At 43.2% G+C, this 144,179-nt stretch overlaps 2 protein-coding genes across 2 annotated transcripts in view; one reads left to right on the top strand and one right to left on the bottom strand.

Moving 5' to 3' along the window:
- The window catches only part of Mfsd9 (major facilitator superfamily domain containing 9), a 17,662-nt gene extending 5,781 nt beyond the window's left edge, over positions 1–11,881 (top strand). Inside the window, exons 4-6 of the mRNA XM_041655994.1 lie at positions 3,107–3,236; positions 6,244–6,453; positions 10,392–11,881. Of these exons, the coding sequence (XP_041511928.1) occupies positions 3,107–3,236; positions 6,244–6,453; positions 10,392–11,185 (1,134 nt within the window). The 3' untranslated portion in view covers positions 11,186–11,881. The remainder of the gene's footprint in view (positions 1–3,106; positions 3,237–6,243; positions 6,454–10,391) is intronic.
- A 5,230-nt stretch (positions 11,882–17,111) lies between these two features.
- On the bottom strand, positions 17,112–99,948 carry Slc9a2 (solute carrier family 9 member A2). The gene is made up of 12 exons (XM_041655815.1): positions 99,294–99,948; positions 66,493–66,956; positions 57,175–57,425; positions 42,938–43,155; positions 42,291–42,493; positions 31,129–31,218; positions 30,448–30,518; positions 25,730–25,891; positions 24,565–24,661; positions 22,530–22,661; positions 20,742–20,835; positions 17,112–19,868 (listed from the first exon to the last, which is right to left on the bottom strand). The coding sequence occupies exons 1-12, from the start codon at positions 99,589–99,591 to the stop codon at positions 19,495–19,497; spliced, it is 2,454 nt and encodes an 817-aa protein (XP_041511749.1). The 5' UTR covers positions 99,592–99,948; the 3' UTR covers positions 17,112–19,494.
- Positions 99,949–144,179: the final 44,231 nt, after the last annotated feature.

Genomic DNA, 144,179 nt, shown 5'->3' on the forward strand with positions numbered 1-144,179 from the left:
TCCTCCATTCAGTACCTCTGTGGTACATCATCATCCATCCAGTACCTCTTGTGGTACGTTATCCTCCATCCAGTACCTCCGTGGTACGTTATCCTCCATCCAGTACCTCCGTGGTACATCATCATCCATCCAGTACCTCCGTGATACATCATCATCCATCCAGTACCTCTGTGGTACATTATCCTCCATCCAGTACCTCTATAGTATATTATCCTCCATCTAGTACCTCTGTAGTACATTATCCTCCATCAAGTTCTGCTCTATCTGGCAGCCCATAGTCACATACCACTGGGGATCATCCACATGGTGCTTATAAACTGGGAGGTTTGAGGGTTACTGAGTACTGGATGTACAGATGGTTAGAAGATAGGAGGAAGACTAGAATCCTGTCCTCTGCCCTTCTTTGTCCTATGGGAAATTGTGTGCTTCAAAGACTCAAATGGCGTCTTCTGTAAGGCACACTGAGCCAGTAGTACACCTTGGGGAGAAGGAGTATTACATTTATAATATGCCATCCCTGTCATCCAGGGATGATTTTTGTACTGGAGAAAAGAATGTAAACAGAATTTACCACCTACATTATTCATTTTACGTAATCGACATCAGTCAAACCCGCCTGCATTTCTAGCATTCTGTATGGAAGTGTGTACACTGAGCTAAGTTCCTCCTCATACATGAGAGCACTCAGCAGAAACCACTCTAATGTATTGGTTAGATCCAAAAAATGGAGTAGGGGGATTAGTTTTCTCCCTCTTCCTGGCCATTCGGTAGCGTGCAATCCAGAGACTGCCATTGAGCATCCCTGACCGTCTCCCTAAACCAGCCCACTGGGCATGCTGGAGACCCAGGGTCCATCAGTTGCGAGTTCATAGTCATCTACTTATTCTCACAGATTGACAGCTATGGCTGATTGAAGCAGCAGGCTAGCATCTTACATTTAGTAGACTTGTGTTTTCCTTGTTGCTTCCTTGTTAAGGGATAAGTAAATTTAAAAGAAATTGAATAGGATTCTATAATAAATTGTCAAATAGGTAAATAATTACTCCCTGGTTTATCTTTCATTTAAGTTTTAAGACCCTAAACTTGTAGGTACTGAAGAGAGGGTTCAGCAGTTGGGAGCACTTTCAGAGGACCCAGGCCTCAGCTCTTAGCATTACATGACAGACAGCTCAAAATTGTCTGGCCAGGGAATACAGTCTCTCTCTCTGTCTTTTTTTTTTTTCTTTTGAGACAGGTAGTCTCTGTGTAACTGTTTGTGTCCTGGAAGTCCCTAGGTAGACCAGGTTGGTCTTGAACCTGCAGAGATTTGTCTGCCTCTCAAGTGCTGGGAGTAACAGCATGTGCCTCTGTGCCTAGCCCAATCCAATGCCTTTTGTCTTCCTCAGACACTGCGCCCACATGTGATACAGGCATCTATACAGGGAAAACACTCAGGCACATAAAACAAAAATAAGTGCATCTTTTAAAATGTTAATTTACATAACACTCAAGTTTATTCTCACTTGACTTTGTAACATTCCAGTTCCTAGCTCCCTTTTATAATTGAAGGAAGTTAAGACTCACAGGCTTTAAGTAATTTAACTCTATCATCTAATCTCAGATTCCAGAATGAAATTGTTATTTTTTTCCCTAAAAGTCACCGGCCATTACTTTGCTGGTGGGAGAAGGTGAATAGCAGGGCTGTGACATAGTGATGTAGTGCCTCTTAGTGTGCCAGGTGCCTTCTCGGCTCTTCTCTGCACAGTCCTCTGCACAGTCAGAGAGATGCCTGGAGCCGCCGGTCAGGCACCATGTGTGTCTCACACTCATGTGAGGAAAAGATGTAGGGAATTTTAACCAATCCTCCGCTGCTTCATTTGGAAATTCAATCCCAAAGTCTTCCTGTGTCTGGATCTCAGATCTCAGAACAGAGATGGTGGTGCAGGCTAGTCCTCCAATGCTCCTCTCCTCCCTCCTGCTGGCCTCTGGCTTCCTAGGATGAAGATCAGGGATAGGGAGTGATAAGTGATCAGGTCCGAACCCAGACAGCTTGGCCCAGAACCCAGGGTGTAGAACTATCTGATTATACCACTAACCCATGACACAAGGTGGTCCATGCTCGGAAGAATGTGGAGCCATCTCTGAAACCCTTTGAAGTAAAGACTGGGGAAAAGGGATTGATAGCATTTGTAGGATGTTTGTATTGGGGCAGGATTTACCATTGGAACGTTTTACAGAGCACTGTGAAGATTTAGTAACTGTTTCTATCTTTAAATTCACATTTGGAGTTCCTAAGGTGAACAGGTGTGTTTGGCTTTTGGCAAGAAGAGAGGTGGGCTGTGGTTCCGTTGTTAACTGGAGATGGTGGGGAGTGTGGCTCTTCACTAAATCTCGAGGGAAGCAGGACACAGTGCCAGTCCCCTACCAGCAAGGGTGAAGGAAGTACTCTCTAACTCTCCTGTAGCTTACAGAGCTACTCAGGTCCCACACCTTGGTGATGTACTAACCCGGAGGAGGAGAAGGAAGAGCTAACAGGCTGACTACACCCCAGGCAGGGATTTGGTACACTCTGACTGGCACTTCATCCTGCTACAAGGCTGGCTATATTTTTAGCTGGGGTGTGGCTGTGAGGGAAGGGAGGAAGTATACGAACAATTAGAGAGCTGGCCTGGACCCCTGCCCACCTTGCCCTCCACCCTGGGAAGGACCACCCTCTCTGGGCCCTCTTTCTCCCACTCTGGCCTGTGCTTGCATAGATTTGGGACCATGAAGATTGGTTTTTTTTTCTTATTTACTTTCTTTTTCAGTATTTTTTTAAACAACCTAGTTTCTGGGGAGTGTAGCTGCATAAAACAATAAAAATGAAGACAAAAATGAGGCTTTGGAATTTAGCCTGGCATCTCGCCCTCCAGTGAATCTCTCAGCTACTAGATCATCAGGCATCTTGTTGGATGTGGCATTTTGGTGTCACTCACCTTGTGGGATGGGCTAGAGAAAGTAGCATGTGTGGTACATGCCATGGCAGGACTGTATCCCTATCCCACTCCCTGGCATGTCCATGGCCCATATTGTACTGGTGTCTGTATGGTGGTGGTTGCTATTGGAGACCTTTGCTTGTTCCTGTCAGGGCTGCTGGAGTGATGTGGTTGGAAGACGGTCCTCCTTGCTGGCGTGCATTCTGCTCAGTGCCCTGGGTTATCTCCTACTTGGAGTGTCCACCAACGTGTTCCTGTTTACTCTGGCTAGAGTCCCTGCGGGTGAGTTCTTTCCCACCCCCTGGAAGTAAATTTCTCGATAGAAACCTGAACCTGCTTAATAATGGCTCTTCGGTCAGAGCTTAGCTTCAGAGGCCAATGGCTGTAGTTGTGACAACAGTAACCGTTTGAGCAGTGGCTGCTGTGTATTGAGCATTTACTATTGGCACACTGTCTGGTAGCTTACCAAAGCTCCCACCATAGCTCAGGTCAGAGCCTATCAGAGATTCGTTAGCGTGCATGACTCTGCCGCACCTGACCTGTCTCTTCCCCGTCGCCCTCCCTCTCCATGTCTGTTCAGACAATTAAGAGCATGTGAGATGTCTTTTGGCCCGCACTGTGATTCGCTCTGAGACAGCTCAGTGGTGCAGCCCTCTGGAAAAGCAGACTGCTGCCTGAAGGAGAGTCTGCATTTCTACATGTGGAGGACCTGCAGCTGACCCCCTCCCTCCAGACTGCTCTTGACTGTTGCTGACACCGTGGAATTGCTGTCATCTTTCCCCGAGATGTTTTACCCACTCTTGGAAACCGCACTGTTAGGTGTGCGGTGTGTGGGAACCGCTATGGAAACTGTATCCCTCCTTGCCTTTCTTAGCGTCCAGAGCCCCGCATCTCACCAGTTTTCTTTCCCTAGCTAGTGTAGCATGGACAGACGTCGTGACCCTAATCACAAGGCCCTTGTTAAGTCAGCTACTTGTTCCACACTAACACCGCGGAGAGCAGAGCACTCCACCACTAGCAAAATCATCTGACCTGCCCTCCGAACACGAAAGCTGTGGAGGCGCCTCCCACATTTAAATCAGCGGTTTTGCTGTCGGCTTTACATTTACAAGTTCTTTAAGTGTGGTCCCCGATCCTCACACACCCCTGCACTCCATTCAAGATTATAGGTAGCGTCTGTTCACACGCATCTTTGTGTGCATTTATTATGTCATTGTTTGTGCGCAGTGGATCTCAGGACTGCACCTCACTGTACTCCACCGTTCTCTCTCACCTCCTCTTCCTAGTTCTCTACAAACTTTGTAGGGAGGTGAGTGAGAACCTAAATCTGTTTGCAAAGCAGGTAGAGATTTAAGAGGAGGGTGGGATTATTTTCCCTTGGTATGAGTGGCCCAGTCCAAACAGCCATGTTTCTAATGCATGGACATCATGGTCTTTGCAAACAATAGTAGAACTAGATTCGTTCATGCCCCCACCTGACCCTTCCCAGTGTCTGGGGATCATGAATGAGATGGAGTGCTGGGAACGTTGCCAGGCTTCTGGTTTTGCGGTGGGTTGTAGACTCGGATCCTGTTATCCTGATGTTGTGCCTGCACTAGGCATCTGTTCTTCCGTTCCCAGCCTCTAAAGAGCTCTGCCCTCACCCAGTAGTCCTTCCATCACAAGGTGAACCCAGCATGGCTATGATTTCAAAGAAATGCATGAAGTCCCTTAAAGAGGTCCTAAAAATTTTTCCCCCAGCCCAGCCCTTCTTCATACTTCAGAGAACAAGGCTAGAAAGATGCTAAGCAATTCTAAAAGGGATCTGTAAGTTTGTTTCCAGAAGAGCTGTCCAGTGTGTCCAGTGCACATATTCTCATTCTGAGCCAGAAACTAGGAGTACACTTGGCAGCACCATGCTGGGCCAAGCCAGATCCCATAAAGAGGCCGGCGGAGGCCACTGTGTTGAGTCACAGCTTGGAATGATGGGCAGCGATCTGCAGGGAGCTCATATTAGCTTGTATTACATGCCGACCAAAGTGGCAGGTGACCCATTCCCAGGGTCTGTCGGTCTGGTCATAAGTATTCCTCACATGTACATCAGATAATCCTCTGCAGCATACAGGCATGCTGAAGCCATTGGGTAGCCAGCAGACAAATTCACAAGTCTTAGACTAGTAGGAAGCAGTTGGCCTTGGTTAGATGAAGCCACCATCACATGCACTGGTGTCTTACGAGCGTGTGGCAGTTGGTTTTGATTAGATGGAAATGCCTCATGTTTTTCCTCACATGTATCCTCTCCGCTATCCCTGCCCATATTCCTCATTACCTCCTAATACATTCTCTATAGTCTACCCCAAGAAAAACCCATGTTCCACAAGGGTGGATTTAGCGATTTGTGTTTGTTTTGTTGTTGCTGTTTTGCTCCATTTGGTTAGCTCGTTGCTTTATCCACAGGTTGAGATTAGTAGTGGCATAGGGTAGGTGTGCAGTAATAGTTTGCAGCGAGGGAGGGGAGAAGGCATGCTCACCAGGTAACTATGAGGAAACCACCCCATTGTGTGGTTAAGGGTTTCATTATAGGTAAAAGAAAATATCCAGAGAAGACAGGGAGAGACATAGGCTGGAGGTTCTAGGAGAATGGGGGAGAAGAGTGGAGATAGTAAGATAGCAAGAGATAGTGAGTAGAGGAGAATAAAGGACAGCAAGAGATAGAGAAAAAGAGACAATACAGTGAGAAGAGTGGGGCACTGGGGAAAACCTTGCCATTCGCAGGAAAACGAGGGAAGTAGGTGCTGGCATGAACTTTGGTGTGTCTAGCAGGTGCTTACGGTACTGAGGAAACCTGGAGGCCAGCATGGGCTTTGAATATGAACCACAGGAAGCCATTTGTCCCTTCTGCCAGAAGTAAGGAAATGACTCCTTTGGCAGATGGGAACTTCTTCACAAGTCACTTTTATTTAACTGCCAGAATTCTTCCCATAGCTCACGTTGAGCTCATGTATGGATATTTGGAATGCCGAGACCTAACAGCCACCAGGAATTTCAAATGGATAACAAGGAATGGTTGGGGTGTCATTACAAGATATAGCCAAACTGAAGTCGAAGGCACTCAGTGCTAGAGATAAGGTGACCAATTATTGACTCTGGCTTTGGATTCCATTTATAATAGCATGAGTTCTGTCCGCCGTAGTGGTCCAGAGAAAAAGCTAGCAAGGATTCCATTTGGGGCAGGGAGGAAGGGTAGCACAGAGGGGTCAGCCCCTCCAGAGTGCAGACAGTTACAGAGCACATTTCTTCTCCCTTGCAGGTATTTTTAAACACACCCTCTCCATCTCCAGGGCACTGCTTTCTGACCTGGTCACAGAGAAGGAACGACCCTTGGTCCTGGGACAGTTCAACACAGCCTCAGGCGTGGGCTTCATCCTGGGCCCTGTTGTTGGCGGGTATCTGACGGAGCTGGACGGTGGGTTCTATGTGACGGCTCTCATCTGCTGCTCAGTCTTCCTTCTCAATGCTGGTGAGTTAAGCGCATGCACCCCGTCTACCTACTTCTAACTTCTTGTGATTTTTATTAATACAGAATGGGCCCATGTATGGCTAGGGGAAAGGCTCGGGGATGAAGAACTCTTCCTGCCCTCACAGAGGATCAGAGTAGGATTCCCAGCAGCTGCATTGGTGGCTCACAGCTCTCTGTAACTTGAGCTCCAAGGAATGTGGTATCCCTCTTCTGACCCCGTGGGCCTCACTGTGCAAGTGCAACTCATACAGACACATACACTCACACACCCATTAATAAAATAATATTACTAATAATAGACTAGGCAGAGTCATTGTTTAAGAACGAATGTTAACTTGAAGGTGCTCTCTGCTGCTCCCAGTGACCCGAGGAGTTGTGTCCCCACCAGCACTGTGCGGGCTTCCCAACCTTCTGTATCCCACTCTCACTGTTTTTGTAGCTGTGATCATCCAATTAGAGGAGGAGGGAGCATCCTACTGTGGCTTTGACTTGAACATCCGTTTGTTGATGAAGTTGGGTGCCATTTTGCTGACCATTTGATGGAGAAGCATATAGTCTTTTGCTAAATCTTGTTTTATTTTGTTTTGTCTTTGTGCTGTTGAGTTGTATGGCTAGTATATTAACTTTAAAAAATACTTTATGAAAGTTTAATCACTATACATGTGAAATACTTGGGATACTAATATAAAACATAAGTAGGCCATAAGCAGCAGTGCAAAATGGCAAATTTTGATGATTTTCCCAATCTGCTATCTGGGAAACACTTATTCTTCAGATGAATTAGTTTTATAATTTAATTGTTTAAGAATCCCGTACATTATATTTCGAGGAAATTCATCACTCCCAAGATACACTCCCCTATTCCATACTCAAACAGCTTGTGTCTTCATTGAAAAGACAAAACATTAGTGCTGCCCGTATGCTCTTAAGTGTGTCAGTGCACTGGAGGGTGTTAGACTACCAGGGCCGCACCCCTAGGTTAAACTCTCTCTCTCCTGGCTGGCAGCAGTCACCAGTAGCTGCTCACCTGAAGTGGGACTTTGTGCCCACCTTCCTCCTCCACGCTGGGGTTTTGTCCGACTTAATATTAACTTTTTTATCACCAGATACTGGGGTTGGAAATAACAGCTATTCTTTACATTGCCCTTTGCCTTCAGAGACTGTTTCTCCTGCAGTGCGGAAGGGCTTTGGTTTGCTCTAGGTCTGCTGTCCCGTTGTGCATTGGTTGCCTATCCTCATGGTAGCATACCCAGAAACGCCAATGCCAAGTCCAGTTCTCAGAAGCCACCTGCGCCCCCCCCCCCGTTTCCTTCCTCTTTAATCCATTTCAAACTCACTTTTGTGTGTGACATATGACAGGGACCAATTCCATTATCTTGCATGATGTGTATTATCTTAGTTATAAGTTATATGAAAACATCTCTATTTTTAATAGAGCTGTTAAATTTTTCAATAAAATATGGAAGTTTAAAACAGCAGCTATGCATTTTCCTGCCACAACCTCCTTAATGCCCCCATCTTGGCGTCATGGTTTTATTTATCCTTCACAGTGATGGCAATGCCATGGTGCCTCTGCCACCTGCACCGCCACGCAGCCTTCCTGGCCTACCTCCCAAGTGCAGGCGGGTCCCACAGCAAGGCTTTGCACCAAGTTTGTCCTCTGCTAGGCACATATTATTTTCATGTGTCTCTCCCAGCTCTCTTCTTCTGGTCCTTCTCTTCTCAGTCATTCACCTCACTTGTCTTTGCCTGTTCATTCTGAACAAAACCAGACAAGGGTCCTTCATAACACTTCCAAAATTCCGATACTGTTTCCGTTTCATGCTTTTTTAAAATATTGTTTAAAAGTACATTTTAATTAAAATATAATTAGATCTCTTCCCCCTTCCCTTTCCTCCTCCCAGCCCTTCCATGTCCCCTCTGCTCACTGTCAAAATGATGGCAGCTTCTTTTTGATTGCTATTGACTGGCGTGCATGACTGCGTGTTTACATGTGGTGAATTCTTGCACGAGGACACAACTGACCTGGTGAAGGTGGTGGCTGTTTTGTTTGGAGAACAACGTACTATATCTTTGGAGCCCAGTAAAAGTGCTGCTTAGAATTCAGCCTCATGAACATGTAGACCGATGTGGGTCTATTAGGAATGTGGAGTTGCACACATTCCCAGCCACAGTGACTGACGTACTAGAGATCTCTTGCTTGCCACTTTAAACATCTGGGACTAGGCATGCTGAGGCAATGCAGGGCATACCAAAGACATGGGGAAACGACCAGGCTAGGCAGAGAGTCCTGGTGTCTTCACCTGGGAAGCCTCTGGTTTTCCCATTCTGGGACTGCCCTCAGACCTTCTGCTCTAACTGGAGCTTTTCCAGCTAGGAAAGCAGGCTGTGGTACCTTCCAGACTCACACTCATTTCCTGCCTTGCTGTTTATTCATGCAGATGTTAGAATGTCTCTTCTGTTTTCTCACCTACTGTGCGCTAGCAGAACTCATGGCCTTGCTACAGGAACCAGGGAGACTTTGCACAGAAGCAGTTTTACCCAAGTATCATCATCATCATGATTTTGAGACAAGGTCTCTTGTAGCCCAGGTTAACCTCCAACTTGTTATGTAGCTGAAGATGACTCTGATCCTCCTGCCCCTGTCCTCTGGATGCTGGGATTCCAGGTGTGTGTCACCATCTCCACTTCATGTTGGGATAGAACCGGGGCCTTGTGCACACTAGACAAGCATTCTATTAACTAAGCTGCACCCTCAGCCCCTTATTTTATTCTTTTAATTCTACTCTTATTCTGAGACTCTCAACAATACTTTTTTTGTGTTTTTATGAGGATTCCTTGATAAAATGGTCCTCTTAAAGGTAAGAGTGGACTAAAAAAAAAAAAAACAAACCACCAGGTCTATGATTAATTGCGGTTCCTTTTTTGTCGTGAAAGTGTTCCCGACTGAAATCGTTACACAGTATTGGACAAAGCCATGTACTCATGCGGCTGTTGAAAACAACGTGAAGCACCCATTGGGTCAGACTGAACTCGGAGTACAGAAAGACCATTAAAAGATATACTTGGAAAAATGTCTTAGAATAGGGAACATGAGCTCAACTCTAAGGAATTTTCTAAGCACGGATGGCTAAGAGTTCCTTAAAAGACTCAAGGCAGAAGCATGCCAGTCAAGGGGTCAGTGGTTGGCTTGTCTGAATGGCGATCTTATCTGCTGCCTAAGGCTGGGTGGGTGTCATGGTCCCTGTGCATGGCACTCTGTAGTTTCGCAGGTGTGATCTGTGAAAACACCTGGTGGCCCCAGGTGGAGAAGAAGCCAGCTGGTGTTTTCTGATAGTCACTGCTTTCCAGCTCTCTCCTGGCCGTTGGCCACAGCCCATCATGACTGTTCTAGCATCCTGTCCCTCTCTCAGCTTGGCCCTTACATTGTAAGCCAAGTTGCCTGTTGACTTGTCTGAATCTCCATTTATGGGTTTTATGAAGGCGGGGTTTTCACAGAGCTTTGGCTGGTCTATTTGTGCATTCCTGATGTCAGTAGCACACTGTAAAAGCACTCTGTAAACTGTGTGTGCTCATACGATGGGACAGATGAGTGGACAGGGAGTTGGATAATTAGGAAGTTTGTTGAGAGAAGCATTTATATCTATACTAATGAATGTAAGAACATCGCTACGAAGTGATGGGACAGGGGAAGCCAGCACCCGAGCTGGGAAGACGAACTGTTCTGTGTGTAGTTTCAGTAGATTTTATAAAGCTCAAGAGTCCATTGCAGGGGTTCTGGTGCCATTGCCGAACTGTGGGATGGTGGGGAAGCTGGAATCAACAAGTAAATGTAGTATAAAGTACAGGTGAGTGATCTCATACAATACTCCTTTATGGAGTCACCATCAGAATTCAGCACACTGGCCACGTTAACAGGTCTCTTGCCATTTTATTAGGTCTCGTTTGGGTGTTGCCTTGGAGAGAAACAACCCTCAAGAGCGCAGAGGATGCTTGGAGCTCGGATGAGAAGCACGCTACAGTGCCCAAAGAGTCAGCAGGTACAAGGCAAGGAGCAGCCACCTCCACTAAGGCCAGGAGGAGTGAGAAGAAAGTGCAGAAGCCCTGGCTTGAAGTCATGTCGGCCTTGAAGGACATGAAGAGCCTCCTATTTTCTGCACTGTGGGACATATTTCTCGTGCGCTTGCTGATGGGGGTGGCTGTCATGCTGTACTACAGTAATTTTGTCTTGGCCCTGGACGAGCGTTTCGGGGTGCGACCGAAGACCACCGGGTACCTCATCAGCTACACCAGTGCCCTGGGCACCCTGGCTGGCTTCGCCGTGGGGCCCATTCTCCGACTGTACAAACACAACTCGCACATGGTCCTGCTGCACTCCAGTGCCCTCACCTGCTCGCTGCTGCTGCTCTACTCCGTGGCCGGCACCATGCATGTGGTGGTCCTTTCCTCCACGCTTCTGTCCTTCTCCACCTCCATCGGGAGGACCTGCATCACTGACCTCCAGCTGAGTGCCGGCGGGGCCCAGGCCAGCGGCACCGTCATAGGTGTGGGCCAGTCCGTGACCGCAGTGGCTCGTGTCATTGCTCCTCTCCTCTCAGGGGTTGCCCAGGAGCTCAGCCCCTGCGGCCCCCCAAGCCTGGGTGCTGCTTTAGCCCTGGTGGCAGTTTTAATCATGTCACGAAACAAACCTCATTCCAGTGGGCACGGGAATGAGAAACTAAAACCGGAGTAGGGCAGATGGGGAGCCCATAGAGAAGCTGAGTTAGAAGCGGGCAAATCAGGGACAAAGACTGGTTGGTCAGAAGGGCACTTCAGGGAGGGCGCCTTGTCTAAATGCAGTCATGGCTGCGGCCAGCCCTCACCTGCACAGGGATACCAGCAGGACCGCCACAAGTCAACCACAGACAGGAAAGTTTAGGTTGAGCACAGCTCGGCCCAGCATCCCATCAGTATTCAAAGCTTACCTGAATGGCTTCTCTTCCCACCTGGGCCAGTAGAGTTAACATTTGCTTCCTGGAAAGGCAGCAGCTGCAGAGAGGTGAAAATAGTGGTGGCAGGGGCAACTGGCTTGCGGGAGGATGGAAGAAGCAATGTCCCAGTGAAACAGAGCTGCCAAGTTCATCTCATGTTGGTCAGTTTGGTGCAATGCAGATTTTCTGTTAAACCCAGAAGCCAAAAGTTGCTTCCCTATCAAAATCCCAGAGACTGGAGGAGCCGCTTTATTTAAATCAAGCTGTTGCTTTCTCCACTGGTAAAATCTCAGATGCTGAACTCACCCCCAGACACATAGATGCACAGGCCTTTCAAGGCCAGATGTGGGGTTTTAAACACTGGTGGTCATTTCCCATGGGTGTGAGGGACAGCTGAGGGCTGATAGACTTAACTCATTTTGATTAAAGTAAAAGCTAGGGACTGTGCTGTTTTTATAGCTAACTGAACCCCCCCCCCCCACTTATGTTTGCACTGTGGTAAACCACCTTTCCCACCAGTCATGAACCAGTCTGCGTTAGAGAGCAGCAGCTCTCCGGGTGGCATTCTCTGCTCTTTGGGACGAAATCTCTTTGGACTTTGAGAAGATCTCTGATCTGGAAGCTTGGGCTCTGAGGAATTGGGTCCTTGTGGTGTTAACATGCTAGCTGGTAGTGAAGGAAAAACAAGAGTGGTGTTGGCATAAACGTTCTACACAGAGAAAGAGTCAAGGCCATCCCAAACCAGGGAAAGACAGGCTCTGCTGGGGCTTTTGAAAGGCATTGATTTGCTTTATTTCATTTGACTCTGGTGCCTGGGAAGAGCTAGGTTGATTAATGGGAGTGTGGATGTGTCTTTCCCTGTGACTTTAAGCCACCACTGTCCCAGCACCCAAGAGACGCTCAGAAGCGTCTCTGCTTCACAGACTCACATGGGCCAGCCGGTTGACCACTGGGGTTCCTTTGATTGTTTAGGAGCATTACTTAGGGGCCCACCTTCTCACGAACACCCCAAATTCACATTCCTTTTAATCCTCCTGATTATCCCACTAGTATATTTTGCCCATTTTTACCCTCACATAGCATGTAATAGTGAGTGGCATTTTAATGCACTAATGTTTTATAACTCTAATGTTTACTATTTATAAATCAAAAGAAGGTGTTTCCGTAGTTTTAGAAGTTGTAGGTAGGATAAACTCAAATATTTATGACAGTTGAAAGTACTTTTCAACTTTTCCTCTTTGGCTGCAGAAAAAAAAAAGTTCTGTTTAAAGTTGTTTCCACTGTGAGTTTAACACAGGAGCTAAAAACTCTTAAGAGACCAAAGCATGGTATGAATGGCCATGCCCTCGTGCAGCAACTGAGTGTCTTGCAGACTGGGCTCAGAAGGACAGTAGTGAATGGTTATTATGAGGTAATGAAGTAAGGTTTCAGAAGTGTTCTCCAAAGACTGTTTGCACTCTCAGAGACAGTGGGTTTTTTGTTTTGTTTTGTTTTTGTTTGTTTTACAAATGCTTATGGTAGCCATGTTTGTTTTTTAAAACCATAGCACTTTATTATTTAAGTTGAATCTGTAAAATCAATGAGGCTTTAAAATTAATAAGAGACATGGAGAGCCTGAAATCCAGAATCAGCCCAGTATCTGGAGAAACGCTGGTAGCCTCTAACAGTGACTTTAGTGATTTGTTGATCTGGTGGTTGTTTGTCTGATTGTTTGTTTGCTCTTTTTCAGTCAGTGTGTTCTCATATTTCATCTTGTCTGCTGTCCCGTCCAGAATGTGGTCCATGGACCACCATGCCCTGCGATATGTCCATGATCCAGCCCCAGTACATTCCTGCCAGGGACCACTCTGAGGAGCTGGCTAGCTGATTTGTTTACACAGAAAGCCTTGGTGGCCACTGATCTGGTGAATGACATTTATGTTTCATGGAATAAAATCTCAGGGAAATTAAATCTTATTGGTTAACCTTTGTGTTGTGTTCTTTAAAGTCTCTTGCATGGCGTTCACAATCCTTTCTAAGATTGAGCCACACAAATCTGTTTCTGTATAAGTGAAAAATACCTTCATATAGTTTAACTTGGAGCTGTGTGGAAATTTGCTTTAGAGATATGGAGTGTTTATGAAGGGAGCTACTCCCGCCCCGCATGCCAGCCACAGGTGAATGCCGTGCAACAGGGCTCCCATGAAGCCCCATGTTTCAGAAGGTATGACTTTCCCACAAAGCAGAAGGTGCCCAGCTCAGTCAGAGGGATGAAAAAAAGATGGGGACCAGGGAGACATTTTTTGAAGGCTCAGCCCTAAACTGATTGGCCTGAACACTGACCTGTGCATCGTACTTTCTGGAGCCCACCAAAGGGGGCAAGATAATGCAGGTTCTCTCCCTGACTGCATGCCTTGACCCCCAAGGTCCAGACATTTAACACTCTTAGGATGGAGAATCACTGGGGAGAATCTGAAGAGGGCCGGGGAGCTCCCTTGCCATGCTCGGTAGAATAGTTTTATGGCTGATATGGATCACTGCTCCCAAACACATGATTTTAGTAAGATCATCTGGCTGGAGTAGGAGGTACGTAGATGCTGAGACGAAGCAGTGTGGACATGATACAGTGATCCGTGTGATGCCAGGAGGGACAAATGGCTGTGTGGATATCAGGAGGCCAAGAGGAGAAGAAATCTGTGCTAGCCAGGTTGATGTCAACTTGCGATAAGCCAAAGTCAACTGAGAAAAAGGAATTGCCTCCATAAGATCAATCAGTAGGCAAACCTGCGGAGCGTTCTTTAATTAGTGGCTAGTGTGGGAGAGTTCAGCGCATGTGAGTGGTGCCATCTGTGGACTGGTGGTCCTAGGTGCTGTAAGAAAGTAGGCCCAGCAAGCCTTAAGGTCCAAGCGAGGGGGCACAAGCCAGTAACAAGTGTTCCTTCATGGCCCCTGTGTTAGCTGCATCAGCTGCTTCCTCCAGGTTCCTGCACTGTTTGAGTTCCTGTCCGGACTTCCTTCAAGGATGAACAGTGATGTGGAAGTGTGAAGCAGCTCCTTTCCTCCCCGACTAGCTTTCCCGCTAGGGTGTGTCCTCACAGCAATGGAGACAGAGCAAAAGCACACAGAAAAATGGTAGGAGATAAAAATTCTAGATTGCGACGATGGAAACCTGGTGTTTTTATCAGTCGATTTAAACTATTATATCTTAAATAAAAATCCTGCGCGTACACTGAAGGAAAATGAATGCAATTAAAAGGGAAGGTGACAGTTGTGGACGCGGGCAGAGCTAACCTTTTCTTCAGGCTTGTCTCGGACTCATTACTGAATGCCCTGTACACCCTTCAGTAACATTCATTCTAAGACCCCCCAAAGGACATCCCTGGGATGAATGGCAGTGTCAAACCTCACATAGCCTGGTTTCTCCTAAACAGACACTCATTTACCTCCTCCCTCCCCCACCCCCAACTGTTGTACTGTTTCCAATTTAGGTGGTAGAGCAGATGTAGCATGATCATCTTGATCCTGTTTCCCAGTTTCACCAAAGGGTTTATTCTTTTGTCCCAAGCTGAGAGCATTCCCCTTTGGGCTTGCAGCAAGCACTTTAGAGCTTCCCTTTGGCAGCTCAGCGCTGCATCCTGAGTGCAGTGGGGCCTAGAAGAACACAAGCAGTGCAAGCCGTGCATTATCAGCACTGTTAATGTCATAGCCAAGATGGCTGCTAAGTCCCTAACATCCAGGTAGGTGCACAGGGACAAAGGGCAGAGCAGCCTAGGACAAGCTATCCGTCACTCTACTCACATTGGCGCGCATTGCAAACTCATATTGATAATTTCTAGGGTTTTCATGTAATGTTTTCTGGATCTTGGCCACAAATAACTGGAACTACTTAAAGAGAGGCTTCAGTTACATAAGGAAGGGACTACTATATTCCATTCTGGATTGTTGTTTGGTGAAGTAGCTTATTTAACTAAATCTGTCCCAAACTTGCTTGTTGAAGGAAAAATGGTGTGAAATGCCCAGGATAAACCCGGTGTTGCCTAGGTCCTGTTGTGATTCTGCCGCCATCATCACCATTTATTCCTGAAGCCAGTTTGTTCCGTGAGGCTGATGTCCTGGTCTCTGCTTCAGAGCCAACATAGACAGGGCCAGTCAGTGACATCACTGGCAAGCGTGACTTCTTGAGTCACCGTGAAAGTACCTTCACTGGACCCTCTATTTGGAATGAAGTCTTGGATGTGGCACAAGTCCCTAGAGCACATATGTAAAGTGTTAAAATGAGGGACAGGACTGGTTCTGTGTATGCAGAGTTCACATATAAACAAAGTTTCAGTTGAAAATAGGAAAGGACCCATCGAAGCTGCACTAATGTGTGTTTATCTGCTCGGCAGCTAACACAACTGTCCACATGAATGTCTCTTTTTCCGACCTCTGCAGTGGCTGGCCCCTCTCCAGGCAAGTCAGTTTAGTGTGGAGTAGATGACACGTATACTATCATATTTTATTATATACGTGTATAAAATCCTCAGCAAATGAAACGATGATAAAACAACAAGCAGAGAAAATAAACAAAAGCCCAGGGCACGAGTTCGGTCATAAGCGTTCCTTTTCAGCAAGGTGGGAACCGTGTGCCACCCACCTCTCCTATCGCTATGCCTGTAGTTTCTGCATCCCCGGCTCCAACCCACTTGCTGTGGAAGATGCAAAGAAAAAACAATTGACTTGTTTATTCTGTCATCTCCCCTTCAGCACTGCAGGGCACTTTTCTGAAGGAGTGTGTGCATGTTAAGTATTCTGGGTCCTCTCAAGATGAGTAAGTCTACGGAGGATGTGCTTGGGTTCTGTGCAAACATTGCAATATCTTATCTAAGTGACCGAAGCCTCTGCAGATTTTCATGTCCTCCAGGGGTCCCAGAATCCATGCTTTCATGGTGTTCAGGGCTCAGCAGATAGTGTCAGCAGTCACTTCATCTGGACAAAGCCATATTTTTAATCATCCTTCAGAAATAAAGCCCAATGTGCCCTTTGAAGTGGCACGAATATTCCTGTTCTTATCATTGCTGATAAAATGGCAGTTTTAACCCAACAAATGCAAAATGTGTGAAGACAACCTCTTGACCACACTTTTTATATAAATAAACACCCCCACTGCACATAAAAGAATGAATGAAATTCCATCTTAGACATTTGGAGGATATCCACAGAACACATACTTTCTGAAGTAAAGTGTTGGATTCGGGTGCCAAGTTTTCTTCACTTGCTGGCTATCTGAAAGCTTCAAGCACTGGATTTCATGCCTAGGCAGTGCAAACATAATGTGTTACAATGATCAGGAGAACTCTCAAAATTCTCCAGCTCCTAGGAACTTAGATTGAGTTGGGTGATGTTTAGACAAAGGAAGTCATTTACTAAGGATGGAGGTGCTTTCTACACTTCAGAAATTTAAATTGTTATTCCACTTGAAGAGCTACATTTCTTGGTTTTTTGTTTTGTTTTGTTTTTTGTTTATTTGTTTTGAAAGAGGGTTTCTCTGTATTACTGCCCTAACTGTCCTGGAATTTTCTCCGTAGACCAGGCTAGCCTCAAACTTACAGAGATCCGCTAGTCTTTGCCTCCCAAGTGCTAAGATTAAGGTGTGCACCACCGCCACCCAACAAATTTCATTTCTTCACTACCCTTTTTTTATGGTGCCTGGAATCAAGTAATTATCAAAATAAGAAAGTACAGAGAAAGGCTAACATCAAATTTATTTTATTGACTTTGTCATCAAACAAATTTTAAAAATTTAAACTGATAATAATTAAAATAAATTACTTAGGTATTCCTTTTCTGAAATGTATACAATGTCGCTCAGATATTTAATGTGATGTTTTCTTTAGTGAAAGCTGATTTTGGTCTGATTATTTAGCCTGAAATGTCATAACATCCTATTTCATGTTTCTTCTTTCAGAATCAGAAAGGTATTATTCTTTGTATTATTCATTCATCTAGAAAACCAGTAAAAGTATTTGAAGGTGATTTTCAACGTCTGCCTTCCTCGCCAGAAGTCATTATTATCACTATGAAGGAATACATGGTTTATAAAATATAGTCATTTAAAATAGAGATTTTTTTTTTTTTTGGCACAGAGTCCTAAGCATGTGGCTTTCCAGTTGTGTTTTACACAGCTTTCTCTGGATCTCTCTGGGGTAGCTGGGGACGGGCATGCTCTAACTGTGCTTTCTTCCCCTGTCACGTGATGGCCTAACCGTATCTCAAGACAGGAACTCCAGAAAAGCCACATTGATGAGGGCAGAGAGCCTGTCTGTGACACTTAGCATGTTCTTCCCCTCTGTCCTTGTTAATTTTTGTTGTCAACTTGAAATGGCGTAGAGTCACCTGGGAAGAAGGAATATCAATGGAAGAATTGCCCTGCCTGCAACCCACCATGTCTGAGAAGATAGTCATTACTGACGATTGCTGTGGGAGGACCTAGTCCACTGTGACCCTCACCATCTCTAAGGTGGGCCTCGCCCTGTATAAGGAGCTAAGCTAAGCAGACGCCTGAAAGCCAGCCTGGAACCTTCCTCCATAGTCTCTGCTTCAGCTCTTGCCCAGACTTCCCTGAGTGATGAACTGAGACCCAGAAGTATAAGATGAAAATAACCCCTTTTCCTCCTCTGCCTTGCTTTTTGGTCAGAGCGTTTTGCCACAGCCACAATAAAGCAGAGAAGGACCCCTTCCATGCTGCTTTGTGACCCTGGCTGTGGCCAAAGGGACTCCAGTAAAAACTATAGTAGTGGCTTCATTCAAAATGGAAACCTGGGGAAGTGTGAAAGGATAATTATCCAGAAAACAAATGACAAGTCAATAAATCTACAGCTTAAAAAAACATTGATTTAAATATGAATCTTTAATGATTGCGTCCCACTGTTTCTCTCTCCTAGAAAGTACTCCAGAGAATAGAATCTCGTGTAGAAAGACAAATCTGCGTCACTACGTCATCGGAAGGTGAAGAGGTAACCAATCACAGACTAGTGCAAAGAGTGGGATTTCTCTCCAAAGTGCTTTCTCCTCCAAAGTCAAAGCCTGAAGACTCCCCATTTCCTTCGACGTTGGAAGACGGTTTGTGTAAGTGTTCGCCCTTCCCAGCTTGGAGCTCTGCATTCCCTACAGGACAGTTTTACTACAGCAGGTGGTCAGGGATGCTTACGAATGGCGCCACCTCCCCTTTTCTCCCAGTATCACACAATCTAACACCCACGGTCAGTAGTTGCTTCCCTGGCCCCCCACTGGCCACAGGATGTCCCGACGGGCAGGACATCCTGAAGCTGCCACCAAGTGTATAAACACTCTGAAATTGATTTTGCTCGTGCAAATCTTTCTTTCTGTACCTAGAAAAAGAAGGGGAGGTGGAGACTATATGTTACTCCAAAGCCGTGGTAAACACAGGAGCAGTGTAAGAGCTGTCTGAACCTCATCGTTTCTGAGTCGTGCAGGGACTCTGAAACCTACACTCTGGAAGCTATGCCATTTCATCTGCCTACCGTTCCAACCAGTGTGCCGCCGCCACTGCACACCGAGGTCTCTGCTACGGACACTGCTGTCCTTCACTGAGCTTAGGATGGGAAAGGTGGGTGCTGGAGCGTAGGCCCCACCTCTAGCAGCTGACCTTCACCCCCCCTTGGAAAGATGGTCTCACCACTTTTAGCGCCATCCCCTTAAAAAAAAACGGTCACTACAGATAAACACATTTTTTTCATAAATAAAAACTGAGGCATATTTGTAATATATTAAAATTTTCACCCACAAAGGTGTGTTAAAATCTTCAAGTTCTGTCATTCAAGTTCAATAAAGGCACACATATTTTTTTTTCCTTCAGGTCTGCAAAGAATACATTTCCTAGTCATAAGTCACAAAGTCATTTAGTGGGACTTCCTTCCTTTGACTTTCCTCTTCTTGGGATAGATAAGTGCTCTTCAGTGGCTTGACTCTGCCACCCAAAGGATGTTTCTAGAGAGAGGGCTTTACGTGGATTCCATAGTCGATCAGATTTGAGTAACAAGCCACAGCCCTGCTAGCTCAATTCATCCCAAGTCTGCTTTGGCTTTTCCCATCATGGCTTCTCACTGCCGAAGCGGCCTTTCCTGTTCCCGGGTTCTGAAGCCCGTCGCACCAGCCTCGGTGGGGGCTTGGGTGGAACATCTTCAGTCAGACTGTCTTCCCTGCCCCGGCCGTACTGTTGGTCTTTGGAGAGCAGTGGCTCTCTCAGTACCCCCGGTGTCTGGGTGCCCCCCTCTTTACTGCGGGGTGCTGGAGGGGTGCTGGCCTGCACTCGTGCAGAGCCCACGTCCACCTCGTTCTTCCACTCCATTTTGTAGGCCTGGGAGGCTTTCTTTGAGAACTGATCTGGCAAAAAGCGCCTGGAGCGAGGTTGCAAATTGAGCACGGTGGTCCCGGGATCTGTGTCCGAGTCGCTGCTGTTGCCGTCTGCCACAGAACAGAAGAGCAGTATGGGTAAGCAGAGCATAACAGCGATAGCACGTGTCAGAGCGAAACCCCAGTGAGTCCTTTTCCCTCCTGGGGGCCCTGGGGAAAGGGAAGCCAGAAGTCTCACTCTGACTGCAGCTGAATGGCCTTGCAAAGGAAAGAAGTGTGAATAGACCCTCGAGCGAGGTCTGGGTGCTAGAGATCATGGGAGGACCAAGGATGAGACCCATCCCTGTCTACTAGCTGGCATCATCAGAGCTGCATGTTTCTCTGCACACTCAGTGGCGACAAGACCAACAGTCACTAAAAGTCACTACCTTGGCTTCCATTTCCAGTGCTTCCTGTTTCTCACTCCTCCCTCTATTGCCAGAAGCAGCCTTTAGCCTGTCTCTGGCTTGATGAGTTCAATAAACAGAAAGGGAAGTTGCAAAGGGGTTTAAACTGTTGTTAGATTCCATATTTTAATAAAACGAACCCTAATGTCATCCTGGGTTTACAGAAAAGAGCCTGAAGATTACCATCAAACAAAGAAATAACATCTATAGTCTATGCTATGAAAATTCATTAGCATTACTGTACAAGTGTAAATGTTTATACATCTTCGGATTTACAACCTTTTATTTGCAGCTTCATACATGCACAGTAAAAGGATTTGCTTTTCCTATCCTTCAGGGGTCATTGTGAAAAACAAGTGATTGGAATATGCATAGAGATCCATTAAACAAGGTCATGATGCTAAGAAAAGGGAGCCCGATGCTACTTGAGGTTCACAAGTGACTGAGCTCATCCTCAATGAAGAAAACCTGAACGTTTTATCTTATAAGCATTAGCAAACAGACAGAACAGCATTTCTGCTTCAGACAGAGTCATCACCTTCATTTGGGATCTTCTTCTTCTTCTTCTGGAGTGTCTCTGGAAGCTTTGTATTTTTAGGTAAGGATAAATACCGAGAGGTTGAAGCGGAAGCCTGTGAAAGAAATAGAAAACAGCATTCAGATGACAGAAATGTCACCTACTGTGTATTAGAAGCTAAACTTGGTGACAAAACTCGATTTTTAAAATAGGATTTTAGTCCTTCGTTCCAAAATTACTTGTTTAGATACCATAACCATCATGCTTCAACAACGAAATGCCTTCCAAACCCAATGACCCATCAATAGAAAGGAAAGAAAATAGATGGGGCCATTAGGAAGGTGAAGGCCACTGGCTCTTAAAGAACACTGACATCCTCGTCTATAGAAGTTATTCATAAGAAAGATGTGGAATATCTGGGAAAGGGGAAATATTAACATGTGGTAATTGAAGTTTCATTTATTTTAATCAATCTTAAAATGAAGGAATAGCAAAATGTTGCAAAATCAAGTTACTAAGATTCTGAACATCTGTCTTTGGTTTCTAGAATTATTTTTTAATGATAACTGCGGCATATCACACATAGAAAAACTTTCTCCTGTTCATATACTTCTGATGCTTCAACACAGAATTTTACTGAAAATAGGCACCTGTCATGATATATCATCAATGACTGTGTCATTTTCCATGGTTTCTCTTATCTGCTGAGAAGTCCCTGCCCAGCTGGACTTTGGGGCAAACTGCACCCTGAATGCTCACCTCCCCTGGCACTCCTGGCTTCTTGTATCACTGAGGAAGGTGATACTTGCCTGACATCAGAAGTTTGGACCCTGGTACCTATTCTTGGAAGACTCAAATGTAATCATGGGCTGCATGATGGTCAAAGGCCAAGGGAGTGTGCAGTACTGTGCTCGGGAGCTTGTTGCCTGGAGACAGCACAGCTCGCCTAGGCTACACACACACGATGTTCACACCTCAAAGCCACTCAGCAACATGTCCTCAGAATGGATCTCAGTGGTCTACACAAGTCACTGTATAATTATCCATACAAAATGGGTCCGTCCAGCCATTCTGATTAAAATTATGTTTTGATTATGCCTGCCAGCTTCCTTCTTTGGCTTTTAAAACATCTATTTTCTTTTCTCCAAAGCACTTACTGTATTTATGTATAAAAATATATATGAATATGTATATAACTACATATCTAACTATATATATGTATATATGTACATATATATATTCGATTGCTGGTGATTTGCCTCTTTTCTAGAATAAGAATCTAAGAATCTTAGGCATAGGAATCTGTTCATTTTATTCTTCAATGAATTCCATGTGTCTAAGACTGGCAAGGATATAAAATAAATAGAGTGATATAAGCCTATAGACCCTGCACATCAGAGGTAGAGTCAGGAGGATCAGGAGTTCATAAAAATCCTTGGCTATCTAGTGAGCTCAAGGTCAGCCTGGGTTACATAAGATTTTGAGTAAATGAAACAAAAACAAAAGAATATAAAAGGAACGGACTATCATTTGTATTTTTTCTTTTTTTGAATGTACGTTTCACTCTATTGCCTCAGCTGGCCTCCAACAGCTCTTCTGCTTCAGCCTTTTAAGTAGTTGCAGCTAGAGGAGATCAGCTCTATGCATGGTAAAAACGACTTTATTATTCATCCCAGCCTAGGCTATCTGGGAATTGGCCCTCAGCAGCCATTCGACCGGCAGAGCCAACGTTCCTTCCTGTCAGCTGGTCAGTGGAACAGCTGAGGACTCTGCCCTTGGAATCTTTGTGCTTCTGAAGGCAACACTTGCCCTGCGCTCGTGGTTTAAGCTGTTGTCCTTCCTGAGGCTCTCCCGGAGGCTGTGCCGTCTGCGGATCAGGATCTCCTTGGCCTGCCTCTCACTGGTATCTGCTGTCAGGTTGTGTCTGTTGTATGATAAGGTCTGAAATGACAACGCACACAGGACATTGTTACCAAGCAATCCACGATTTCTCCCCAACTTCAAGCTTCACTTTCCTTTGGGCTTACACCACTGCAGTCAGCTTCTGTGTGGGACAAAACCAAAATGAAAATCCAGAGTCCCAGTGCACTCAGAGTTTGAAAGAATTTATCCTCCCGGAAATCAGTATGTTTTTCTTCTTCATTGAAAAGTGTGAACTTTGTGAATTAGAAAAGTAATTTACTTCATGAATACCTTGTCTGCTTTCTATGCATCCAGCCATGATTAATAGGAGAACAAGAATCATTTTCAAATACAATCTGTACTGAGTAGAGACAGATTGATGATATGAGTCACACTGACACTTGGTGGCACTACATCCTCAGACTAATATCAGGGCTGTCATTATGAGACGTTCTGTCACCGCCAGCAACTATCACCTCTAAATGAAGGCTACCCAGCTCACACCACATGCAACAGAATTAGTACTTAAGTTCACTTCCTCATAGAATTGGCATGGATGTCTTGGAAACATTCCATGTCCCGAAATATCCTAGGTCCTGCAGGCCAATGGAAAGGTGACATGGTGTCAATCCCACTTCTGTCTCAAGAAGTTTCCTATCTAGTTGGCCATCTGCATCTCATAAAACCATAAAAAACAAATGCTCAATTAGCTGCACTGCATAAACCCCACGTGTTATCTGATCTAGAATAGGATGGGGATAGTACGATGGTTCTTGATGAGAACTTAATTATGGGAAGCTCTGGGCCAGCTAACAAGAAGCAGGGGCTGGCTCTAAGTATAGAGAAACAGTCCACACTACACAGGTCATGGCCTGAGGACAGAACCCATGGTTCCGTGGAAGTCTAGAGTGAGTGGATGGATTGAATGTGGGATAGTGTTGGATGAAGTGGGGCTTGGTAGTAGGGGGTCCCAAACTATGTGGAAACAACTGTTGTTTCATTTCGTTTTAAAGAGGAGGCTGCTGCCCTTGAAAGAGCTTTGGAGAAATGGGCAGAATAGCATGGATAAAAATAGTGGCAGCCTGAAGGAATGCCCGCTAAGTCTACAGGTCTACAGGTGTAAACTCTGAAGAAATGAGGATGATCTCTGCCAAGCTGAGCGTGCCTCCGTTTCTTCATCTGTGAAATGGAGACAACAATAGCACCTAGCACATGAGGGATTAAAGGAGTCAAGAAAAACTGTGCTAAATCACACTTGGAAAATGGTAAGACTCTGGGATCATTAGCATGTCATTAACATGTGATTTGAATATCATTAGAATAGGTTATTAACAATGGGAAAACAGTAAAAGAAAGGACTCTGAATATATGAAGAAGGAAATTGTAGCACTTTATGAAAACAGAGTTGTTATATTTACAGTCTAAGCTATAAAACTTTTTGAAAAATTCTGTATTTTGTTATCTATATGTGTGTGTCTGTGTGGGCATATGTGCACGTGTGCAGATGCCCCAGAGACACTGGATTCCTCTTGAGCTGGAGTTACAGGTGTTTGGGGGCTGGAAATCGAGGTCAGGTCCTTCTGGAAGAGCAGAAGAGCTGCCGAGCTATGGCCTCAGCCCTAGAAAGTACGTTCAGATCTAAAAACAATCAGATCATAACTGGCCCGCACATCAGTCCTTATCTCTTAAACTTAAGCACCCGAGCCCCCTTTGATTCCTCAGCTGAGGTGTCTGGGAGAACTTAGCAAGTCTCCAGGATGAGACGCCGAGAGAGGGTCTGAGAGAACAAGAGAGGACACCCCATGTGGTGCTCACAGGGAGTGGGGGGGCAGTGCTGTGGAGGAGCAGGTATGCTACAAAGATATCCGTTTACAGTACCCAGCTGGAAAGCATATTGTCAGCCAAAATCAAGTATGTACTCTGGTGCATAACTTTTTCCTACCCGCTGGCGGATTTGATAGAGGTTCCTTGATAGAATCTCCCTAATTTCGTCCATCTCGCCTGGTGTGAGCTTCCTTATTTTCTCCTCACGGCAATCGCTGTAGAAGTTTAAGAGGGAAAGGTATTTTACCTTTAGCAGTGTTTCAGAATCATTGAATTTCTTCTTTGGTGTTAGAACATTGTGACTTTGGAGTAAGATTATAGTTTAAAAAAGGAGTGATTAGGAATTGCTCAATATTGTCAACTATTCTAAATATTTTTTTAAAATACTCAGTTTTAGAATAATTAAGTTTCTGAAACTTATTTCCACAGTAAAATTCATTACTGGTAAGTTTAGCTGTGCATGAGTTTCCACAGAGTTGACTATTACATCAAGTTCCCACAACCCCAGTGCTTGTGGTATAGCCTGGACTGACTTAAATCTCACCATCCTGAGACCTTGGCTCCAGTACCCTGTGACTGCAGGTGTGTGTTACCACAGCCAGCATCTCGTGTGATTAGTTTTAAGAAGGACTCATGGTGTTATCAATTCGTTAGTGCTAGCCCAAAGGAATGCAGAAGCAGTCATTCCAATAGAAATTTAGTTAGCTATATTTTATTGAGCCTTGTCACCATGGATTATGAATTGAGTTCTTGTGGAGTGACACCCGGACCTCTGTAGTCTTTCATACTCCTGACGTGTTTCCAGGGTGCAGCCGGAGTCCGTGTCTGTTCCCCCCAAGCCTAAGTCCACTACTGCGATTGGTCAATAAGGAAACAGCTGTATGCTGTGTATACACACAGTAGCCAACCTAACATGTGTGGAAAACATTCCATGTGACCCGGCTGAGAGAACTGTAACTCAATTTCAACCAGTACTGAACTTCCAAGGCTGATATGACAAAGGCAGGAGGATCCTCAACATGACTGTAATTTTAGACTTGGCATTCTCAGTATGGCACAGCATACGGCATAATGTGACGTAAAACATGACACATGAACACCCAGAGCTGTCTTCCAACCAGAGTCTCAATCTGCTCTAGGATCTTAAGCCACCACCCGAGGACTTACATCAGCAATACTATTATTCCCGTCCTAATAATACTGCTACTATCACAGGTTTCAAAACCGCACCAACGCCTACTTATTGACAAGGTATTAGCGTCACTCTGCAAAGCGATACTCACTTAAGAGATGCAAACGAGGGGACAGTGCTTATCATGCCCGTCTCCGCCATCTCGATGGCGTGTTTTATCTCAAGCTTTTTGTATAAAGACACGATGCTAGACTTGGGTTGGTTTTCCCGAATCAGGAGCTTCCGAAGGTATTTGTCATCAAATTTCTTAAACCTATAAATAAGTAAAGTCAGAATTTGAATCAATGAATATCTCATTGAATAAGAAAACTAGTCCTGAGTAAAAACATGGAGAATTGAACTGGTCTTATTATATGTATATTTTTATATATGCTTTTATATTTTCATACATATATGTGTGTGTATATATGTATATATATATATATATACAGTGTAACTAACAAGCATCCAAATGCCGTAAGCCATGTATTCAAACTGAACTAATCTTCCTAGCCCTCCGCCGACCTCCACCAGGTCAAACTCTTCAGCACCCTGTGTAATAGTTCTCTTCTGTATTTCATGTCAAGGGCTGACGTGTCCCAGCAAACGTCCTTCTGTTGAGGTCCTGATTGCTAGCGCATCTAGGACTGAGACCATATGTGGAGACACGCTCTTCACGGATATGATCGAGTTGAGATGAAGTCATGAGAGTGGGCTCTGTTTAGTGTGACTGGCACGCTGGTCAGAAGGGTGCATTTAGTCACAGACACATGAAGAGACACGCACATCACAGAAAGCCCCTCCCTCTGCAAGCACACAACAGTAGCACCACCTTCCCTTAGAGCCCTCAAGGTGAATAAATGGAAGTTGGGAAGCCTGGATCCAGTGTGTCCATCCCATCGTAACCACACACCATCCTATCTATGAAGTGGTAGGAACCAAGATGAACAGCTGTAAATAAGGTAGTTATTTTACCCCCACAAGCTCTGACAGGATTGACTGACTATCATCGAGCCCACAGCAGCAAGAACAAGTCCAAGCCCCACCCAGATTAGCCGGGCCCAGTACAGCCCAGCCCACTTGGAGCTTCTTGACTCACACAATTTAATAATAAATGACTGCTATTTTGATCCACTGGCTTTGAGGATGGCTTGTTATGTAACACCACATGCCAGTATACAGGTAACAACAACATTCAATAAATAATCCTTGAGAAAGATGTATGCACCATTGATTCGCCATCGACCCAAAGAGGTTCATTGGCACACCTGTGTCATGAATGAAACCAATGTGAACCAGCTTCTTGGCACTGGCCCTTTGTTCTAAATACCGGAGGGATCTGAATAATTAAAAGGCTACCCTGAATACACTGTGTTAGTGACCCGCTACTATCTGAAGGCTGGGTCTACTCCTGATGTTTATTTTGAATTTTCTGTTTTAGGCTCACGAAGTCAGGATTCTCAACAATAATACAAAGTCTCCAGCACTTCTCATGTGACTATTATTGTTTTAGATTTCTTCCCGGAGATAAAACAAACGGGAGAGTGAACACGGATGGGAGAGGCAGCTGTTCTCTCCTGCATGGGGCGTGCGTGTTTTCTTACTGCTTTCTTCCCCTCTCCCACTCCTCTGCCAAGCTCCACACAGGTGTTCTCTTTCGCATCATTAGACTCCCGGTTGCGGGGCCTGAGCAAGGTCTCCACTGTGTCACCTTTCATTCTCTTCTCAAGTGATCAAGAGCCTCAAGAATTCTCCGCCAGGGCCAACGAGATTCGGTAACACTGGGGCTCTGGAGGACAGGGAAAGACACCCAACATGCTCAAACCATGCCTTCTTCATTTTGTACGTTTGTTTTAGAAGTGGCCATGGTTCTGTACCCACCGAAGAAATTTCACACAGAACTGTGTGGAATTGATTTTAAAATGGTTCATGTCAAAGCCCAGTCACTCATCCCCGCTTTTCCGGTGACGGTACAGTAGACGTGGCAATCAAGAAAATGCTTTGCAGTTGGTGTGGTGATCGAACATGGAAACCTAAAATGCTTATGGATTAGTTAAGACTATTCGTTCCCAATTCAAAAAGACAAAAAAATGGCAGCAGTTGCTTCCAAATATAAGCCAAATGTTGGCACTGTTCTTGTTCGTGTCCACAGTCCAGCTATGGCTTCCTTGGGAAGTCTGCCTGCAAGACATCCATGGACCTCAGAGACATGAGTTGCCTGAGACACAGAGTACAAGCACTCCCTCTGACCTTCACCTGAATTCCACTTCCAACTCACGTGATATCACAGCCTCACCCCTCCCCCTTCTTGGGCTGGTGAGGATTTCTCATCAGCTGGACACAAACTAGAGCTATCTAAAAAGAAGAAACCTCCACAGAGAATATGCCTTCATAAGATTGGCATTTTCTTGATTAATGATTGGCCTGGTAGAGACCGGTCATGGATGGGTTGTGCCACCCACGTGCAGGGCTTCCTGGCGGTGTAAAAAAAAAAAAAAAAGCAGGCAGAACTATCCGTGAAGAAGGAGGCAGGAAGCAATGTATCTCCATGGTCTCTGTTCCTGCCTGGAGTTCCTGCCTTGACATCCCCCTCATAGTCCACTGCAAGCTAAACGATGAAATAAACTCTTGCCTCCACACATTGCTTTGGGTCCCGGTCTTTATCACAGCAATAGAAAGTCAAATAGGACAGCATCTCTTTTTCCTAATAGTGCCTAGGGGTTGCTGACCTAATGTGCGCTTACACATGTGTGCATGCTCCCTACTTGGATGCAGCAGGGTCGGGGGAGGGGGATGACATGAAACCTCAACTTGGCTTTTGAAAAGAAACACGCTAGTCTGCATCATGCCTCTCTCTAAACGCATTGAGAGGGTACCAATTGGGTCAGAAGGGAGAAGATAAAACGATGGGGAAAGAGGAGAAGAAAGTCTGTTTGGTGCATAGGAGGGCCCATCTACATGAGGAAAGTCTTCGCGTGTACAGTAGGGTTGGAGAGAGAACAAGGCAGGCACAGTGGGCTGGCTTTAATCCCACAGCCAGAAAAAAAAAAAAAAAAAAGAATGTTTCTCGAGAGAAATAGCCATTTGTTCCGAGTTTTACAATGCAGGTTTAGTCGGCTTTATTACCTTGTGCTCCCAGGTGGTTAACTGGGTGTCCTGCCTGTATAAAAATATCTTTCCTTGATTTATGAAAAAAGGCTAAGCTCAAGGGAGCTTCTAACATCTACAAACATGAACAGTGCTGGAAGCTTTGTAATTACTTAGGCACTAATGTCTTTGTAACTGATTGAATTAAGGATAAGGATCTCACCTCCTCCCTTTCTCCTCTCTCTCTCTCTCTCTCTCTCTCTCTCTCTCTCCACACACACACACACACACACACACACACACACCTGCTTACTACATGACTGCTTTGCTGTCTCTATTATATGAGTATACAACTTTGTGACATACACATCTTATGTTTCCCAGCACCATGCTACGTGCATGAGCAAACAGAACCATTCAAAATCTTTCCGCTTTACATGCAGTGATCATCAGGTAGCCAAGTTGATATCAAGGAGTGGGTAGTGGAGTAAAATGTCTGTGAGTACGTTAGGGGAGCAAGAGGACACATCTTCATATGGTCTAGAATGTGCCCCTCTGACCTCCCCTTTCCGCCTACACTCTGCTTCCATCAGCCGTCTGACCTAGCCAGTGATAGACGCACAAATGTTCACAGGTGCGCCCCCATGAGAGAAGAGAGATTCTATAATGTTCTGTAAGAAAAGAGCCCAACACGTGGCTGTTTCTGACAACCATCATGGATGGCACCAAAGTGGCCAGGGAAGGGGGTACCCACCATGGGCTCCCATTAGCTGGTGAGGGGTGGATCCTAGGACCCATGGGTCAAACATAGCTGTCAGAACCCTTCACTTCTTGATCTCGTCACCCTGTCTGCTTTGTTGTTCCCAGCTCAGGGAACATGAAGATAGGCAATAAATTAAATCTCATCACTATACCTGGCCTTTATTTAAAAAAAGTAAACTTGTGTGTGTGTGTGTGTGTGTGTGTGTGTGTACACAAGTACTTTCCATAAACATAATCTTTCAAGTACATGAACCCCTCAGTGTAAGCTCATTGGTTTTCTGCAGGTTTACTGTTATTCCCTGGAGCTGTGAATCTCTACCTCTCTTATGCCCCTTACCCTTATATGGCAGAATAGACAGTAATGGAATCCTTAACTTTTAACTCATTGAATGGGATTCTTGGTTCTTTTGCAGTGAGGAACAACCACAAAGGTTGGCTGCAGCCTGGGGATCTGCATGGAAGAGCTGTTTGACTGCATTTAAGTACCCTGGTTAGAGGTGACAGAAGATGTCTTGTCCTTTAGTGGACTTTCTTCCATCTTGCAGCCTAAAACGGGTGACGCTGAAGGGGCAATTTTGCCCCAAGGGCCAACATGGAGGCGACTCTTGGTGAGTTACTTTACCCTTGGAAACGTGGAGTTGAGCTCTCGTCGGCTTAGCCTGAGTCTCCTACTTCTGGCTATTCATATAGGGAGATAAACTTTTGCCTCATTTATAACAACTTTATATCTCTGCCATGGCTGAGACATTGTTGTTGTAGTTGACACAGTCTCTAAGTAGCTTAGGTTGTTGCCCTGAAACTCATGTAGCCTCCATTGTTCTGAGATCATAAGACTGAATCACTACACCTCTCTATAGCTAAGTGTTGCCTTAAAGGACACACAGTAGCACAGCATAGGATTCACAGTCTGGAAGATCTGGGATACTTTGTTTCTAAGAGTGACCCAGAACTGCTCTGATGGGGAGTCCCAAGGCCTCTTACTTGTCTCTCCAGAAGTTGTGACCCCAGTGTCCACAAACATCTTCAATTCCAGTCTTCACATGATCAAAAAACTGCAACAGAAGAAAAGACAGGTTAATTCACTCTCCTTTTCTGGAAAGTTGGTCATTTTCACCCTTCTGCCATCATACCTAACTCCAATGACACTCTGTTTTGTTGAAAGCCATAAGCTGACTTTTTTTGGTTTGGGTTTTGTAGTTTGAGACAGGGTTTCTCCGTGTAGCCCTGGCTGTCCTAGAACTCACTCTGTAGACTAGGCTGGCCCTGAACTCACAGAGATCCGCCTCCCTCTGCCTCTGGAATGCTGGGATTAAAGGCATGCACCACCATTACCCAGCTATAAACAAATGATTTATCTTCAATTGTTTGTGTGTTAGGCAATGTTTTCATTACTTTGATCATCCTAAGTATGATCACAACTTTCAAAATTATAAGAAATAGGTAGCAGAAACATCTTTAGGTTGAAGGTTTTATTTTCCCTTAGCTGGTTCAGGTCTTTAGCAGACTTGGACTGGATATCGTGGGGTTATGACAAGTGCACCTCCCATCACAGACCATCCAGATGCCTCCCCTGTCCCCTACCAGAAATGCACAGCAGGGCAGTACTGTTTCTGTGATCACTACACACATTCATTGTTAACTTCTTCATCACTCAGCACCTACCCGGCAATGGATCTCTTCGCTGACAGCTTGCTGCTTCTTATTGGCTCTCTTAACATCAAGAAACTCCACCAGGGGTCTGATAGTTATCCCCTGCACAAAAAGATGGACCCCAATACATAAGTCTTCTTGTAAGAAAAAAAAGTTCAACTGCAGTTGATCGTCTTCTAAGAATCGCCAACCACCAACAAAAGCTAGCTCATTGTCAAAAGTTAGACAGTAAACACAAAACTTGGTTATTCCTTTTCCTTTTCCCAGATGTCTTACTTTAGGAAGATCATTTTCAACATAAAACAGATTTGGAAAATAAATAGAATAAACTGAAAAGTAAAAAACAGTGAAGTTCCGTGGAGTCAGTGGGAATACTTACTGTATTACCCAGAGAAAAGCTCTCCAGTGAGTCCTTCATTTGCTCTTTCTACTGAGACGGTTCTCACTGAACTGTTTTTGCATGCCTGTCAGGGAACTTGAACATCAGAACACAGAGATGCCAAAGGACCTTGGCTCTAGGACTTTGGGTCTAAAAGAAGGTCATCTCTATCACAACACAGTTACATAGTAGGCGGAAGAGGAGTGACAGACAGACACAGGGAGAGAGGGCAGGGAGAAGGCCTAGGAAGCACCCAGCAGGGATCTGGAAAGGTGTGGGCATCATCTGGCAGAGACTTCAGAACAGTCAAGGAGCAGCAGCCAGAAATAGTGCAAGGGCAATCTAGGCATACCTAGGAGTTAATTTCGAAAATGGAGGAAATCACAAGCTGTTAATTAAACTGGGGGTGGGGGATAAAGGAAACCCCATATTCTGAACATGGATCTCTGCAAATTTTCATAGTCAATATCTCTCAGTCAATAATGAAACATTAAGAGCATCCTCCTTAGAGGCACAGAGGGCAGAAGGCACTAGGTTCTGCTGTTGGGCAAAGCTTTGCTTATTGTTCTCCAACCAGAGTTAACAGACAAAAGGCAAGACGTGCTGACAACAAAGTAGCAAGAATTTGTTGTTAATGGATAGTTTGTATTTTTGTTCTAAACCCTGAGACAATCTCTTCCATATAAAAGAGCAAGAAAGGGACTAGTATAAAATTAAGACACACAATCCATTTTAATAATCCATATTAAAATCATATAGTATTTTAAAGAGCATAAACAATAATCACATAATAAAAATACTTATTAAATTATGTAATACCTCATATTATGACTACATGATGTGTTTGAGTAACTAGTATACACTACTATATAATATGACATATATACTAGGGGAAACTATGTACATATAAATTCATATATTAGATGTATTCCATGTGTATATATTCATGTATATATAAAGCCTTATGATACTTGCATAAAACCCATATGTAGAGAATTGTAAAACTTAACTGAAGTATATCAGAAAGATTAGAAATTTTAAAATGCCATACTGATTTCCAGAGTGGTTGTACAAGCTTGTATTCCCACCAGCAATGGAGAAGGGTTCCGCTTACTCCATATCCTCTCCAGCATAAGTTGTTGTCAGTGATTTTGATCTTGGCCATTCTTACAGGTGTAAGATGGGATCTCAGAGTTGTTTTGATTTGCATTTCCCTGATGGCTAAGGATGTTGAACATTTCCATAAGTGTCTTTTGGCCATTTGAGATTCTTCTGTTGAGAATTCTCTGTCTAATTCTGTACCCCATTTTTTAATTGGATTATTTGGAATTCTGATGTCTAACTACTTGAGTCTTTATATATTAAAAAGGTCAGTCCTCTGTCTGATGTGGGCTTGGTGAATGGCTGGGGCAGACTTTGGGGCCACTGGCAGTGGCACCAGGATTTATCCCTACTGCTTGTACTGGCTTTGGGGAACCTATTCTCTTTGGATGATACCCTGCTCAGTCTAGATATAGTAGGGAGGGCCTCAAACCTTCCTGAAAGCAATGTGCCTTACCCTCTCTGGAGAGTGGGTGTGGGGGTAGGTGGAGGGAATGGGAGGAGGGGAAGGAATGGAAACTGGGATTGGAATATACAAAAAAAAGTTTCTTTTTAAAAAAAATAAAATAAATTTAAAAGTGCATTTAAAATTTAAATAAGATACATAGATTACAATGACGTTTTCTTAACTAATGTCTATACACAATATTTTAATATATTGCTTAGGATGTGAAACAGAACTTGAGCAATCTTTAATTAACCTATAACAGCAAAAGCACCCAGATTTTTTTCAAAAAGGAAAATAAAAGGGAATTTGCAGACACAACACAATCTACCAGCTCTGGTCACATTAATTATGATATTGGCCCCAAAGAGGCAGGAAAGATGTGTGCAGGAGGAGTGCCGGGGCTTTGACTTGGGGTCTATAGCACACATGGGAAAGCTTGTTGTTTTCTCAACAAGAGGAGGGGTCGTGTTGAGGTGTATTGTCTGCCATTTGATTTCCGTTTCATCTTTCCATCTCTATTTAGATGTTAACACAAGTTCATAGGGATGAGTTGATACAAGCTCAGGCTAGCTCAGAACTCACTGTGTAGCCCAGGCTGGCCTTGAAATTGTATCAGTCCTTCTGCCTCAGCCTCTTAATTGCTGAAATTACACTTGTGAGTCATCACTTTTGGCTTGTCCTTTAGTCTTTAAGGATGGTTTAGATAGCATAATACCTTAACACCCACATCCATACATATGTGCACACACATGCACACACACACACAAACACACACACACCCTCTTCAAGGAAGCCATTGGTTTTGTTCCATCAATCCAGCACAAACATTTCTCTAGCACCACTTTCTTTCCTTCTTTCTCTCTCTCTCTCTCTCTCTCTCTCTCTCTTTTTTTTTTTTGCTTTCTTAAGTGAAACTTGATTTTAACCAAATCTGATATGAACCATCTCCTTGTGTTCTATTTGTATTTCTGTCTGCCACTTGGAAATAACACAGGCGCTAATAACAGTTTCCCAGTCAACACGTTCTGGAATTTTTAATGTATGCAAACAAAAATGAGTGCAGTTGTGATGTTCAGAGACGATCACTCCACTGAGTTCCCTGCCCCATAGAACTGCAGCTCAAAATAAAAACAAGAAAATCAGAGTAATTCTTAACATCAAAACATTAACATATTCTGGAGACAATAATTGCTATTACATGTGTCTCTTCGCCTTTCATTTCATCAGTAAATAAAAGGGAGTATTCAGAATTTGAAACCACAATGTATGAAAGCAAACATGGACGTGGGCCTGCCCAGTCCTGACATTGGTTCCTACCAGACTGACAGACTGGAAGTCAATGAACGAATTGACTAAACTGCACTGACCAGCTCTAAGAAGCAAGTGTGGATATACCTAGAATAACTCTAGTTTATGAATGTATAACATATCTAAGTTCATAATTAATAAAAAAAATGATGCATCTAATTTAAATCCCATTCCCTTTAGTACATCCTCATCCCTGGAACTGTTTGGTTGTCTTAGCACACTAAGTGGGAGTCATTTGTTAGGCACTGCTTGGTTTCTGTCCCTCTCTCCCTCCTCCCTCAATCATATATTCTGAGGTAGAGCATGTAACGTGTACATACCATCAGGATAATTTATTACCCATCCAAAGCCCTTGGTTTGCAAGGACAGAGGAAGGATACCTCTGATGGGACATCAACTTTATCCCTTTGGAAACATTCTAATTTGGGTTACCTAGGAAGCAAACTGATAGAACTTCCAAGAAACTTGTTACTATGCAGAGGGGGAGGGGAGGAATTAAAAATAAAAATCCCGAGTTTACCAACAGCATGCCAAAATAAATAGCTGCAAAGGGCAAGCAAATGCTCGCCTGCCATTCAAGTTTGACGCAACAAACAGGCACAGTGATGTCCTGACTCAGATTCATCTAAGAGCAAGGACATGGAGAGTCACTGGGCAGTGAGATTCCCATTTTATTTTATCTCTGCCTCCCTCCACCGCTCCACCTCTGCTTCTGCCAATGAGAGAAGAAAGAGAAAAGGCTAATCTGTTGATTGGTTAAAATAAACATCCATTCACAGGGAATAATGAATACATTCTTCCAAGTTGGATTAATACTGACATAATGGGGAGGTGGGTGCCTTATATTTCCTTGCTGATTTGGCAAGGATTTCCCTAGAACACTCGGAAGAAAGTTTCCATTTATTAAAAGCTATCATTGCCTGACTGAGGAGACGGCTCAGTGGGTAGGAGTGTTCTAGCTACACCAACATAAAGACCAGAATTCAGATACCGTAGAAACTGTCAGGCGTGACCACGTATGTCCATAAGCACAGTGCTCAGTGGGGAGCTGAGACAGGAGGATTGCTGGGCTTGCTGGCCACCAGCTTATGCAAAAACAAGAAAAAGTTTTGGTTCAGTAAGGGACCCTGTCACAAAGTCAAGGGAATAAGAAGGTGTGGGATGATAGAGGGTGGTACCAGAAGTCCTCCTCTGGCCTCTGTAAGCTTACCTAAAGATATACATACATGCGCACACGATACACAATATTTCACACACATACTTCACTCCCATGTATGGACAAATACACACAAACATACACCACACATGACACTCCTAAAATACACACATACACTCAAGCCTATCACCGTCATGGCCATGTTATCTTATGTTTGGGCATGTTTGGCCATTCTCACGTTAATACATAGATTGCCAAGATCATAAAACCAGGTTGTGGAAAAAAATCACTTGAGATGGACATAAACAGAATGGAAGTTCTACAGTGTTCTTGGCCCTTGGCTGCCCCTGGTTTCCAGCACTCACCACCTACACAGTGGTCACATGACTCTGTTAGAGCTCTGTCTTCTAATAAACAATAGCTTTCTCCGTTGTGGGCCACAAAAACCCGTCCATATTATACTATCTACAAGCAAAAGTGTGGCTGAAGCTCTCATCTTAGAAAACCTGAAATATAAATCACCCATGTCAAGTGGCCTTGGCGTATTACGCCTTCTCGAGAAGATCTCCTATCTCCAGTGCTCTCTTTTGGGTCAGTTAGTCAAAGGGTCACCCTCACCTCATCAGAGAGCCCCTGTGAGGATGGCCACTCCTCACTCATGATGCTGTTGCTTTTTCCTGAGGTTAAGGAATCCTCTCCTTGCACACCCTCATCACATGGCTGCTGCCTCTCACCTCTTTGCGTCACCATCACCAACCATCCCATTCACTCTCCCAGGTGTACCCTGTTTCCTCAACAATTTATCAGTTCTCCAATAAGCCTGGGTTTCTAGGCTCGGCATTCTGCCTATTTTTACATTTCTTTCCTCATGTATGAATAACCCTTCCCATCTCATTCTTTAAAAGTTATCTATCTAGGTTTACTCCACAGTTGGGACTCTCCCATCCATCTGGCCTTCATCAACTTCTGGATAGCTATAGAGAAATTATTTTCCACCCTATAGACTTAATAATCCCCTAGTTGCTCACCACTAAATTAACCCTGATTGCTCAGGCAAAAACACTGGGTAACACACATCCTAAACAGTTCACCGTGTAATTTTCACTGTTTTAAAAAAAATGGATTATTTTACTCATTTTATTTAGGACTAGATTAAATATTCCTGTTACAGCAATTAAACATAGGGATTTATTTAACAAAAGAAAGCACATTCTAGGGTCGCCACAATGCTTATGCAATAGGGAGCATCATCAATTCAGTTTGGCAGGCAACATGAGCAAATATTTATTACTCAGGGCACCATGGGTCCCTGAGCATCCCCATGTTCTTGCTTGTATAAAGAGTCTTTTACCGGGGACATTCCTGAGGGTGCCAGCAGTGAGAAATCTTGAAAAACAGAATAACAACACCCTCCAGAGACAGTGATAAATTCCTAATCTCTGCTGTCCTCCTGTAAAGCAGGCCATTACACATACATATGTCCTTCATGGGCCCTTTGTGTCACGTCCATGGATCCAAGGGCTAAGGAAAAATGACACACAGCCACACAATGTTCTAATTATTGCTTCTACCATGAATAATAAAGTCTCCTGCCTCCGTGCTGGCAGTCTGGTGTCTCTCTACCCACCTGCTTGCTTCACAGTCAGCAGAAGGATATAAATTACATCATCAACCTGCAATAGCGGCAGAGAGCTGATGGGCTGCTGTTTTTACATTTACTTCCTTCTCTTCCAGCTGTTGAGCAGATTTATAGAAATTCTTGGGATCTTCTGCATGATGGTAGGAATAACTAAATAATGATTACAGTACCCTATCTTTTTGTTCAAATGGAAGTATACTGAAGGACACCAACTTTTCACTTCTATTATTGTTTAGCCTAATATTTTATATGAAATCATGAGGTCAAAACTCAATGCCAGATATTGTACTGTGTGTGTACGTGTGTGTGTGTGTGTGTGTGTGTGTGTGTATGTATGTTGGGGGCTGCAGACCCCTGGCCCCTTGACTTTCTTTGCCTGCCTCAGACCTTTGCCTGCTGGAGTGAACTGAGCAAAACAACTTGTTTACCTGTGCCTGCAGCTGCTCTGAGCACGAGACCTTGATGGCAGGAGAGTAGTTTCTGGTGAACCTGTGATTGAAAGCTCCTGAGAGCTGGGGCATGGCTAGAGCCCTATATAAGCTGCCCCTGAGCATAATAAAGTTGTCATTCTTGTATCAAGGGTGACCTGTGCCCCTGTGTCTCTGTCTGTGTGTGTATGATTTCAAATCTCCAGCCTAGTTTCCAGCTCATGTACCATCCCATAGTGCAGTAGTGCAGGCCCTACTATATGTATGTGTGTGTGTGTGTGTGTGTGTGTGTGTGTGTATATATATATATATATATATATATATATATATATATATACATCCCTACAACACTTGAGAGAGAAGTCACTTACATGAAACAAGGTCAAGATTGACTCTATTCAAGCCTGGGTTTTTCGTTCTATACCCCACAGTTGTTAATTTGTAATATAATTTTAAACCATGAGCAACAGGTCATGTTGTGCATAAGTAACATTACTAGTTTTATTGAAAGGAAATGAACTCAGATGTCTAGAAATCAAGATTGTTCATTCATTTGCTCTTCCATAAGTAATGCTGCACCCAGTGGCATGATAATGTGCTGCTCAAATTAGCAACATGATTTAGGCAATGTTTAAATTATCGTGACAACTTTATGATAAATAACAAATCATGTCACATGTAACCTGTTTTTGAAGGCAGTCATAACTTGATAGATCGGACTGAAGAATTTATCCTTCAAGAAATTATGTAGTAAGGAGAGGGAATTCAATCTTTAAATTCAATAACAGGGGTTCCTGGTGAGATGGCTCAATGGGTAAGGGCACGGGCAGCTCTTACAGAAGACCCAGGTTTCATTCCCAGCATTCACATGGCACCTCATCACTGCATGTAACTCAAGTTCCAGGGGATTTGCTGCCCTCTTCTGGCCTGTGAGAGTACCATGAATGCATATGTGTGGTACACACACACACACACACACACACACACACACATGCTTATACACAACTAAATTATTTTTAAGATTGAGTAACAGTTCCAGCAACAGCAAAGCTGTCATTTGGAGAATAGGTGCCTTATTTGAAAGGTACAATTCCATGCATGGACTTGTAACTAGGTACTCTATGGTGGCACGTGTCTTTCGTTCCAGCACTCAGGAAACAGAGGCAGGCAGATCTCTGTGAGTTTGAGGCCAATTTGGTCTACAAAGTGAGTTCTAGGACAGCCAGAGCTGTTACATTTCTCAAAAAAAAAAACAACAAACAAAAGATTTCTCTCTAGGTTTATTTCACTGATCTATTCTGATTAAAACCAATCTTTCTTTTTGAAGAATGTGGGTGTAAACTTGCATGCACATGCATGGGCATGTGTGTGTTTATAGTGTCTGGAGAAACAGTGATGAGAGCTGTATGGGAAGAAGAGAAGTGTGTAGTAATAGGGGCGGCGGGGCTGTGTTCCCAGCACCCCGGCCGCCTGCACGGCTAGCTTATGCCCGAAATAACAACATACAAACTATATTCATTTAATTACTGCTTGGCCCATTTCTATCTAGCCTCTTCTAAGCTAATTCTCACATATTAATTTAGCCCATTTCTAATCATCTGTGTTGCGCCCCTAGGTGCACTTACCGGGAAGAATCTAGCCTATGTCCATCCTGGGTCAGAGCTTCATAGCGTGCGGCTGCCCAGGAGCCAGGAGCATGGCGTCTCTCTCAGGCGTCTGCTCCAGAAAGCAGAGCTTTCGAGTCTGACCTCACTTCCTCTTCCTCCCGGCATTCTGTTGTGTTTACTCCACCTACCTATGTCCTAACCAATAAAATGGGCCAAGGCAGTTCCTTTATTAGCCAATGACCTTCCTCCATCAGAAGTGGGTCATAGTCAAGTGGCGTGCACACACTGGAACAGAAAGGGAACACGAATAGAAAGTGGAGAACTATGGTCACTCCTTTCCTATGGCCATCAGAATGAACTTGACCAAGTGATCCTTTAGTTTATAATGGGAAAGCCTAGCCTTGGTGCGCTAGCATGGCCTAAATACTGAGCCCTAAAATGCATCTTCAATAGAGGGTTAGTTAACTCAATGTGTTCACCATACTCAAAGCAGCCAATGCAAGGCTCCTACTGTCTGTCTGTTGCCTGAGTCCCTTCTTCACCATTAGGACCTGAACACACACCTTTCCCCTCACACACAAGCACCCACATCACTCTCCTTGCTTCTACTTTTGTTCCCCACATTTCACTCTCACCAAAGATCCAGTGATGTCGGTTCAAAGCCATTCTCCTGCTCCAGAGTTTCTCAATCCCTTTCAGTTAAAAGCAGAATCTACCTGAGCTTTCTGAACTCAGCAGTGTGTGCCTTCATCTCCCTGCTCCAGGGTGGTCATCTGAACATCACTCCTGTTCTGAATATTTTCTGTTTTAGGATTGAGTGTCAGCTCTCCCTTCTACCTTGAATGTTATTTGACCAGATGCCAGCTGGTTTCACATCCTTCATACCTTAGATTCACCGTTAGTTCCACAAAGGACTTCGCCAATCTTACATTTCTGTGGCCAAAATTATCTATCCAAGGTGCCTTAACTTATGCTTAAGTTATGCTTGTTTACTGTAGCGTCATTGATAATAGCCTAAGGCATAGAATATGAAAGCCCACAGCATGTTGCCCAAGGCTTATGATGACTTATAGATGATCAGCTGCGAGTCAGCAAAGAGATAAATTTAGATTCCCACTTCCAAACTGTTGCAAGCCAAAAGAGCAAGTTTGTCTGTGATATTAAATATCAAATATTCATACACATTGTATGTGTCCTTAATCCTATCACTCAGAAGGCAGAGGCAGACAGAGCTTTTGAATATGAGGTCTGCCTTGTGTACAAACTGAGTTCTCAGCCAGCCAGTGTTACGCAGTGAGACTTTGTCTCGACAAATAGAACAAAACAAAGAGAGTGGAAAGGCATGTAATGTAGGTAATTGATAATTTACTTTTATTTCTTGATTGAGTCTGAACCCAAAATAAGTCAAAATTATTACTCATAACTCTGTATTCATGTGTTAATATGAATCATCTATATATGCATTCTATGACTAATGGTATTTATTTTAATACTTTTTTCATATATAGCGTTCTAGCTATAGATATGCATTTTTATGTTTGATAAGACTAGCGACTAAAAACTATTAAAATTGGATGGAGTGTCATGTCCTATCTTCAATTAATGTCTTTCTATGAAATAGCACCAGTTGAATTCAATAATTGCATCAAACACATGATGCCTGGGGCAGAGAACTGACTTTGTACTATAGGCACTTGAAAACTTGTACTGGGGACTGTGGTCCTCTCCCAGTGACCTAGTTCCTCATCCCACTAGGATGATACAATTCTATTTTTGTGTCTGGTACTCTGAGATGACAGTATCTGTTCTGGGAGGAGCGGCCTCTTGGTTCTGTGCACTGTACAGCTATGAGGGCCTCAGGGGACAGCCAGGTAATCAGCTGGTCTTGGAAGAAGATGAAAATCCCTACCCCTTCCTGGTCTCTATTCACATGCATTCTGCCCTAGGCCACGGTGGGAGGTGAAAATCCAAGATAGAATTGCTTTGTGTCGCATTTTATCCCAAATGTGTGAGGAGCAACTTGAATGGCTTGTTGCAAATGTTCCATAGATTCTGAAGAGAAAAGATGAAATTAAGGGAACATTCATCCCCTCAATACACAGAGGATGTGTGGTGTCCCCCAAGTTTAAGGAGGGGATTCAAGTAGCCAACCCTCCACTCTGGCCAAGAACATTCTGCATCCAGGAAAAATGATCTCCCTCTGCACATGTGCTGGAATGTCCTCCATCTTGGTTAAAGCCTCCACCCCTGCAGGCCTTTGCTCAAATGTCATAGTCCCCAATTTTCCCTTCTATGAGCATCAATTGAGAGTTGTCACCTACCCACGGCCTATGTCACCCTCTTCACTCCTCATCCCTGTCTTATTTAATATATAGCATCTTCCCCCTTTAAGTATATTCCATACTTTACTATCAAGTTTCTCTCCTAGCATATACCACACTCCCCTCATCACTGGCAGAAATGGGAGCACTGCAGAGGCAGGAATCTATTCTTATATTTTGCTCAGGTAAGAATTCTTAATTCGGACAGCGGTGCAGTTCACAGAGCACAAGACAAACAAATATTTGTTGAAGGACTATGCACAAACTATAATCTCCCAGGAGCTGGCGTATTGAGTAACTGGCAAAGTGGGACCAACCCTTCTTACTGCTTCCCCATAGCGTGCTGGACTCACCATTCCCCTGCTCCAGACAAAGTGCTGTCAAAAGCCAACTCCTGTCAAAGAGCTGTTGGAAGGTCATGGCTCAGAACCAGCACTTAGCCAGTACATTTACCAGGTCCAGGAGCAAGGCAAATGACAAGGATTAGGGCTGGGACATGCACCTTGACAGTTTCCAGCAGTAAACACCAATCCCTGAGCTGAGTTTCCTTAAATAACTGTTTCCTCTCTGGGGGCCAAGTGACCAAATTGGACTCTTGTAATGTCTAACGCAATCCAACACGTGAATGCAGACAGGAAGTATCATGTTCCTTGTTTGAATGACTCCCAGAGCTTCAACACACCTATGCCACTTTGCCTCCACCACTACAGCTGAGTGACCAGAAAGTGCTTGTCTCCTGAGAAAGGAGGGAGAGACTCTTCTAGAAGAAATAGCTAGCCACACTCACCAGGATGAAGACTGTGAAGAATATAACAACAATGGCGGCCGTGATGAAGAGCTTCTTCCGGGGAAACACAGTAGCAGGGAGGAGGAACACCAGCGCGAAGCAGATGGCACCTCGCAGCCCTCCATAGGCAATGATGAACTGGTCCTTGAAGGTCAGAGGAATGGTCCGGAACCAGTTAATCACTTGAGTCAGCACAAAGACACCTATGGACAAAGAGAGACCCAGAGAAAGCAGACTGTGTGAGTATGGTCAGGGACAGACAGGGACAGACCAAGGAATCTGAGTCTCTGAGTCTCTATGACTCTTCAAAGTGTGTGTCCCATCCTGCAAGTCCTGGGGACTCCTGGGTTCTTGGACTCTCATCATTTCAGGATAACGTACTTCTACCCATCAGAATTAGAGACATAAAGAGAGACTCATTTTATCTACAGTAAGAGCCTTGAGAGAATATATAAGCACAAGGTAAAGGGGGAAAGAGAAAATGAATTGGGGATGGGAAAAGAACGAGGAGAAGAAGTCAGTGAGAAAAGAACAGGAGTGGGGAATAGATGAGGAAGAAGAAGAAAACCAAGAGGCAGCCAGAGCAGAAAGAAGTCCTCCTGGGTCATTGCCACCAACTGTTCATTGAGCCAAGGACTGCTCCTTACCCAGTGCCCGCCAGATCAGACAGAAGGCCAGCGTGAAGCAGACGAAAGCCCAGTTCCACTCGTGGTTCTTCCCGACGGTGGACACGCCCATGAAGATGAAGATCAAGGTCTCGCTCACGCTGCTCAGCATCTTCATGAAGTACTTGATGGTCGTGTAGGACTTCTGAGACACGTTCTCCTCCACGTACTTATTCATTGTCATGGCACACGCCGTGATTCTAGAAGGGAGATGTAGCTTAGATGTAAACACAGCTTCAACCACAGTCAGAATACCAGGGTCAGCCCCTAAGCGTAAAACAATCCCTCTGCTGGCTGCTTGCCCAGAGCCCTAAATAATCCCTTGACATCCAAATTCTCTGAACAACCCATGGTCACCATCACCATCAGCCCTCCTTTGAGGACCCAAACTTTAAAATTTCAAAATAATTTGAAACCCACTCATCCTATAAAAGCAACTCTCCCACTTGTATAGACTCTATTCCTACATTACATTAGAAACCTTGAACTACAACACAAACCCCTCCGCTCTCTCAGGCTGCACTGGGCGTCTTCCCTGCTATTCTTCCTCACTGCCACACCCCCTTCTCCATATAATAAATGTCATTTCAACTAGTCTGTGGTGTCTATTTCTATGAAACTCAAAATAGGCTCCAAGAATTCCTAAGTAAAGGAAGTTTTTATTTCTTTTCTCTAGCATCTCGCTCACAATTTGGGGGCCACTGTGCTCGTTGCTCCCTCTCTTGCGGTAGCTATTCTGACACGGCATCTTTGCATGCCTCGGGCAAAGGTCAGATCAGACACATGCTGGCAAGGTGGGCACTTGCTTTCCCCCTCCACGTACATCCTCCTCTCTCTCCACTGGGCACACAGCTCATGTCCCCGACTGCCTGTCACATGCAAAGCATTTCATGCTCTTGACTACTGCCTGCTTCATGGACACACAAGTTCCTATCAGTCCAGGATATCACCCCCAATCAACTCGAATGCCACCCATAGAAGGAAATATAATGAGGTGCAGGTGACAAGCATATACCAAGTCCTCTATGAAGACTACGGTGCCCACACAATGCCAAAGGACTTCATTGCGAGAATGAGCTGAAGGCTTAAACAGAACGGGGGGGGGGGGGGGGACTCTGGTGAGCTACCTCAGCTCCCACTGAGTGATAGCCAAGGGATAAAGCAACTTCCAGTCATGGTGGATCTGATCCGAGTCCAGAGCCACACCAACATGCATGATCCACCCCCTGTGCAGTGGGCTTCCTTAACCCAAGAATAAGTTGAATAAGGCAAAGCTCAGATGCTCTGAGATCAGAGCTAGCAGGTAGTCACAAGCCTGTGCCCTTGCAACAAAGAGATACATTCCTCACATAAACGGTTTTATGTTGTTTTTTTTTATTAAAACAAAACAGACGCTCCACCTATGCAAGGAGTTTGCATTTAGACACAATGTCACCACTACCGCTAGAACAAGGAAGTGTTTCTTTTAGATTTATATGGGTGAAGAACATATAATTCATGCGGTTTCCAAAAGAAAGGGTAAGCCTTTTAAATGAGCCAATAAAAATGAGCAGCCAGAAACATGGCAAAGCCTGTGCATAGCTGAGAGCTTATACAATACGGGCTCGTGTTTGGAGAGCCTTTCCTAGGAGCCAGGGACTGAGCAAACACTATGTAGGGGCTGGGTCGGCTAATCCTCATAACCCGTTTATGAGGCAGGTTCTATTATCGCCTCCACGTTCATCCATGGGAGAACAAAGGAGGACTCAGCATCTCACAGCCAGTAAACGATGCTGCCCAAGTGCTTAACCAGGGACGCTGATGCAAGCCAGTGATGTTTAGACCTGACCCGCACTCCTGAGAGTTTCTTAGTGAGCCCAGTGGTCTTGTGCGAGAGAAAGCTTCCACTACTTGTCAAGCACTGACTCCTCGCCTCTCCAGAATCAGGCTATCTGTATTTGTGCACTGGTTTCCTGGGTCTACTGTAAGAAATTAGGGCTTCACAGTTCATTTGATCATCTCACTTTCCATATGTCAAAATCAAAAATAATTTGAATTCAGCTAAAAAAAAATAAATCATGATGTTGATTGAGCTGTGCTCCTTCTGGAAACTTCCAAGGAGAATCTGTCCCTTTTTTTTTTTTTTCTGCTCTACCTTCTAGAGGCTGCTTAAAATCTTTGGCTAGTGGCCACATCACTCTGCGTCTAACATTCCTGACTGTGATAATGATAACTCCCTTTCATAAGGGTTCTGTGATTCCCCTACACCCTTTTGATTGTTATTATTGCAATCTCCCCATCTCAAGAACCTACTTAAATATCATTTGCAATCTCCTGTTTATCACACAATGTAAATTATTAGCAAGTTCTATGAATCAGGATGTAGAGGTCTTTGGGTTCCTACATCGCAGAGATCCAGATATTTTCATACTTTGGCTTCATGTGGCCGGAGTAGCTGGGGATGGAATGCAGGCTTTTGCGGTCTCACCCATGAGCTTCCTAGGTAGCACGCCCTTCCGTTGTCATTCCCACACTGACAGCCTCATAAGTTGTTTAGGTCAGCTTTGAATTTTCTCTTGGGCATGGGCCAGCCTGGGATTTGCAATCCTCCTGCCTCAGCCTCTGGGTTGCTGGATTTACAGGTCTTCACTACCAGGCTCAGCTTACTTCAATTTTTAAAGTCAAAGTTTCAGAAATTGAGATTCCCTCACACAAAATAATGAGGCAAAGGTGACAGCCTTTTACAGGGGAAAGAGATTCAGCAACGAGAACAGCCGAGCTTCTCTTCAAGGTCAAAAGTAGAAAATTTGGATATAATTGACAATGGCCATATTAGTTCTTAAAACATTCTAATCCTATGGGCAGGATGTTTTAAGATCAAGATGTTTAAATATATAGAGAAATGTGGAGAATAATGAATAGCAAGTGCTCATTATCCAACCTCCCTCAGTGACATTTGTTTTTAAAGGGAAGCACCATCCATTATCAGATTGAAGCGCTGTGCTTCTTCAGCCCATACTCCATTCTTCTCTTCTTGGCTTCTAAAGTTTACAGTGATCATTTGAAAAACATATTTGCAAGACTAGAATAGTGCTGTGTAAATATGTTACCCACCCCTCCCCAACCATGATCTCCTTATTACTTAAGCACATGTAGAAGGCAAACATTAATATTTAGTTCATGATAGGAAGTAATTTAACAAACACCAGTCATTCAGATATGATTGAAAATTGTAGTCTTGGTATATGAATAGCAAGTAGGTTATTTTCTGTTATGCTACATCACTCACATGACCAGGAGGCATGTCCATGCTGGCCAGACCCTGATGGTAATGGAGTGGTTTACCTCCCAGCATCACTTCAAGAGGAGAAACACACTGAGGGACTACTATAATCTTGGTACCCAGAAGCACCTTGCTTGGGTAGCACCTGTTCATCCACAGCGTTGATGCACAGAAGGCATTGGACCAAAGTTTCCAAATATTGCCATTGTGGTCTACCATGAAAACTCAATATCCCTGGTCACTCAGTCAGTGGCTGGAGGGTGCTTCCCTACCACATCGATTTTGCTGTTCTGGTGTGACTGCAGATCAAACCCTGTCACAAGCAGAAACCTCACAAGGCCTCAAAGCCACAGATGAGACACTCTCTTAGGGAGGCAAAAAGAAGCAGTGTCATGTGAGCAGAAAAGAATAGAATCTCCTGGGACCCTCCTGGCTGGTTACATGACAGAGAGGACAGAGATGCGAAATTATGAGCCATGGTCTATGAAGATGAAAGCAAGGAAGGCAGAGCGCCAGCCTCCAAAAGCTCCTGATCTAAGGGGAGAAATGCTCATGAAGAGATTGTTGCTATACAACACTGTGGGAGCTAGACACAGGACCAGAAACGGTATACTGGCAGTGTCTTCTAGACCTGAGGCCATGACACTCATGAACTCATAGGAGCTGTAATCTCCTGCACAAGAACTGCTCAAGAGCAAGCCAATCAATAATCCAGCATGGAGTGGGAGGAGCTCATGACAAATTGATGGCTTCTGGGGAAGAGGGAGTCCATTTTCTTTGGAGATTTAGACCCTGGTAGGTTGCTGTTGCCCCAATGGGTAGCCCTACATTCATGTATTTGGTCTAGGTTGGTCTCTCAGTTATTATTTTTATTTTTAAAGAAAAAGAAGAGGACATGAAGTTGGGAGAAGAAGATGATGTTGGGGGCTTCAAAAGGAGTTGGAAGAGACTTGTGAGGGTAGGTATGATTAGACCATACTGCATACTATATGAAAGTCTTCAAGGATAAATAATACTAAATCAAAAGAAAGGCTGTATTAAAAGTATGTGGAAGTAAATTGTTAGTTATTCTACAGAAAAAGGTGCAATTGTCCAAATGTTTCATCAGTAAGAGGCCATTGAGAATGAAAAATAGAAAAAAAGCAGAGCTTCCCTTCAGCACCTGCAATGGTGCAGTGTGAAGAGCCCCCAACAACGATAAAATGTGATGCTTGAGTCCCTTACATGATGACAGTATCTAAGCGCTCCACCTTGTACATTCTGAAATGTATATGGATTATTTATAGTGTCTAATACCATATAACCATTGTGGAATGACCATCATCCTCTGTATCACACGGAGTTGTGCCAAGAAAAAGCCCACACCCCCTCAGCATGGATGCACCTGCCTTTTACAAACATTGCCAACACACAATTGGTAGAATTTACAGAAGAAGAGCTCACAGACAGATGAGTGCAACTTAAGAAAAGCAGGTGAAACTACAAGAATATTCTGGTAGCCAGAGGAGAGTGAAACGATAGCATTAAAAGATCACTAAAGGCGGCAAGGGTCAGAAAATGATTGGTATACACAACAATCAAGAGCTTCTGCTGGATTCTGTAGGCAGGGTGGGAGGTTGAGGTTGATCTATTTGGCTGTAACGTTATCCAGCCCCCATCATCTCGGTCCCTATCTCTATTTCCCCTAAGTCCACTAGGAACAAGAAAAGTATCCATTGATGTGTATGTCGATTATATCTTTAATGCATCTTGACTCCGATCCTATTTGAATATACTCTTGATAGGAATAGTACTTTGATATGAAAAAAATCATACTCTAGGAAAAAAAAACCTTTGGAGGGGCGTCACACATGCAGAGGACAGATTTGGAAGGGCACGAGCCAAACCAATATAGATAATTTGTTTCCTTCGATAGCTTGTCATTTCACTTTCAAAGCCCGCTCCCACACCTGGCCTATGTAACAAACCAAAACATGCACATGTTTTGACAGGTGTTAGGTTTCGCTGCGTGAGACCACATAGAGGTCAGACATACTGCTTTGTGATCATCTTGCCTCACTTTAACATAAATGTATGGTGATTATCGCCAATTTAGAGATGGAAAAGTAAAATCACTGTAATTAGTGGGTTTTGCATTCAGCAGCAATTGAGGTTTTCTTCATCCTCATATTGCTTAAAATATAGCATAGGCAAAGATCAGGCTAGCTAATACTCCCTCAACAAAGTCTTCAAGGATAAGACAGAGTTTTTCCTTAAATGATCTGTCATTTGACTATCTGTGAACAGAAAATTCTTCCAATGATTCCTGTCTTCTGTAGGAGGCCTTGACTCCAGCATAGTATCCCCATGAAGCTGACTTTCTGTAGACTGCATTTCCTTTTATTAGAATGTATACCTTAAGAGAGTATAGGCTCATATTATTCTCAGCACAGCGTGGTTCTGTACCTGAGTTGCTGCCACGTTCAGATTCTTTGACTAGATGACTGCAATCTTTAAAACCAAAGGGACCCAGCATTAGAATTGAAAGCAGGAGATGGAGTCAGATTTCTGGGTGTAAAGACATGTAAGTGTACACATATATACATATTATAAAAAATATATTTTTTATTGTTTTGTACAGACATGCTTTCTGTGTATATTTATAGAGGACATACTTACGTACACGTTTATAAATATAAATACCTTTAAAATACAGTGATCAATTTTTTAAATTCAATTCTGATATTAGCATTAGGAGGCTGTCTTAGTTAGGGATTTTATTGCTAAGAGACACCATGATCACAGGAACTTTTATAAGGAAAACATTTATTTGGGGTGGGCCCCTTACAGTTTCAGAGGTTCAGTCCATCATCGTCATGATGTGGAACATGGGAGTGTGAAGGCAGACATGGTGCTAGAATTGTAGCTGAGACTCCTCCATACTACAGGCAACAGGAAGTCAACTGAGACACTGGGTGATATCCTGAGCATAAGAAACCTCAAAGCCCACCCTTACAGTGACACACTTCCTCCCACAAAGCCACACTCCTAATAGTGCCACTCCATAATGGGGGCAAAATACATTCAAACCACCACAGAGGGTCTCCCTAGAATTGGAGCTGCGTTATAGTATACTGGCTGATAGGTCATTGCACAATCTATTTGCTCTCACGACAAATCTGTATGTGCTACTAAAATGTGCAAATACAATTACAGGGACAACACAAACAAATCCTATACTTTCAACGAAAACTTTGCTAAAATGAAGGCGTACTCAGTCAGAGTCCAGTCTTGCAATGATGAAGCCCCATTCAGTAGCTCTCTCTGTATTGATTAAATCCAGGTCTTATGGTGACGCTGGGCACAGGGCATGTTCTCAGAAAAAAGAGCTCACTCGTGTGAAGTAAATTAATTATTCCAGAGCATGGATTTACTATAGAGTCATTTGTCTCTTCCAGGAAACCCAATGACCAAAAGAAACTGGGTTTGACATATTATCAAATGCAAATGAAAACTACTTTCAGAGGAAGTCACCAGCATACAAACGGAATGACCTCTGTCAAATACGAAGAATGAAATAAATGGTCTTAACTACTGTATATGGTGGGTTAACTCCTACCAGAACCTTGTCTGCCTTCATATCCTTTCTGCTTCAATTTTTACTTTACCTTTTATAATTTTTTAAGTTCCACCAGTGTTTGCATATCCCCCATCGGCACCTGGTGCAGATGTGGATTCACGCAGTGGGATCACACAAAGGGTCATAAGTCATTACCTCCAGTGTGATGAGCGACAAGGAATCGCAGGCCCATGGAGTCTGAAGAGCACTGAGTAAGATTACAAAGAGCCTGAAGGATGTGGTCTACTCTTAACAAAGAAATTAAAGTAGGTTCTGCCACATGGGCATGGTGGAGAGAGACCACATGCATCGCTGGGCATGGAACCTGACCCCATAACACCCTTGTACAGATGTACAAACCATGCTCAAGGTTGCTTGTGTGTCCTGGGAACGTGAGTTCGAATGGTGGCTTTATGAAGTTCCTTACGGTGTACAGCATGTGTATTAGAACATTCTGTCTGTGAACCATGGAATTTGTGGAAATCCTTGGAAAGATGCAAATCCCTTGCTTCATCTGAGAAAATTTGGGTGTCTACACAAAAGGGTCGTTCTGAGTAATTTCTAAACACACCAAAGTTGTAAGGGAGTAAGTGGGACATAGCCTGAGGGATCACAAAGGAGAAATGCATCGGACTCGAGATGAATCATCTTACTTAAAGCTTTATTAGAGGGGAACCAGGGGCTAACACAGGATCTGAGGGCTACTGTGTTCTGATTGTGTTTTTCAGCTCTTCTCCCTCCCCCCTTCTCCAACCAGGCACCTTCCTGCTGCTGCCAGCCACACATCCTCTCCTGAGAAGGATTCCTTAGCCCCGGAGGCAGCTGGCCAAGTCAGGGCTGTGACCTCTGGCTTTTCTCCCACAGAATGTTAGACTGTCCGTTGCATGCAAAACAGTGGCGTAAAAGAGATCTGGACATCTGCTGCTGTACTCATTATAACCCACTGACACAGGTGGATCAAGCCCCAGGTGAGTCCCAGACACCTGCCTGGCAAATGGGAGAGTTGGCTTTCCTCTTCTCCCCAGAATTCAGGTCCATGGAGACCCACAACATCTCTGGAGGCTTTCATTAATCTTCCCCAATCCTCTCAAAATGCTCTTTTTTTACCAAGAAGATCTAACTGAAAAGCATCATCATTTCTATCCTTTTGTTTTTCTGAAAAAAAAAAAGAGGTGATTTCCCCTACTGATAAACACCATGATAAACACGGACTCATAGATTGGGTTGTTGTCTCAGTCTTAGCAGACTGGCAAATCAGTGCTTTCCACCCGTACCAGGCTTTGCTTTTCATGAAACAGGGATGGTCCATAGAGCTTGATCCAATAACTCTTCCAAACTGGTGGGCCAGCCACCCTCCTTCCTCTGAAACGTTTCCTGATATGAACTGGTTGGATAGATCTCCCTCGTTCTCCAGCAGCTGGGCTGCAGATATATAAAACCCAATAGCTATGTAAACCTTTCTTTGTGCCTGACCACGGCACAAAGGAAGGCAGCACTGACAAAGAGGTTTCGATGGACATGGGGAGTCCTTGCTGTCATGTCCCCAGTGATCTGTACCTGTCCTTGTCGGGAGTCTATTTATTCAGAGAACCCAGCGATCCTCCTTCTTGGGTTTGTTTCTGCTCCTCTTATTTGCACAGCTTTGTTCTCCTCTTTGAACTGAACACCTGGCTACAAGGGCACCAGATGACTCAACTTATCTCAAATAGCTAGGGATTAAGAGTGAGGTCACGTGGGAAGGCAGGCTCGGCCACTTGGCCAGACCTTTCGGGAGCACTGAAAACTCATAGCTTTCATGGAGGCAAAGGGAAAGTGGAGGAATAGAGAAAGAGGGGTTAGAGGAGCACTTCAGCATACAGAGAAGCTTCACATGGCTGTTCCTCACTGTGGAACACAGCCCATGCTCAGAGTCCCCCAGGCCATGACCTCCCTGTGCAGAGAATAAATGAAACGCAAACTGAGGCCTTGAAAATCAAGGTGAGGTAATCACCTTCAGGTGCCCAATAGGTCACTAGAAGAGCAGTGTTAGATGTTAGCCTCTCTGTTAGATGGGTGTCTATCAGCAGAAACGTGGGATACAGAATTTAGAAGGAAGAGATGTTGATTTGGGCCCAGGGATTTGTCCGTGTTCACCAGGCTTTCTTGCTTGGGCCTTTGGGAAAGTATGTCAGTGTGTGTCTAAGCAGCTGCCTTGTGGTGGCTGGGAAATGCCAGGAGGCATGTGTCCCAGTGTCCCCTTTAGAAGCTCCCCAACCGCCTCTCAGAATTTCCATCCATTCAGCCACGCCTACATAGGATGGTAATAAAGCCTTTAGTCTATAGGTTTTAGGGAGTCATTTGAGATTTTAACCCTAACACTCTTGCAACTCTAAGTCAGCAGTTCTCAACCTGTTGGTTGCGACCCCTTGGGGGTTAAATGACTCCTTCACAGGGGTTGCCTAAGACCATTGGAAATATCAGATATTTACATGATAATTCATAACAGTAGTAAACTACAGTTATAAAGTAGCAGCTTTATTCATTATTCATGACTATATGGTTGAGGGTTCACCACAACATGAGGACTATATTAAAGAGTAATGGCATTGGGAAAGTTGAGAACCACTACTCTGTGTTGTTTAGGGTCTGACAACTAAATCATAAAATCCTTTGCATTTTTCTATGGTTTGAATTGTTTACTTGAAGTCAAGCAATCAATACAAGATAAAGATAAATATCATTCTAGGACGTTCTAGTGAAAAAGTAGATGTAAGCTCCTAGATGCTACAAAGCACAAAGAAGACTGAGGAGAGAGCAGCCGCAGCCCACAGATGTTATCCTTTGCTAGAAAAGCCCAGAAAAGCTAGAAAAGACCTAATTCATCATTTAAACTAGCATCACTAGCTTACATGACCCCAAACTTCCCCAGTATCAATCTTCCCACTTTAGATCTGATGTAAACCAACAAATTACCAACACAGTTCTGTCAATCATTTCCTCCTAAAATTAAAGGAGCTAAAACCCACATGACCAGGGCTTTTAGGGACCTTGATCTACTCAGTCTCATCACTTTACTGAATAAATTGTATGTATTTTTTGTCACAACAACATGTCTCTCATTCCTCAGAACCCTTCTGAGCAACTAATGAAGGGATCCAGACCCAGTACAGTATAGGAAACAAAGATAAGCTTTCCCATTCCTCTCAAAGCGTAGAACAGATGACGTCAACCCTACAGAGGAAAATAAGAAGAAAGAACAAGTCCTCACTGCAAAAGTGACCAGCTCAGTCACAGGCTGGATCCACACCTAGACCAGACCTGAACTCATCATTCTAGAAACACCTACATTCTAGAAATTCCATCTCCTTTCTTTTTCATGTTTCTTCTCTCCTCCCCATTTTTCTTAACATGGACTGGACTGGATCAGCTTCTAGAGAGCCAGAATACAGCTGTAACTACCTGTCTGGGCCTCAATGTACACATTCATTAAGTAAAGTTAAAAACTACCACTTCCTACGTTTTTGCAATAAGGCAGGTACAATAATTGAAACAATAAATATAAAATATTTAGGAAGTAGTCTTCAGAGAAGAAATTCTATGGAATTATTAACCTATTTAAAATGAAATTTAAAACACTGATTATCAACTCCTCCAAGAAATGAAACATTTCTGAAATCCCTGAAAGCTGGGGTGGGGGGGGAGGCATCCTTTCCCAGAGGGCTATAAGCTACAAAAGAGGTCAAACACTCCTCTGCAGGGCAATGCTCTCAGACCCAAGAGGTTTGTGTGAGGTACAAGCTGAAGCCCAGAACTTGGTATCCAAAGGGAGATCACAAACTTCCATGAAAGGAAATTATTTTTAATGGATTTAATTTTAGGAGAGCATCAAAGAATCAATCCAAGTCCTTGAGAAGAAAGGGTGAATCCCCCATTATCAGTGGGAAATCCTCAGGAGTATGTACTGAGCACAAAGTTCCAAATACTTACATGAAGTCAAGAGTTTTCTAGTTCCTAAAAGACCCATTAGTCACCTCTGTATCCCGTTCAATGCTGCTTTGATACAAAGAAAAGTGTCCAGAGCTATTGATATACAACATTTTGTGTGTAGATGGTGGTATGAAAACGTTCCTGAACTTTAGGCTTACTGCCACACAAAAAAAATGAACTCTGAACCACCTAGACATAGAAAGATGTGTCTTAGACACACACACACACACACACACACACACACACACACACACACACCTAAGTCCCACCTGGAAATACAGGAGAAAGCAGGCAGAAATTATGCTTCCACATTCAATGAGGTGTTAAAGCATTTGGCAACATCAGAAAGGGAAATTCAAATCTAAATCTAAAAATGTCCAGTGAAGGGCAGAAGCCTACCATCACAGAGTAACTAATGTGGTTGTCAGTGAGGGTCCTGTCCAACTACAGCCTCATGACAGCAAACAGCAGAAGCAACAAGCTTTCTGAAGACCCAAGAACACTTGCCTGGATGACCTCACTCAAACCAAGACATAAATTCGACTTTCCACCCTGAAAATCTGGTTTTCTTTTTAGCCTAAAGCCACGTCTTTTTCTCTGTAGAAGGAAATTTCTTCCCAGTCAGACTCTCCTGTTAACTTCCATGAGCACATTCCAGGACAGGCTGTCAGAATTCAGCTAAAGGCAAAGCTCCTGAACCACGTCAGAGGACTACAAGGGCAATAGGAGGAGGGAGAAGGATGGAAGAAGATTAGAGAGCGCACCAGGAAGGACAGAAGGCAGAAGTGGGCTGTTTCATAACTATTACACAGATCACTGGGATGGAGTCTAGACTCTGAGGTCACCTGACTGCCCTTCTGCCTATTTGCATCCCTGGGATGACATCCTCTCCTCCTCAGCAAACAATGAAGAGAATTTAGCATGTTCAGTATTCCCAGAATCTTTACTTCTGTTAAATTTAAGATTGCTTTGTTTTGTTTTTAATAATAAAAAAGAGCCTAAGTAATGGGAAGGGTGAGAATCATTTAGAATCTCAGTGCAATTCAAGTCCAGAAGAATTTCTTAGTTCCATGAGAAGAGTGTTGATGCAAACCTCCCATGACATGGATTTGCTGTATGCCTTGGCCAGGGTGGTGTAGGAGGTTCTGTCTATGTGTTGCTTTCATTGGTCAAATGAAGATATTGCCTTGGCTTTTTGATAGGGCAGCCCTCAGGTAGGTGGGGGAGACAGAACAGAATTCTGGGAGGAAGAAAACAGAGACAGGCAGATGCCATGCTTCTCCTGTCCAAGACAGACGCTGGTTAGACTCATGCGGGTAAGCCAGAGTCAAGTGGCGATACACATTAATGGAAATGGGTTAACCAAGATGTAAGAGTTAGCCAATAAGAGGCTAGAGCTAATGAGCCAGGCAGTAATTTAATTAATGCAATTTCCGTGTGGTTATTTCGGCTATAAGCTAGCCGGGTGGCGGGATGTAGCCTGCTCCTCTCCGTACAACACCAGGGTCCCGAGGTCAGTATAGTAGCTACAGCCTGGGAGTTCATACATTGAGTGCCCACAAATGTACCTGTGAGTGTACCCTAGAGAAGCATCACACCCACTAGGGGTTTGAGCAGTGCACTGACCACCCCACATTAAAACACAGAGCTCCACTTGTGAGAGAATTGGTGCACTGATGCAAATATGCCCATTTATCTACTGTCAAAGGACAGTGGCTGTGCAAGAATTCTGATCTCTTAGAAGCTCTTACTTAGTTTTGTCCTTATTGGTCCTTATATTATTTTGGTACAATGTAGACGGGATAGTTTGAATGAGATGTCCTCTGTAAGTTCAGGGCATTTGAAGATTTGGTCTCCAGTTGGTGGAGAATTGTGGAGAATTAGGCGCAACATACTTTAAGCATCCTCGTCTTTGCTCCCACACCCATTTCTTCCCTCGTGTGACTTTTCAACCACCCAGTGCCTTCAGGGATCCCCACTCTGGAACATTGTACAAAATGATTAATTTCCTATGGCTCCTTTCAGTGTTCTAGACAAGTGACAGGCACATAGCCCACGGTCAGATTATGAAATCCAGGGTTCCTACGGACCTGAGTCTAGAACAACCCTGCTGAGAAATTAGACACCCGGCCCCGTCCGTATGCTGTTGGCGGCCCTTGTAATTAGCTGATCACACATTTTCAATGGTGCTGCTCAAAGAACAGTGGGGACATTGGAAGTCACACAGTGATATGAATAGCAACCAGGAAGGTTTCATTACTGGGTCAACTGGATTAATGCGTTGCTTTATTTAGGTTCTCTTTGAAACGGAAAAACCACCTAACCTTTAACTCGTGGCTTTTATGACGAGTTCGACTTCTCTTTACCTCCCCTTGCACCACAGACTCCATCTGCGTCTGAAATGAAAGTGTTGCTAAGAGGCATGCAGCCAGACACTCTTCAATCAAAGCACCACCTACATCAGGACAGGGGAGAAAGCTGTAGAAAGAATGTGGCCTACATTACAGAGCAAACCCTAAAAACATTCTCCACACCCTAACACGGGCTGACTACAGCTTACAGGGTGTCACTGAATGTCAAGACAAAAGCAAAGTAGGCATCTGCTATTTATTCCTAAGGTGTTTTTCATTGACTATAGAGAGAATTCAATCATCATATATTGCCCTTGTTTGGGGTAAAACCCTCCGTTGACTAGTTTTCTTCAAGATAACATCTTGAAGGCCAGTGTGATCCAAATATTAGCAATCTGCAGCTAACATATACAAGCTTTTCAAAACCTCCTCCCAGGTGAGTGAATAAAACAGTAACTGTATCTTTAATAAATTACTTAGTATTATTTATTTCGAGATCATTTGAACCCCGTATCAAAATACTTAACTTCCATTTTAAAATAATCCACATTAAATTGCAGGATCTTATCCATAGCATGCTGTATTAAATGAGTTTAAACTGTTGCCAGCAAGTCTACTGTGAGTTAGGGCATTTAAATGGGCCCACAGCAACGGCTCTAGAACCCCATGGACAGTTTCGGCGATGCAACCTGGCAGGAATATTTTGCAGTCTCCCACACAGAGCACAGTGAAGGGGATCAGCCTCCTAAAATGCTGATATCTGATCCAGAGCAACAATCAAGTTCATTGTTGCATTTCATAGGACACGCAAGGGTTAATTTTAGCACCTGTTCCGTGTCAGCTCCAGATTGTATTAGCATTAAATCTGGATAGTATGAACTTTCATTACGATGTAACAAAAGGTTTATGGAGAATCCAATTCTAGTTGTTCTCAGGATAAGAAAACCTAGCCTTTTACATAACACTATCAACTGTAATAGCCCCGAATGCACAGGTACAAGGAATTGCAGGACCCAAGGATTGTGAGCGGTGAGACACTTACGCCATGATGCCTGAGAGGTGAAACATTTCAGCGGTGATGTAGGACAAGTAGCTGTACAGGAAGACAAACAGTGGCTCAATGACCCGGATGTTGTGTGTGAAACGGGTGGTGAAGGCAGCTATAAATCCCAGGAGGATGCCGATGAGCACTCCGCCAATTCCCACGACGAAGAAGTTCGCGATGCCCGCAAACACGTCGATGGGGTGGATGGTTTTCATTTGGCAGAATGACTTGAACAGGTTGTATAGGACCTAGAGGAACAAGAAAACACACCACCGTTGGCCTCTCAGGAGCAAGAGACATGTCAGTGGAGAAGTGCTGGTCACACACAAGTGTGAGCATCATTGTTTAAATTCCCAGTACCCTCGCAAATTCAGAGTTGGCATGGAGGCCTGTTTGTAACCCCAGGCAGGGGACAGAGACAGGGGGACTCTCAGAAACCAGCTGGCCATCAAACTGGGGTGAGCTTTGAGATCTTGCCTGAGTAAACAAAGCAGAGAACAAGGGAGGAAGACTCCCAGTGTTAATCTTGGGCCTCCACACCCACATACGTTCACATGCACAGATATGCGCCACATACATGCGCACATGCATACACATGAGAAAGAATAGAAATATGCCTCCCAGTTTGCCCTGTGATCACCCTGGGCACAGTCAAAATTTTCAAAGAAGGAGCTGTTCAGTGTCACAGGAAACTACTGCGTAATTAATTTGCCATATAGAAGACAACTGTGGCTTTAAATAAACAAAATCTTTGGCAAAAATTGTCTTGGTGTCTTGTCAGATAAACTATTTTGAGAAGTAAAGAAGGGCATATTGCAAAGCTACCGCCCAAATTATCCCTAAAGCATTAATTTTTCCAGCTACCACCTGGAAGGATATTTTAAACTACTTGCTTGCCTATTTTGTTCCCATTGCCATCGCTCAGAAGTCTTGCGTCATACAGAAACTTATCAGCCTGCCTGATAAGTTCTACCATAGAGCCATTACATGGCATGGGAACACCCTCTGGGACAGTTACCCCACTGAAGGAGTCCTCCTCCCAGGAGAGCCATCTTCACTTATATCCCACATTGTTCTCCCTACGTATGTAGTGTTCCTGGTGACATGTAAAAGCACATAATACCAAGGATGTTTCTTAACATAAAGAGGCCACATATACTTGGTGTGTCTGTATGGTGTATGTGTGCTGTAGCTTCACACACACACACACACACACACACACACACACACACACATTCTTTATGCCTGAAAATGAATGAATTCACTCCTGTTTAGTTTTCAGCAGTCTTGATTTAATTAAAACTTCGACTCACTTCATGTCCACTGGACAACGCTTTTAACCATGTGTGGAAGCCCCAGTGTCACATGGGAGAGGAAGTGAAGCCTCATCGATTTTCCCCACAGATGGAGAGTCAAGCTCAACTCAAACAAGTCTCCTGAATTGTTTTCACTGTGAACTTTACCACCGTGGGGGCATTCAGAATTTATGAAAGCCGACTTGTGAAGGCATTGGACCCAAGGACTGGAGTGTACCTTCATCTGGCTTCTAAGAAAGCCACAGTCAAGCAAAATTTTCTAAATTTTCTAAAGTCAAGTGACACAAAATGTTAGAATACAGGTTTTCTGACCTGGATAAGATCTTCAAGGTTTAACATGGGCACATGAGTCAACCACCTCCTGATAAGCAGCCCATGCCCCAGCAAATGCCATACCACTCCCTCCACCTTGTTTACATGTGCTCTGCAGACACATTTTCCTCCTTTCTTCAGGACTACAAGCCCCTTGGGGTCAATAGGTACTTTATTATGATTTCTGTCCTCTGTGCTGCCTAGTGAATGCTCCAGTTCCTACTTTCAGCCATGAGTTTGCTACAGGATCCGGTACAGTAGCAGTTCAGTGTTACACTGCTGCCTGGCCGTGCTTAAGAGGTGACATACGAATCTCTTGCCTCCAAACTGCCAAAGACAAAGGTGGCAGACGCCATTGTCTCAGAAGCGGCTTTTCCCAGAGTGTTCAATGATAGGCCAGTTCAGGTTTTGCCTTCCCTCCAACTCCACTTAGATCCTATAGTTAAGTCCTCAACCCTGCCAGCCCTACTCCGCTTGTTGCCAGCCTGCACCAGTGAGCCCGTGTCTCTCCGTCTATCTACCCAACTTTTTCATATTTTCCATTTTCTATTCCCAGGAGTAAAAAGTCTTTGGTCGCCTGACTCTGAGAAGACATGATAGTCTCAATATAGGTGGATCTTGCCCTCCATCCCATCCTTCATTTCTTCTTCTTCCTCTCTCTCTCTCTCTCTCTCTCCTTTCTTTCCTTTCTCCCTCCCTCCCTCTCCCTTCCTTCATGATTTACTGCTTTTCACAATACCCTTAAAAGTCAGGGTAAGAATTTCCCTAATATTCTACAAAACACACCACATGTCCCCATTCCTGCCTATGCTTTTCCTTCCTGCCATTTTCCTTGATGGATGCAAGTTCCTAGCCCTGGGAACTGTCTTCCAAAGTAGCATTCCTGGAGCTGCCATTCTTCTGAAGGGCCCTTATGAATTCCTACAGCCTGTGGGTATTGTCCTTTCCTTTGAACTGCAATTTACAAATGGACCCCAAATCACATAGATAGCCCTTTGCCATTTGCGCTAGCTGCCTTCCCAGTGAGTATGATGTTTCCACTAATAGGGCAAGAAACTTCTTCCCAGATGGAGCCAGAAGGAGTCTGCTGCACCTCCATCATCCCTCCACCTATCACACTGACGGGACCACAGCGGGAACTTGAATGTTCTTGTACATAAAATAATTGTTATCAGTGCAGCACAGCCACGGCCCTTTCTAAGTTGTTTTCCCCAGCTACTCAACACATCCAATCTATTAGAGTAATGTTCTGCTTCAAATACTGTTCTAAATACTGAAAGAGAGAAGCTGAATCACAGGTGCTTTACTCTTGGGCAATTGACAAAAGTCCAGTTTGAGCAGTTCGCTGCCAAAGATAACAGTGCCATGTGGGAGGGACTGGCGAGGTCTAAGCAGTATCTACTTAATTGAAAAGCTTCTGTAAGTTCCAACTTGTTTTATATTTAATTTTATGCAACTAGTTATAACTGCATAGATAGTTCATTTCTGTTTAATTCTTTAATTTTGTCTGAGGTAATTTATACAGAAAAGAGATTTGTAGTTTTAATTTATACACATACACGCACATGCATGCATGCAAATGTATATGTTGTGTACATGTAGATAATGAAGTATGTGTATGCAGAAATATCTCAGGTGTTGGCCAGAAGTTGATGTGTATTTTTAAGAAATTAAAATTTCAGTGACACCTTTTAATAAATTAATAATAGGCCAATGTGAAGGCTGAGTGCTCTCAAGTCTGCCATATGACCTAAGGTCTATTTGTAATGAATATTTACATATATGCATATGTGAAAATTATGAGTTAAATGATTAACTTTGGATTTAAAATGTGTTCTGATTCAGTGTACATGTATAAAGGAAATTATGCAAATACAGTTGTTCATCCCAGAAAAAGAGCATGCAGACCACTTTGTTATAAAACTCAAAGCATAATTATTTTATATCATGAATTTCAGATAATTCTTGGACTTGCAAGTCTAGATTGAATACACAATGTTCTGTGCTTACCTTCCTTACGTGAAATTCCACCCACAGCCCATGATAACTTGCTACCAAGTTATATCATTAGCATCTGTCTTCAAAGACGGTTGTTCTTTACCAACCTTATCTATAGGTAGCTAAGTAGGAAACACTCAAAGAAGCTCCTTGAATCTTTTGGAAACTGTGTTAAAACAGTCAATGGCTGCAGTAGGCTCTAGGCATGACGTTAGCCATGACCTTGTAAGAAGAAGCCAATTTGTTACAGACCACTGTGGACACACTGGGACGTCTCTGATATTTAGGATCTTGGACAGTCTTTGGATTGGAAATATTTTCATAAAAATATCAAAAAGGATTAATACTAAAAATCAGTTTTAATTTTTTCAACTGTGTGCCATTCCTCCCCTTGATTCTAATTTACCTTAGCCTTTGACGATAGCCTGGGGAGTTTGGTCTGTAACGTCTGGATTAGATGTTGTACATGCTTTGGGGTAGTTTTGAGCTAGGATTTCTTCCCCTTAGCCTTTCTAGTTGAGTTCATCTTGACATAGGAAGGAGTGAGTTGATGTCACATGGCCTTGCTCTGATATACTGCTATCCCTCAATCTTCAGCTCCTGGTTGTTGTATGAGGTTGCTTGTTTGTTCCCTGACCACCTGGCAGCTCAGCTCCCAAATAACCACACAGAAACTGTATTAATTAAATCACCACTTGGCCCATTAGCTCTAGCTTCTTATTGGCTAACTCTTACATCTGAATTCATGTATCACCACGTGGCTATGGCTTGCCAGGTAAAGTTCTGTCTGGGCTGTCTCTGGTAGGGCTACATGGTGTCTCCCTGACTCCACCTCTTTTCTTCCAGCATCCACTTTATTTTTCCCCTCTTAGCTCTATTTTTTTTTTTTGCCCTATCACAGGCCAAGACAGTTTCTTTATTAACCAATGATATTCATAGCATACAGAGGGGAATCTCACATTACCTGGTGATGCATCATGATTGCTGTTTTCATATCTTTTCCTATTCCACGAGTTCTAAAAACCTTTCCTAGTGAGAACCCTCTGGAAATTCACTGAATGGTCTCTGCTAAAATGTCCTTTGAAGGACTTTGAGTAGAAGACAAATCATAGTCTACACCATTACTCTAGTTAATCCTAATATGAATTCAGTTTGGTGTGTGTTGTTTTGGTTTTTTTTTTTTTATGTGTGTGTGGGGGGGGGGTTCGAGACCAGGTTTTTCTGTAGCTTTGGAGCCTGTCATGGAACTAACTCTTGTAGACCAGGTTGGCCCTGAACTCACAGAGATCCACCTGCCTCTACCTCCAGAGTACTGAAATTAAAGGAGTGTACCACCACTGCACGCTCAGTGTGGTATTTAGCCAATTCTGTGAGAGAGAAACCTTAGGGAGTTTATTCTTTGCCACCAGGTAAGCAAGTGTTGGGTAGGGAAAAAATTCTAATGTTCCATGAGTGTATGTTTTGAGGGAGCTTGCAAGCCAAGTCACGGTCTTCCACCGAAAACCATTAGGTTGTTCTGACTTACTGGTTATGGCTATGGGCAAGAGCTTCTTTCACTTTTTTTTAAATTTATAGGCCTTTTTTTTTCATTTTACATATGACCCCCAGTTCTCCCTCCCCCCCTTCTCCTGTCCCTCTACCTATCCCTACACTATCCCCCATCCACTCCTCAGATGTAGTAAGGCCTCCTTTGAGGAGTAACAAAGTCTGGCATACCATGTTAAGGCAGGACCCAGCCCCTCCCCTCATATCAAGATTGAACAAAATATCCCACCATAGGGAATGGGCTCCAAAAAGCCAGGTCATGCACCCAGGTTAAGTCCTGGTCCCACTGCAAGGGTTCCCCCAAAGAGATTAAGCCACATAACTGTCACCCACATTCAGAAAGCCTAGTTTGATCCCATGCAGGTTTCCCAGATGTCAGTCCAGAGTCAGTGAACTCCCATTAGCTCAGCTCAGCTGACTCTGTGGTTTTCCCAATCATGATCTTGATCCCCCACTTGCTCATATAATCTCTCCTCCCTCTCTTCAACTGAACTCCAGGTGTCCATTCCAGTGCTTGGCTGTGAATCATTGCATCGGCTTCCATCAGTTACAGGATGGAGGTTCAATGATGGCAATTAGTGTAGTCACTAATCTGATTACAGGAGAAGGCCTGTTCACGCACCATCTCCACTATTGCTAGGAGTCTTAACTGAGGTCATCCTTGTGGATTCCTGAGGCTTTCCTTAGCACCAGGTTTTTTCCTAATACCATAACTCTTTTACTGCTTTCCATTTCCATCACTCCCCCAACCTAGCCATCTTAAGCCCTCATGTTCCCATCCCCACCCCCTTCTTCTATCCCCTTCCAGTTTACCCAAGAGATCTCAACTATTTCCCTTTCCTGGGACCCTCCATTTGTGTCTCTCTTAGGGTCCTCCTTTTTATATAGCCTCACTGGGGTTGTGGATCATAACCTGGTTACCCTTTGCTTTATGTATAATATCCACTTATGGGTGAGTACATACTGTATTTGTCTTTCTGAGTCTGGGTTACTTCACTCAGGATGAGTTTTTTTCTTCTAGTTCCATTCGCTTGCCTACAAATTTCAAGATGACATTGCTTTTTACCACGGAGTAATATCCTATTGCATAAATGTACCACATTTTCTTTATCCATTCTCTTCAGTTGAGGTGAATCTAGGTTCTGGATATTATAAATAATGTTTCTATGAGCATAGTTGAGCAAATGTCCTTGTGATATATGATTGTGTTTACTTTGGGTATGTGCCTAAAAGTAGTATTGCTGGGTCATTGATTACCAGTTTTCTGAAAGCAATATAGAACAAGCCATCAGGAAAATGCAAATCAAAATGACTCTGAGATACCCATCTACATCTGTCAGAATGGCTAAGATAAAAAACACCAATGACAGCTTATGCTGGAGAGGATGTGGAGTAAAGGAACACTCCTCTACTGCTGGTGGGAGTGCAAACTTACACAGCTGCTTTGGAAATTAGTATGGCAGCTTCTTCCACCTTTACACATAGCCATGTGCTTTCTGTGTCCCTTCTTTGCCTTCCCTGGGGCAGCCATCCATCTTCATCCACAGCACAGCTCCTGACTGTCCATCCTTAGAGCAAGTGCAGGATGTGCCTCTGTATCCCCCACTGCGTTTACACACTTTGAATACTGAGTTAACCAGATCTCTTCCTGAAATCTAACTGGATAAGGTACTTTCTGAGCGGTAGGAAGGCCATATAAACGGCACATCATTCTGAAACCAGCCTAACATTGCTGACATCGTTAGAAGGAATCCAGCAAGTGTTCTTATTTCATTACTGGTTCACTCCAAAAATTCCGCATTCATAGGCCCACAGTCTCCTCTAGCAAGGGTAAAATTTACATGTAAATGTAAGTCCCAATGGAATACCTGAAGCCTGAGGAAATAGAATGAGTGATAAATGTCTTTACTGTTACGCAGTTTCCTAGTTAAAATTTAATATTGAAAGTTAATGGCAAATCACTGTTACTAAATAATGGAATGTATGAAGTAAGTTTTGCTACTAAGTTAACTTGTCTTAAAAGTATCCTAGAAGCTATTCGAAACTGATATAACTTATTAGCCATCAAATTATTTTCTCCATAATAATATCCAACTGGAGTTAATGAACATCTTTCCAGATTACAAAAAATATTTTTGTTTAGTTCAGGAATCTGTTTTACAATAAAATATAACTAATGGAGACCCACACTTGTTTCCATGCTCACTGTCAAATGAGCCATGAATAACATTTGAAGGGTAAGAGCTAATGGGGAGAGTGCAGAAAGGGAGGTGAGGCCAGCACCCTGTAATCTGTTCACCTCCATCTCACCTACAAAGCAGCAATATCTTTTCCACAGGTTGTCTAAGGATCTAGTCATGAGAGAAGCATTTGGTAAGAGCTAATGGCTGCCATTCCTGCCACTCGTCAAGTCTCACTGGTGCCAATTAACTGGCTCCAATTCAGGGTAACTTGACTGTAACTCTGAAGGGAGAGCAGTCTAAAGGTCTGTGGATCAGGGGAGGATCTTCCTTGTCCACGCCATCATCCTCGTCCAAGTTGAGAAGGCAAGGTGGAAATAACCGCTACTAAAGCTGAGGTCACAGGAGCTTCTGGCTCCATATGTGGCATTTAAGAGAGAAGTAGAATAATTCCTTCTATTAAATGGTTCTTTATAAAAATAAAAATATTGCTTATGGGAACAAGATGGGGACCAGGGGTGTGCTGGGTCAGTGGGAGTAGAAAGTGTGCATGTGAGGAAAGATTTCTCTATAAACATCAATAGCAGTCACACTGTCCCCAGACAGAATGTGCCCCAGTAGATGTCACTTCCCAAGTATGGTATATGAACAGAGAGTAAATATGTATTTCATACATTATAAATATTAATGGTATTGCTTCATCCAGAGAGAACGTTCCCTAGTAAACATCACTCACAAGTGTTGTAGATTAGCATATATTTTACATGTACTATATATTATATGTATATGTTATGTACATTATATACACTAATGGCATCACTTCTCACAGGGATCTGAGACCCCTTGAATTATTATTAAAAACTATTATGTTTAAAATAATCACAGAGGTAACCCATCAGAGATACAATGGCCACATTCATGTTTATGCTCCCTAATCTTGTGTTTGTGCTTTGTATTTTATGATAGTGCCATCTGTACACTCTTTGTGGGGCCCAGTGCAAAATGAAAGCAAGGAGCTAATTACAACATAATAAATAAAATGTAAGTAACTAATTAAAATGTGTATTAAGAATTTCAAAGTCACAACATAAGATCATTCATCCAAATGAAGCGCTCTGATATTATGAAATATGTATTCAAATTTTCTGAACCCTCCCCAGACATACGGTTGCTAAAATCCTTAGACTCTCTTCAGTGACACTGACAAGTGTCTTTGCAAGCTGACATCTGGTTGGTGAGTGGCAGATTCAGCAAGATGGGACCTGGTCACTGGAAAGAGCAAGGCAAAGTTCAACATTTGAGACTTTGCTTCCTATCTTCCACCCACACGGATGGAGCATGATGACAAAGATGGAAAGTGAAATTAATAACCAACGGCCAATGACATAGCCAATCATGCCTGTGTCAAAAGAACCCAAAGGGGCAGATTCAGAAGGCTTCTGGATAGCTGGGCATGTGAGGGTTTGATATGAAGCTAGTTTCATGCCCTTTTACCCAACACACCCTCCCTCTGTATCTTTTCCAGTATCGATATACTAAACCAACGTATATGAGCTTTGTGAGCTACTCCAGCAAGAAGGAGGTGTGGGAACTCCCATTATACAGTCCATTGGTCAAAAATCCACAAATGTCAAGCAAACTGAGGGTTGCAATTATTATCTGAAGATGGGCAAGAGACAGTCTGGGGACTTTGCCCTCAGCCTGTATGCCTGATGCTTTCTCTAGATAGACAGTATCTGAAATGATTTGACTTAGAGGGAAGTCAGCTGATGTCTACTATAGAATCTAATACTCCGTGGCCATGTGGGGAAACACTTCCCTACATTTGACATTGTATCATGTTGTTAAATGCATAGCAAAAAACATTTGGTTGGTTATCCACTCTACAGTGAATAACTTGGGAAGCTTTAAAGATGTCAGTGAAGCTTGGTCCCCAGCAATGTTCCCGGTCCTCCTTTACTCACCACTGTGACAGCATCGTTGAGCAGAGACTCGCCAAAGACCAGGATGTAGAGCTGCTCATTGACGTGAATGTTCTCAAAGACAGCAAGCACAGCCACGGGATCCACGGCTGAGATCAAGCTGCCAAACAGCAGGTTCTGGAGCAGCGTGATGTCACTGAGGCCGAATGCCTCAATCTGGCAGATGCCAAACAAAGACACCCCAATGCCAATGGAATTCCACAGCGTGCCTACCACGGCATACCAGAAAATGGTGCCGAAGTTCTCAAAGAAGGGGCGAGTGGGCATGAAGTAGCCAGCATCCAGAACGATGGGTGGCAGGAGATACAGGAAAAACACATCCGTCTTCATGGCTGGGGGAGACTTTTCGTCAACACCAAAGATGATCCCACCGAGTAGAAGTCCGACCATTATGAGAAGGCAGCTCTCTGGCACGATCGTGGGCAATTTGTGGTACAGATGGAAACCTGGTAGGAAGAAGCACAGAGTCTGGGTTATCCAGGAGTTGTGGAGAAGGGATATTAGTCTCCATAGAAACAGTAAACCAAACTTCAAATACTCCCAGTTCACTGTAATTGGCTTCTAGACTGCAAAACAGCCCACTTTAAACAGGTTACATTTACTTATTTACGTATGTGCAGGAAATGCTATTAAGACACAAGCTGAATTTTAAGCCAGAAATCAAATGCTAGAGATACCCATTGTTTACAATGGCACAGTGTAGGGGTTTCTATACCTTTATTGCATTTTTCTTAAAAACTGGGACTATGGAAATGGAATGATAACTCAATTTCACATATGTGTTAGAGACGGTCCTGTTGATGCTGGTACACCTGGGAATGCCCACACACATGTCTGCTTGTGTTTCTGTGATCAGCAGTCCCCTCTCTTTTGTCTACCATGGGCTTCTGTTCAGGTGTTCTCTAGGTTAGAAACACACCAGGATCCTCAATGGAGAACGAGGTTGCTGTTTGCTTTCCTTCCTTCCTTTCCTAGGAGGTTCCTCTGCAGGCCAGGGCAAACCCTGCCATGTTGTTCCTCAGGAGGGAGCTGTCCACACCAGTTTTTGTTGTTGTTGCTGTTGTTGTTATTGTAGTTTTGTGGGAAGAACAGAATATTTACCCAGCAATGGCTTCATCTGGCCAGGACATCCTAGACAGCCATAAGCCTCCCCAGCTCTGTGATGGCAAGCAGAGGCCAACACAACCGGTGAATTTTCTTGAGTCCTCGCGTTTTTATATAGCAAGCACTTTCTTAAAGGACCCACCCTTTCCCAGCCCCAGACAATGCAATGGTATGGTGAAAACAATTTAATTCTGCTCAGAACATCTTCAGACGTTCATCTCATTTCATCCTACCAAATCTCTAGTAGGGAGTCAACTTTGATGCTTTAAAAAATCCAAAGTGACCATCAAGACTCAAAGCCCTCCATAGTCACACCACACTGGTTGGGTCACGAGTCATCTTTGAGATTACTACTTTTTTCTCGGCTGTTGATAAAAAAATAGTAATTTCTTTATCTCTAATCTTTTCATTTTAATCCTGAATATGTTTAATTTTTGAGATGTGGGATCCTTAAGAGACAACCAAAGCAACTTATTAGGATGTGTTAAGTAACTGATTTATAAAGGATATATACACATGTGCTCCCCCGTCTGGAAGAGTTCCCGAACAAGAGACAAAACGGGTGTATCTGTGAATTTCTCCAGTCCAGTACAAGGTAGGCTCAAGTCTCAACCAAGAGCCAGGTAAGTACAGAGGAGGTAGGTTTGGCTAAGGAAAGCACCCAAAAAGAGACAGGATGGTGCAGACATCAAAGACTAAACTTCTAGTCAGGGACAGAAGCCTCCCAAGAAAGGAAGGAGGAGGTTGGCTACCTCCTACTCGGTGCAGGAGCCCAGTGTGTTTTTAACAAACAGAGAACCTGAGCAAAAGTTGGGGTAGGGAAGAGAACAAGAGCCTGTAATGGCAAGACAACCGTACATCATCCTGAGACCCTTCATATATTTTAGAATCAACCCAGAATATAAAAAAAGCTGTGCCTTGAATGAGCCTCCTCCCAATTTCAATACAACAGAGTGAAGAGGTGGAGACTCTGAGGGTGATTGTGACAGTGAAATTTAAACTGGGAACAGGACAGCTTCGACAATGATGCTGTACTGAAGTCAGCCTGGCAGCAACAGGAAAGATTATGATGAAGGCAATACTGGCATAAAGATGATCAGAAAGTCACCACAGTAAGGAAAACGGGTTCAGATTCTGTAGCACCCTCCTGATGACCAAGTGTGTGCAGCTCCGCCTCTGCAGCGCAAGCAGGAAGGTGGAGACCCTGCCCTTTGGCCCCCCTTCCATCAGGCTCAATAGCTCTTTTCTCAATGTTCTACACCTCCTTTCTCTCCACACGTCCAGCCAGTGAGAGCCTACCTGCATCTATACAAGATGGGGCCCTTGATAGTGAGACCTGTCCAAATAGAAACACTGCTTGGTCTTTGAGACCCTCAAAACTCAACCTGAGGCTGAAGGATGGCAGACACTTCCTCCTTCAGTGTTCCAGACAGGAAATGGATCCTGCTCCTGGGATCAACTTCCTCTTTCTTGCCCTGTGAGACCCACCAGTTCTGAGGCCAACTCTCTCTGTGAGCGTTTTCTGGGGAAAGGCCTCTTATGGTGTCTGGAAGATTCCACCCTTCTTTCCTTGTCCTTCTACCATGCGTAAGTACAGCAGAGAGACTGTCAACTACAGGTCAAGGGTGGCACCGTGGTCTTAGACTCACAGCATTCAAAACGATGAGAAAATCGATGTCTTCCCTTTTAAGTTACTCAGTCCTATTCAACAGTACCCAGTACTATTGAAGTATCAGGGATGGTCTAAGAGAGAAAAAGTGTCAAAATGATGGGACAAGGGGGAGTAGGAGAGTGACAGAATATGTTCCCAGAGACTCACAGCCACAGCTGTTTAATAAGTGAGACTCTATTACCAACAGGACTAAAACCACAGCCCGAAATACTCCGTGCGCTGAAGCAATAGCATTTGGAGGAATATAAAATACTAATTTCTACACAATAAAGTGAGCATCTGTATGCAGGGTATTCAATCATCTATTGTTTTTCGCTTTATTACTACGACTCTGTAGGCTTCAGTAATAAGTAGAATTAATGTATCCAATGGGTACAGCTGTCTGCCCATGACCTCTAGCTGATCCGCTGACCTCATTGTCAAACAGAATCAAAACTTCTCGGAAAACCCCTCTCTGTATCTCCCTGCGTGCTGCCTCCTTTCGCAGCCAGCATTTCCTGTACGATAAGAACAGGCCAGTAATAGCCTCCTGCGGCACCTAGGATCCGAGCACAATCCATGCCTTTCTGGAACTCAGCCCTAAGCCGAAGGTTCCTTGCCCTGGGCCTCCAAAGTTGCCACACTGGACGACTGTCCCAGCCTGGAATGCTGCTCTCCCACTCTCTGCACGTGACAATGACTGGATGACTGGCTGTCGCCAGACTCCTCTTACTCAACTGAGACAGTGAAATATATACCTCCCAGGTAAACGTCTTCAATGACAACCGGATTGTTGACTACACAGCGCGGCACTGTTCGCGACACATCACGGGTGCCCCATATTTTCGCTGCCTCCTCTGGTTCAGAGGAAAAAAGCAAGACAAAAGCTCTTGTAATGACATGCAGACAAACATAGGGAACCCTAGAGGCAGAGTAGAACTGGAGGAGGCCTGTTTTCGGAGCCGCCCACTCCTGTTCTTGCTGTTTCATTTTCCTTCACTAACTCACCCTCTGGGACCTAGGGCTCTCTCTCACACGCCGCCGGAGTACAGCCTCTCTCGTTCCAGAAAGCGTACTCTAAGGCCTATGAGTGGAGGATGGGCAACTGGGCATATGAGCTGAAGCAAAGGAGAAGAGACAGAGAGGGTATCCGTGTATGCCAGATGGCAATGCTTGCCAACTTCATGCATTGTGCCAGGTTCTGACCAAGACCTTAGCCAATAGGAAGCGGTGATGGGGACGCAAATAGGAGACAGCAAAATAAATACAAATGAAGGAGCAACCAGCACCAGCACTAAGACAAGGGACCAAGGAGGAGGGACAAGGAATATGGGGGAAACTCAGTCAAAGATGAATCAGGAATGAAGAGTATCCAACATGAATACTGTGAGTCAATAGAGAATTTATATTAAAAAAAAAACTTTTCTTCTTCGTTTCTAAACGCTTAGGTCTATCAAAATGGATCTGAGTGGCCCTTTCCTGAAATAGGACAGTGGCTACTGAATCTGCCCAGTTGTTCCATGGTCAAGAAGGGATTAAGTGAAGGGCAGTCACAGGAATCCTCAGCACAGTGCCCTCCAGGGAACATAAGCAGAGGCATGAAGGGCACTGGGTGGCACTCAGCTGGCAGGCAAGGCTTGGCATTCCCATGTCTATGCTTCCGTGAGTACCTGGAATCAACAGATCAGCAAAATGGATAGCTTAAAAAAAAAAAAACAAAGGCCGCTTCTTAAATATTATTATTGACAGAAATATACATTGGTTTCTCCCTGAGTATTTTGTGAAGGGTGGAAATTGACTTTAATAGATTGGACTGTCTGGGTCTGAATCATCAGTCTATCTAATATCATCAAGAAAAGTATCAGCCATTGGCAAGAAAAACCAAGCCAAATTGATGATCATTTCTATGAGGCCAACACGAGCTACTGCAGAGACAAAGCCGTGTAGGTCTGAGAGTGGCGGGGACTTACAGCATGGTGCCAGACAGCAAATACTTTTAGCTTGCACACCATATTTTAGTTTGTCTTTACAGTGCAAAGGAAGCGATGGATTGTTGGTAACAGCGAAGTGAAGGAACGCTCGTGGCCTTATTCCAAGGCAGCTTCATTCACACACAGTGAAACTAGAACTTCATACACTTCCACACACTCCTATGCTCTTATTTAGATTTGGTTTTAATCATTGGAAAACGTGAAAACCATCCTCAGACCACAGGCAGCACAAAGCCAAATCGGCTGCGGTATTTGGAGTCCAGGCTGCTGTGTGCTCACCTCCCCAGCTGTAGCCTGTTTCTATTTCCTGTACCTCCTGTTGATTGTTTGAGGGGTACTGCACTCCTTTTCTTTACTGTTTATTGCCAGCATATAAAAATCTGCAATGATAGTGCTTTAAATCTTTATTGTTTTATGTTTATTGTAACAAATCTCAGTGGGCTAGCAGAAGACTCACATAAAAATATAACGTAAAATGCTCCTCCCCAGGAGTGACATGAATTTCCTTTCTCTCTACACACAAGTGTGGAAATAAGCTTAGTTTAAAAGCGTAATGTCTACATAAAAGTAAAATCACTGAGAGCAATTTACTGTGTTTTCTCACTGTAGTAACAATGACCTGTTTACCCTGGGATGACGGGAAAGACAGAAAATAAATAAACAAACAAACAGCTTCCAGATCCAGATAATAGAATCCACCACCAAAGAGTAACAATGTAAAAGTCAGAATCAGGGAAAAGCATAAAAACAAAAAGAAAATGAAAGCCAACCAGGCAAACCATACAGTTGCTACCAGCTCAAGGCAGATGGGGACACACACACACACACACACACACACGCACACACTACAGTTGTGATCAGATCAAGGCAGGTAGGAGATTAGCAGAAGGGAAGAGTCAAGACCTCAGAGGAAACACATTAGCGCGAACTAAAGACCTATGCAAATTCTAATTTCCCTTTATTTTGTTTTACATTTTCAAGGGGTTTGAAAAAAATATATAAATAGCGTCTATTGCATCAATAAATACTTGCCAAGCTAAGGTTAAGCACTGGACAATCACACATGGGCACCAAGGAGGCATTGCGCAATGATTGTGGCTGCCTGGCCCCGCACAGGGGTCTGGGGCAGGTTAGCTTCAAAGTTAATGATGTTCTAAGTAAGTCATGCCTTCCTGGCGGGCAGAAATAAGAGAAGAACATAGAATAGATAGTATGAAAGTTTGTTGTTTGGTATCAAGAGGAATAAAGAAGGCCATCTAAACATAAAATATGTTTATTTTTAAAGCATCTCCATTTATATATCAACTAAATACATACTTCCAGAAGCAGAACTGCAATAAGCAATTAGGCAGACAGAACAAACACAACAGCAGCTTGATTTTTTTTAAATCAGATATTCCAACAAATTCTTGTCATAATATAATTCAAGTAAAGACTGAGTAAAATATATTTCTGAAAGTAAATTATATTAACAACTAACTCAAATAATTAAGGCATTAAAAATAATATACAAAATATATAGAACTGAGTTAATAAAGCAGAATTAACTGATATATTAAAAAAATTACTCCAAGGAGTATAGACTTGTTATAACATTTAGTCATAAGCAAAGGCTGTAAAATGAATTTAGCAACCACCCCATCAAATATAATATAACTCTATATACAAAGGCTTTCTTCTGATTGAATGCTCTACCTCTGGGTTTACAAAACACTCCTCATAATAAAATGATTGCAAACTTTGAAAATATAAATGAAACATTGTTGATATCATTCTAGAGTAAAACTTGGATGGCAATTAAGTCTTTCAGATGACTGGACCACATAGAAGAAAGTGAGCACTAATGAATTCTTTTTCCAGGATGGAATTTAGAAAGGGATAAAGACAAGAGTTGGACTCTTAATCACAGTTTGATTAAGCCTCTTTTGTAGATAAGGACTGGACAGGTTATATCACAAATGTTTCTTGTAATCAGGGAATATACCTGTAGTCCAACAGATAAGATGTGGCCTTAATCATTCATGGTAGAAGAAAGAGCATAATAAATGTCATGAGAGAGGAAAGAAAACAAGCACCAGAGGAGCAGGAGGAGAAAGCATCCCAGCTGAGGACCCTCAAGACAATTTCATGAATATAGATGATGTTAAGATTGATCAGTAAGGATTTTTCCACTCCTATGGTAATGGAGCAAAAAGGAAGGTTCAATAAAAGACTAAGTCCGGAAGAATGTGTGTTGTGACTAGCTTGGAGGGAAGCAGGGCTGCAACCAAACATCAAGGGTCCATGCTGCACAGAACCTGAGAAATAACTCTTGGCCCACCTCTGTACCATGACAAGCCGAAGCTAGCGAAGAAGTATTGCCATCCCCTTGACTTCGTGCAGGCAGAAACAGAAAGAAGCCCCTTCCAAGAAACCAGAGGTTACAAATGAGAAGTAAGAAAATGAGAACTTCCCAAGAGGTGAAACAAATGGAAACGATTAACCTTCCATGTAAAGAAAAAGAAGTTGTCTGTAAAAACATGAGACTAAAATGTTTTAGCAGAACCCAGGCTCCATGCAAGACCTGTGCGTAATCCCATGGAAGATGGGTTCAACGCAGGGAGGAGTTAAAGAGAATGGCCACTCAGCAATAAAAAGAGCACTCTCAGATAATAAAGATCTCTCTCTCTTCAGATACTGTGCTCATATGATTGAAAAGTCAAGGAATTTTGCACTAAGGACATTTATTACGACATTGTGTGTGGTGGGAAAAAACGGGAGGAAGTAGAATCATTACGCCATTAAATTATTTTTGTTTCATCTAATCTATAGCTCTTGAGACTCCTTCATACATTAGTTATTATAGCTGACACTAGGGGGAAAGTGGTGACCCAATGGTAAGAAACTGAAGTTAAATGGATACACAGAAACAGTTAATTATGAGCACACAGAGGAAAGCAGAGAAGGATGAAGGAGTTCTTCTGATGAATATTTAATGTCTGTGTGGTCGGGAAATACAAAATTCCCAGTGGAGTGAAGGAGGCAAAACATGGTACACGTGCTTTTCTAAATATGAATGAAAAGCCTGAAAACAGAGACCTTGAGCTGAGAGGCTTCTGGTCAACCAGGCCAGTCTGGCAGGAGCTCAGAGATTGAAGAACACAGTAGAAAGAAAAGAAGAGGAAAATGTCATAACATGGTAACTCTGGGGCCAGGAGAAGATTTTGGATCTGTTCTGAGAGTAATGAGGAGCCCTAGAAGATTCATGAGCAGAGGCAAGCGTGACTGGACTCATGATTTGTAAGGGGTCATTTTGGCTGCTATCAACATGATTTTGAGCAATTGGAAAGTGGTCCTCATTAAGGGGGTAGTATGAGAGGGGGTCAGATGAGTGTGTTTGGATACTGCTGCTCCAACCTAGTATGATACTGGCCTGGAGAGTCCTGATATGAGTATTGGTCAATAGTGAAGCCACAGTTTTAGTTCAACGAACTGAATACTGAGTTTGTTATTGTTGAAATGAAGAACAACAAGAAGAGATACAGTGAATACCCATCAGGAAGTTCTTGAACAATATCACTCTGTTTTAGCATATTGATAACATGTTTACCAAAAGAAATGGCAGCTGATATTTATAGAATACTATGGAGGAGCCTACAGCTATGATGTCAGACTAGCTTTGAATCTGCAATACACACTACCATCTCATTTTATTGTGCCTTGAATGATTCATAAGAATAAAACTATAAATCTAGATAATGGGGCATAAAGGCGTAAGAATGTCTCATAAAGAACAAGGCAGATACCAGTGAGGACAGACAGCATAGCTTGACTCTTGTTACATAATCATGAAGATAACAAGACATAACTAAAAGACACAGAGCAGTTTCTTTTATAGTTCAACTATAAAAAGAAAAAGTCTCTAGGTAGAGAGGTGGAGTGGAGTGGTACACACCTGTAATCACAGCACTTGGGAGGAGGAGGCAGGAGGATCAGGATTCCCATGTCAAACTCAACTATATAGAAAGTTCAAGGCAAACCTAGGCTACATGGGATTGATCTCAAAGTAGCAAACAACAAGACTCACAGGTAACTATCACTTTAGAGATGGAAGATTGTCACCAGTGAAGAAGGTAAAGAATATTAAAGTAGGGGATGTCTCCACCTTTGAACTAACACACACACACACACATAGATCAGTAGAATAGAACAGAAGACCCAGATGTAAACACACACACACACACACACACACACACACACACACACACACACTACAGCCACCTCATTTTTGACAAGGATGCTGACAGAATACAATGAAGAAAAATAGCATCCTGAACAAATGGTGCTGGCAAAACTAAACATCTGTACATTGATGAATGAAAATAGACCCTCATCTCTTCTCCTTTATGAACATGAACATAAAATGGATCAAAGACCTTAATGTAAGCCCTGGTATTCTGTGACTGCTATGGAGAGGGGAGGAGAACACTTCAACACGTGGGTATGCAGGTGTTTTCTGAATGGGACTTGAGTAGCTCAAGAAATAGCTAGTTGTAGACAGAATTTCATGCCGGGAAGCAATACAGCAGAGAGACAGACTCTAGCAGAGAATGCAGAACTACGGTATATAAAGAACTCAAAATACAAACCAGCAAATAAACAAACAAAACCACCATCGATAAACAGGCTAATGAAAGGAATAGACTGTTCTCAAATGATCAAAATAAGTCCAATGGAAACTGTATTGGGATTCTACCTTACTCCAGTTCAAACGGCAGTCATCCTAAAAACAAATAATACGTGTATTTAGGCTTTATGAGGATGAGGTCTAAAGGGAACCCTTACATACTGCTGGGGCAATGTAAACTAGCCCAGGCCCTCTGAAAATCAGCAAGGGGCCCCTCAAAGCACTAAACATAAACCTGTATGACCCAGCCAGGCCACTCCTGCATGTGTGCCTGAAGGACCCCAAGTCAGCACACCACAGGAGTATTCACACATAGGTGTTTCATGGAACAGGAGTCACAGTAACTGATGGGACCCAGGCAAGATGGACTCTTTGCAAGGCTCTTTCAAGATGAAGCAGACCATTGTTAGGTCTTTCCTAGACATTGGCTCCTTCAGTTTAAGTCTACACAAATTAGAAGGAGGAAAAACAATTAAAAAACCCTCAAACAAACTTGATTGGAAAGAAACTATAAATCCAGAAAATAGTGCACGAAGGCACAAAAATATCTCATAAAGAACAAGACCATTGACAAAAGGGTAAAAGGAGAAAATATAATTTATTCACATATTAGGACATTTTTATCCATAAAGAAGAACAAAATTATATTGTTTATGAGAAAATAGATATAATTGGAGATAATAATAGATGAATGAAAGGCCAATCTCAGAGAAATAAATGATGCAGGTTTCTTCTCATTTGTGAGCTCTGGTCTCTATAGATACATGAAGTCAAATACTATATATATCACAGAAAATAGAAATGAAATTGCTTCAGATATGTCTAGCAGCACACATGACCCTTGTAAACTTATTTGAAACATTATCAGATTTGGTTTTTGCAAACAAGTTGTGTGTTCTTAAGAATTAACATTACAGATGACAACATAGTCCCAAGAAGCAGAAAGGTTGGACACCCCTTTCAATGGAACAGAGGGGATTAATGGGTAAGGGGGAGGGGGAGGGGAAGACAGTGAAGTACCTGGGGAGTATGCCCAACGTAAATTATGTACTTGCATGAAAACAGTCTCATGTGACTCTAATAAAATTAAAATAAGTACAAACAAAAGCAAGATTTAAAAAATTTTCCTAAAATGCTAAAGCTTAACTTCGTTTTACTGAAAGTCTGAAGGAAATAAAAGATAAGAAAATTCACTTTAAAAACGATGAGCAGATTTCTATCCCTGATGAGATGGCCTGCATTTCTCTGTTTTCATTTGTCACAACCCAAAAATCTCAGACATTCACCATGAAGCAAACAGGTGGAGATAAGGGAAGACAAGAAGAACAGTGGCACCAATTTCCAGGTCTGAAGAACGACGGAGCACTGAGCTTTGTTTTGGGGCTTTTGTTTTCGAAATTATTTCATTGGTATTGATGCTTTGCCTACCTGAAAGTCGGAACACCAAATGTATGCAGTGCTCACAGAGCCCAAAAGTAGGGTTTGGATTCAGAGTGGCCAAGGTATAAGCAGTCATGCAGGAGCTGCAAACCAAACCCTGGTTCTCCATAGAGCAGTCAGAGCTCTGGACCACTGAGCCAGCTCTCCAGCCTCTTCTTTGTTTGTGGGTGGTTTTTTTTTGGGGGGGGTATTGTTTTTCCTTCTAATATCTTCATACTTGAACTAAAGAAGCCAGAGGCAGGAAATTCCAGTGGATAGAGACAGAGACCTAGCAGTGGTCTGCTTTATCTGGACAAGAGACTTAGAAAGAATCCACCTAGCAAGAGAGAGAAGTTTCAAATAATAACAGCTCAACTCTAGCCAAAGAGCACAGAGCAAACTATGGTCTCATCCCAGGAGGTTTGAGCAGGCCTTCTAGAGGTCACCCTCACAAGATGGATGGAAACACCCTACCTGGAGGTTGGTGGGGCACCCAAAAGGAGGGATGTGGGATTCTCCTTTTCTCCTGCATGCCAATGAGCTCTCCCCAGTCAGCGAAGTCAATTTGGAGAACATGAACTACATTAACATACTCCACTCTCAGTCCTTGCCCAAGAAAGGGAAGAAAGGTCCAAACCCCCGGTGTTGTGAAAGACAGAATAGCTATCACTACAGACCCTGTCATCAAATTATTTTATTAGTATTAAGATGGCAAGTTTATATGGTATATTCTTCATTGAGAAAATAATTTACTTTTATTTTTATCCTTCCTTCCCATTGTTATAAAATAATGGTATAGAAGCAAAATGAAATATTGATTGAACTGCATAAACACTGTTAAACAAACAAGCAGAAAATAGGAGGATTTGCTTAAATGGATATTTGCTGATCAGCATGGGTACTGTGTGCTACACTCCAAAAATATAATATTGACTGATCTGTTGGCACAGAGTATGAACTGAGTCTCCTCGAGGCTCTTTGGAGTCCATTTCGAAATGTGTGATGTGTGGGCTATTAAAGAAGGAAAAGAAAAAAAACACAAGAATTGTTGGCAATTCAAAAGGAAACATAATTTATAAAAATCCTCAGAGCAGAATGTGAAGTAACAGGGAAATGTTTGACTATATTATAATATGCTCCCATATCTCCACCTCCCACGGCACGAGTGTTTATTCTATCCCCTCTTCTTTCAATTTATTCAAAATGGGCAATGAAAAAAGAACATAAGAATCATTAGAATATGAAAGTGGTTAAATGCATTGATCTTTATCCCTAGCTAGAAGAAGCTGCCTCTTTTTAGTGAGGGTAGGGAATGTCTCCATTTAGGCAGCTAATTATTGCCAGAGGGTTGGGATGTAGCTTCATTTTAGAACTCTTGCTTAGCATGCACCCCAGCCTTTGTGTGTATTTATCTTTTTAATTGCCCGCTGGAAAAAGCACTAATTTTCATCAGTGTTAATTTAGCTGTCAAATAAATTCGCACTCACCTTGAGTGCAGGAACATCCCCCACGCCCTTAAATACAAGCAGGTACCAAGTCACAGAACTGACGAAGTCCCTTTGTTTGGGGTTTCTGTTTGTTTGTTTTGCACTTCATGGGGCTGTGAAAGACACGTTCAATGGAAACCAGACTTTGAATATTGATCATTTCTGAGCTACATGACCCAATTTTCTCTCACGACCCACCGGTATTCAGCTCCCATTCAGGAGGAACAAGACAGTTGCTGTGTTCTTAAATTCTGCTGTTCCACAGATCAGGTTTAGTAATTGTGTTTTCAACTTATAATATTTTCAGTTTAACACTAGCTTATTGGGATCTGATGCATTAGAAATTGAACACCTCCAACAGAAACAAATTATCACATCACATGGCAAATCTTCAACTAGTTTATAACCACTCAAGTCAGCCTGGGAGACCACAGTACTTAGTCTACGGAGTAGTCCCAAAATTGAGCTCGTCTTTGAAAATGGAGAGATTTCTTACTGAAATTTTCTTTTGTGTCTGTCTTGAAAAATCAGGAGGATTGGGCCCTTCCTCTGTCGCTCACCCCAGGCTAATTTCGGCTAAGTAGTGGTACTCCTTAGTTGGGTTAGGATTCAGCTGGTTCGACACCATCAAGTCTCAAAAGGGATGATTTGCATCTAAAGTTTGAGTAAAGCCAAGCATCTGAAGCTACTTGTGGCTATGATGGGAGACTGGATCCAGGCAAACCCTTCCATTTTTCTCTCTGTTCTTTTTAGAATCCTAACTTTGCCTTTCAACCACAGCAATGGAAATGAACCTTAGACTCAGATTCCATGACTTATCAGACAGATTTCTACCTCCTTGAGCATTTAAATGAAGGTTAGGCTACTCAGAGCCTTGAGGGATCTTTGTCCAGACTCTACCAATGGATAAGCTCGCTGCAGCTTCAGGGTACAACAGGTACAACAAAGAGTTGCTGAAGTTCACTTCCATGAGAGGAGGGGACTTATGAGGTGAATGGACCATTTGGCAGCCTCCGCTCTATGCAAGGCAGCTGAATCCTAATCTGATCACAGAACCAGGGCTGGAAACAGGGTTTGACTCACGCCCCTGTCTAATTATCTGCTGCATTCAATCCTTTCTTCAGTCAAATCATGATTTACAGTCTAGGCAATTAGAAACAATTAGATCAAATCTTAGCAGGGTATTTTAGTTTATGTGAAGTTGGGTTCATGCAGCCAAGCACTGGCCTGAACTCTTGGAGTTCACTTGAAGCCAGGGAGGAGGGATCATATGAACAAGGTATGTCAATAGCATGATGGGAAAACCCACAGAGACAGCTGACAAGAGCTAGTGGGAGCTCACAGACAAGGCACTGACTGCTGGGGGAAACTGCATGGGACCAAACTAGACCCTCTGAATGTGTGTGACTTGATCTCTTGGGGTAGGGGATTGACAGTAACACCAGAATCTATCCCAGGTTCATAAACTGGCTTTTTGGAACCCATTCTGATGGTGGGATTCCTTGCTCAGTCTTGATCTAGGGGGTAGGCTTGGTCCTGCCTCTAGTTGGTATGCCATACCTTTAGACTCCCCAAGGAAGGCCTTACCCCTTCTGAGGAGTGGATGGGAGATGAGAAGGGGGAGGTGTGGGCAGAAGAAGGTGAGAGAGGGGAAACTGGAGTTGGTATGTAAAATAAAAAGTAAATTTTTAAATAAAAAATTAATGAATAAAGAAAAAAGATGAGTTGGGTCCAAGGAATTAAGCATCTGGAAAATGGGACAGATTTTTTTTCAGTAGATTTTTCCAATATCACTAACTAGAAATGTCATATTTAGTATTTTAATCAGAAACATGGTAATTGTCTTCACAGACTCAAAAACTGTTGACTATGGAACATATAAAGATAAGCATGTGTACTTATACATACATACATACATACACAAAGGGAGGGAGGGGATGAAAGAGGGAGGGATGGACGGTGGGGGGGGGGGGCTTCATACATTCAACACTGATAGAGGGTTTTCTCTCTGACCAAGAATGTGTCCCTAGGGTCAGAGACAGAGGTAGCTAAAGACATCGCTTTCAGCAATTTGATATAGACAGCAATTGAAAGCATTTGCCCTCTGATAACAGAGAATCCTTTGTCCTCCACCACCCACAGGGGACTTTTGGAAGCCTTGCACCTTGAAAAGTAGCAGGGGAGTCTGGGAAGAACCTCCTAAGACTGAACACATCGGCTCATAGGTGAGTCAGCTCTGGGAGGAGACTCCCAGGTGTAATGCTCTTGTGTGCTAAGGGTGTTGAACCTACACAATACGCACTGTAAAAGGGACAGTTTCATTGTTGTTGTCCCTCTCTTATGACATAATGGCATGGTATAGCCCTCCAATATGTACCTAAATATATTTCAAGGAAGTAGTAACCACAGACGTCCCCAGGTGTTATCAGTGCTGACTCCCTCAGAGGTATAAAAACTCACAGTTTTTTCCAGAAATTAGAACAGTCAGGCATGCACAAGGGCAGGAATGATAGTTAATCTTTATTATGACTGCATAGTTAACTGGGTTATATTTATTTGACTGGATATAAACACAGCTAGGAGACATACTCTGGGCATGTCTGTTTGTGCTTGAGAAGTGCCGAGCTAGTCTTACTCAGGAGGCAAACTTCCATCCTGAATGGGCATGGCCCTATCTAATGGGCTGGGATCCTAGAATGATTAAAAAAGGGAGGGGGGAGAAAACGAGTTCAGTCCCAGCATTCATCTGTCTCTGCTTCCGGTGGACATTATATGACTAGCCAGTTCACCACCATGTGTTCCCTATCCCTGCCATCCCCACAAACCATGGCTGACAATAAGCCCAGTGCCATGGAATAATGGGAGTATATGATTTGTTTTCATTTTGGGGAGGCCTACTGTTAAGAGATTTCTTGAGTGGCAGGCAAGTCGACAGTATAGACCCTGGGATTTTGAACAGAGCTGTGACTTAACCGATCATCGAGTCTTTAAGAGGTCAGCTGGACACAGTTTGAATTGTGAGATAAGCGTGAGACCTTAGGGACCAGGTGTGGGTGTCTTATGGTTTGAAGTGATGCGCTTGTGTGTGAAGCTGAGAAAGGGTGGACTTTGGACCTTTAATCTTCATTGTCAGGTGGGCTAGATTTAGAATCACCTAGGAGACACTCCTCTGAGCGTGCCAGTGAGGGCATTTAGAGAAAGGTGTCAGTCCAGAGGGAAACCCCACCCTGAATGTGAATGACACCATCTAATGGGCTGGAGATGTAAAAATGGGAAAGATGGAAAGGAGTCAGCTAGCTGAGTGGCAGTGGTCACACCCCAGTCTTTCTGACAGTGGATTGAACGTGACCAGCCGCCTCTAGCTCCCTCTCTGCCTCTGCTACCATTATAGACTATGCACCCCTGCCCTCCCCACCCCTGCCGCCAAACAAAGAGTCCAAAGACTTTCCCCTGTTAATTTACATTTGTTGGAATTTTGTCACAACCTTTAAGAAAATAACTAAAAGAGCAACTAAAAACAAAAGAAAACAAAAAAACTTTGTACAGGTACTGTACGATTTTGTATCTTGATCTTGTACAAAGTAAACTAATTTCTTACTTTCAACCTAATAAAGAAAGCTGAACTTACACCTGAACGACAGAGGAAGTGTAACACAGAAGCCTCCAAACAAAGGAACACTTGACTTCTCCGTCAATCAAGAGACTCACTTTTGACTTAAGGTGATTAATAGTTCTGAACTTTATATGAAATGCAAAGCAATTATGTACCTGGACAGGGTGGCTACTTCCTGCTGATGGACATCTCTCAAATTGCTTTAATCTGCTCATGATCCAGGGGTGGAGAGGGCTACAAGGGCCATTCTCTGTTCTGGAGGATGGACAGAGGTTTCCACCGGCACACTCAGATTCTCAGCGTTCAGCAGAAGAACCCTGTTTCTGCTGGCATCCCAGCAACTGTGCACGGTTCTCTTGGAGCACAGCGCAGGGAAAACAAAATACACGAAAGACACCTTTAAGAAAGTCTGGGAATTAGAACTGGCTGCATTATGCCACACTGTAATTCTGCTCCAGGAAATAACAGCAGTGACCCTGGACCCTTTGCAAAAGTTTCTGTACCTATCCCTCTCTGGGTGTGAAATGTGTATCTCTTTAAGTGGAGAGGAGTCACCCACAGATACCAGGGGAATTTCTCATCTAGCCAGGTGGGAAATGAAATCCCTGCTGTTAAACCCAGAGCGCTGCCCTTGGACATGTTCAATATTCTGCCTTAGAAAAGTCTCGGTCTTGTGTTTTCATGGTCTCATGTTTCACGTTGAGGTCACTCAACTTGCGGGGAACCTGTTGAGACATTTTTATAACCTCTAGAGCTCTCCTTGTGTGTTAGACACCCTGCAGTGTATTTTGCCTCCCTGTTCCCCACTCCACACATATTAGAAATACCATTTAGCAAAGTCACTAACGAAGGGACAGTTCGATATGAAGAGATTCTTCCGAGGTGACGCTTCATTGCGTAAGCGTTAGTTAGGTGGAATTAGAGTTCAGATGTCCGTAAGTTCTAGCTACTTTTTCTGAATAAGCCCTTTGCACAGTTTAGTTAAGAGAAGAGGCATGGTGTTGGACTGGCAGGGATAAGGGCTTGGGTGTGCTTTAACCTGCATTTCAATCCTTCCGTGCAAGCCAACAGTCCAAAGTAATTTTCGCTCTATTGCCCCAGGGTAGAGGCTAAATCCTAGGCTGTGTCTTCGTTTCAGCCCATGTGTTAGTGAATGATTGACGCCGATTTGGTTTTCGCTGTTTGTGTCCTACTGTCCTTAAAAGTTATACGAGTTTTTCCGAGGAGGTCTCCCCACCCTTGCCACCACCTTGGGTGGGAACTTTATTTTACGGTTGAATTTTATCCCTTCAGGAGGCTGGCTGCTAAACAGAGTGACGAGTTACTTAAAATAAGCAGATGGAAGTATAGGAGAAGAATCCACAATTGCCAGTAATTGCAGTCTAATTTCACTTTTCAATTAAGTGGTTGCAAAATCTCTAAAGCAGCCACCACTGATTTACAGGACAGAGGAAATATTTGTACTCTAGGGAGTCCTGCGGAGCCTGGGGAGTAGAATCTGGTGGTCTGAATGAGAATTGCCCCCAAAGACCCACTCATATGGGAATTCTTGGTCTTTAGTTGGTAGAACTGCTTGGGATTGACTAGGAGGTGTGGTAGTCTTACGGGAGAAGGTGTGTACCTGAGGGAAGACTTTAGGGTTTAAAAAGCTTGTGTCATTCCGTTAGCTCTCTCTATCTCTGTCTCTGTCTCTCTGTCTCTCTCTCTCTCTCTCTCTCTCTCTCTCTCTCTCTCTCTCTCTGCCCAGTGGGGGAAATAAAGTCCTTAATGGCCAAGATCACATATCCTATCCACCAAATCTCTAGCAAGATGATCAGCAATCATGGATAGCCTTTGAGCAGTGGTTCTCAACCTGTGGGTCATGACCCCTCCAGCAGACCTTTATCTCCCCCCCCCAAAAAAAAATTTTTACATTATATTACAATTCATCACAGTAGCAACATTACAGTTATGAAGTAGCAATAAAGATAGTTTTATGGGTGGGGGTCACTACAATATAAGAGAACTGTGTTAAAGGGTCACAGCGTTAGGAAAGTTGAGAACCCCTGCCTTAGACTTTGTACATGAATGAGTATCAACAGGAACACAACACAAGATAAAAGATTCTCCTGAGGAACAAAGCAGATTGCAGTTGTGAAATAACTGAAAAAAATGAAGGAAGTTCTGGTTTTAACTGTACACATTGTAGCGAGACAAAAACAAGAGGCCTGTGTCGTAGGGCTTGTGTGCTGAGCCTCCGTGGAGGCTGTGGACAGCAGCTCACTCACACATAAACGACCAGCCAAAGGGTGCCCTAGGCTGAGAAAACGGTCAGCCTTGACAGTATAGTACAGACACCTGCGGCCAGAGCTGTTTCACACAGACAGGAAGTTTCCTGATTTCTTCGAAAGCTGAGAGTCCCCGGAACTGCCATGGGCATTGTCTTTCCAGACTGTTTGAAACAGAGTTAGGAAAAATGGAGGCTGTTTCGCTATGGAAGTAGCTCAAGGTTGACACTAACAAAGCATTCTTGCCCTCTGTGAAGACCAGGGGTGAAAATCAGAAAGCTGAATTCACTGCTGCACAGCGGCCATCAACGTCTCTTGGAAATCGAGGCAGAAAGATCAGGAGTTCTATGACATCCCAGGATACAAGACCCTGTCTCAGAAAATCATAAAAGCTAAACCTTTCCACCCATCTCTGAGGCCTTAGAGGCAGCTACTGGTTGTGACATGGGGATAAGTCCTAGTGTGTAGCCACTGGTAAGTTTTACTACCTAGAGGGAGATCCCTCCGCTAAAGCTTATCTGTGCAGCCCCGATTGTATGCAGTGAGGCACACACCCTGGGAAGAAGGAGTTCAGCAGACGTGTGGAAAGGATAAGAGAGGACAGTTGGAGATGTGTGTTTATATTTATATAAATAATAAATGTATTATATTACAAATAAAATAAATCTATACAATATATTCTATATACTTCATTATAATGCATACTTTAATATTATTTTATATGGTATATATTACATCTTACATAATAATAGGTAATGTGTTAATAGATAATATATTTATGTATTATGTTAATATGTTCTATTTTATGAATTATATGTATGTGTGTTATATGGTGTACTTCACTGACTCTGCATAACTGACTGACTTATCCATGAATACACATGACCGACCTGGGCTGCCAGGGAAGTGTCGCAGAGACAGCTTGCTACCACAGGGAAAGGCACACCTTGCCCGCAAGGGGCCCCACATGCAGGGCCTGGTTTGGCCTCCACCTATTATGCCTGGCGGCTGAGCCTTCAGTTTCTAAGGAGGAACCAGTGATAACAATGGGTGTGTGTTGCCCTTCTTTTCCATGGCAAACTAAGCCAAAGCCGACGGATGATTTTCTTTATTTTCACTTTGGCAGCGTTGGGAGCTGAAATATGTATGTCTTGGACGGAAGCCTATTTATAACACCAGCAGCAGGAGGCCAGGACATCTAAATAACCGAACAACTTGCCACGGAGCAAATGGACCAAACAGACTTTTCCAGGGTGCTATTATGCTTTGGGAAGGGAGGTGGCTATCTGTTCTCACTGGGGCTAGCCACATTGCTGAGGTCTTTAAGGCAGCAAGTTCGGAGCATGGTAACCTTGTTACCTACCTTCGGGAGGGCTGAACGAAGAAGCTGTCATTATCAGTATCTCAGGTTGCTGGCAAAATAACAAAGGTGAGTGAAGGCAGCCACGTGACCTCAGATTCACGGCTAGGTAATGGCAGGCCTGGGATTCTGGGAACTAGAGCTTAGGTGACCACTCAAGTATGTTCAAGAATAGAATACACATTATAAGCAAGTGGAAAGGCTGAGCTATTTGAGAGTGAAAGAGCAAATAAATAATATATGTGCCAGGAGAACACAGCTAAACCACAGGTGTCATACGGGGTGTTTTGTTTCCTTAATGACTGGACAACCTAAGTGCAGAGAAACAAAAAGCTTTTCTAATTATCTTTCACCTACTTAACAGTTATTTATCGAATCCTAACTATGTATCAGATATAGTTCCAGACAATGGGTCAAATAAACATAGTTCCTTAGACCACATCTTAAGGCATGTCACTTGTGTATGGTTAGGTCCCCAAATGAGCAGGACGATCTGCCATTAAGTTTGAATGTATGCAACAACCAAAGAAGAATACTTAGAATTTTTTACTTGTCAGTATCAATTAGAATTGATATTTAGTAGCCCATGTTTCTCTCGCCTATGACTTCTTAACATATTAAATATGTCCAATATCCTCCCTCTCATCCATGGGGCATATTCTAAGATCCTCAATAGATGTCTGGAACCAGAACTAGTATGAATGCCTGTATGTGTATTATGTTTTGCATGGACATTCATACCGATGAGAAATTTGAGCTTGTAAGTTAGACACGGTATGAGTTTAGCAACAATTGCTACTGATAAATAAAAAAGCTCCAGCAACTTAGCAGAATAGTTAGGTTGGTGCAATTATTCTCTCTTGAATGCTCTTTTATTAAGACTTATTTTTATTCTTAATTACATGTGGTGTGTGTGTGTGTGTGTGCGTGCGTGCGTGCGTGCGTGTGTGTGTGTGTGTGTTTGGATATGTGCTTGTGAGTGCTGGTACCTCAGGGAACTGGAGTTACAGGTGGTTATAAGCCTCCTGACTTGGATGCTGAGAACAGAACCTGGGCCTATGTAAGAATAGTAAGTGTTCTTAACCACTGAACCATCTCTTCAACACTGATTATTATCTCTAGGAAGAAATAAGACAATTGAAATTAATGAAATGATTCATTCCTGACCATGAGTGAGCACAGCTAAATGTGATCATGGGATATAAATCACAGATCAGGGAGGATCACTGTACCTCAAAGCATAAACATTCTGCATCATTCCCACACGAGCACAACAACGAAACAAGGCTCCACCAAGACTCCGAAATTCTAGATCACGTTCCAGTTTTGATGCTGCTACTGGATTCTGTCTCCTTGTTCTTTCCATCCCACCCAACTTAGAGTGGTTGCTAGGAAACCGTATGACTAGTGGCTCTAGACCGCAAGCTGCTTCTGTGAATTATTTCAGTTGCTTCTCACAATGACCCTCTGAAGGGCACGGATGGAATGACCGTTATAGCCTGATTTTACCATGGTGATCGAGCCTGGACAAAAGACGAAAGAAGGGTCAAGCAGGAGACTCAAAGACACGTCTTTGTGTCCGAGGAAAGACTGAGTAGATCGGGTCCACTAGGGCACTCTGGAGACCACAGGTGTGCATGTGACACAGCTGACCTTCACAGTTTCTGGGCATCGGTTTTAGAATCCCCCTCAGGTAACAAAGTCTCTTACATACATCGGTGTCATATTTACATGGCACCTAGGCGCATGCTTCCTGCACACTCACACATGAACAATGCAAATGCCATTTAAATAGCTATAGTGTGATAACAAGAAAAATAATCCACTCCTTATCCAAGTGTTTGGTATAGACATCCAGTACATCACCAATGTTTCTGATTCATTATTGGTCGAATGCACAGAAGCAGGCCCCACCGACAAGAGGCCTACCTGTAACTCAATATGCTTTGTGCTTCCAGGAAGTGATGGGGTAACACCACACAGAGATGAAGAACTCTCTGTGGCCCCAGGTCAACCACTTGCCAGTTGGTCTGTCTGGCGCAAAGTAGTTAAGCTCCCTTGACCTCACGTTTTCTTCTGTGTTTTGAAATATGGGATGACATTCTTGTATGACTATGAGACTTAAGCAATATGGTGAGCATTTAAGGAAGCATGTAGCCAAGTAGCTGGAGGGACGATGCTGTGTCCTTCTTAGCTATTATTACCTTATGAAGGAAACTGTGAGAGTCTCACCCATGGCTCCCCTGCAACGGGGCAAGAGAAGACAATGCTGGTCTCATTACAGCGCTCAGGTTTCCAGCCTGGGATCCTGGGAAACAAGTTCAGGAGCTGGGAGGAGCAGTGACTGAGACACAGAAGTATGGAGGTAGGGCTATTTCACTGTCCCGTGGTCACCTGAGGAACCTGACGTGTATAAGTAACGTTTAGCAGGGCTTGATGCTACATAGCTATAATCACGACACTCTGGAGGCAGAGTTAAAAGAATTGGGATTTCTTTTGTCTCTATAGAAAATTCAAGGGCAACTTGAGCTACGTGACACTCAAAAGGCAAAAGCAGCACCCAAAGAAAACCTTCACACACCTCTAAAGGGCTTTTCTACAAAGATCAAACCCAGGTCCTTATTAATGCTGAACATATATAAATAATCCCATAAATACAGAATAAATACCTACCAACAAGCTGCACACCCCTAAGCCTTCAGGATAAGATTCTAAATGCAAATGTGTGTTTCATTACTTTTCTCTCTTTCCCATGAAAGCTTTTATACGTCAAAACGAAGAAATCCTGTGGTATTTGTCGGTCAAGCACGAATGACTCACACAGAGAGCCTGACGAGAATGACCGCGTCTGTCTGCGGAATGGGTGGAGAGGTGGGAGAAGATAAAGACATCTCCAAACAAGGAATGAACTTTATACAACAAGACCAGAAAGCCCATGAAGGGTGACGAACAATGTATGGAATTATTGCAGAAAGCACCTCGGTTATGATTCATTACTTTAAAAAGGCATAATTGCAAGCAAGTAGCCTGCAATTGAACAGGCGTCCCTCACGGTGACAACCCACCCAAGTCCACATGACACTTTCAGATAATAGACACACGCTCCTCCTACCCACCCATGTCCGCACAACACTTTCAGATAATAAACACACACTTCTCTTGGCTTCCGGTTTTTAATTTTGGTTTGTTTGTTTTCTTTGTTAAAAGGGAAACAGGGGCTGTCTCCCACTCTTTTCCAGCCTTTTGGGACCCTACTCCCAATACTGCATCGCCTTGCCCAGCCAAAATACATGGGGAGGTGCTTAGTCTTACTGCAACTTGATATGCCATGTTCTGTTGATACCCATGGGAGACCTGCCTTTTCCTAAGCAGAAAGGGAGGAGGAGGGGATTGGAGCATGGGAACAGAGGGGGGTAGGGAAGGTGCTGGAAGAGAGAAGGAAGGAGAAACATAAATTTATATATACAAAAAAGGTGAAAGCTTTGTTGCACAGCCTTTTCTCGCATTGTCCATATAGACATACGAAGCACAAGGAACTGACATATGGCCCCACTTCGGCTAGTCCTGACTTCAACTAATCAATTGGGAAACCCAAGGAGGTGAAGACTCAACAGAGGTCTCAGGTTATGATGGAATATAGAACTGGATCACCCTATCTCTGAGGTATTTCAGGGCTTATTTTACTCCCACACTTCTTCAGTTCCTGCCTGAGCTAGGACTCTTCTGCACAAGCAAGAAAATAGGGATGATAAAGCAATGTCAGCATTACTATGTTTTCACAGCCCAATATTTTTTAAATGACGAAAGTAGAGTTGTTTCTTTTCTTCTTCTTGCAAGTAAGAAGCCATCACAATCTAGCCGTAAAGTTTAAGCAATGCATGAAAATCTTTCTGTGGAGGAAAATGACTCAGGCTGAAGACACTTGCCGCCCTGAGATGCAAATCTAATAGCCTGTGTTTAATACCTGGAACTCACTTAATGGTGGACGAAGAGAAGAGACTCGCAAAGTCGGTCTCTGAACCCCACATGTATACCATGCACCTTGACACAACACATACAGAATACACACACACACACACACACACACAAATTAATGAATCGTTTCATTGCATTTTAAATGCATTTCTTTTAAAAGCCTCATACAAACTATCACCATAGTATTAAACAATACAGAGGTAAATATAGCCTCCTCTAAGTACAAATTATAACACTAATGCCTAGTGTCCTACATCAACATAGAAGACAATGTCTAGGAGACCAGAAATAAGGAAAGAAACCAAAGCAACAGGCTTCAGTGGGTGTTTGGGCCACAGTGAGCCAAGGGAACTCCAGACAGAGCTGGCTGCGTGTCCTTTGTGCTGGGACCTGACTCTGTTACACCTTCATGAGAAGAGGCAGTTTGACTTTAGACTGGTGGAGGAAGAGCCCCTGCATAAATTCCTAACTCTAAAGAACTGCTTTGCTCTAAATAAATAAATAATAAATAAATAGGAGGAGGGGGAAAGATGCCTCTAGCCAGAAAAAAAGGAAAGGAAGCTGGACAATTCTATATGGCTCCAGGCCAGGGAGAAGCTCACCTGGGATAGAAACAAAATTCCAGGTCCTCATCACAAAACGCTCAATATATACAGAAAAGCCAAGTTGTGAAAATACTAAAACTCATTTCGTAAACAAACCACTAAGAACCATCTTATAAGAACAAGTTTATAAGTTCCACAGACTCAGCCAGATCAGTGTCCCTTAGTGAAACTAAGCTCACAGGACCAAAAAAAAAAAAAAAAAAAAAGCAGTCTACGCAAGATATTAATATCCAAAAGGAAAAGAGTTAATGTAACAATTTACAACCCAAAATAGAAAAAATATATGAATGCTGGTGGGGACTATAAAATGACTATAGAAAGAATGAAAATTAAGTCATTGCTAAAATAAATATAATTAAGTTAAACAGTATGAATATAAGGCAGATAGACTTGAAATAGGCACAAAGAGGTTGAAATGAGAATGCAATTAGGACTGAAAGTCTAATGAGTTGGCTGACTACAAATTAGAAGCGTGTTGTGTACGATAAATCGGGAAAAAAAGATTTGAGGAAAGCAAAAATAAGTAACAGAGAAAGGAAAAGAGAAATCAATTAAGAAAAAGCCATGTAACAAATACTAAGGAAGAAAAATTGCATAAATGTTTCTAGACACATTGAAACAGGAGCCAAATATCAGAAATAACCAGAGACAAAAATCATCATCATCAATAACAACAACAACCAAAAAAAAAAAAAACTGAAATGTAACCGGGGTTGGGTGCAGGGGAGTCAAATTAATTCCAAAGGGCTGTGGGGAGTTCACAAAATAGCCATTAGGAAAAAAGAGGGCAGGAAGCAATGACATCATATAGTCTCATTAGAATAACTCCACACCCTATATTCAGTTTAATTTTCATTACAGAGTATAATCAAATTAAAGACATTTTCAAAGGACTGGGATAGGACTCAGTGGCAGAGCACATGTCTAGAAGGTATGAAGCCCTGAGTAAAACTCCTACCACCAAGAATAAAAAAATTGAACAAGGATAAAGACCAAGGCGGTCCCTGAAGAATCCACTGAAGAAGGCACGTGGAGAGAAGGGGAACCATCTAGAAGGAAGAGCTAGAAGTAACCGTAAAGAAAAAAAAAAATGATGAGCAGGTTTACAAATCTAAACAAACACTATGTAGAGTAAACCTTTATGAAGCAATGTAAACTTTGAAATAAGTTTTTAAAACATAGAAAGCTGAAGCATATTCAGGAACATGCTAATAACAATAATGAAAACAGCCAATGCTATGTTTGACAGAGGGGAAGTGGAAGGAAAGGTAGAGGAGGGGAGGGAAGAGACAGGAATCAGATAAGTAAGAAAATGGCTGCAAAGTCAAAATATTGGAAGAAAAGAAAATAAAGACATCAAGTAAAAGCATAGAATAAAATGAGCCCCAGCAAATCAATACAATTAATGTGATAATGTCTTTTTTTAAGCTGCAGAGATTTCAAATTTTAAAGACAGAAAATCAAGTTATATGTACTTTAATGAGACGCATCTAAATAGAAGTGCCGTAGCTAATGTTCTACTAAGATGTAGGGAAAGATGTATCTGAGAAATACTGCAGTGCTCACACCTACGAGAGAAAAGGGATGTACAAACCCACTTCTATTTTGAGTAACAACAATGATACAAAAACATAAAATTTGAGCCACAAGGAAAGCTGTAAAGGGAGGACCAAGATGTAACAATATCGAATCAACATACACCTAAGAACAAGAGCTCCAAATAGATAAAATAAAAGTCGACAAAATGTGGTAGGTTTTTATACAGGCCAGAAACGGATAAGCCAGCCCAAACCCAGTAATAGTACTGAAGGGTCTAATGCCATGATTAGAAACTTGATCTGTGACTGTCTGACAGTATACATACGTGCCTGTGGGTGTGGACAACACGTGACACTAAATACTTTTACCTTTTACTGTCTTTTCACATAGAAAACCCTGATATTAAAACAGCCCCACATTAGTCCACATGGAACATAACAATTAAGACTATAATTAAATCATCAGCATACTTTTCTGAACAAAATGCAATCGATACTGTGTAATTCAAAATAGATAAATATATAAAACACAGCCCCTGGGCTGGAGAGTTAGCGCAGCAGCTAGGAGCTCCTGTTGCTCTCTAAGAGGACCTGGATTTGATCCCTAGCATCCACATCGTGAGTCACAACCACCTAGGCCAGCAGACCCAGTGCCCTCCTCTGACCTCCACACGCAAGCACTCAGGCGGTACATATACACACAGGCAGACAAAACACTGACACATTAAATAAAACTAATAAATCTAAGAAAAACAAAATAAATCCTAAAATAAAACAGTCTCAATATGTTTATCAATATGATTTTTCCTTCAATTTTTTTGGGGGGTGGAGACAGGGTTTCTCTGCGTAGGCTGGAACTCACTGTATAAACCAGGTTGACCTTGAACTCACAGAGATCAGCCTGCCTCTGCCTCCCAAGTGCTGGGATTAAAAGTAAGTGCCACCACCACGTGGCTCAATATGATTTTTTGTAATACAGGAAAATGAGTGAGAGTTAAAATCTGACTATTAAACAAGGTAAAAAACCTGAAATAGCATAGAAAGACTCTTTCTCTTAGAATGCATATTGCCAAACAGCCTTTGGAGTCATGACTGCATAGTTAGAGATTCGCATTAAATAACTCTATAAGGTATTTCTTTGACTCTGGACGCTGGGCATGCTGTGATACGATCCATCAACTGGGCTTTAACGTTCTGTAGCTACTTCTCCCTTTTGAAAACCCATAATTTCTGACTTAGTAATAATAGTGATATCATGTAATTTATCTGGGCACATTATTTCATTTGCATCACTTTCCAGAATCTTTTGTCTTTACTATTTATTGCATTATTTTTATTAACAATTACTATTAATTTATACAAACTTGAAGTACTGTGGATTGGTCCTTTTTGACTTAGTTTTAAAGGCACAACATGTAATGAGTGCACTCGTAGAGAGAATGATGAAGACAAAACGGACTCTTTAAAAAGTTCCGGTAGCTGAGTAAAGATTAGAAGTTATCTTACCCATTTTATTGAGTCATTTTGGCACAAATACATGTGAATTTGGGAGCTCAGATGGTCACAAAAGGCATGTGCTTGATACGTATTTAGGACAACAGTAATTGTGTTTCCCATTCTTAGTGGTTTTGTTGCATTAGTTACCCTTGTGAGGTGAAAACTGGTATACTGTTGAAAGATAAACTCTCCAGTTGGTGATCCAACCTTTCAGTTTAATAACTAAATAAATACGCCAAATAGAATGGGAGCAAGAAAGCCACAAAATTATGAGCAAAAGCTGTAAAATTCTAAACCAACAAGTAAGAATGGGTTGGGTTTTTTTTAGTGCAAGAGAAAAAATAATTAACTTTGGTCAAGATGAAGAAAGGCATGAATAAAAATATTAGAAATAAAAAGAGCACAAGAATGCAGACGGAGTAAGATCTCTGAAAAAAATTTCTTTCAGGAAATGTAAAATGTCAAGTGACATAAAAATAAAAATGACCAAAACTGACTCAAAGAGACAGAGATAAACCAAATTGCATATTAAATTAACTGAATCATCATCTGTAGCAGAACCATCAAATTCACTTAATTTTACAGCTGAGTTGTTACAGACCAGAAAGAAAACGTGTGCGTGAGTGAGTGTGTGTGTGTGTGTGTGTGTGTGTGTACACGCATGGTTATGCTTCTTGGGGCTTCACAAGAACTAAGTGCCCCACTAATGGTAAATAAAGTTATCCTTGTTAAAGTTGAGCAAGAATAAGATTTTTCAATTGGCAAAAACAAACAAACAAGCAAAAAACTGTAGTTATTTTCAAAATAAACAGTGTGGCTATGCCGTCCTGATACCATTCTTGATGGTGCCTGCATTAGTCTTCAGAAAGAAATGAAAAGGTTGCCGCATTCCCTTTTCAGACCTAAACCATATGGGCAACCTTGACCATAGATGGTGCTTCCATGAGAGAGGAGGCTGAACCCTTCTTCTGGCTTTATTAGGTCAGAGCACCTGCCAGCAGACACACGGTATGCACAACCTGAGATGCAAAGACCACGAAATTCACCCCAGCCACCCCCAGATGGTGCATAAGCTTCAGACAAACTAGACTAAGAATAAGGCAAGTGCAGGGAGACCTATCTTTTCAGAGATAAAAATCTCTGTAACTCAGAAAGCTACACAACTTTTGAATCTCCTTTTTTTAAACTCATGGTAGCCTGGAACCCAGAACAGACACCTTCATTGGCCAAATGTTTTGCCTTTCCCTCAAAATAGTAATAATAATAACAACAATAGTAGTGATAATAATAATAACTCTTTTCCCCAAGTAATAGGGTGAAGAGAAGTAGAAAACACTGTCCCTAAGCCCAAGTTGTTAGGGCCAAGAAAATAAGAAAGGCAAAGATAACAAGGGATCAGGTAGGAAAAGCAAGAAGACCTGCAACCCCTGCAAGACCCCTCTGCTGTAAAGGGGCACACAGGGAATCCCAGAAAAAAAAAAGATGTAAGGATGAGACCTGGTGCTGTGTCCTGAAACCACAAGCTTAAGTAGATCATACAGCCATGTTCACTCAAGTTAGAGCAAGCACAGCCCCCAATGGCCTAGCTCATGAGGAGAGAGAGCTAATTAGACAGCTGGAAAGCACACCAAGAAACCGTGTTTGGCTTCTTCCTCATATCGCCAGCCTAGAGCTCTAGCCCTGCCTACAAGATTCAGCAGGCACAGCGTGGGGGTTTTACTGCACAGAGAAAAAAAAAAATCAATGTATTTCCAGAATGATAGGCACAGCGACGCTGATAAGAATGTGCACACGCGAGGACCTGGAGAAAAGGCAAGGAAGCACTTCATCCCTGGTTGGGCTAAACCCACTGTGCTCTTTCATTCCCTCTGTTAAGCTGCTTCGCATATACGCGGCATCATTGGATTTAGCATGAAGCTTGGAGGAAATTTTAGAACTATATCCTTAGCCAAACAGTGAGGAAGTTGATGTTTTTCCCCTAATAACCAAACAAAGCAATGAGAAGATAAGTTGAATTACACTTTTTACAAAAAAAAAAAAAAAAAAAAAAAAAAAGCCAAAGCCAACGAGAGTACTTTCTGACTTCTGAGAGTACTTGGAAATCCCGATGAGAGAGCAACCTGTTTATCTTTGTTTAGATTGATCACTGGTAATGGTTCTCCCTGTTCTCTGTAGCAGGTAAGTTCTGGCACACCAGGGACTTGCACGGAAATGCTTCAAACAGAAACCCCAGTTTCTGTTGGGAGCTGTGAACCCCCAGATCCTGAATTTCTTGTAAACAATGTCTTATGCTTGCAGTTGCTCTGAGCATGAGACCCTCAGGAGTTCCTGATGGAAGGAGAGTGGTTTCTGGTGGGTTTGGCTGGGGGTGTGGCTATCAGTTAAGGATCCCTATAGAAGCTGCCCCTGGACACAATAAAAAGGGCATTCCTGTTTCAAGGATGACCCGTGTCTCTGTCTGTGTGTCTTTGTGTATTTAAATCTCCAGGCCCTTGCCTGGCTCGCGGATGGTCCTGTAGTGCAGGCACCACAATACAGGAGTAGTACCGTATTGTCACGTAGAACAGGCGGGAAGTACAAGTTTCTATATGAGTTGGCATTTGTGTTGCCTCGTACCCTCATATCCCCGTGTGCGCTGGAGTCAACATCTTTCTCAAATATGAGCAACTCAGGCCATGTAAGTTATGCCCCCTCTCCCCACCACAACATGTGCGCAGACAGATGTTTTTCAAACACAAAAGCTAAAGCAGAGCCTCTTCTATTTTAAATAAACTTTATTATTTTAAAAAAACTGCTAATAAATTAAACCATCGCATACTAACATTAACCAAACCCAAACTTAATTAATTTATATGCAGTTAGAATTGACATTTGAAACTGCGAAGCTGCGAAAAAGCCACTGTCTTTCTAGCTCAGTTATGCAGGCATATTTTGGTTTGGAGGATAGATAAATTATGACGTGTATTCAATACATAAGGTGTAAACATTTAAACTCCACAGTTTCTGTTTTGGAACTCCTTTTCCCAGCCTGTGAAAGTATTCTGCAGTACCAGAGCAGTCTTAAAGTCAAAGAGAGTTAAGAGTCTAGGGGAGGGATTCTGGAGAAAGACTTGGGAGTAATGGGGAGGGAGACTTGAGTTCATCTGGGTATTTGTGCATCCCTCCAGAAGCAGCCAAAGAGACGAGAGAGGGCTGGGTTATAAAATAGGAAGAACGTAGAGAACGAATCTAATCAACAGCTTTTATAACTCAAAAGCCCACTTCCTGTCCTGAGTCCGATTTCTCTCGCTTTACTCCAGGGTCAGCACCTGGCTACTCGGACGTCTCTCTGGGGAGGAGACAAGAATACCTGTGTTGTCACCCACCCACTGTGTGGATGACCCCAGTGGCCAGAGAAGAACAGAGTTCAAGACAGGCAGATGGATGGGGAGAAGACAAGGGCGATATATAACGAGGGTGGTCAAAGCCAGCTCTGTGAAGGCAGGAATAGTGGCACCTGAAAGAGAAGGGGAATTCCATCCGCTGAGCAAGAACATGCTTAACAGACGCATAAAGGTACCTTCGAACTTTGACTCACACAAGCGCAGATACTTTTTCACCAAATACCACACGGTTAAGATGATGATGTCCATTAAGATGAGTAGAATAGCACAGCTGGGGAGGAGAAAGCACCTACAGGCCACCCGAGAGAACATGCGTTCTGGGGTTATGACAAAAGGCCAGAAGCAGGGCGGCAGCAGAAGACAACGGAAAAGCAACTGAAGGGCCAGGAACAGCCCAGATGCTGCCGCTTCTCTCAGGATGCCACTCACTGTCACCACCTGTATGCCCGCCTCACTGTCCCAGGAAGAATGGACCAACACCCGAGCAAGCCTCCAGGGAGGATCTGAAGATGAGACACCAGGCCCTCCTGGCTGGAACATGGTCTCTCCACCCATCAGCAAGGCTCCCTTCCTCTCCAAAGCAGGGCCATCATATCTACCCAGGATGAAGGCTGCGAAAATGAGGGATAATGAACTTAAGTGCCCACTAGCGGCTGTTATTAGTGTAATTAATCTGATTAAAATAATCAGGAGTGAAGAACAGAAGAGGGTGTCAGAGGAGAAAAGCAGTAATGGAAGAGGGTACGAACGCACCCCTCCAGAGGCTCTGACTCAGGCAGAGGGAGGGGCCCCGAGGCAATCCACCTGCCTACATGGGGTTACGTCCGACTTTGTGGTTCATAGTGTGAACTTTCCGGCTTTGGTTTCCGCCTCTCTCGGGTGAGAGTGTTCACACCCTGTACAGGGCAGGGATGCTGTGAGGGATATGTGAAGAGACCACATCTCTGGCTATTATTAGAGGCCAGGAGCTTATGTGACTGTTTGCTTGGTAGGTGAGTCCACGTTCCTTCGACCATAGCTCAGATGGAGTTAAAACATTCAGGCAGCGAATCATGCTGGAGCCAGCAATTCCAGACTGCAACGTCATTACCTCTAGTACAGGACACCAGGACACCTTTGCTTACCACCACAATAAGCTGCTAAGGGATTTAATCTAACCTGGGAAGTCGATTCCAGGCTTAGCTTGCAAATCCCATATGGTAATCAACCATCCCTTCTCCCTTAACACTTTCTCTCTGGGCTGCTGTTTCTGGTGAACAGCTCCCACTGACCAGACTCTGGTCATCCTTGAAAACACAGTCTGTATAGGTCTGGCCAGGATGTGATCCCTGCATCTGTTCATGGCCATACTGGATTTGCTATACCTCTCTGCCCGTGGAGCATTTCCTGTGTTGTAACCACTGGGGCTTCTTCTCACTTATTAATGAGTTCCCCAAACTGACTGGGACCTATGAAACGCTGCATCCCGCAAGACAAATGCCTAAAACATAGGAAACACTATGCTCTTTAAACCTTATAATTTTTGAACAGGGCAGCAATAGCTAACACACTTGAACACAGAGTAAAACTGTGAGCGAGCATTGAGAAGGATGAAGTGGGCAGGGGAAGAGGGATGAGTAAACGGGTGATGAGGTTTTTCACTTTCAACTTAAGAACTGGGGATGGTGGGACAAATGGGTTAATGATTTGTGAATATCTGATCTCACTGACTTCAGTTACCTCGAAAGGAAAGGCTTTCTAGACAGTGACAGGTACAGAGAGAAGGTATTGCAGCTGTATGCACTCAAGTGCCCACCATCTCATCAGGGACATGGGGAGGGTTTGTATCTGGTCCAGGCGCCCTCTCCCATCCAACATTTTGCCCAGTGCTAGCTCCCTCCTCTTCTCTTCTTGCAGACGATATCCGATTCACCCTGTCCACTGACTCCCTCAGCACACAGACGTCCCTCAACTTTGGCACTGAGCTGTCAAACATGAAGTTCCAAGCAGAAGTCAGCAGTGAGTCCCTATGCTATGGGCCTGTCTTCCCCAGGCTTTCCAAGGCCAGTGTTAAATTAAGAACAGGAGACCTTTCAACCTACAGAAAGAACCTAATCTCTGTTCAAGGCTGCCTCTGTGCAGGAGGTGGCCACTATCTGAAACCAACTACTTGCCTACTTGGCTGGTTACCCACCAGGAGCCCCAGCACGATCGTCCCCGCCCCCACCCACGGGTACAGCTCGCTTACCAATCTTGGCCAAGGAAGCCAGTAGGATCCACAGAGTGATCTCAAAAGGGATTTGCACGTGGGGGTAATCCAGGGTGAACACAGGCAACCGACTTTCCTCGAACGGTGTCGTTCCCGGGGCCACCACGTTGGCTGGGCTTGGCGGGTTGGAGCTGGCACCCCTGGCCCCGGGTGCGTCCAACAGGGTCTCAGCCAGCGCTCCCGCCGGCACTGCCACCTGCAGAAAGAGTAGCAGCAGCAGCAGCAGCAGCTGAGACGGTGGCGCCCGCACGCTGCGCATGGTGCCCGTGGGTCCCATGGGGTCGGCGACTCGGGGCGCAGCAGAGACGCTGGTATAGGGATCTGGGTGCCCTTAGCGCATCGCGCGGGGACAGCGCCACTAACTCAACGGGACAGCGAGAGAGTACCACGCCACTGCTGCCACCGGGCCGGGTCCCTGTAGCCAGCCAGCTCGTTCTTGGCTGTGAACTGCGAGCGGCCGGGAGTGGAACGCGCAGCGACAGGAGGCCACCGCGCGGTCCCTCGGCCGCGCTCAGCCACCCTCCGCCGCCGGTCGCCCTCCCATGCCCGGCAGCTGTAGGCCCTGCCCGGGGCGGCCCGCGGGCGGGCGGGGACGGGGGCGGGGCGGGCGCGGCGCCCGGGCGGCGGGGCGGGAGGACGCGGGGACCCGGTGCGACAAGCACCTGCCGCAGCCCGCGGGCGACGCTGGGACCTCGGTCGCGCAGCTCTCTAGCCGACTCCACGGGCCAAGACCCGCTACCACCGGGAGCCCAAGAGCTGTGGGTGCAATGGGTGCGCGGTGCGCACGGTGGCCTGAGCTGTCCCCGCCCCGGAGGCAGCGTCGGCCGTCCATCAGGGCTGGGACCGACGCGACCCACGCGTCGCGCCCTGCCCCCTCCTCCGGTAGGCTCCTGCAAGGAGACACCCCGGGGCGCTGGCACGCGAGGAGGCGCCGCAGGCTCAGGCAGGGAGGCTACGTTGGGAGCGGCGGAACTGGGGAGCCTTTGCCACTGTCAGGCGCTGCAGAGACCGACTCACATAGCCGAGCCACTCGGGTCCTCAGAAAGATGAGAAGAGCTGTGATTCGCACCCCTCGGAAGAAAAGCACATTGAGAACACAGCTTGTTCTCTGCGCATCAAAACTCCCAGATCGGAACTCAGCGTTCCCACGCTCCCCCGGAACCCTTGTCTTTCCTCTTTTCCACTCATTGTAACAGTATGGACTCCACTTTTCTTCCCTCCCCCAGCTTTGGTGGCTGGGGGGGGGGGGGGTAGGAAACAATCTCTGTTTTTAGGCTTCGAGGTGAATCTGTCCGTGGGCATCAGAAACATAACTATTTCGTGGAAAACCAGTGATTTGCCTAGCTTAAATGGACTTGTTCGGATAATTACAGGACGGACTGCGGTTTGGAAAGCCCAGGGAAGAGCGGGATTCTCCCAGAGCCAACTGGCCCTTCTCCGGATCCCAAACTTCTGCAGGGGCCTTGCCAGGTGCCCTGCCTGAGATCCCACGGTGAGAAACTGAAAGGAACAGAAAGCAAACCAGCTGCCTCCCAATTAACACACACGATTTCCCCTAAATTTGTGAAATAAAATCCTTATCTTTTCTTTATGGCTCCTGCTCCCACACACCCTTCAGTCTGACACAGACAGCGTGTTTGTTTCAAAGCTCTAAAAGGATCTGTGAGACTTCAGTCCACAGAGGCTATCTGGAAAGACTGACCACCTGAGCAGCAAGCAGCAAGCAGGAAACCTTTGAGCCTTGGAAAGGCTGGGGCCGGTCCAGGCCGGCCTGGAAAGACCGCAGGGTTGACACAGACGCCTTCTGTTAATGTGTTCTCAAGTATCGGTTTTTCAGACGCAAAGTTCAACTCCTTGTGAAGATGTATCTGTTTTCTTTTGAAGATTCACTGAAACATCCAGAGCTCAACCCCTTTTCCTCATTGCTGGGAGTTTGTATAGCGATGTTGTCCCCCACCTTTCTAAGAAAGGACTTTGCAAAGTGGTATGCTTCCCTTCCTGAATTGTGTGCTTCTCGGGAGAAAGTGCTTTCGCTTGAACTTTTGGTTATCACACATCCCAAAGCTGGGAGGGAAGGCGAAACTGTATCTATTTTCCTGGGGAAGAATTGCTGGCAGACTGTACTAGACACTAGCTTTTCACTAAAGATCTAGATGGAATCCACATCCAGGCCTGACCTTGCCAAAAGTGGTTCCACATCACCCTCCACCCCAATACGAGTTAACTAGCAATTATAGGTTATTTACCAGATAAAACAATAAAGGATATCTTAGGGATTGTTAAAAAAAAATAAAAAGTCTCAGTAGAATGAAGTTCTCTGGAGAGTAAGTCAAACAGTTCTGCAGTGTGGTGATGTCACAGGAGGACAAGCACACAGTCAGACATTTATCTCTAGGTAGTGTGATGTCGCAGGGGGGTAAACACACAGTCAGACATTTATCTCTAGGTGTAGTCATGTCACAGGATGGCAAACACACAGTCAGACATTTATCTCTAGGTAGTGTGATGTCACAGGAGGGCAAGCACACAGTCAGACATTTATCTCTAGGTAGTGTGATGTCGCAGGGGGGTAAACACACAGTCAGACATTTATCTCTAGGCAGTGTGATGTCACAGGATGGCAAACACACAGTCAGACAGTTATCTCTAGGTAGTGTGATGTCACAGGATGGCAAGCATACAGTCAGACAGTTATCTCTAGGCAGTGTGATGTCACAGGAGGGCAAGCACACAGTCAGACATTTATCTCTAGGTAGTGTGATGTCACAGGAGGGCAAGCACACAGTCAGACATTTATCTCTAGGTAGTGTGATGTCGCAGGGGGGTAAACACACAGTCAGACATTTATCTCTAGGCAGTGTGATGTCACAGGATGGCAAACACACAGTCAGACAGTTATCTCTAGGTAGTGAGATGTCACAGGAGGGCAAGCATACAGTCAGACAGTTATCTCTAGGTAGTGTGATGTCACAGGAGGGGAAGCACACAGTCAGACAGTTATCTCTAGGTAGTGTGATGTCACAGGAGGGCAAGCATACAGTCAGACAGTTATCTCTAGGTAGTGTGATGTCACAGGAGGGCAAGCATACAGTCAGACAGTTATCTCTAGGTAGTGTGATGTCACAGGAGGGCAAGCATACAGTCAGACAGTTATCTCTAGGTAGTGTGATGTCACAGGAGGGCAAGCATACAGTCAGACATTTATCTCTAGGTAGTGTGATGTCACAGGAGGGGAAGCATACAGTCAGACAGTTATCTCTAGGTAGTGTGATGTCACAGGAGGGGAAGCACACAGTCAGACAATTATTCTTAGATGGTATGGTCTAGAATGACTAAATGGGGGGGGGCAGAAGCTGGAATCTCCATAACTCTATCAATCTTTGCTACTGCCAAGACTATTCAGTTTTTCTAAAATTTGAAAAAGTCACTTTTTTTATTCAGTCTTGCGAGTGAAAGAGGAGAGTTAAAGACCAACCTTCCTGGTCTGGGGAAATGGCTCAACCAATAAAGCCCTGGCAGTAGCCACATGCAGACCTGAATTTGAATCCCAGAACCCATGAGGAGTCAGGTATAGCACCGCACCTCCATGAGCTCAGGACTCCTCTGGAGAAAGTAGAGCTAAAGATAGGAGACTCCCAGGTGATCCCAGACCTAAGAGCCTGGCATACATACCAGTGAACAAGAACAGGTCCTTTTCAAACAAAGGACACATAAGGACCAAGCAACATTGGAGATTGTCCTATGAACGTCAAGCATGCACGATGTGTGTTGTGCCCCACCACACACACATTTTACCTGAAGAAAATAAGAATTACATGGACCCTGTTACATTTACAACCTAAATCTGTCTCAAGGTTCTGTAGACTAAAGACACTCAGTGGAGTGGTAATTGATACGAGGCTGTGGACCCTAAGGAGGCACATCCTACAAGTGGGAAGTTGGGTCATTGAGGGCAGGACCTTGAAGGGCATTTTGGGAGCCTGGCACATCTTTCCATGTGGCCACCATGAGGTATGTTGTTTTCTCTGTCATATATGCCATTCACTGCCTTGCCACAGACCACAAAGCAAGGGCATCAAATAACCAGGAACCGAACCCTCACCATTGAAAGCTAGGACAATTCTTTTATCCTGCAGTCCTTTCCTTACAATGGCGTTTACTACTGTGAGGAAAGTTAAACACAGCCCCTATGTTACCCTTGGCTTGGCCATTTCTTCAAAGGGTCCTACGGATGAGCTCAGCCTCTGAGACCCCTGCTTTTGGTTGTACCCTGAATGAATGGCTGAAAGCAACAGCCAGATACTGTCTCTAGTAATTTGAAACCTGTTAGTGGCTTCTCAGTACCTTGTTTAAAAAGATCCAGATCCTACAATGATTTACCCAGTTTGACCTCTTGTCTGTCTGACTCCTTCCTCCACACCCACCCCACAACCCTTCTCTAACCCTTATGCCCTATGAACTCTGGCCAGTGATCTTGCTCCCTCTTACCACAGGGCCTTTACTCAGCCTGTTCCTGGTACAAAGGAGCTCTCATCACTGCCCTACACTCTGTTGACTTTTTTTTTTTTTTTTTTTTTGGAGGACTCAGTTCAGAGGTAAGTAACTCCAGGAAGACTCACCTCACACCTGCCTCAACCCCCTTCCATAGCCCTTGGAACTGCTCAGCCACCAATCACTGAACTTTCCCCACACTACACAGCTCTGTCAGTGCACTGAGAGGTGGTTGGTCTGTTTGAGTCACTGAAGAACAATGGAAATGCCATGCTGGATCAATGCAAGAATGGTTTGGCAGGAAGTCATCCAACCTCAGTCCTTCCTCATGGCGGGTTCAGGTGCAGGATAGACACAAGGCCTCTCTGGCTCACATGACACATTTCTACCTAGTGCTTTCTGGTTCATGCTCGGAGCTTCACAGGTCTGTCATTCCCTATTATAGAATATTAGTTGAAGATGTGTTACATTTGTTTATTCTGTAAAACATTTGCTTAATGATGCAAAGATGTGTTGCAATTTTTTTTATTTTTTATTTTTTAAATATTTATTTATATATTATGTACACAACATTCCTTCCATGTATGCTTGCATGCCAGAAGAGGGCACCAGACCTCATTACAGATGGTTGCTGGGAATTGAACTCAGGACCTCTGGAAGAGCAGTCAGTGCTCTTAACCTCTGAGACATCTCTCCAGCCCTGCAGTCTTTTTTGTTTAGCAAGTCTATGAATCTGTGTTATTTAAAATGCCTGATTGGTCTAATAAAGAGCTGAACGCCCGATAGCTGGGCAGCAGAGAGGACAGGCAGGGCTGACAGGTAAAGAAAATATACAGAGGGAGAAAAAGTTCTAAAAGTGAGAAAAGAAGGGACCAGCCACCCAGCTACACAGTAAGCCTTGAAGTAAGAAGTGAAGAAAGGAACATAGAATAGAGACAAAAACCCAGAGGCAAAAGGTAGGTGGGATAATTTAAGCTACGGAACGCTAACTAGAAATAAACCAAGCTAAGACTGGGCATTTATAAGTAAGAGTCAGTGAGTATATTTATTGGGGAGCTGGGTGGGGGGTGCCCCAAAGAGTGAAAAAGAGTAAAAGAGCAAAGCAGCAACACTACCCTACTGAGATCCAACTGTACTAACAGAACTCTGGATATTTCCAGAAAGTCTGATTACAGATTTGAGACCCCCCACCCCCACCCCCCGTAGCACCAAAGGGTTTATGATTCTTCCCAGTGAAGCTCTTCCATGCAGTTAGCAGAGGCCCATTGGCATTAATCACTCCTGGATTGAAGCCAGGGACCATCTTAAGATGAAGAATCGAAAAGCATTTAGTATCATTTCTAGGTGAAAAAAAAAAGCAAGCAGCTAGGAAATAAACCCAAAATAGCATGAGAGAACACGCCGTGTAAAAATAAGAATGTTGCGATCAGAGCCAACACTGAACATAAAAAAAAAAAAAAAACTAATCTTAGATCCCAGCCTGTTTCAGCAAGGGCTGGGGGTTGCCTAGGTTAACAGCTACACAGAGCTGGGGATTAGGGAAGTGCTGTGGAAGGTGGGTGTCCCCGGATCTTCCATGTGAAGAAACAGCCCCAGGACTCCATACCCTGAAAATGGTACAAATCATTCTTGGCAATGATTCCAGAAGGTTGAGTTTGTTATCTCTATGACTCACAAGAAGAGGAAGTGAATTGCGGGTCTATGGCAATGGCTCCCTGGTGCCACAGCAGGGCGCCAGCGCTCTCCCCAGAGGCCTAGTGCAGGCAGTTCTAGTACACCAAAGCCAGAACACGATCAAGGGCCAGGAACCTGAGAAGACTCTGTCACTAGACAACGCTGGCTCGGGGTCTGCCGTCCACAACATCAACGACTAGAAAGTTTGGGGTTTGGGATTTCCCACCCCTGTATTTGAGGATATTTGCTATATGTAATGTAATATGCTATGCATCCTATATGTAATGTGTGCTATGTTATAAGCATACGTGTGCCTTCACTATGTTCCCTAACATTAGGTCAGTTTTCCACTCGTGTTCTCTTGTTAGCGTGCAAAACCTTACAAATTTTGTAGTTTCGTGTGACGGATTTGGAAATAGGGGTTGTTCAACCTGTCCTTTCCTCTCTGCACAAGACCTAATAATCTTGCCCTGTTAAGATGTCGCACTAGTCACGTTTGTGAAATGGTCCCACCTTAAAGCCTCCCTTCTCTAAAATGTGCCTGATCTGACTATTAACCTTTAGTTGTATGATAGTTCCATTGAACATCTTTGTCTACAAATATTGTTGCCCATACAATGGCTGGTGATGATTTTATGGTCACAGTTAACACTTATTGAATTCTAAACCAGTGAATACGTGTGTGTGTGTGTGTGTGTGTGTGTGTGTGTGTGTGTGTCTGGCCTGGAACACTTGCTCTTCCTCCTTCATACTCACGACTGCTGGAATAGTAGACACGTGGGACCACGCTCAGCCTTAAGATTGTTTTAAATAGACTTAGTCTTAACGATGGTGGCACACACCTATAAACCCAGCACTCAGGAAGCTGAGGCACAAGGATGGCAAGTTCAAGGCTAACTTTAGACATATGATAAGACCCTGCCTCAACAAATAAATACACGCATAAAACCGTAAGTAAATAGACAGAGAGTGACTCAGGAGGAACTCAGGGCCTTATCTGAAGATCTCACACTGTGTGAACTTTTAATTGATGGGAATAACTGTATTCTGCAAGGTATTTATTTGTTTTTCTTTTTAAAAAGGCTTTCTTAAAATTTGAAGGCTTGAACACAGCACATCTTTGTAAAATGGACAAACGTGTCCACCATGCCTCATCTTGTCCCAGGTACCATGATGCTCTCTGTGAGAGGATGAATGCTTCCAGCTCCTTAACTCTTTCTGCACCATCTAAACTCTGAGCTGTAACAGTCAAAAGGCAAAACATCAACCAGTGGGACCTTCGGAGTGCACCCCGAGATCACACTAAGTCACACCACTTATCCACTCATGAGTATCAAGCCTCTCTCTTTTTGTCTGGCTTCTGCAATTAAAATCCTCTCTGTGTCTTTGGACAACTGAGGGAGCTTCAAGGGCTCATGATAAGCTTGTTTCTAAAAGAGGAGCGAAAAGTAAAGGCCATCTTTACAGATGTTTACTCTGCCATGTGTCTAGAATTTAACCAACCGATATCAAATCAAAAGCACAACTAAATCTATTGCTATAGTTTGTGGTCCTCAGAAGTTCATGATCTGGAGACTCCACATGCAAGTCAGCAGTTAAGAGGGGTGAGACATTGGGTAGGTGATTAGATCAGGAGAGCTCCCCTGTCACTAATAGGTGGTTCATTTATAGAAAGAGGCATCAGTGGTTTGCCTCATGAGTGGGCTTTGTGAAAGGTGCGTTCTGCCAGGCACACATGTTCTGTCTCACCATTGTTGCCCTCTGCCATGCTTTGAAGCAACAAGAATAATCTGTTCTACGTCAATTCTAGTCTGTGGCATTGTGTTATAGCAACAAAAAAGAAAAAATAACAAACAAACAACAACAAAACATTTGCAACCACAATCCTCATAATAGGTAATAGAGACTATAACATTTTAAACACATCAGTCTTTGAAGCCAGGCCTGGTATTGTAGACAGTGATTGCAGTTATATGTTGGGGGAGGCTGCTTGTTTGTTTCCCAGCTGCACAGACTCCTGAAATAATCACATAGAAATCTGTATTAATTACAATACTGTTTGGCCAATAGCTTAAGTGTATTTCCGGCTAACTCTTATATCTTAAATTAACCCATTTCTATTAATCCATGTATCGCCAGGGGGCTGTGGCTTGCCAGCAGTTTCCAGTGGGTTCCGGGGAGGCATCTATCTCCTGTGGGCGGCTACATGACTTCTCCCTGACTCCACCTACTCTCTCTATATATTTCTTTTAGTCTGGCTTTACTCTCTTAAGCCATTGGCAGAAAGCAGCTTCTTTATTAACCAATGGCAACAAAACCTATTCACAGCATACATCACCTCAGATTACAAACTGAAGGCCATCGTAGGCAACTTAGTGAGATTATGTCTGGAAACAAGACGTTAAAAGGAAATGTTGAAGTTGCCTCTCAACGTAGAGTGTTTACTTAGCACACACAAGGCTGTAGGTTCAATCCTCAGGAATACACACACACACACACACATACACACACACACACACACACACACACACACCAGTCTTCATTTCAACATTTCTGTCTCTTTCTGCTTACTCTTTAACTTAAACTTGAAATGTGAGTCTTTGAGTTCACTCTCAAAAAAATATTTTTGTGAAGATTGAACTGAGTTAGGACCACCTTGAACAGCTCAGGAGAGAGGATCTCTTATGCGTTTCTGGGGGATCTCATTGGGAAAAAAGGACCACCAGATAAAACCTGCAGTTTGCCATGTCCTACAGCCCATGACCTCACATGCTTCATATAATCGACCTTCAAACTTAAAGAACAACGGCATTGATGCATCTATACCTTTCCACATTGTGCTTTGTTTGCCATTCACCTGTTTCTCACATGCCCATTCTTCCCATAATTTAGTCATATAACTCCAAAGATAATACCTTTAGAACTTACTGTGTGGTAAGTATCCATTCCTGTGTGAGCTATAAGGATATATCGGGTAACTCTTGCTCTTGAGAACAACAACAACAAAACCATAATAGAATTCTAGTAAGAGTTACCACATACTGAGTGCACAGCCTGCAGCCGGCTAATTTGTAAGTATTGTATCTACTACCCCATTAAACACTTATACCTTAAAACTTTAGAAATTAGAATACCTACTTAATATATGAGGGAACTCAAAATGATAAAAAAAAAAGCTGTATGAGGTCACACGGGTAATCAAAATTTTGACTCTATTATGTGAACCCAGAATTATTCTTTAATATTATGTTTCTCTCAAATGATAATGATGATGAAAATGGCAAATGACCTTGACTATGATGGTGGTGGTTGGTGGTGATGAGGTTGAAGACAGAGATGAAGATGACATGAATTTTGAGCTTGCTATTAGTGATTTAGATGAAGGGAAGATTTGTGTGGGCTCATGTTTTCTGAGGCTACAGTCTACTTTTTTGTGGAGTATGGCATGGCGGGAGTATATCAAAACAAATATGATCACCAGATGGAGGCTGAGAAGCATAGAAGGAAGAATGGGCCAAGCCCCATATGTTGATCAAAGATATACCTGCTATGTGCTCCCTACAATACCCCCCCCCCCCACACACACACACACTCAACTCCACATCAGGAAAGGTTCTACTATCCCTAAGATCACCAGACTAGCAGCCAGCCTTTAGAATATGGCAGGACATTGAAGATCCAACTATAATACCAATGGTCTTATGTTATAAGCATTATTTCCAGAAGTTTAGGAAATAAGAAAAACGAGACTCAGAAAAGCTAAGTTACTCAACCTCTGACAAGCAGCTGGTCCCACTCTACCCTTCTAGGTGGTACAACTAAGCCATGGCAGGACTTAGAATGTGAATGTGGTGGAAGATACACACACACACACACACACACACACACACACACGGCCCTGTTTAGAAGTCTAAAGTCTCTTCTGACACTCATGGTAATCTCTTAACTGAAATCCTCTACAAAATCAAAATAAAAAAGCAGATTGCATACTTCCAGAATATGGTGGCATTGAGTATACGTTACCATTCCCAAAAGGAGGAAACAGGGCCTTGTGGGAAAATTCTGTACCAAAGCAAGTCTGAAAATAAATAGGCCAATTCTAAAATCCCACAACTTCTTGTCTGGTGCTAAAGGGTTGATTAGGTGGCTCTTCCCTTCCACCTCTGCTGACTTCTCTCTCTTGGGCTGGTTCCACATCCTTTTTGCTGTTTTCCTCGACAGGTGTCTCATGGCTCTAGCATCTTCAACATCTTGGGCTCTACAATGCAATCCAGGCTTCACCGTCACAGTTTTAGACAATGGCCTCTCAGGACCTCCTGGCAGTGACTCCCCTGCCTCACTTCTGGCTTCAGTGGATTTCCTTAACAGTGGAGGAAGATTCCACAACTCCTTTAGTCCTTTGGAGGAAGATTCCACAGCTGCTTTAGTCCTTTAAAGGTAGAACCAAGTGGTGGAAACTGCCAAGTTCTTCTGCTTGCTGGGGCAGGAACCCGGCCCCCCCTTGAATGGCATTTGCATAAACTTTCTCTTGTTTTTCCAGACCTAGTAAACCCCTCAGGCCTTTTTCTTTGTTTGACAGGTTACAGGATTATCTGGAGGGAGTCTTGCCCTGAGGTTACTATTCTTTTTATTCTGTTTTATATCAGGCCTTTCTTTAAACTTTTTATCTCCTTGAGCACAAAACTTGACTCCAACACCACCTTTCTGGGCACTGCTTTTCTCTTAAGGCTGTACATTCTGTCCTTCATTTTTCCCTGTTTGCTCTCTTTCATGGAAGAACTGCATAAAGGTTATCATTTATAACCACACAGCACACTCAATATGTGCATTGAAAAGAGAGAACAAAAGAGTACCCGAGAGAGGAGAGAGAGAGAGAGAGAGAGAGAGAGAGAGAGCAAGAACATGACAATGACTTAGAAGACCAAGTCCCACACGAACCAAAGACGTTGAGTCTACAGATTACTCACACCACAGAGTGGGAGGATGATCACAGAAGGGAGACATGAAAGGCAGGGACACTGTTACAAGATGAAGCACAGAGATGGGATGGAACTTCCGGGGGCAGCACTGTAGGGAGCAGAGATGGAAGCAGCTTCCAAGGACAATCGGCATCGTGAGAAGACTTGGAACTTGCTTGTATGTTGTGCGTGAGAGAGAGAGAGAGAGAGAGAGAGAGAGAGAGAGATCCCCAAGTACGATGTCAAAGTTCTTGTTTGGTTGGTTGGTTTTTTTGTTTTTGTTTTTTGTTTAGAGAAATCAAATACACAGACTTGCATTTAAAGAAATAAAAATTAGAAGAATGGGTGACACTGGAATTGTGGGAGAGAAACTGTCCTGTTAAATTTTATTTTGTTGTGGCAAGAGCACTTGAAATACGATATATCCTCTTAGCCCTTTGATGGTGCCATTTTTCTAACTTTAGGGACTGTTGTACAAGTGTCTAAGCATGTTCCTTCTATGTAATTGTGACCACACCTCACTCATGTGTCTAAAAATTGAACCACATTAGACACCCCATTCAGATGGATCATGCCCCGGCTCTTCTGTGCCTGGCTTATTTCATTCCCTGTGTCTTCAACATTTATCCTTGTAGTTGCATATTGCACTGTTTCTTTTCTCAAGCCTAAAAGGCTAAATAGTATTTCATTATATCTTTATATGTATATAGAGAAATATATGCACACACATATATGTGTGCGTATCTGTATTTTAAAATATGCCCACCCTTCAATGGCCATGTGGGTTGTTTTGTCATCATCCCGGTGATCGTGAATAGCACCGCATGTAAGAACAGTAGTAGTTCAAGGTCTCGTGAGATGGCACAGAAGTGAAGAGTGCATATTGCTCCTGCAGAGAACCTGAGCTCAGTTTCCCACAGTCACATGGGACAGCTCCTAGCCACCTGTAGTTCCAGCTCCAGGGGTTTGAAGCTCTCTTTGGGCCTCTTTGGGCACCTGCACTATGACAGACTTCTGTAGTCGTCATTCAAAAATAGAAATAAATTTTTAAAAAGTAAAAATGAAAGATTTTAATTTAAATTAAAAAAATTAAAAGATTTAAAAAATAAAAATATTTTCAGACTCTGATTTCCAAATCAAGGCAATAGGATAGTTTTATTTCTAATTGCTTTAAAAATATGTCATCTGGTTTTCTATGGCGATTACACCGTTTTACATTTCTATTGTTTATAAAGATCACCATTTCTCCATGTCTTTGTCAACACTTCTTTTCTTTTCGTGTTTGGCTTGGCTCTAAATGCTAATCCCAGTGAGTATAAGCTGATATCTCTTTGTGTTTTGGATTTGCACTCCTCTGGTTAACAGTGATCTTGAACACCTTCCCAGACTTGTTAGACACCTAAGTGTCTTGGGAGAAATATTTACTCAAGACTTTAGGAGTCATTGCAGGTGAAGGAGGCTGGATGCCAGTGGGGAGGGAAAGACTGGAAGCCGAAAGGTAAGAAAGAAATCAGGAGAGTGAGGCTCTCCCTGAGACCCAGTAGAAGGAGCTGCAAAGTTCAGGTGAAGACTGGAATACTATGTTGGAGGAATCCAGACTCTCCTGTTGGGACAGACAGAAAGAAAACTACGAATCTAGAAGCAAAGAAGTGTTTAGTCTTCCGTGTAGAGGACAGTTCTTGGCTTCAGTTGCTTTTTCTTTTGAAAAAGGAAGGAGCCGTAGCATAGGAAAAAAAGGTTAGAGTATATTTGAGGAAAAACAATGAAAACTGAGAGAAAAAGAAAACCCAGCTGCAGTGGCGAGGGCCCAGGAGAGCAGGGACCTTGCATTTCTGTGTGCCAAGTCTTCAGCGCTGGACTGCTGTCACAGTCTGAATCACAGGCAGGCCTGGACATTCTGCTTGAACCAAGGGAACCCCAGGAGTTCTGGAAGACAAGGAAGAAGGATCTGAGAACAAGGTGCTTGGGTTGATCCAAACCAACACTCTACTCCAGAACTGAACCATTTGGGGTCTGGCTACTTGGATGCTTTTTCAACTGTCTTCAACTCTGCAGCAGGTGGGAGGGAGTTTTGACTACTCAGTGTCTATTACTCATCTTCTGTTTGCTCTCAGGTGCTTCAGTGGAAACACTGGATAGATGGTTTCTTTGTATTCCCTATATCCAATTACTTGGGAACACCACACACACACACACACACACACACACACACACACACACACACGGTGATCTGTCCCTGTACTTTATTTCACAAATCTTCCAAAATACATGTAAAGATCAACATTTTATGTTATTGTATCTAACTAGAAACCCACCTTTAAATGGACCATTGTCTCATTCATGACATTTTGGGTCAAGGCTCCAGCCCAAGGCAGTAGTTTCCAACTTCCCAGGGTATGAATTCATCCCAGGAGAAAACACTCAGGTGCCTTGAAGAACAGGAGATGACATCAGATTCTCAAATTATGAGGAAGAGACTGGGAACAGTGAGTCACGGGTGATAGAAATGGATAAGAAGTGGATCTGGTACTCAGAGAAGAATACGGGTCTGCTTAGGAGGGACTTACATAATCCTATAAAAAAGTTTATAGAAGCGGGCTTTTGTTTTCTTGTTGCAGCCTAAGAGAAGAACTGGTTCTACAGCTTTGTTTGATGTCAATGATGGAAGAAACAGGCTTTAAGAACCGGTTCTTACATGGCCAGGACCACACTGTACTACAGACACACTTTGCTAAGAGGAAGCAAGCTCGGTCCTTGAGCTGGAAATACACAGTGTTTTCAAGCAAAAATATTCCATCTATTTTGGCTGTCTTCACAGACAACGACTATGATTAAGTCAGGCAGTGAGCCACATCAGTCGTTTAAAGAGATTTCAATGTAGCCACACAATTTACTCTTGTGGCTGGAGCCCAACAACCCAACAACCATTGTGAAGGTAAGCAGACACCTGTTTCCATCCCTGTCAAGCTTCCTTGTCGTCCTAGACATCTAAATCTCTCTCTGCTCTCTGGGACCATAGCAACGACCTCAGTGATAGAGCGAATCTAAGAATAAGCAGAGTCTTCAGACCAGCTGAACAGAGTAAAACTGTCCAATCAGATTGAGTGTAGGTTACAATGAAAAGTAAGTACGCCTCCTGGTTTGGGTGAGGGAAGGTCATGGCAATGCAAATATTTATGTCAACATCAAAGACAAGTAGGCAGGGCTGGAGATATATATATATATATATATATATACATATATACATATATATATATTGGGTAGAATTATTTAACTCATTCATGGCTTCAAAGTGAACTGTGTGTGTGAGAGAGAGAGACAGAGACAGAGAGACAGAGACAGAGAGAAAACAAGCCATAAGAGAGAAGGAAGAAGCAGGAGGACAAGAGACAAACACAAAACTTCTGAAAGCCAATGACAGTTTCCATGACTAATCAAGGGATCATCTGAATTTCCTTTCCCTCTTTTGCAAAAATGCAAATGGGAAGGGTTAGGTGCCTACCTCAGTATCTCCGTGGTACTATGCATATGGAGCCCTGTGTTCAGGTTCCCTAATGTATTTTAAACAAACAAACAAATAAATACACACAGAGAGAGACCTGCCAAAGAAATAAGTACATGGATTAAAAGGTGAATGTTAGGAACTTCCACCAAATCAGAGAGTCGTAGGGATGGGAGTCACACTGGAGCACACTAAATATGGGCTCTCCACCAGAGACAGCAAAGGGGAGAGAGAGAGCTAGCTGAGTTACAAGTGATTTAAGAAAGAAAAAAAAAGAATTTAAATAGTCATTCCATTAGGGTTACTTTATTCACGTGTCAACGGACAGGTGACTTCATTGCTTAAAGAATCGCAAGGGGCACTGTCCAGGATGAGAAAACAGGGAGGCCCATGCTGATATTGCTGTCTGGTTTCCCTGCTTCTTCACTGGCTGCTGTAGAGATTCATATCTAGGCTGACCTTTGTTGCTGGGCTTTTTCTCTGCAACTGAGCTGGGTCTCCACCCAGGCTTAGTCCTGCAACCTGCTTACCAAGGCTGCTTTCCCTAAGGGCCAGCAGGGGTGTGGGTGTCTCAGACCAAAGGGCAGCAGATGCCCATGTCAGTAAAAGCTCTGCCTGACTGGCTGCCCAGCCGAGAATGCAGGCCTGGCCTGAGAGCAGGAGCAGTGTGTGTGTGTGTGTGTGTGTGTGTGTGTGTTTATCTATGTCTGTTTCTATGTCCCTATATCTGTTTCTCCTTCTCTCTCTCTCTCTAGTCTGTCTGTCTCCCTATAGCTGTCTCCTTCTCTCTTCCTCACTCCTTCCTTGCCTCCCTTCCCCCACCTTGTGGTGTGTGTGTGTGTATGCGTGCGTGTGCGTGCGCACGTGCACGAGACAGACACACACACACACACACACACACACACACACACACAGATGTTTCTTGCCTAGATTTGATGTCAACTTGTGTGAGTTGGTTGGAATTCATTGAAAATGGCCAATAACCTTTCACATCTCTGTTTTCAGAAAATCGTTGAGGATGGACCGAGGTATTCTTATATTCTTTGGTTTCAGGGGGGAAAAGATTGTTTGAGTGTTTCTGATTTCTTTTGCTACTTCCTCCTATATCTCATTTACTCTGATTAAAGTTTAACACAGGGGTCCCTTCCTACCAGAATCCACAGTGCTCAGTTTATGTTGGCACATACCCTCTGCACATCATCCTGTACAGCATAAGTTTTGCCTTGATTATTTATATCACTAAATACAATGACAGGGTCATGCAAATAGCTACATTGTGTTATTTAGGGTCAGAAGCTCCATATTCAGCATGAAGCAATTATTTCAAAGGAATCTTTTCAAACTACAGATGATCAAATGTCCGGATGTTGAAGCAGAGGGGTCACTGCATTTCCTAATGGCAACTCAGCACTGGAGTTCCTGGACGCCTCGCCATATATGTGCACATCCATAATTATGCTTTTTCCATATACTGTTCTTATTCAGATCTCACATTCAGATGAGAACCCTCTCATATAGTGCCAGATAAGGACTGGGAGATGTTTCAGGTATATTAATGGGTTAAAATCATCAAAACGCCAGTGCTATTCCAGAGAAGGAGACAAGAATATGCTGGGAGCCAGGAGGTGGATTCTTTCCTTGTATTTGACATAGATCTTGGAGAAAGTCTGTGGTTTGGTACCTCATCCCCTTTCCCTGAAAATGTAGATACTGGATACTGGAATGGAAACGGTAAGGAGTATATATATATATATATATATATATATATATATATATGTGTGTGTGTGTGTGTGTGTGTGTGTGTGTGTGTGTGTCTCAATATGTATGGTTTACGCAAGTGTACGTCAACCCTCTCTGAGAAAGGAAAGCCCCACTCTCTTTTCCCAAACTTATTTCCTTTTCCAGTCACATGTGTGGAGTTTGCTTTGTGTGACGGGAGTGGCTGAAGTCCCGGTTCTTCAGCTTCTGTTCATCAGGACAGACATAGGTGACTGCCTTTTCCTCTTTGGTTCTACTGTGAGGAATGTGGAGATGGCCACAGTCCCCTGAGAGTGCCACCAAAAAAAAAAAAAAGCTTTGGAGCCCTTTCTATTTCAGTGGTTTGTTTGGCTCCATCTCAAGCCCAGATCACCTGGCTCTCACCCCTCCCCCACGGCAGTGATGGGATGTTACCACTAAACAAAAGCATCTGGGAAAACAGTGTCCCCAGCGCGGTGTGACGTCTTCCAGGCGGCCCTTTGATAGCTCCGGTGGTGTGTTCCTAATACAGTGTTGTTGGAAGCCCTTTCTGCTGACTCTTAACTTCAAGGACTTCACGGAATTCCTGGCACACTGAGCTGTTAACTCCTGAGCTTAGCGACTGTACAGAAACTCTATGTCGCTAGATGTGCATCTGAGTAGACACGGGTTTACACTAAAACCTAAACCTAAAGTAATTTAAAACCCAAACGGATCCTAAATCTGCTCTGGTAGAACTGAAATTAAATTCTGTATGAGTGTGTGTATGTGTGTGTGTGTTGTGTATATGGTGTATATGTAGTATAATGTGTGTTGTGTGTGTATATATTGTATGTATATGTTGTTTCTGTGTGTGGTGCATGAATATGAATGTGCAGGTATGCCCACCCATGTGTGCATATGAAGAGATCAGAACAGAACACCTCTTTGCCTTCAGCCTTATGGCCACGAGCCAGGATCTCTCTGAGAATAGGAAACTTGTCCTCTTTAGTATACTGGCAGCCAGTGAGCTCTTGGAGGGGGGAGGGGTCTCTCTTAGCTTTTCAGTGCTGGGTTCGCAAGCATCTGCAGCCATGCCTGGCTTTTGACATTGGTGCTGGAAATCAAACTCAGGTCCTCATGCATTGTAAGTGTGAAGTCCTAAGTCTGCATCCCCCAAAGCATGCATCTGTAATCCCATCATGCATGCCAGGCTAGCTGGACCACAGGCTTCTCGGGATTCTCCCGAGCCTGCTGCCCATCTCTTCATAGAAGCAGTGTGCTTACTGACTCGTGACCCTCAGGAGAGGTCCATTGATTTAAATGATAGTGTGCTTAAACATTGACCTCAAACATCTTAATACTGCATTGGAATTTTCCTTATCTTCAAATAAATAAATTTTTATTATCAATTAGCTTGATACATGTAATATTGGTGATAGATAAGAAAATAAGCTTCGCTCTTTCACACGGTCTATTTGTGATGTCTGTCAAAGAATGGATGGAGCTTACAAGTTAATTATCTTAAATCCTTACAGCGGGACTGGAGAGATGGCTCAGCAGTTAAGAGCATTGCCTGCTCTTCCAAAGGTCCTGAGTTCAATTTCCAGCCACCACATGGAGGCTCACAACCATCTGTAATGAGGTCTGGTGCCCTCTCTGGCCTGTAGGGATACAGCCAGGCAGAGTTCTATGTACATAATAAATAAATAAAAAATTTTAAAAAATCCTTAAAGCGTTTTCCCTATAAAGCAAAGGAACAATTAATATAAATTCAAAAATAAATACATTCAAAAGTTAAATAGCCCATTCTTGAATCCTCATTTTTCTGTCTTCAAATCCTCATGCGGATTACTCTGGTACTCACGTCTACTGATCCTCTTTCTTCCCTATCTGGCTTGGATTTCACAGCCCACGTCTAATCCACTCTTTTCTACAAGAAATCACCTTTCTTGCTTTACTCTATATGCCTGCTGAGACCACAAAGGCCAAATCAGATCTCTGTTCACTCTGTGATTGTCCTATGTGAATGATTATAGTTTCCGAAAGCACAGTTAGGCAGTATTGGTCTTTTAACATCACAGTGATGAGTCTCAAGTGACTCTGAATTCTGTTTTGACTCAAGACTTATGTATTAGCTGGGATTCTCTAGAGTAACAGAAGTTAGGGAGAGACTGGGGGCTGGGTATTTGTTAGAATGACTTACAGGCTGCAGTCCAGATAATCCAACAATGGCTGGTTGTGAACAGAAAGTCCAAGAAGCCAATAGTAGTTCAGTCCATGAGGCTGGCCATCTCTGTTGGTCTTCTGTATACACTGGAATCCTAAAGAAGTAGGCTCTTAAGCCAGTGAAAGAATGGACTGGTAGCGAATTGAGAGTAAGCAGGCAGAGAGCAAAAGCTTCCTTCTTCCACGTCCTCATGTAGGCGTCCAGATTAGAGCCGGGTCTTCCTAGCTCAAATGATCTGGATCAAAGGTGCATCTTCATACTTCAAGACCCGGATGAAAGGCATGCCTTCCTACCTCAGAGAATCACATTAGAAGCAGGTATTCCTATTTCAAATCAGGCAAAGATCCCTCACGGGTGTGCCCTCTAGTTTTGAGCTTTAGTTCATTTCAGATGTAGTCAAGTTGATAACCAGAATAGCCATCACATCTTATTTCCCAAGTCATTTCCTCTTCCATGTTCTTTGAAAAAATATCTCCTACTTTCATCTTTCTGCTCAGATCCTTAGCCTTTCTTTCCTTAGTCCCCCTCCTTCTGAAACGGAGAAGCAAGGACACAGAAACTTTATCAAGACCTCATCATTGTACATGCCATCACCTACTACCAGCTGGTGTCTGTGACTTTTTCCTGTCGTTAAGTTGCTTCTAGCCAAGCCCAGCTCCTCTGCCAGCCCATTCATTGGATACCACCCTTCTCATCCAATAGAAAAGTATGGTCACAATTTTTTGTGTTCCTTCTCTATGCCATTATTTCTTCCTGTTTGATTGGGTCATTTCCATCACTATGTAAGTATGTGGTTATGTCACCAGCTCCCTAAAGTTTTATCCTTCTTTGACTCATCACTTCCAACCAGCTCCTGTCTCATTTTCTTTCTCCTATATAGTGCCTTGCTGGTTCCACTATACTACTGGTTCCTCAATTGTTCTCTTAAGATCTTTTCACCAAGAGTTTACATCTACTGTTCCATGAACCTCACACCTCTCAAAGACCTCAAACTTGCCTGCTTTTAAGTCAAAGCCTGACTATTAAGAAGGCCTAATAATCATTCCTTCTTTTGTGTATGGAGTATTCCTTTTTCTTGGTATCTAAAACACAACTTCTCTGAGGTCCTTTCTGTTTGCTGTGTGTTCCTTTTCACTCTTTTATTGGTTCTCCATCAGCCGCTTGACTCCCAAGTGCTGGCATATTACATGAGCTGCCTTTGAATCTCTTTCCCCTCATCCCACAGATGCTTCATACAGACACGGTTGCTAGGCAATTGTCAAAACTGAATATTCTCCTTCACTAATGTATAATTGTGGCGTGGAAAAAAAAATCTAAGCTGAAGATGGTTTTGATTGCTAGTCTAATCTTTGACAATGGGATACAAGCCAAAGAAGACATGTACTCTTGGAATTCTTTCTGTTGGTCATTTTCTCTACACCAGCCCAAGCCTCTGTGGTGGTTTGAATGGGAATGCCCATCCCGTAAGCTCATATATTTTTGGCTTAGTCCCTAGCTGATGAACTATTTAGAGAAGATTAGAAAGTGTGGGCTTGTTGAAGCAGCAGTGGCCTTGTTGAAAAAAGTGTGTCACTGTGGGTAGGCTTTAAAGTTTCAAAAACCCATCTCAGGCCCAGTATCTCTCTATTTCTGCCTGCTGCCTGTGGGTCATGGATGCAAAGCTCTCAGCTACTCCTCTAGAGCCATGCCTGTTCACTTCCTGTTATGATGTTTGTGGACTAATCCTCTAAAACTATAAGCAAGCTCTCAATTAAATATTTTTGGTTGTTTTAATAAGCTTTGCCTTGGTCACGGTGTCTCTTCACAGCAGTAGAATAGTAATGAAGACAGCAGTTAGTAGTAACAGGAGCGGGGGACCACTGTGACAGGACCGACCTCACTACTCTTTGGTAGAATGTGGACTTTGGGACCTTGGATTAGGAAATAATTTGAACACTTAATTGGCCATTCGAGTAGGAGCTTGGAAGACAGCAGTGCTGAGGGTAATATAGACTATGTACATCCAGCTCAAGTGCTTTCGGTAGGACCCAGCCCAGACAAGCTCCACAGAGGCCTAAGTCTCAGTAGTTTACGCTAAGGCAATACCTGGTTGCAAGAAAGAGCACAAGCTGGGACAACCCAGCACCACCCAGGAACAGACCACCCAAAGGATATTCCTAACCTTCCAACCATTGTAGATAGGATCACCTGCCAGCACACACCCATCGCATTTCACCAGGAGATCCCTAGACAATGTCAGCCAATCAGGGGTCCTCAAATTTAGAAAACCCTTGCCAAACCTCTGCTATTATAAAACCCCACTCCAACTGAACTTGGGGCTCTCTGATAACACCAATATATTGGACACATGGAGAGTCTAAGTTTGAACTTGAATAAGAATATAGGCTCTTTGTTTTTACATACAGGACTGACTACTTGGTCTCCTAGTTAGTTTTGGGGGGACTCCATGATCTGGGCATAACACTTTCCAAAGGGAAAGAATATTATGATATATTGAAGAAGAATGTGGCTGTTTTTTGCCCTTTTCCTAAGAATTTGCTGGAGGATAAATTGAAGAGTCAGGGATCACTATCGTTGGCAGAGGAGATTTTAGGATAGCCCAGCATTCATTTACTCTTTTAGCTCACACCTAACTGACATTTTCTCCTAAGTCTTCCCTTTTACAATGAGTCTGGTAAAATGCACCTCACTGCACTGACATTTCCTGTTCAGTTGTCTATGTCCACTTCTTTACTGTAGAAACACGATCTCTCTTGGTCACCATTGTAACTCTATCCCTTGGCAGAACATCTACCATGTAGCCAACATGTAGATTTGGTTATTTCTGTTGTACTGATGAGTTCAACCCCAGGCTTCATTCACACAAGGCAAGGCCTTTATCATGTAGTTATACTCCAAACCTCTATAAATAGATACTAAATAAATTAATTCATTCATAAATCACTGAAGCTTTTTTAAGACAAGGGGCTGGAGAGATGGCTCAGTGGTTAAGAGCAGTGCCTGCTCTTCCAAAGGTCCTGAGTTCAATTCCCAGCAACCACATGGTGGCTCACAACCATCTGTAATGAGGTCTGGCGCCCTCTTCTGGCCTGTAGGCATACAGACAGAACATTGTATACATAATAAATAAATAAATAAATAAATAAATAAATAAATAAAAGTATTTAAGACAAAATGGGAATCTGAAAAACTGGCTGGTTAGAGAGAGGGAAGATATATAGTCACTGTATCTGTTTCTCTCATACACTTTTGAAAATGCATTTATGAACATTACTTTTGCACACACCAAACAGATTCCATCAGTTACCTCCCTTTACTCATTCTTCACCTCCCCTTGCCATTGATTGGTCAAGTTACTGTGCAAAAGTTCCTCACTGTGGGAGGTCATGCCTGGTAATTCTGGTTTTGACCATGAAGTCAGAAAGTGCCTTTGTCGGTCTCTAGAACTTGACTGACTGCATATTTCTGACGGCTTCCTTGTGCCTCGTCCATACCATGGGAAGAACACTCCTGGGTTCACCAAATGGATCAGCTGTCCTGGCCTGTACCTTTTATCCCATGGCAATCTGTGGAGCTATTCTAAAGCAGCAAGTGAGCCCCGGCAGAAGGGTCTGAGCAAGGGATGGCTACACCGCAGCGTACCACTCCGTCCTAACTGATGAGTTTTAAATTAATGTAAAAGACATATATGGGTAATGAGAATCCCAGGGACACAGCCACCTAACTCCATGCTGGAGTTTAGTTCGGCCTACCCCAGCTGACCCCAAGTAACATGAACACTTGGTTGTCAGATTGCCTTCATACACTAGAAGTCACTGTTGGTAGGTTTCACTATTAACAGGCATATCATATGGACCCTCGACTTAATTGTGTAGTGTCCATGGTTGTAGGCAGAGGAAGACGTTTACTTTTGCAAACAGTTCTGACCGAGCACACGAGGAGTTAACTGAGCTTCAGAACATTAACTGTTCATACTTCAAATCAAGCTGCTATTGCTGTGACCCCAACCCAAGACCTCTTCATGGACCTCTCTCAAAGACCACAGTGTACAGGAGGGGCCTAAGTGTCACAAGGTAAGCTACACCGACCTCCTCGTTTTGTCAAAGAGGGAGTGGGAACATTTGGGCTTTGCAGTTCCTGTTAGAGAAATATGAACCGTGCCTCCTTGCCCATGGCACTCAGTAGAGCCACTCAGGAGAAACAAGTGGCCCTGGGAAGAAGGATCTGAGCACAGGATGGATGCGCCACAGCACACAACTCCTTCCTAACTCATGGGTTTCCAATTACTCTAAGACAGACATGAAATTCTTGTTTGCTTGTTTTGTCCTTTAGACAGGCAGAGATTAAAATATATATAGTAAATATTGTCAGTAAGGGTACCGGAAAGTAAGTCTCTATTCTATGATTTTACCTATCAGTGGTATGATTTATTTGAGAGACTTCTGATAAATTCTCCTAAGCTTATGCTGGACTTGGAGAGGCCAAGGGAGGAGGAGGATGAATTCCAGGTCAGCTGAGGCTACATATTGAGACTGTCTCTCAACACAGTACCCATTACCCTGAAAACACTCTTTGAGCCCATAACTTACCTTCCAGCATATTCTACCTATAATATTGCAATGATTCCTTTCCAACAGTTTCTCAGAGATGATCTAAAGAGCACTGTCTACACAAAAGAGGACAAAACCCAAGTATTTCCCGAAAGAGATCTTGTCAGATAAACTCTGGTCATGATTTATGACATGCTAAGAATTTCGTGTGTGGCTTTTTGTTTTGTGAATTCTATGAAATTTTTGACCACCAAACCAGGATCAATCTTGAAGTCTAATACATTGAAAATCAACATTATTGTCAAAGACGCAAAGCTTGGGAAAAAAAATCAGGTTTCAAAATGTTATCTTGAAGAATATTTATTGAGAGCTGGGCATGTAGCTAGACTATGTGCTTATTACACATGGTAGTGTGAAATGGGCACCTGGCTCTGATCTCCAGCCCCATATAGGGAGAATGTTGAATTGAACGTGATAAAAGGGAAAATTTAGTCCCTATCTTGACTATGTGTTCAAGTAGTTAATTATCTCATACTTAATACTTGAAAACTAATCAACCTAAACACGCCAATTTTCATGTCAACATTTAACCAGATAGGAATGATTCATCTAGACAGGAAACGGAAATCAAACATCTCCAGTGAGGCATTTGATTTCTGAAAAATTTGAAATCTGAGGTGAACCAAACAGCGGTGAGAAACAAGGGGGAGGGAGGTGCTGTAGCTTGAGAACGTTCTGGAAGCAGAAACAAGGGGCAGGGGGCTGTAGCTTTAGAACGTGCTGGGAGCACTAAGTAACTGAACATGGCAGAGCTGTGTGAACTTCATTGTCACATAGTTACTCGTGTGCACATGTGCACACATGTACATGTGTGTCTGTGTGTTTGTACGCACCTGTGCACACATTTGCGAGTGTCCTTGGCCTGTGCCTGCGTGAGTGCAGGTCAGAGCTTGTCTTCCAGATATCTTCTCTACCCTCACCCCCCTTTTCTTTTTGAGGTACACTTTCTCATTGATCTTGGAGCTCTTTAGCTGGCTGGGCTAGCTACCCATCAAGCCCCTCGTATCTGTTTGTCTTCATATCAATTCTGGGATGGGGGGATGTGAACCCAGGTCCTCGGGCTTGCACAGAAAGCTCTTTACCCCCTGAGCCATGCACCAGCCCCTAGAAATCTCATTTTAATATATTTGACATTGAACATATAACAAGTGAGCAAGCCAAACCACCATTGTTTCCCAACTACTGTGTAGATGATCAGCAAGACGAGTCAGCACAGTCAACGGACACAACAGCTCTAGGGTTAGACTCTCTCCTCAAACACATCCATTTTTGAGTGTGCTTCAAGTGTGTTGTTTATGCTTTTGTTTTTTTAGACTGTAAATACTGAAAATGCCAACCCGTGCCCTGGTCCACAGCTGCCCTTTCACGGTGTCCCTCGCTTGGCTCAGGCCTGGAACCCTGGGCAGTTTGGGCAGCGGGCCCTCCACGCCTTGCTTTCCTCCAGGTTGCAAGCCCTGCCAATGCAAACATGGGCGCCCAGTTACCTGAATCCCAGACAGGGACTGCTGTGCTGAGTAAGCCCGTGTCCCTTGTTGAGCTGAGATTCGATTTTAGCTGGGCGCTCGTCGGGAAGAGCAAGCGAAGGGAAATCCCTAAAAAAATGTATGCTTTTATTTTACCCAAAAAGTGTCCAGCCTTAACTCCAGAAGTCTGTTACCATCTGTGCGACTCATTGGCCTTGTACTCGCCTGTGCAACGCTTAGATAGCTTATTTACATCTTGGTTTAAAGTCACAGGTGAGGCTCACGAGAAGGCAAGGGCATGCAGGTTCCGCAGCTGCCAGTACTCATAGCCTCTCCTCTGCTTTCTTGATTTCCTTCCTCCTGGGGCTTCTGCTTTATTTTTGTTATCTTCTTTGGTTCTGTATCATTTTTAGCACTCTTTAAAAGTTTCAGGGAGAAGGTGTGTAAGAAAAATAAACAGACAAAGCCTGCAGTCTTACAAAAATAGCTTGGTAATTTTATCTGGAAGCGAGTGTTTTGAATTCCATCTACAACAGTTTGCAGCTCGAGGTCCGAGTCTTGCTGCTCTGAGGATCACAGCACAGGCTGCTGGTGTTCCCAAAGCCCCACCAAGGACAGGGAAGGGAGGGCCAGTGTGTTTTCATTCCTCACTCAGGGGAAAGCCGGTTTGAATTCAGGGGACACTTCCTAAGGCTCCCCTTTGTAGGTACTCTATTACCAACTCTCAAGTCACCCTCATTTTGTTTAGATAGCATTAGTATTAAGACGGCATCTCTATTGAAAGGAGTATCTCATCTCCTGGTTTTCTTTTCCCTTCTCTTTTAAGATTTATCAGTATGCAGATAAGCAATTTTGTATTTCCTTGTGCATGGGTAAACAGGATCACAGCCCACGTGGGATGTTTTGTGTGTAATGCAGCCTGGAAATCAAGTTAATTGTGCAGAAAGTTAAGCAGTTCAGTTGGTGCAAAGGTTGAAGGCAGAATGCTGAGTTTGAAGCATCTCAAGGCTCTCCATGCCTCAGGCATCTCTAGAATCAGGGTTTATGATGTGATGACCCCTCTTTTTACTCTCCTCATAGAATCAAGCCTTCTTACACTCATTTCTAAAATAATTATAATATTCAATCAAAGGCAGGTGCCTTCATTTCTAGCCATGTGATTATGTGGGGGAACAAAGAGAGTTGAAGATATGGGAACCCCGTTAATGACTCCATCCATCAGTCTACAACTAGTAAATACTAATAATATCAATTTTACTATAATAATAATAATAAATAGCTTAGAATTCTAAAATATAACAGTGCCCCTTTTTGCTCACACATAGAGTATATGACTAAGGAGATGGCTCAGTTGCTAAAGGGCTTGATATGAAATTATGAATCCCTGAGCTCAAACCCTCCAAGACCCCTGCAAAACTCTGGATGCATACCTGTAATCCCAGTGCTAGAGTGGTAGAGACAATTAGGATCCCTAGTGTGTAAGCTCTAGGTTCTATGAGAGACTGCCTGCAAAAGTGGAGACCCATAGAGAACACCTCATGTCAAGCTCTAGCCCCAAACACACGCACACATGCATGCATGCATGTGCACAGACAAATACACACATACACGAACATTCACACACACGGACTTACACACACCACACATAAGAGCACACCTGAAAATGCACGCATGCAAAATAACTGATCAAGATATAGAGTGTGCTATCGTAACTCAAATCAACACGCAAAATAACATGTTGAATTATCAAGCAAGTAAGATCATTTAAAGTCCTGAACTAATGCTTGGGCCCTGAGTATGATCACAGGAAGAAAAGAACTCAGACAGGGAAACATGCTGAGCTGCACTGTCACACAGAGAGAGGGGAGGTGCTGTTTCTTCTCCTTTCCAAATGCTGACCTATCTTTTAACCACCTTTCCTACTGAGCTCTAGGTTGGCCGGAGCTCATATTTCCATGTGAATATCACTGCCATTAAATCAGTCTGCACATTGCACTTTCTGGTTTCATCAACAGGGGTCACTGTGGCACTACTACTACTAACAGTCTACCCAGCCAGCCAAGCAATGGAACCATGTATTCAGTCAACAACCATCTAGTGCGTCTCATGAAACACCACTACCAGGCAGTAGCGATGAGGGCGTATGTGGAGGAGGTAGTCTGAAGGATACCGAGAAGAGGAGGGAAAGGAAAAGAAGAGAGGGTTAAACATCCTAAAATGAATGTACAGGTGAGAGCATTGGCAAAAGTATCAATGTCGTATTCAGACTCTACGCTAAATGCGGAAGAAGACATTAGCAGAGTCTCTGGGAATCTCAAACAAACCTCAGAGCTGGACATGCTGGCATCTGTCATCCCTGAACTCGGGAGATTAAGGCCCACAGCCTCCAAAACCAAGAAAACTATCTGACTTGGGTCACTTGAATCCTCTCCATATCTCTAAATGTTTCACAGGGATTTTTCCAAAGAACCACGTAGAAGAATAATAACTCACCACAAATCTCATTTTTGAGAAACGAACTACCATGTTGTTGATAATCTTTAGGAATTGATTACCTGCAGCCATCAATGGTCAAACCCTACCTGTTCTCTTCCCCAGAGCAGTAGCTGTTTTCCAGCCATGTTTGGGGATGTGTTGAAATGCCAATCTCAACCAACGCAACCCAACACCGAGGAGCGAGTGCATAGCAGTTGGCAGCACACCCTTTGATTCTCCCACAGAGCCAAATCTGCAGCCTTGATCAAGACCCATGACTCTATAATATCTTCAGCCATGATCATCGCTTGGATTTCAGCACCGAAAATGGAATTTCATGGATGGTTTTGGAAAGTACATGTCAAGGAAATGCTGGACAAATGGAAGTATCATTTGGTTTCAAAACAAATTACATGGGCTGAATATAGAGCACGTTGGTGATTCCCTTTAAGGAAATGGAGCAGTTCCAGGCTAATGCTGCCAACAGTTATCCATGGGTCATGAGAATGAGATTAATGTCAATAGAGCTGAAACTACATTTTCAGCGGCTGACTTCTTTTGCCTGATTAACTAAGCAAATGGAACGAAAGGGAGTTTGATTAACCTTGGGTTCCACTGAGATAAATGACCTCCCTCTCAGAGGTTTGGCCCAGAACAGAAACTGTCTCTGCCTCCCCACCCGGGTTTACAATTGATAACCAGTGCTGATTGCGACAGGGAAGTCACTATCCAGCACAGTCATGCTTCTCATTACAAGTGTGGGTGAATGACCTGACCGTACAATTTCCTTCTTAAGTGAAAGGGCACCTCTTTCCACGGATGGGAGCTTTCTGCTTCAGGAATCCTACCCACAGGATGAAGAGTAATGTTGCTTAGAAGATGCTTTTATTTGTTTAGTGTGCAAGAGCCTGTGATGGTGGTTGCCTTTTTAAAAAGGTTTTTTAAAAAGTGTGTGTGTGTGTGTGTGTGTGTGTGTGTGTGTGTGTGTGTGTGTAAGAATGCAGTATCCACAGGGGTCAGAAGAGGACATTGGATCCCAGAGCTGAAGTTGCAGCAGTGGTGAGCAGTCAGAGGCAGGGGCTGGGAACCAAACACCAGTCCTCTGGACTAGCAACAGGTACTTAGAGAAACCAACCAAGCCATCGCTCCAGCCCACTTGTGCGCTTGGGTATGGCTGAAATGGTTTCCATTATATAGACTAATTATATAAAAGGTAGTTTAACTACAAGGAAATTAAAATGTGGTCTATGGAGAAGGGTCGTGGGTAAAGGCTAACCATGCAGGATGCAGAACTGCATTCTGATTCACAGCACCCACCCGTGTTTATAGCTGGGCGTGGTGACACACATCAGCTACTCCAGTACCAGAGTGTAGATTCAGGCTATCTCCAGGAAGCACAGGCCAGTCTGGCTAGCTGGATCAGTAAGATCCAGGTTCACAGGCTCAATAAGAGATCCTGTCTCAAAAAAATAAGGTGGAGCAAGCAAATAATAAATAATACTAAAAGTAAATAATAAGGAGCTCCTGGCCATTCTGGTCTACATAGAGAGTTTCAGACCAGCTGAGGCAACATAGTGAGACTCTGATGTTTAAAGAAAAAAAGTATAGAGAATGACTGAGGAAGACACCCTGAAGAGACATTTAGCCTACACATATGCACACATGCCTGCATGCACATAGGCACACACAGGAACATAGGAACACGCACATACACAGATACCACACACACACACACACACACACACACAAGAAAATAAAAAAGTGTAAGCAAGAAGCAACAGGTTCATCCTTGTTCATAGTAAATGATACAGATTTTTAAAAAAACCTTTATTTTCTTCCAGTAAATTTTTTGTTTGTTTTGAGGCAACGTTCCTCTGTAGCTTTGGTCCCTGTCCTGGAACTAGCTCTTGAAGTCCAGGCTGGCCTCGAACTCACAGAGATCTGCCTGCCTCTGCCTCCCGAGTGCTGGAATTAAAGGCGTGTGCCACCACCACCCGGCTAGTAAATTATTTTAAAGCTCAAATGACTACTGTGAAGTCCTACAGTTGAAGCTGAGGACCACAAGAATTGGCAGAACATGATTGAGAAATCAATTTAACAGTAGGTACAGCAGCTTTAAGGAATTCAAGCCATGAACAAGAGCAACCAGTATTGGGCTGTTAGTATGAAGTGCTTGTAATATCTTCTTCAACAGAATAAAAGAGAAACAATATTAAAAATTATAAAACTAAGCCAAGTGTGGTGGCTCATGCCTAAGCAGAAGGATTGCCATGAGTTCAAGGCTAGACCTGGCTGTAGAGTAGTTCTAAGCCAACCTAGGTTACAGAGGAGAACCTTGTCTCACGCAAATAAAACAGAATTATTTGGGATTTTATAAGAAATCCATGAAAAATTATAATGTCCTTATAATTCAAATTAGAAAGCAGGGGAAAGAATACACACTTATTTAACCATCAACAAGATCATTCAGAATATAATTAAATCTACATTAAAAAATTACACATAGTATAAATATACTTACCCACGTTAATAAGATTACATTTTTTCATGGTAAAACAATTGTTTTAATCATTTGAAATTCATCTCTGAAGCAGCATAAAGAAATTAAAGTTCAGGGATAAAGATGAGTTACTTAAGGCCTGGTAAAGAGGAGGAAGGGCCAACAGTCTACAAACTGTTACATCACAGAGATGATGTTTACAGTCATTTAGCAAGCCAGTATCTTTCAGCTGTGACATTGAACGCAAGCTTCAGGTGTACACTTTTAATGTTGAGTAATGATACTGTGTTTATGGGAGCAAAACATGAACCAGAAAAGATGTAAATTGCAGATTAATGTATGTGCTATGCAGAGAATTAACACAGAAGGACAACACCCCTAAGCATTTGTTATCAGATTTAATGACTGTGGCAAGTTTATGACATAGAAGTTTCATGCCTGATGGAGTGACAGGTTGTGAGAGCATATCATAAAGCCAGGTGTCTTAGTTAGGGTTTCTGTTACTATGCAGAGACAACATGACCACAGCAACTCTTATAAAGGAAAACATTTAATTGAGGTGGCAGATTACAGTTCAGAGGTTTAGTTTGTTATCATCATGGTAGGGACATGGTAGTGTGCAGGCAGACAGGGTGCTGGAGGAGCTGCTACATGGTGATATGCAGGAAACAGGAAGTAGACTGAGTGTTGCACTGAAGCTTGAACAAAGGAAATCTCAAAGCTCTCCTCCTCAGTGGTGCACTTCCTCCAACAAGGCCACACCTACTTCAACAAATCTTCTAGCTGAGACCAATGCACAATGCCAGATGAGTATTGGGAAATGGCATGACAAGCAGGTATGACTTATTTTATGTGTGATTAGCCCTGTGTCATAGACAGCTTCTGTTATCAACTTGACACAACCTAGTATCACCTGACAAGGGATTAGAGTCTCAACTGAGGGATTTTCCAGATTACACTGACCTGTTGGAATTTAAAGGGATGGGGTGGGGTGGAGCTATCTTGATGCAGAAGGGCCAGGCCCACCATGAGAGGTGCCATCCTTGCCCTTCCTTGGATAAGTGGACATGGACTGTGTAAGAGACTAAATGAGTGAAAAATGGGGACCCAGGAAGAGACAGAGCCACAAACACTGTCCCTCCATGGTTTCTGCCTCAGGTTCCTGCTTTGAATTCCTTTCCTGACTTTCCTTCGTCATAGATTGTGGCTTGGAAGTCTAAGCTGAAATAAAGTGTTTCTTCCCCTAAATTACTTTTGGCCATGGCATGTGTCATAGCAACAGTAGGAATGAATCATACCTTATTGTTAAGAAAATATGGAGTATATCTCCACGATAGCCTTTGATCTTTCTGTTTGCCCAACTGATTCAATTGAAAGCCCTCCAAAGGAAAGCGGGCAGTCTGACAGTGTGCAGGAAATCATAACCATAGATTTCATATTTCTTTGAATTGCACTTGCATGTTGCCTCTGGAGAGTCATCTGACGAGAGTTCCTGTTCAATTTTCACGTCAACCGCTTGGAATCAAAATGATTGTCCCTCTTTAGTTCGAATTCAGTTAAAATGCCAGTTCCGGCCAGTCTTTGTTTTGGTTTATATCTATATACTGATCTTTGCACATTTCCCATTTTTTTCTTTTAGGAAGCAATCCCCTTGGGATAGCAGGAGAGTCCCTCTCACACCTAAAAGTCCTTTTTACCACTTTGGTGGCTGAAAACACTTTTCTCAAAATAAAGGTTGTTCAGATACTAGTGCTCGAAGAAATTCTGAGGACACAAGGGCTTATTCTGAAGAATCCTAGAAACATGTTCTGATAGATAAGTGGGCAAAGGTGTCTAGGGAGTGACATACAGAGGAGTAAGTAAGGCTGGATCATAGACAACATCAGCTCTTCTATGGTTTCCTTAGACCCCTCTGCTATTGACCCCAAACCCCAATAGGAGGGAAAAAGTCATCTGAAGCTGATGACTGCACACTCTGAGAAGCAAAAAAAATGAAGACTAAAGAAATTTCTTGTTTAACACCTGGCCCTCTAGCTGGAGCTCAGCAGGCTGATTTGTCCTTAAAGCCTTTCTTCCCAGATGACACCATACATTACACAGAAAAGAAGTCCAAGCAAGGCCTTCTATTTTTGCTACTCTGTACCTCCTCCACTCTGAGCTAATTAAGGGTCACTTCGGGATTTCCAGAGTTTTCTTTGGTGGCTTCAGAGGGGAAAGATAGGAGGTGGCTTTGAACAAACAGGAACCTCACCCATAAAGCCAATCTCCTATTTCAACCTCAGTTCTTGTGCCAGCTAAAGCACCACGTGGAACAGGAGTGGATGGCGGTGCCAGGGAATTTGCCCTCAGGGAAAGACAAAACCCCAAGAGCAAAGGCTGACAAAAGTTAATCTCAGAAACACTAGTTACATCGGCTTTTGGAGGCAAATATGTCCTGAGTCCTAATTCCATATCACGGATGATAACGAGACCAAACACTAGGCCCTGGAGCCTTCAGGTAGAAGGGTGCAGCGTGTTCTTAGATTTAGAGTTGGGTGTTCTTCAATTTGTAGACAAGGGTCCCTTGTCCCTTGAAAACTATCTGATGGCTCCCAAAGGCTGCTCTGGCTCTCTCTGAGGCCACTGTCAGCACAAACCCATCTATAAACTCTTCGTGGTCTTTAGACATCTGTCACCAGTGATTCTATTCAAATTCCCACGTTGCCAGGTCCAGGCTTGAAGGCTTTGTCTAGGAGGATATGAAATAGGCAAATAGAAAGTCAGATAGACAGGAACCTTAGCCCGAGATAGGTTCTGCTTAACTGTATGTCTTTCACAAGGGGGAAAACCATGTATAGAGAAGTTTCCCATGTCTTTAACAGTCAGTGGCCCTGGCTAAACTTACACATGCTTAAAGTCTATGGTGTTTTCAGCTCTACTTTAAAAAGCGCATAGTTCTCATTCAGTTTATGAGTCATTTTTAAGATTTTGTTTTGTTTCTGATTTTCAAAACAGGGCATCTCTGTATAGCCTTGGCTGTCCTGAAACTCACTCTGTAGATCAGACTGGAATCCAAACCACAGAGATTCACCTGCCTCTGCTTCCCAAGTGCTGGGATTCAAGGCATGTACCACCACCACCTGGCTTTAAGAATCATTTATATTTGGGTGCTCTTGTATTAGGGGCATAGACGTTCAGGATTGAGACTGAATCTTGATGAATTGTTCCTAGTATGAGCATACAGTGCCCTTCTCCATCTCTTTTGACTGATTTTAGTTTGAAATCAACTTTGTTAGATATTAGGATAGCTACACCTGCTTGTTTCTTAGATCCATTTGTTTGGAAAACCTTTCCCTACCCTTGACTCTGAGATAGTGTCTGACTTTGAGGTTGAGGTGTGTTTCTTGTATACAGTAGAAGGCTGGATCCTCTCTTTGTATCCATTCTCTTAGCCTGTGACTTTTATAGGTGAATTTAATCTATTGATATTAAGCAATATAAATGACAAGTGGTTGTTAATTCCAGTTATTTTTCAGTAGTAGTGTTGGTGTGTTTCCCTTCTTTGGGCTATGCTGGTGGGGGGTTATCAGATGCCTGTGTTTTTGTGGGTACAGTTAGCCTCCTTAGGTTGGGGTTTTCCTTATAGCACTTTCTGTAAGGCTGGGTTTATGGATACTTATTGTTTAAATTTGTTTTTGTCATGGAATATCTTGTTTTTTCCATCAATGATGATGAAAGCTTTGCTGGGTATAATAGTCTTGGCTTGCATCCATGGTCTCTTAGTGTCTGCAGCACATCTACCCAGGACCTTCTGGCTTTTAATGGTTTCCATTGAGAAGTTAGGTGTAACTCTGATAGATTTACCTTTATATGTTACTTGACCTTTTTCCTTTGCAGCTCTTAATATTCTTTCTTTATTCTGTATGTTTTGTGTTTTGATTATTATATGATGAGGAGATTTTTTTTTTGATCCAGTCTATTGGTGTTCTGTAAGCTTCTTGTACCTTCATAGGAATATCCTTCTTTAGGTTGGGATTTTGTTGAATATATCTTCTGTGCCTTTGAGCTGGAGTTCTTCTTCTTCTAACCCCATTATTCTTAGGTTTGGTCTTTTCCGTTGCCAATATCATATCACATTAACATATGTAAGCAAAGTTAACACATGTAAGCATCATAACTCAGCCTCACCTGTATTAAATGTTCCCAGAACACTTACATGAGCTAGAAAATATCATCCAGTACAAAGCCCCCTTTTACAGTGCTGAAAATCTCATGTGATGTACTGAATACCTGTATCTATTACACACGGGCAGCACATTGCATTGTGGAGGGAAAGCATTCCAGTCTCCCGTTGTTTCACACCTACATGTCAAATATTGCTATCCTTGGAAAAGACTCCAACTGCACTTTTCAAGTGGCTTCATTCTACTTTATGTGATTCAATTTTTACTAGCTTCTGTGTAACGGCGTAAATGAGTGCAGACAGATTGTAAAAATATATATACAGCTTTAATGGCAAAATAGACTTACAGAACCACCGTTCCAGCTGAGACCAAGAAAGCAGAAGAGACGGCTGGGAGCATGGCTCACCAAATTTATAGGCAAACATTAGCCTGAGGCGAACACGCCCCCTTAGGGGCGGGACTTATCCCTACACTTCTGTAAAGTGATAAGCTAGTTAATGGGCATGGTAGCACAGGCCTGTGTGTGTCCTAGACTTGGGAGGCAAAATCACAGGGATATCAGTTTGAGGCCAACCTGGGCTCCATAGCAAGACTCTGACTCACAAAAGGAAAACAAAGACTTACCTTCCTAAGTAGATGAACATCAACAACTTGGGGAAAATAGCAGCTTCTTGTAACATTTCAAACTGACTTTTAGAGATTAATAAATATGCCAAAATCTTCCTAATTAAAATATACCCTAGACTGTTTGATCTGTCAAATGTCAGTAAAACTCAACATTTATTAAAAATTCCCATTGCCACCATTAACCTACTAAGATAATCTACTTAAAAATCATGAGTCTGGAGCTGGAGAGATAGCTCAGTAGTCTGGAGTACTTTATGATCTTCCGAGGACAGGGGGTTGGGGTGGGGTGTTATTCCCAACATCCATATTGTGATTCACAATCATCTGTAAGTCTGATTCCAGGAGCTTGTGGGAGGGAGGACCGTTTGTTGGTTCCCAGCCACCCTGCTAGCTTAGACCCAAAATAATCACATAGAAACTGTATTAATTAAGTCACTGCTTGGCCCTTTAGTTTTAGTTTCATATATGCTAACTCTTATATTAATTTAGCCCATCTTTATTCATCTGCATATTGCCACATGACAGTGGCTTACTGGGTAAAGTTCCCAGTATCTGTCTCTGGTGGCTCCATGGCTTCTCTCTGACTCTGCCCTCTTTCTCCCAGCATTCAGCCTAGCTTTACCCATGTAGTTCTGCTTTTCCCTGCCATAGGCTCAAAGCAGTTCTTTATTCATTAACCAATAAAAGCAACACATAGACAGAAGGACCTCCCACACCAGGGGATCTGCTACCCTCTTCGGGTTTCCATAGAAATCATGCATGAGTCTTGTGCACATGCATACATGGATAGAAACCATTCTACACATAAAATAAAATAACCTTTAAAAAACACGAGTCTATTTCAGTTGCTTAAATGCCTACCTTGAATTAGGATTATGGGGTGATCTCTTTTTTCTGTTGAGAATGCCAAATCATTTGGATACATAAAGGAACAAACCTGGGTAGACTTCTTGTCTACCCAAAGATATTAACGCCAATCTTTGTTCTCTCAAATATTTGTGTATTTGGTTTGAAAATTTCCAGCTACTGAAAGGTGTTCATTCATTAAAGAAATGATGATGATGTCCTGTGTATTTGGACTGACTTTTCAATGCAGTTTTATTCAGAGGATGCTATCAGGCAGTCTTGAACTCACAAGTGATTTCTCTAAGAATAATTACATGGGAAACAGCTGAACCAGAGGATTAATTTCCTTTGTGTTTCTTTGACTCCTTTTGGAGTGGAGGAGTTTTTGAATGTTAAAGAACTTTGGAGCCGGGCGGTGGTGGCGCACGCCTTTAATCCCAGCACTCGGGAGGCAGAGGCAGGTGGATCTCTGTGAGTTCGAGACCAGCCTGGTCTACAAGAGCTAGTGCCAGGACAGGCTCCAAAGCCACAGAGAAACCCTGTCTCGAAAAACAAAAAAAAAAAACAAAAAACAAACAAAAACAAACAAAAAAACAAAAAAAAAAAACAAAAAAAAAAAAAAAAGAACTTTGGGACATTTAGTGTAGGATGGAGCTAAGAAATATGCCCAGGGGAGCATGGGAGATCAGAAGAGGCAACCCAACAAAGGAGTGGATGGAATGAGTGAGAAGGAATAGAAGAACATTGGGAATTAAGAAAGAGGTGATAGCAGGTTGGCAGAGGGATTTTTCTATGAGTGTAGTTTTATTTTTGTAGGGATGAAAACTATTCTCAAATTAATTGTGATGGTATTTGAACATCTCTGTCAAGTACACTAAAAAATCACTAAACTGAGTGTTATAAATGAGTGTTATAAATTGCAGGAAATAAAAGAAAGCACATCTAAATAAAAAAAAAAAAGAAAGAGGTGATAGAAGAGCTGAAATACACAGAGAAATAAAAGCCAACTCAGAACAAAGTACCAGTCTGGTCTGGGCTTTCCATGGGGGAAGGCAACCCTAATCCACAACCACAGGGTCACCCAGTCTGCCTTAGTGACAGTATACCACCAGACCTCACACCAGGAAAAAGTTACAGATGCCTTCAATGCAGACCAGTATCAGAGAACATCAACAACAACAACAAAAATCTGCTTTGTTGTTTCTTGTTTCTCAAAATGCTAGAGCCAGGTGCTTTCTTTGCTCCTTCATGTATCTAAATGATTTGGCATTCTCAAAAGAGACAAGAGATCACCCCACAATTCCAATTCAAGGTAGGCATTTAAGCAATTAAAATAGACTTGTGAGTTTTAAAGGTTATTTTATTTTATTTTATGTGTAGGATCGTTTCTATCCACATATGTATGTCCCAGATGGGGATGCTCTGGAGATTGTCAAACAAGGAGCAATCACAGGTCAGCCAGCCCAGGAGCACCCTACCACAGTTTCTGTGGAGACAGCTAAACGAGCCAAACCCAGAGAAAGGAGAGGCAGATGGAGACCCGCTGAGATGTCTTGGCAGTGGGAACTGTAGAGGGGGTGGTGATGAGTAACCTCCTGCTCTGTGGAGTGGAGGGAGCTACATTGCCTGTGGCCTGCCATGGAAGCTACAAATTCTAAGGCCATGACCAGTGGCTGTCTCTGCATCCTCAGATCCTCCCTCTGCTGTATGCTTCCTAGCTGGGCTGAGTCTCAAATTGCCAAGACCATTGGGCAGAATGCCCATCTCCTTTAGGCCTCCTCTTGCAGTGCAAAGCTGGCAGTTCTATTTGCTTCATCTGCTCTCCAATACATTTAACAGATACCTCTTAATGTAGACATTTGTTTCTCTTGGGCAATCAGGCTGTGTGCTTTTGAAGTGCGTAGCTACCCGCCCAGCTCAAGATGACAAAGCTTACAAGGCCATCAGTGGTCCTGCATGCACAGAGAAGCAGGACTTCTATAGTAACTGTAGTCCCCATTGTAACAACATAGCCTTGACTTTCTCAATGCTCAATCTCTGATAACACTGCCCAGAAGAACGGCAATAGACTTTAGCTGGAACCTGACTCCTCCACCTTGCTTTAGAGGCTCCAATGCCAGTGAAATCAGTGAAAGAAACTTTCTCTAGTTCATGGCTTTTTTTTTTTTTAAAAAGCAGCTTCCTGTTCTTTTTACTGTATTTTTAGCAGTGTTTCTACTTCATTTTATTAAAAAACCCTTGTTTTCATTTTCTTCTTTTATTACCATTTTTCTTTATTTTATGAGCAAGTTCTTTTTATCTTCCTGACTCTCGCACTGAACAAAACTTATCAAAATTAATCATAGATCTTAATGTAAGACGTAAAACTTTGAAACCACTAGAGGAAAGTAGAGACACTTGAAAGCACAGGCATAGGCAATAACTTTCTGGAGTCCAATAACTCAGGGAACTCTATCAATAGCTGACAGATGGGATTACATGAAATTAAAAAGCTTCTGCACAGAAACGGAAGTTATTTCCAGAGTGAGGAGGCACTTTTGATAATGGGAGAATGACTTTGCTAGATAGTTATCCAACAGGAGATACATTCAGAATATATACAGAAATCAAATGGTAAACAGAGTGAAGAAATAATCTAATCCATAAATCGACACATGGGATGAGTAGACAGTTCTCAAAGATGAAGTATATACACCCAATAAATTCACAGAAGAAGCATTTGACCTGGTTTCATTTCTGTTGTGATAAAATACCATGACCAAAAGCAGCTTTGGGGAGAGAGGATTAATTTGACTTATTACTCCAGATGACAGTTCACTGTTTACAGGGACTAGAGAAGGGAACCATTGCATTCACAGTCTAGAGAAAAAATAGAACAAACATGTGGATTCTTGTTTCCTTACTTTAATGCTCATGTAATTTTCTCTACTCTTATTACTGATAATGTTTTCTTGAATGCTGATTCTCTTCTCAGGGCTTCTTCTGAGTACTTGAGCCCAACTTTCACAGCTATTATGCTAATGTGGAAATTTAGTCAATGAAGGCACTGGGGCCAACCAGAGATCTATCTGTGTCTAACTCATTGGTACATACAAGCAAGATCCTTCACTAACAGCTAAACAAGTTTCCCATGATGCACTAAACAATCATTACTCCTTCTGATCCTTGCTGTCATCTTCTGCAACACCTCCCTGTGGCCAGAAGTGAATAATAGCAAGGCCCGCATAAGAGACAGGCCAGGTATTAAGTGTCTTGTATTCTGAATGGCAAGGCAGTTGAAAGGAAGAGCCTACTGGGGGCAAAGACTTACACCATAGATGTCTATGAAAAGTAGAGTTTGGGTGATGGTCAGCAACAGGGCAGAACAAGATGTGTATATGAGTTTGTATATTAGCAGTATAATATACACAGGAACATGACCCCAGCCAACCAAGCCTGGAGCCCTAACCAAACTACCCAAGAACTCAAATGGCCTGTTTTCCTGTATTCCATTCTCAGTCTGATGCATCAGAAATATTGGTTGAGTGAGAAATCTTCAGGTATTTGAGTGCTTGGTCCTCAGTTGGTGGTACTGCTCGTGGAGGTGGTACAGCCTTGCTGGAGAAAGTACATTACTAGGGGCGGGGCTGGAGGAAGTACATCATTAGGGGCGGGGCTGGAGGAGTACATCACTAATGGGGCTGGAAGAAATACATCACAAGGGGTGGGCTCTGGAACATTTTTTCCTGAACAGATCTATGAAATTAGTGAGATACAGCTCACAAAACATAGTTAAATGCACCTTTACAAAACAGTACGTTGTACAGCACATTGTGATACAGGCTTTGAGAGTTCATAACTTCACCTTACACACAGTTCGTTCCCAGTGCTTTATATTTTCATAGGATCATGTGATCTTTCATCTGTCTACTCAGACTGCCTGCCGCTGTGCCTCTCCACTATAATGCAGCCTCCCTCTGCACCTATAATTCCTATAATAAACTATAATAAACTCTCCCTTCTCTAAACTGCTTTTGAGCATGGTGCCCTTAAGCAGGGAGCAACCTCCCTCGTCTCTAGTTTATTTATTTGTTAAATAATTGAAAAGGCTGAAGGGCAGGGGTCAGCAACCAGACCAGAGCCCTGACAGAGACCAGGCCTGAGTTTCACTTCACTAGAGTGGGACAGAGCTGAGCAAGCAGGTCTCACAAAATCCACAGTTTACGGGTGACCATCAGCAAGCACCCCCACAAGCCCTTCTGCTGGATCAGTAGGTGCCCCAAAACCCATCTGCTAGCTCAACAGACGCCCCCAGACTTCTGCAGGGTAAAGATAGCTTTCCCCACCCTACTGCTGGACTGTCCCTAACCACTAGGACTTTCCACCAATCAGCACCCACATTAACCTTTCCCCCCACCAATCAAGCCCAGATTAATCCCTCCTCTCTGGAATTCCCCTAACTCTGCTTAAAAGGAGCTTGTGACCTTTTTGGGGGGTTGTTGTAATATGGAGCGGCGGGCTGTCTCCCGCCACCCAGCTAGCTTTACCTGAAATAATTACACGGAAACTGTATTCTTTTAAACACCGCTTGGCCCATTATATCTAGCCTTTTCTCGGCTAACTCTCGCACCTGGACTAGCCCATTTCTAATAATTTGTTTAGCCCACGAGCTGGCTTACCAGGAATGATCTTAACCTGCATCTGCCTGGAGTGGGAGAATCATGGCGACTCCCTGACTCAGCTTCTTTCTCCCAGCATTCTGTTCTGTTTACTCCTCCTATGTTTTAACCTATCAGGGCCAAGCAGTTTCTTTATTGTTTAACCAATGAAATCAGCATATTGATATATGACACTCCCACATCAGGGGAGTGACTCTTTTGCCACCCCAATGTTAGAATCAATAAAATGCTCTTGTTATTGCATATCTGGCTGTTTGGTTGTCTTTGGGGGCTTTTCATTGGACCCTAAAAATAGCCATTAAACTCACCACCTCCTGAACTACCTGGGATTTGTCACATAGGTAGGGAAGCAATACAGACTGGGGACTGTAGAGAAGACTGAACACTCCGAAGCGTGTCTACTGCTCGAGCAGAGGGCACAGGTTCAGTTCCCAGCATCCACTCAGTGGGTCACTACCACTTGTAATTCCAGTTCTGAGAGGACGGATGCCCTCTGCCTTCATAAAATGCATGTAAGCACACAGACATATGCATAAGCAAGCAATAACTATTAAAAATGTTTCAAAATAAGGTTTATTGTTGTTATGATGATAGTAGTTATATTTTTGAATAAATTATCAATGCTATGTTAAAGAAAAACATACTTTTCTGCATTTTGTTACCAAAACCTTTCGAATTTGAAAAATTTTAAATTTCATTCTTCTAACACCATGGTCTTTGTGGTCAGAGGAAAACCATAGAGGGTCTGACTTGGTTCCCAGAAAATTATGGGAGTATCGTAGGTCATTGATAGAGTGACACAGGAACAATTAAAGCAAGAATTCTGCAGATTTTTTTTTTTAATTCACCAATTCCTGTTGGGGAAAGCTTGCACTTGAGTGATAACATTCAACTTTCTTCAGCTCTTATTCAAGTGGTTCAATAGGCCACAGTGAGCACACACTATGTGAGAAAAAGCAGAGAGAGAGAGAGAGAGAGAGAGAGAGAGAGAGAGAGAGAGAGTTACTTGCTACCAAAAAGAAAAAAAAAGATGGAAGAAGAAGTTTGGAAAGGTTGAAAACACCATGTAGACTTTGTGTGATGTCTGAGTTTGGTTCACTTGGAGAAGTCTTTCAAAATAGCCAACTTCAGCCTAAGTACACTGTGAACTCCTGAAATCAGCATGATAGGAAATTAACCTTGCAGGGATTTCCAAAAGAGTTTGTCCTTGAATGTTTCTCACTGAAGCTTACTGTTTCACTAGAGCAAAAAATTAGAAAACTCTTCAGTTAATGGCTTCCTGCTGCCTGAATTCCTACCCTTAGCTGCTACTTGTCAAAGCTAAGCACACTCCCCAAAATGTTCTACCTTCCCGCTGCCCTGGACAACTGGCCATAAGGGACCATGGCAATGGGAGCATGGCCTTCTGGCTGACGACAGGCCAGTCAGTAAGAGGTAGGCAGGAGGCGACTAATTTTGGCATTTATTCTGCCAATTACTTTACTGATAGACTCGGGTAACTGTACAGAGGAATACAGGTGCCAGTCCAAGGTTCTGGCTGATCAGAGGCCCCTCCTGCACACCTGTGGTGAAGCTAGCTTGGACTTGTATTCACTGCAGTGTTACACTGACCATATGCAGTTTTATGACAAATACTATTAATTACTTTAAATTTGCTAAGGGAGGAAGGTCAGTATCATTGAATTCAGGCAGGCAGAGAAAGGGAACTCAGGCCAGCAACAAGCACCCATGAGTAATAAGCCCTTGAAAAAAAGGAAGGCACAGAACGAGCAAGATGTGTACTGAGTTTATATTTAGTTTTATGAATTATGAAGTTTTGTTTTTACAAAAATAGTCTTTAAATACATTAGACATGCTAGACAGGAAGTGTTATGTAACAAAAACATCACTGAATGTCCTATTGCTATATAGAGGAGGAAATGATTCACTTTGACTACATGAAACAGAAACCAAATTAATGAGAGAGAGAGACAGAGAGAGAGAGAGAGAGAGAGAGAGAGAGAGAGAGGAAGTTCTATTGCAGTTTGAGGCAGACACTGAGATTAAGCAAGTGTAATTGAGGACAAGATTATGACCTCATCTATGGCTGCCTGCTTTATGTGAATAAATATGTGTTTGTAATATATGTGTGTGTGTGCATATAACAAATATTTTATAGGGATTTGAAGACAGTATCATACAATAACAAATCAAAGAAGGAATTAAACAGACAGTAAAAAGTATAGTGTAGTGTAGGTAAACTAAAACCTACACAAGTTAGATTTGTTTCAGGAATGCAAGAATAGTTGAATATTATAAATCTAGTTAATAATTTTGATGTTTACCCCATTAACAAAGAAGAAAACAGATGAGATTATTTTATCTACATATTAATCAACCATTCCATACAGACAAGGATTCACAATAAAAGTTCTTAAACTAGAAATGAACTGATTTAAGCTGATAGCAGGGGTTTATAAAATGATCCACAGCTAATTTCATTTCTATTTATGATTGCTATCAAATTTCTTCTCCCTTTTACATCTTATCACAGCAAAAAAGAGAAAAATAACAGGAAAGATAAATAGAAAGTAAAACAGAAGGCTGGAGTAGTATGTTAATACGTACTATGTTCATTTTTCATCTGTCTCTTGTAATATATCCAGAAGGTACCTGTTACTTAGTCCTCATAAATTTGACATATAATCACACCATACTCACAAGCCTACCTGAGCTTACACTCAATTATTTTAAGGTCTTGTTAATATGTATGCAAAAAGTAGTTGAGAAATTCAAAGCTGAGGAACTTAACAAATCAGTGAAGTGTTTTTCAGTCCAAAGATTTAGCATATTGAAATAAAGATGAAGGTGAAGGTTGATTCTTCCTCTTCTCACCAACACAAAGCAAGGAAAGAAGCTTGGGTATAGAACTTTGGGCACTTGGAGATGGTTTGCTTTGTATGTGGGTGTATAACCGTCATCTAGTTAGGAGGAGGCAACACGAAAACTTCCAGGTTTGAATGGGACTCCATAGAAAAGGATTCTACAATGGCTTCAGAAAATGTTGCTAGCAATCTTGCTGCCTGAGCCATCAGAGGCATTTTGATTCAGCATTGGATATAAGTGAAAGGAATAATACATGGAATTATTAAGAAAGTTGTGGAGAAGATACACAAATCATACCTAGAGTTCTCAGACAAGGTCGTGACAACTATAGGAGAAAGTGCTGTTTCAACAACCTGCTGTGTGCAGCTCTGATTTTGTGCCATCTGATGGTTAAACATCAAGCAGGCATGAACCCGCCTTGAACCATAAGTTTGGTGACTCAAGAACCAACAACTGAGCCCTTCAAATGGATGTGCCTGGGAAAAGATGTGAGCCATGGGAAAGAGACAGAATAAATTGTACACATAGGCTTCTGAGCTCCTTCAGAGTGCTGTTTCACCAGCACTTTTCATTGTTTTTTTTTTGTTGTTGTTGTTGTTGATCTCAACGAAGTATTTCACTGTTCATTGTTGATATTCTAATATTGTCTTCATCCTTTCTAAGTAGAATGTTTATTTAGGGATTCTTTATTACAAATATACTGTTCTGCTTGCATGTATACTTGCAGGCCTGAAGAGGGCACCAGATCTCAGTACAGATGGTTGTAAGCCCCCATGTGGTTGCTGGGAATTGAACTCAGGACCTCTGGAAGAGCAATCAGTGCTCTTAACCTCTGAGCCATCTCTCCAGCCTATTTAGGGATTCTTAATGATCAATAATGAATGCCTCACTATTTCCTGAGAGAATCATAAGAACTACAGGAAGAAAGAACTTGCTTCAGACACGGGAAAGCCCTCTTAAAAGAGTTTTCTAGGGCAACTCTTGTTTCTGTTAAACAATGAGGGCTGATGAGAAGCCAAGGACAATGGCACGGGGTTTTGATCCTACTTCATGTTCTGGCTTTGTGGGAGCCTAGCCAGTTTGGATGTTCACCTTCCTAGACCAGGATGGAGGGGGGAGGACTTTGGACTTTCCACAGGGCAGAGAACCCTGACTGCTCTTCAGACTGGAGAGGGAGGGGGATAGGAGTGGGGGGAGGGGGAGAGGAGTGGGAGGAGGGGAAGAGGAGTGGGAGGCTGGGAGGAGGCGGAATTTTTTTTTCAATAAAATAATAAAAATAAAAGATAAAAAAAAAGAGTGTCAATCTTTTCTCTTACACTGTGTCAGATCAAGACTTCAATATTCCTTGCTGTTTTCTGGTTAGTGAACCCTATCAGTATGTTGGGCTTGTTAGTCTTTTGGTCCACTTGATACAAACTAGGATTGTCTGTGTCAAGAGAACCTCAATAGAGAAAATATATCTACAAAAGTGGCCTGTACGCAAGTCTATGAGACATTTTCTTAATTGACAATCAATGTGGAAGGGGTTCAACCCATTCTGGATGGTCCTCATCCCAGTTCTCTGGGTATATGGTCTTAGGAGGTATAAGAAAGGTATATAAAAAGCAAGTCTGGAGAACAACAGTAAGGAGCATTCCTGAGACTTGGTTCCTTCCCTGAATTCCTTTTAGGATGGAATATCAAGTGTAAAAAAAAAAGTAAACCTTTTTATGTTCAAGTTTTCATAGTCTTGGTGTTTTATCACATTAATAGAAAGAAAACTAGAATGCATATTATCAGTGTGGCCTAATGTATCTTATGGAATGGCAGAATAACCAATGTTCTTGCAGCAAATATATAGAAAGTAAATGTTTTGGCCAGCCTAAAACAGAATAGGAGAAGTATGGTACTGTCCCTTCCAAGTAAAAGAAAACTGACTTCAGTGTTCTCCTCTTACTGGAACAGATAAAGGAAAATATTTTCTAGTTCCATAGCTACTACTAAACACCAGAGTTTATGTTTAAATATTTGAGTTAATTTATCAGCTCTGTAAAAATTTGTTCATGTTGCCCAAGGTATAATCTCTAATATGGAAGTTTGTGTGCAGA

This window comes from Microtus oregoni, unplaced genomic scaffold (assembly GCF_018167655.1).
Source record: "Microtus oregoni isolate MIOR12 unplaced genomic scaffold, Mior012 000007F_ref0000211, whole genome shotgun sequence".
Taxonomy (NCBI): Eukaryota; Metazoa; Chordata; class Mammalia; order Rodentia; family Cricetidae; genus Microtus; species Microtus oregoni.

What these genes read in the sequence shown, in the direction of transcription:
- Slc9a2 (XM_041655815.1), bottom strand. Translation starts at nt 99,591, where the DNA reads ATGGGACCCACGGGCACCATGCGCAGCGTGCGGGCGCCACCGTCTCAG. An exon ending in TCTGATCTGGCGGGCACTGG is followed by an intron (nt 42,494 to 42,937) that starts GTAAGGAGCAGT and finishes CTTTGTCCATAG; the next exon opens with GTGTCTTTGTGCTGACTCAA. An exon ending in CCCTCGTTTGCATCTCTTAA is followed by an intron (nt 24,662 to 25,729) that starts GTGAGTATCGCT and finishes AAACTTCTACAG; the next exon opens with CGATTGCCGTGAGGAGAAAA.